General features: G+C 55.6%; 9 protein-coding genes, 1 long non-coding RNA gene and 1 other non-coding gene across 13 annotated transcripts; 5 read left to right on the forward strand and 6 right to left on the reverse strand.

Annotated features, from left to right (window-relative positions):
• Positions 1-787: 787 nt before the first annotated feature.
• GFER (growth factor, augmenter of liver regeneration) lies at positions 788-5,716 on the reverse strand. The gene is made up of 3 exons (XM_076350960.1): positions 5,483-5,716; positions 4,886-5,097; positions 788-4,015 (listed from the first exon to the last, which is right to left on the reverse strand). The coding sequence occupies exons 1-3, from the start codon at positions 5,687-5,689 to the stop codon at positions 3,853-3,855; spliced, it is 582 nt and encodes a 193-aa protein (XP_076207075.1). The 5' UTR covers positions 5,690-5,716; the 3' UTR covers positions 788-3,852.
• Positions 5,717-17,355: 11,639 nt separating this feature from the next.
• On the forward strand, positions 17,356-21,020 carry NOXO1 (NADPH oxidase organizer 1). The gene is made up of 8 exons (XM_076351273.1): positions 17,356-17,401; positions 17,861-17,941; positions 18,055-18,130; positions 18,639-18,813; positions 19,082-19,275; positions 19,573-19,686; positions 19,977-20,094; positions 20,363-21,020. Exons 1-8 carry the CDS (start codon positions 17,381-17,383, stop codon positions 21,018-21,020), a joined length of 1,437 nt encoding a protein of 478 aa, XP_076207388.1. The 5' UTR covers positions 17,356-17,380.
• A 1,009-nt stretch (positions 21,021-22,029) lies between these two features.
• On the reverse strand, positions 22,030-33,123 carry TBL3 (transducin beta like 3). Of its 2 annotated transcripts, XM_076351002.1 has the most exons (22): positions 33,070-33,123; positions 32,876-32,927; positions 32,698-32,790; positions 32,390-32,437; positions 31,949-32,090; positions 31,337-31,421; positions 30,725-30,892; positions 30,342-30,417; positions 29,815-29,911; positions 29,205-29,401; positions 28,683-28,824; positions 28,147-28,205; positions 27,513-27,616; positions 26,716-26,866; positions 26,341-26,571; positions 25,472-25,542; positions 24,916-25,072; positions 24,442-24,500; positions 23,842-23,945; positions 23,540-23,611; positions 22,966-23,124; positions 22,030-22,805 (listed from the first exon to the last, which is right to left on the reverse strand). In XM_076351002.1, the coding sequence occupies exons 1-22, from the start codon at positions 33,114-33,116 to the stop codon at positions 22,693-22,695; spliced, it is 2,427 nt and encodes an 808-aa protein (XP_076207117.1). In that variant the 5' UTR covers positions 33,117-33,123; the 3' UTR covers positions 22,030-22,692. The 2 variants fall into 2 exon arrangements, with proteins under 2 accessions (XP_076207117.1, XP_076207119.1); XM_076351004.1 differs by lacking the exon at positions 22,030-22,805 and having other exon boundaries at positions 22,974-23,122.
• A 322-nt stretch (positions 33,124-33,445) lies between these two features.
• LOC143166482 (uncharacterized) lies at positions 33,446-34,184 on the reverse strand. Its single transcript, XR_012996405.1, has 2 exons — positions 34,141-34,184; positions 33,446-33,737 (listed from the first exon to the last, which is right to left on the reverse strand). It is a non-coding gene; the product is annotated as an uncharacterized LOC143166482 (long non-coding RNA).
• On the reverse strand, positions 33,816-33,941 carry LOC143166803 (small nucleolar RNA ACA64). Its single transcript, XR_012996453.1, has one exon. It is a non-coding gene; the product is annotated as a small nucleolar RNA ACA64 (small nucleolar RNA).
• Positions 34,185-34,607: 423 nt separating the features above from the next.
• RPS2 (ribosomal protein S2) lies at positions 34,608-38,133 on the forward strand. The gene is made up of 7 exons (XM_076350951.1): positions 34,608-34,778; positions 35,011-35,100; positions 35,564-35,671; positions 36,655-36,828; positions 36,913-37,072; positions 37,545-37,636; positions 38,010-38,133. Exons 1-7 carry the CDS (start codon positions 34,623-34,625, stop codon positions 38,088-38,090), a joined length of 861 nt encoding a protein of 286 aa, XP_076207066.1. The 5' UTR covers positions 34,608-34,622; the 3' UTR covers positions 38,091-38,133.
• A 463-nt stretch (positions 38,134-38,596) lies between these two features.
• NDUFB10 (NADH:ubiquinone oxidoreductase subunit B10) lies at positions 38,597-41,653 on the reverse strand. Its single transcript, XM_076350952.1, has 4 exons — positions 41,440-41,653; positions 39,471-39,609; positions 38,962-39,101; positions 38,597-38,815 (listed from the first exon to the last, which is right to left on the reverse strand). The coding sequence occupies exons 1-4, from the start codon at positions 41,585-41,587 to the stop codon at positions 38,715-38,717; spliced, it is 528 nt and encodes a 175-aa protein (XP_076207067.1). The 5' UTR covers positions 41,588-41,653; the 3' UTR covers positions 38,597-38,714.
• Positions 41,654-42,129: 476 nt separating this feature from the next.
• RPL3L (ribosomal protein L3 like) lies at positions 42,130-50,615 on the forward strand. The gene is made up of 10 exons (XM_076350950.1): positions 42,130-42,271; positions 43,127-43,319; positions 43,958-44,126; positions 45,003-45,138; positions 46,277-46,463; positions 47,020-47,180; positions 47,477-47,578; positions 48,230-48,325; positions 48,847-48,966; positions 50,501-50,615. Exons 1-10 carry the CDS (start codon positions 42,269-42,271, stop codon positions 50,555-50,557), a joined length of 1,224 nt encoding a protein of 407 aa, XP_076207065.1. The 5' UTR covers positions 42,130-42,268; the 3' UTR covers positions 50,558-50,615.
• Positions 50,616-51,128: 513 nt separating this feature from the next.
• LOC143166523 (testis-expressed protein 2-like) lies at positions 51,129-56,792 on the reverse strand. 2 transcript variants are annotated; one of them, XM_076350948.1, is made up of 11 exons: positions 55,881-56,792; positions 55,520-55,720; positions 55,114-55,417; positions 54,571-54,788; positions 54,204-54,350; positions 54,000-54,099; positions 53,704-53,836; positions 53,457-53,594; positions 52,990-53,202; positions 52,530-52,650; positions 51,129-51,761 (listed from the first exon to the last, which is right to left on the reverse strand). In XM_076350948.1, the coding sequence occupies exons 1-11, from the start codon at positions 56,784-56,786 to the stop codon at positions 51,636-51,638; spliced, it is 2,607 nt and encodes an 868-aa protein (XP_076207063.1). In that variant the 5' UTR covers positions 56,787-56,792; the 3' UTR covers positions 51,129-51,635. The 2 variants fall into 2 exon arrangements, with proteins under 2 accessions (XP_076207063.1, XP_076207064.1); XM_076350949.1 differs by lacking the exon at positions 52,990-53,202.
• A 5,560-nt stretch (positions 56,793-62,352) lies between these two features.
• MSRB1 (methionine sulfoxide reductase B1) lies at positions 62,353-65,354 on the forward strand. Its single transcript, XM_076351089.1, has 4 exons — positions 62,353-62,430; positions 62,974-63,116; positions 63,232-63,346; positions 64,014-65,354. Exons 1-4 carry the CDS (start codon positions 62,376-62,378, stop codon positions 64,043-64,045), a joined length of 345 nt encoding a protein of 114 aa, XP_076207204.1. The 5' UTR covers positions 62,353-62,375; the 3' UTR covers positions 64,046-65,354.
• A 22,456-nt stretch (positions 65,355-87,810) lies between these two features.
• Positions 87,811-128,920, forward strand: HS3ST6 (heparan sulfate-glucosamine 3-sulfotransferase 6). Its single transcript, XM_076350741.1, has 2 exons — positions 87,811-88,181; positions 127,906-128,920. Exons 1-2 carry the CDS (start codon positions 87,811-87,813, stop codon positions 128,522-128,524), a joined length of 990 nt encoding a protein of 329 aa, XP_076206856.1. The 3' UTR covers positions 128,525-128,920.
• Positions 128,921-134,721: the final 5,801 nt, after the last annotated feature.

Raw genomic sequence — 134,721 nt, forward strand, 5'->3', positions numbered from 1 at the left:
GCATGGCGGTGCTTCTGCCAACATCTGCACTTGTTACTTGCTTAAGCAACTCTGCCTCCTATTCACAAAGCAGACAATTCCCTCATGGCTCCCTGCTCTTTGCTTTCAGGGGGAGGAAAAAAAAAGAAGGAAAAAAAATTACAGCTATGAATGCAAACCAGCCCATGAAAACAGTAAGTCTTTTGTGAAGCTGAAAGGTTAGCCAGGTGCCTGTTACACAGGAGCAGCTCTTGAGGAAGGTCCCACAAGCTCCTTAGGCAGCTCCTGCTCCTGACTGTGCTTTGTCTTGCAAGGGCTCCTCGTATTGATAGGAACCAGCTTCCCCTTTCTGGCAAATGTGATGGGATGTGCACGATTGTGTGGTGAACACGCAGTTAACAAACGTTGCCCTTCAGTAGATAACACCCTCCTCTGCCATCCTGCTCAAATTCAGCAAGGTTTGAACTACTCCCAACCGTAACGCTACCTTTAATGCTGTTAGAAACATACAACAAAAAATCCCATTGGTCTCCACATAAAACCAAACTCTGATCTGATGGGCAAGGACCTGCTGTACAAAATCAGTGCATTTTTGTGGCCCACAGAGAACTGCATCAATTCAGCAGCGCAACAGAAAAGGAGCAGTTGCAGCCCCACCTTGTCTGGTCAATACACACACGCACACAGGATCACAACCTCAACTGAGCAATCAAGCTCAAACAGTAATATCCTGGCACGCAGAAGGTTAGACACACCAGCACAATACGATGCCTTTTCCTAAGGTCTCATGCAGTAGGGAAGCCAGGAATGAATTCAGTTGCTTTATTATTTTCACATCAACAGGATATATAATTTGAATACAGATATTTTTAAAACTAGATTTAATCAAGTGCATTTAGAAGAGAATTCACAATTTTCTGTACACAAATACAAGTATCTTCAATAGAAATTCCTTACAGAAGATTAAAACTTGAGATGTGGTACAAATGAGCAGCAAAAAAAAAAAAATCCCCCCCTCCCCGCACAGTCAAGTCCACAGAGATGACGATATGCCTGAGAAACATCTAAGTCAAAGCTCTTCCGCAAAGCCATAAACACAAGAGAACAGAGTGCAAGCATATATTTCACCAAATGGCCACTCAGCAAAGTTACAAACTGCCCTAATAACATCCTAGCAGCCACAGCTGGTGGCCTCATTATTAGGAAGCATGCGCTAGACGCTGGCTTCAGCTTTAAGGCTCTTCCCCTACCCCTGCACCACTGCCAGGACAGCAGAACAGTACATGCTGGCAGAAGGGGCTTTTCGTTCTGCACACCTCTACCACCTCCTTGGACAACACAAGGTGACAAAAAATGCGCTGCCACTGCTGTTCCCCCTGATTTTGAGCAGGATACACGTTCATTTTCCTCTCCACACTCTAAGATGTGGACAGATGCTGCAGTATGGTGGAAGGTTACCATGCACCTGCTATCACCAACCGCTTGCCAGCACAAGACAGCAGCAGTCCTAGGACTCAGCTCCAGAGATGAAGTGCGCTCACACAAGTAAGTGCAGCTCACCGACCTGGCCCATTTTCAGTATTAAGATGAAAAAAAAAAAGGAGGAGACAGGTGTTTTACCAACCTGCTCATTTACGCTGAAGCAAATTGGGAAGAGATCTCATCATCTGCTCCATGGATGATGAAATTGTCACAGAGAACAGTCAAGAGCAGATTGGAAAGGAAGAACAGTAAATTCCTCCTTTAGCACAACCAAGTCCAGAAGAAAATGCCTGTCCACACCCCAGCTGCTGCAGCTATCCTGACAGAACTGGGTAATTTAAGTCATGCCTGATAAAGCGAAGGGGCTACAGCCTTTTTGTTCGTCCTCTCCCTGCTAGTGGATACAAACGTACTTCATCTGGGGGATTGAGTTTATTATTAAAAAAACACCCCAAAAACAGGGCTGGAATTTATTTGTTCCAAGAACCTCAACATGCTAACAGGGAAATTTCCTGAGCACTTTTAATAACCCAAATGATACCTTCAAGTCGTAAGTCAGATTGCATACTTCATGAGTACCTTATCATCACTTTTGTTGGGTTTGTGTTTAGAAACATTATTACATAAAAAAAACTTCAAGAATAACTAGTCCATAAAATTTCTCATACTGTTTTAACAGGTCCATCAGGTCCAACTTGAAAGAACTTGAATACACCATAAAACATTAAAATGTATTTCCAAAGTTCTTATTGCTTTTCTAAACACAATGGAGCCCCATGCACGCAGGTTTGAAGATCAAAGTTCTTAGATACAAGCTGTCATCGTTCTAATACTTTTACAAAAGCACCATTAACATTTCTAGGTAATGCTTACTCTTATCAGCAAAAGTAAATTTACAGATGTATTGCAGTGCATGAAATAAGGAAGCTCACTAAGACACACAAGAAAACCTCAGCAGGAAGTACAGAAGGAAAAAGCCTACTGTTGTCATGATTTGTGCAAACTCCTGCAAACTTTTCACAGCCAGAAACGCAATAAGGGCATGATATCACTATCTATTTTAAGAACTTGAAATTATTTTGACTTCTTTTTTGTAAGCTCTCTATAGAGACACGTGTTTATATGCATTGTGGTGTAAATCATTTATGCTGCTATTTCACTTGAATCTGAAATTCACACTTACGTATCAATACACTGATGCAACATAGCTGACCTCGGAAAAATACACATAGCATGGATTCTGACCAGTTTCTACAGAAAGAATCTACCCTAAGGACTCCTTTGAGTCCCCTGTACAGTAAATACTATGTAAAGCTGACATCACAGTCTTAAGCGGGACGCAAATACTGCAGGGGACTTGTAAAGTCCTTTTGTTCTAGAGAGATTTTTAGCTAGGGGATAACACCAAAATATCAGCCAGGTCAGCAAGTACCAATCCAGAATTCCAAAACACAAGCGACACCTCAGAAATACTGTATGCTAAACAAAGCTGAATATGCTTCGTTACAGATATCAGTCTCAAGCTATCTTCACGACTGACAAAAGTTGACAGCAGAGATGAAGAGGTTATCTGCTTTAAGAATAAGTAGTTCAGTAGAACTTATCATCATACCACTTCTGGATCCAAAGAAAATTAGCAATCAATTTAAAACATTTGAATTTCACCCAGTTGATACTTCATTCCACTCATCAGATGAGGGGTTTTTTTTGTCCTGCTTTAGTTTCCCTTTCTACAATGTCCTCTTACATCATAAGTTGAAACACAAAAATAAAATGAGAAATCCGGGCTCCATGATTTAAATTAAATGTACTTGCCTTCAGGCCTTTTATCAAAGGAACTGGATCCAAGTTTAACAAAAAGCATTGGAGATCTCAGAGAGAGAGATCCAGGGGTACAGACTTGGCACAAAACACAGCATGAGTTTTTGCTATCAGAACAACAGAAATGAAAATTACGATTAATCAGATGCATTTTCTAAAACATCAGGACAATGCCTGCAGATACACATAAAATGCCACAGGGCAGCTCTCTACAACTGTGTTCAGGGAAAAGGAATTCTAGTCACAGAAATAAGCAAATGCCCCTAAAATAAGGAAATGTCATGATGAAAAAGTCTCCACGAGTTTGTCAGTGACTTAATTTCACAGGTTTCTGGCAATTCCTGTGTCAAATGTAAGGCCTCACTCCCTCAGGTAATACATTTATGTAATCATTTATCAAAATACTGTTAAGATTTTCAAATTTACTTTTAGAATTGCTTTATTTCCACAAGCCGTATCAGTCACACACACAAGCATGCAAACACAGAGTTACTGACTCGCACATCTCCCTGTAGTGACTCGACACCAGATTCAATTGGTCTGTTAGATTTCCAAAGCAGTCTCTACGGATTAATCACAACTACCGTCTTTCCAACCATCTCGCCAGCGCTCATCCACACGAGAGCAGTCAAATTCAGATTTCCCCAGTTTCCTGTTCACTTCATTATGAAGAAGACACAACCACTGGGAGAAGTTATTTCTGTTGCTAGTATCAGGCTGATTCGTACGTAATCTGCAGAGAGGGAAGAGGAAACAAACATTACTTCTTTACAGCCACCAACTTCAATACCCAAAGCAGGTACATAGCACACAGCCAGCCAGACTCGCCTTTTCTGCTATTGCAAGATGAGTCCTAAAGAGACCCCAGAAGAGAGCACACAGACATCAGTAATTATCAGGGGCCAAACCTCCACTATAAAATACTGACAGCTGCACCTGGCTTGGTTTCATTCAGTGCCTAGTCTTGTCAACTGGAAAAGGCGCAGGTGTCAAACAGCTTATCTATGATAAAAAGCAAGAAGTACTTGAGTTCATCAAAACACCGACTTAAAAAAAAAAAGAGGTAGAATAATAAATGAAAAATACTGAGCAGTTGTTTTGCCACGTGACGCCTGCTAAGTCAATAATTAGGTTTCATCATCGAGAAAAGAGGAGTTGAAACTTTCAAGAAACAAGTTGACAGTAACAGGAGTAAAAAACTTTATCAAACATCACAGCCCGTTTCGGTCTCTGCCTCCACTGCTGAGGTTGCCAATACAGGGGATTTTCTGGAGTAGAACAACACTTGCCTCCTGAAAGCCAAATTATTTCTAGTCCTAGTCTAATTCCACAACTTAGTGCAAGTCCAGTTTGAGCCAGAAAATCCCGAAATCACCTCAGGGAGGCCTTGGAGGCAACATACAAACTAATAGCATGATAAAAGGTATTTGTTTTCTGAGTAAGTGTATCTCTGACGCAATAATGGAAGAAAGGAGTTCCAGTAGTCACAAAACCCAACTGGAGGAAGAGCTGCTGATATGCAAATAGCTGCTGCAGCCCAGCATTTCAGGCTAGCCCCTTCAGCAGCCGCAGCCACCAAAAGACAAAGAATGAAGCACCTCACCTTTCCCTCAGATCCTCAGCACAGTGCTCGCAGGGGTAAAACTTGGAGAAGAGGTTGATGAACTCCCTCATCTCCTTCTGCTGGGCACCGGTGGGGTGGTCGGGGTAGTACGCTGCCATGGTGTGCAGGAACGCCCAGGTGTTGCGGCCCAGCTGCTCGCTGTCGAGGGGACAGTCCGGCGGTGGCTCTTTCTCCTCCACAACCGTCAGGTCCTGGAGCAGGAGAGAGGGCTGTGAGGGGACGATGGTGCTTGGTGGGGAAACAGCCCCTTTGCACTCGGTTGGGAGGACGAGATGGGGGGGACAGGCCCGTCACACCCTCAGCGGGGGGCAAATGGCTGAGCCCCCCTTCACACCCGGTGGGGAGAAGATGGAGGCCCCGTTCATACCCCCCCAGAGGGGAAACCCTGACCCTGGCCCCTTCACACCCTGAGGAGGGGGCCACACAGCCCCATCACACTTTGGGGGGGGGGGGAGGGGGGGGCAGATAGAGGGCCACTTCACAGCTCTGCAGGGGTACGACAGCCCCCCGGGGGTGACAGGGGAGGCTCCCGCTCCCGCCACCGCCCCCCCCGCCGCGGGAAAGCCGCCGCCTCACCCCGCCGCCTGGGGCCGCCCGCTTCCTCTGCTCGCGGAGCCAGCTCTTGAAATCCGTGCAGGCTCGGCACGGCTTCTTAGACGACTCCTCCGCCCCGGAGCCCGCGGCGCCGTGCGGGACGGCGAAGGGGAAGGCGAAGGGGCCGCTCTCGGTGCCCGGGAACGGCGAGGCACCGCGGCCCGGCCGGCCCTCGCTGGGCGCCGCCATCTTGGCGCCGCGGTGCACCACGGGCTGAGGCGGCCGCCGCGGGAGGCCGCCATTTGAATTGTCTCCGGTTTCCCTCAGGCGGGAGCGGGCGGCGCGGCCCGGCCGGCAGCGCGGGGGGCCGGGGCCGGGGCCGGGACCTCGACCTCGGGAGGGCCTCGCTGTACCCCCGGCCGGGCGCTGGCTCGAGAGACGGGGCTTTCCCCGGGTCTGGGTGAGGAGGCTCGGCCCGGGCATTCGCCGTTAACCACCACACGCGGAAGTGCGCGTTTCTGATGTCTTTTGCCAATACAGCAGCAGGCTCTGGGTTTGAATCTTGTGTTTGAGGAGAACAGGGCGGGTTTTCCTTCACACAGCGCAGTGACATGAGCCTCCACCAGCGCTTGTCCACCTCACATTTGTGTGTGTGTGTGTGTGTATATTTATATATATACTGTGTGCGGCAGAGCTCGTGGCGTGGAGCAGCTCTCCTACATGCCGACGGTGGCAAAGGGCACCTCGGTGTTACCTCCAGCACAGTGATACGGTCAGCAGCGTGATTTAAAGAACAAACAAATGGGTGACTCTTCCAACTCATGCACCTGTAGCAGAACACACCCGTGTAAAATTTTACGTGTTTTAACACCTGTCACATGCTTGTAGAACTATACTGAGGAAGGATTTACTTACCTCTTTCCAAGAGCGTTTGCATGTGTTACACAAGGGCAGGTACATCGAAAAAGTGAGCCCTCGCCTGCGGCTGGGCTGCTGGGGCGTGAAGGAGAGCCCAGGCCTTGCCCCAGCTCTTCGGTCTCGAGTGGACATTCAGCGGCTTTCCTTTTCCTCCTGTTGAGCCACAGGCTTGCGAGCACGTGAGGACAGTCACCCAGCTCCCGGGTGATGGTCCAGCACAGCATCAGCTTTGGAGCTGGGTCTCTCACCCCTCAGAAAGGTTAATTAGCTGCAGCTTGGCACTGTGCTAAAAGTGCGGATAAAACTTTTGGCCAATTCATCCTGTAGTCCGGCGGGCGTGACTGCCTGAAGCGCACCCCGCAGCCAGCCTCCGGGACACAGCGGCCTTGGGAAGTTCTTGACGGGGGTTCAGAGGATGAAGAGTCGGAGGGCAGCACAGCCTTGCGCTTTTCCTTCTTTTTGGCTTGATGCTAGAGGTTTTGAGGCCGCAGGATAAGTCTCCTACTGTGGACAATGCACTCTAGAACATGAATTTTGTATCCGCTTCCACTTTTTACCTCTTCATGTCCTGCAGGTCAAGTGAAAAAATACAATTATTTTGTTTAATGCAAACAAGTGTATGGCCGGGATGGAGGTGGACCAAAATATCATCTGAAGAAATCTTGTATTGGTTGGCTGGGATAGGTTTTTGCCTCCCCTCCCTCCTCCTCTTCCCCTTCGGGCAGCACCAGCCCTTTTCATGTCCCTTCAGGCAGTCGTGGCCTGGAACCTTTCTCCTTAGCAGCTCCTGCCCCTACAAATAGCTGTACTTCTCCACATCCTATTCCTTCCAGGCTGTTTCGTAGCCTATTTGAAATGCATCTTGAGTCCTTTGCCTGGTGTTAAGTGCTGTTGTGCCGCCAATTCTGCAAAGACACAATTTGTATGAAAGTTGCTGGAAAAATACTGCTCATTTTCAGCTGTTATCCTCTGATATATTTAACACAGCATGGTGTAAAATGTTTAGTAGGTAATGCATCATTTTAGAGAAAGGCTTCAAAGACTTGCTTTCAAAAAGATTTCAAAATTTAGTGTGCTTTACGTGGAAATGGCTGATCCGTTTCCTGGTCTGTGTAGCACTGAGCTGATGATCTGGATCTCCATCTTTGGGCCTCCTATTTACCAGTGCTCCATTTTTTTTTTAATTTGCAATTTCATGAGAACATTTCTTTGCTGATACTTGGGAGAGAGGGAGAAGAGACGTGAGTAACTGGTAGGAACTACTAAAATGGCTTTGTCTAAAGTTATAGACAACTATATATCTAAATTTCACACACGAAGGAAAGATCAAGTAGGGGAAAAGACATTCTTTATGTTTGTTTTCCTTACCCACCAATAAATATTTAAATGATATTGATAACCTCATTCTTTTTTTTTAATTCAGGAAAAAAGGTATGCTGGTATCTGGAAGAGAGACCTGGGGAATTTCCTACAGTGCTTTATTGCTCAGCCTTCAAGCAATTAAATAGTTGCAGGGAAGTTTCTAAGTCAAAGCAACCTCCCTGTTCAGCTGTTAACAGTCTGTTTGCTTCCTTGTTAGTGATTTCATTTATTGAGTTAGTTAAAATACAAGCATGTTTTATTTTTATTTGAAAGGAGAAAGTTCATAACCTGGAAAGCTGTTGCTTACGGAGGGATTTGTGCTCAGTGTTGCTCCCCCTGCCCCTTTTTTGGTCGGCTGTAAGAGCAGAGCTGGCTCTTTAGGAAAAGGTGCTCTCAATTTTCTCTATTTGCCCTCACGGCCAGCATCATCTTGTTTCAAAGCAGGCAAGGAAAAAAATGGAGAGATGCTCAGATTCAAATCAGAGCAAGGAAATCCACTTTTCCATCTCTAATTGAATCCGAGTGCAGAGCCTAATTAATCCCGTCCGAAGGAAGGAACATGACGCAGAGCAGAGGAGGGACGCGGCAGCCCTCCTTCCTGCTCCCGCTTGGACGACCCTTCTGTTATGGCCCAGCAGGAGCCTGGTGGATGCCCCGTGGAGGGTCCCGATGGGTGCTGGCGTTCAGCCACATGTCCCTTACTGGGATTGTGTGACACCAGAGCATCCCTCCAGGTCCTTGCACCACTGCCGCCCCGTCTGCTCCAAGCCCGCCCGAGGGTGCTCAGACCAGGCGGAGAAGCTGCAGCGCGGTCGGGCGACACGAGCTCGGCAGGGACGGAGCTCTGGGGCCGAAGGAACCCGCGGTGAGCCCCGGCAGGCCGGCGCGGTGCACGCTCCCACCTAGTCCTCTGGTTCTAGCGCTGTGATTTAGGAGCTGGCAGTGTGGTAGAGCCTGCTACCAAAAGAGCTCCTAACAAAGACCCCTCCTAAGAGTGGCTGCTTCCTGGGGGCAGGGAGCAAAGCACGGCTCCGTCCCGCGCTGCCCGGCCGAGGCTTCCTTGGTGCGTGGTCCAGGCACCTGCTGACAGTGGCACCTTGCAGCGCTCCCGGGCGCGGGCGCTGCCGACAAAGCACCGATTTTTCAATTACTTATGTCTGCAAGACCAGGCTCACTGAAGTCTACTGAATAGGTGCCTCTTCCTAACAGCTGCTTAATCCGTGACTGGAATAGGGTAACGTGCAGGACAGCAATGACGGTAACTACCAGGAAGCATTAGTAAAACCTGCGCTTGAGAAAATGAAAAGGGTGTGTTTGCCTTTCTCAGAGGAAGACTGCTGTTTGATGTTCTGCTCTTGTCTTTGGCACTTGCTAAACAAGAGCTTGGGAACTGGCAGCTGACAGCAGGTGCACAGGGAAGGAAGAAGAAACGAGCTGGCAACGGAAGATAACCCGTATTTGAGGCCAGATACGCATCCCTCTGCTCACTCTCTAGCACGAGGGCGGCAGCTGGGGCCAGACACCCCCCCGGCTCTCTGAGCCCCGCTGCACCACGGCCAGAAAGTCGAGTCAGGATGGGCAAAATGCATGGCACAGGCACACCCACAGCGGGCTTCGGGCGAGGACAAAGGCCTGAGCATAAATGCCGCTCCTGAGCAAAGGAGGGGTGACCCCAAGGAGGGGAGACCCCAAGGAGGGGAGACACCAAGGAGGGGTGACCCCAAGGAGGCTTCACGCAGGTCTTTTCCCAGCAGTCTGACCCCAGGTTCCAGCAGGATGCGTGTGTACATACGGATATGATTATGTCTACGGAAAGGCTGCTAATTTTCAAAGATAACTGGCTTAACTAACAGAGAGAGGACAAAAAACTTGCTGCCGTCCGCACAGCCCACTTTCTAGGATGCAACAGGATTGTATGGAAATGTAATAGCCTGCAGGGCAGTGAGCCCGACTGCCTGCTGCCATGCGTTTCTCTCCATTACTGCAATAAAAAGCTAGATTTTGACCAGAGAACAAGGAATAATATTCTCAGAGCCTTCTGCTTCATTTGAGAACCTAAACACCACTGACTTTTCATTAATTTATTTAAAGTTCTTTGGAAAATTTTACCCTATACCTCTCAGGATTCTTACCATGGTTTTTGTGACGGTTTTGTAGGTAGTTCCAGCTGAATGTATCTGTTGCCTTCTCCAGGGGAATACACCAACAGGAAGCTGTCTTGTATTTACATGTAAGGATGTGAGCCTAAGTCCAATCAGTTACAAAGCCAGCATCAGGAATTAGTCATGCAGTTGGCTGTGAAATTACAGTCAACTAGGAAATAGCAGCAGAAAAAAATAATGTGTATTTCCAGGTAAGTGAATCATATTGAACAGTTTTGCTTGTGTATAACAAATGCATCACCTGCAAAATTTCCCAAGGCATGAATTTATCTCCCAATTATTAGGAAGGAGCCTGCTGCCATACTGACACACTTCACTGCCAGTGAATGGGTGAGACATCGATCTCAGTTCAGATCCATCCAGAACTATTAAAATCTGTTCAAAACAGTCTGAGGTGTAAGGCTTCGCACAGAGTATGCCAAGGCTCTGCCTCGCTCAAATCTGGGGGTCTATACCCAGAGACTGCAGTACATTATTTTAAAGTTTGTGCCGTTTTTACGTGTGGATCCTCTTGCTGATTAAAATGAGAATTCGGAAGTAGTGGTGTATATATTTGCAATGGCAGGCATAGGGAGAAAACCAAATTATTTTCTGCAAGTAGGTACAGCCAGTCCTCTGACGCTTGTGTCGTGCTCCAGTCTGTCTCCTACATCCCAGACTCTCTCCGAGCATCTGTGGAATCCGTTAATGCATTCTGAGCACAAACACAGCAAAATTGGGGTTTTCCTTTTGTGCTCTTGAAAAATAAAGCACAAAATCTCCAGCAAGCAGCTCCTGTTCCTCTTGGCTTTGCGAAAGGAGGCTGGCCCGACTGCCCTCTGCGAACGCCAGGAGAGTTGAGGCTGGGGTCCGGCGTGGACAGGGGCTTCTGCTGCTGCGGCAGAACCAACTGCACGATGGGAGCACCCTTTGTTTTAGTAAGAAGATGCTATTTGAAGTTCATTGAAAAATGTTGTAGCATGCTGTTTCCCATATGGATTTTGAGGGTCCTTCCTTATCGGAGACTCCCATTTTTGCCTCCTAAAAATTAATGACCCTGTTGCTATGAGAGCTGTGCTTTTACAATCACTTGTCCCGTACAGGACAGGTACACCTGGTGGTTTCTTTTCCTCATCTTTATGCAGCTCTCCCTGATTTTGGGGTGATTCCTTTTTCTAGAAGTATGTCAAAGCAAGCGGACAGTAGTAAGTCTCAATCAGTGGTGGAGGAAGAGATTTTTCTCAGATAACAATTGCTATGAGAATGTCTTGAATTGTTAAAAATTAAACATTAATGAAACAACAGTTCTCCTTCCACATTACTCTTCTCCCCGCCAGGCTTTTGAGTGAAGATTAAATATTGTTTTCCCTGTTTTCTGAAGGGGGCAAGGAACACAAAGGTCTTGTCTTTGCTCTGAAATAAAGGTGAACTTTTAACTTGAGCTACCAGCGCTGGTCGAAACCCCAGGAGAGATAAGGCACTTTGCATATGCTGCTTATTGATGGCAGTGGGGAATGAGGAAAGGGTAAGAATAGGATGAGCATTTCTCTGACTAATATGGGAGGAATACAACAGTCTTGTCTCTGATTAGACTTTACTATATTTATCATGAAGTAAGAATAGACTTTGCCCAAGTGAAAACAGTATTTCTACACGTTCACCAGTGCTTGCCTCGCTTGCCGTTGGCCGTGCAGCTTGTGTTGCTGGGATTTTCCCCTGACGGATTTCGGAGCGTGCGGGGCAGGCTGTGCACTGCGGAGGCACAGCCTCCTCAGGGCTTGAAACGCCTTGGAAACTCCACCCTGCCTTCCGTCTCCTTTCACATCCCGTAGCCAGGTCGCAGCATGTAAACACGCTGCGTTGGCCTCGTATCACGCAATGTACTCATCAAACACCTTTTTTTCCCTCTAGAAAATGATGCAGGAAACTTTCTCTTGCAGCTACTTAAGTTACGTTCTCATCCTTCCTGGAAGTTTTCTTCTTGAATCATGCTTTTGTCCTTTGCATAATCTTAGCAAAGCATGCCGCTTTTACAAAGGAGCTATGAAATTGTTGCAGTAAGTGCTCAGTAGACGGGGGCCTGTCCGTCGTGCCCCGGGCGGTGAGCAAACCTCCCGTGAAAGGCTGCTTTCTCCCTGGGCTGGGTGGCTGGATCCCAAGGGCATTTAAGGCAGATTTGCTCTGTTGCTTTCACCCCTCTCAGCCGGCCGGTGTGAGGTTTGAGGGAGTTTGATGCGATGCTGTGATTTTATACCAGCTGTCTGGCTGCGGCCACGCCGCCAGTGACCTGGGGGGGGCGGGGACAGGACCCCCGTGTCCTAAGCCCTGGTCTCCTCCGGGGGGGCAATAATCAGGGATGCCCCGGACACAAGTCCATCGCAGGAGATTGCAGATTAAAAAGAGTTGGGACTCGGGCTGAGGTGGGAGAGTGGCAGAGCAAAGCAGAAACAGGCAGCGGAGCAGAGAGGAGAATGAAAGTGCCCAAGGAAGCCAGCCCCTGCTGTGCCTCTCCACGTGCTGGCTCATGAAGCCACGGCGATCGCGTGCAGTTTCTTTGTGGAAAAGGCAGATCAAGGGCTTGTTAGAAAATGAGTACTGTCTTTTCCCAGCACCGCTGTAGGAGGCCTTGCTGGCTGGGACTGTTTCTAAGACAGCTCAGGTAGCAGCACTGCAAAATTACTTTTTCTTCCTTCCAACAAACGCTGCCTTACCAGCCTGAGCCGGTGGAGAACAGAGAAACACACTCAGCCTTCACGCATCTTTGGTCTCTGTTGCAGGAGGAAACTGTTATAAGCTGCAGCAATTCGCTGTGATCCAAATGAAAACGCGGCTTGCAGGTATTGCAAAATGCATTCTTGGCGCTGTGCAGATACTGCAAGTTCATCCCCTGGAAAGGAAGGTCCTGCACACAGCCCCGGTGCAGATACCTACTGTCCGGCTCCCGCTATTGTGCATACAGTGCCAGTTACCACGGCTCTTCGTGCTCGAGCCCTGTTTATCGCAAAGTAAATCTGCCTATGGGTAGTTAGTGAACCCCTGCATTGAAGGTGGACGTGCATCTTCTGAAGCTCCTGCAATGCAGCCGCTTCTGGGGTGGAGAAGTGCCGCGCTGCTGCGTGTGCTCAAAGTATTTCTGAATCGGGTTCATCTGGCCACTGAAAAATGCTTCAGTGCCTGCAGCAGCTGCTGAAATTAGGAGGAAATGAAATACCTTCTTCTGGATTAGATATTGCAAAATCTCTCATCCCAGCCTGTGTGAAAGTTCAGCTGCTTCCTTTGTTTATGAGGTGAAGGATATTTTTGTCAACTCCAGTGTTTGGTTTTTTTTTTTTTATTTTTAAATAAGTGTCTGTTTCTCTATTTATTGGAAGTCTAAAACCTCTTTGTACTCTTAAAATCAGCTTTTAGCAGCTGGGCTTTTCATTAAAGGTGCTGATAGGTCATGTCTTATCGCAGGTGACCTTCAAGAACAGTAAAGGGCAGGTTTTGATCCTGAAGGTGATGGTGGGAAAAGATGAAGCTCTCCTACCGGCGTCGTTCCAGGCGAGGGCCCCCCGCGGCGCCTTTCCATATCTCTTTCTTGCAGCCGCACTATCTCAACGGTGGTTTGGGGACTTTTTCTCTCTTTGCCTTTCCCTGGTCAGTGAGTCTAACCAGCAGCAGTTCCTCCTGTGCTGGGCATAGAAAGAGAAATGCATGATAGAGGGTCCCACACATCTGCAGCCATGAGACGTACAGGTCACTAACCAGCCCGGACCTGACTTCTGTACGTGGTGAAGGATGTCCATGACATGGCTCCTTCTCTTTTTGGTGTGTGTGCATTTGTGACAAGGCCATTGCTTGTTAGATGTTGAAAATGGCTGCGGTGGAGCTGGTGAAGAGCTGCCTTTGGCTACCCCCGACGGCTCAAAGTCTACTTCTGGCTCTCGTCGGACGCAGTGGAGGATTGGTCCAGGCACTTGTCCCACCTAGGCTGCTCTACTCTGGTTAAACACACCGGATTAAATTATTCCTGATCCGTACTGAAATGAAAGGAAAACCAGACCCTCAGGGTTTTTTTGTCATGGACATTTTATACTCAGTGGAGAGAAGCTGGTCTCGTAATGGAAATAGCGGAGGGGGCAGCCCGGGCGGCCAAGGGGACTCCCTGAAGGTACTTCATGATGTACCCTGTCCTTCGGACCGTGGGCTCTTTTGGGGCAGGGACTCTGATGTGACTCCCCATGACTACACCTTAGTCGCTTTCTGTGACACAAACGATATTTCATATACCCAGAGGAGGTGTTTTATGGTGGTAGCCATGTTCCTCGAGTAGCAGGAGGCAGAGCTCCACCTTTGCGAGGCGTGCGTGGCTTTCTTGAAGCAGGCTGCAAAACGCCTGCAGTTATTATGGAGGAAAACTTGTCTTTCCTCAGTCTTATCAAAGCTGGACAGTCTGCTCCTATGTATTACTTGTTAATTTATGATCTCTTTTGTACCTTGTGAAACGACTGAAGAAAAAAGTAACTGCTGTCCTCAAAAACTATGTCGATAAATACTGATGATGAAATAGCTGCGCCCAGCGATACTTGCGTAGTTTTACTTTTTCCGGGCAGACCTCTCTGATCCTTCAGTTAATAATTACACATAAGAAGGTACCAATTTATGGCAGGATGATATGGAAGTAGTAGAAGATGCAAAGTAAACTTGACAATGTCAGGAAAACAATGTTTTGTTTTGTTTTTTTATAAGTGTGCTCAAACGTATCCAGCAAAGAAGTGGAATTAATGACCTCTTCTCCTCAGTTATCCACCCTTCCCAACAGAAATGGCCCTGACCTGTCAGGGCTTTGCGAAGGAGGTGCAGTAACGCTGTGGAGGAGCACTTGTGCTGATCCAGAGGCAATCTGGCACGGCCCTTCCTTCGGCTTCGTGGATAGCATCACTTTAGACTAATATGACGTGACTCATTAGATCAGTCTCTTGAGCAGACAGTCTCTTGACATCAAACTTGGCACCAACAAGGCAACGATACTGCTATAACAACTGCAGAGCCTTGAACTGAGCTCTCTGGGATGACACCAGAAAGGGTGTTACCTCCGAGTAGTGCCTGGCCATTCTCCCCCACCTCTGTTCTGCCTTGCAGTGACCTTTTTTGTTTCTGCGATACGCTTTCTCAAGAACTAATTATCGAGTCTTGAGTAGTTTTGCTCATACTTTGCTTTATCCGAGATCCGTGTCGCCAGCCAATCTTCCCCAGAAAACTGGCTCTCCAAACCGCATGGCTGGCTCTTCAGCCTCAGGTGAATTGCAAAACTCCACGTAGTTTCACCTTCTTGTTGTAACATTTCATTATATGTTTTCCACTCCCCACCCCACTTCTGCTTGAATTCCCTGAGAATGGCGAAATACGTCAAAGCCTTTGGAACTAGGAATTGCCAAAACCAATTTTCCTACTCTTCTTGTGTCCGCCGACACCCGCAGTGCCTGCCGACCTGGAGCAACGTGCTGTCTGAACCTCCCCTGGCCGTCTCCTCTGCATACAGAGATTGCAGCTCCTCTGAGATCTTAATTGTCTTTGGCTTCTCCCATTCAGGGTAAACATGTTTAAACCTTTACGGTAATACGTTGTGGTTTGTGTCTGCTCTGAGACGGGAAACCAATCAAGTGTGCTTTGTTGAGAGTCTTGCTTCCAGCTTTTCCGAGAGCCACGTAACAGAGCCGTGTAAAGGTGAGCTTGGCCCCGGCTTGGCTGCCAAGGAGATGCCTGTGAGGGTGAGTGTGATGACAGGGAGTCGCCACGGGTTTTGCCACCGCAGAGACCGGTAGCTTCTAGGTAAGCACGGTCATAAAGAATAAACTCGCTGGATGAAGTGATTTCCTCTCTCTCCATAAAACCCCTACTTTTTGAACCAGGTAGATTTAACAGCACGTGCTTTTGACGGACCCTCTGTGAACAGAAGATGGAGGGTCCGATTCCGGGGCTGTTGAGGGCAGCGAGCTGCTTTGCCTCGCCTTTCCGCAGGGCAGCTCCGTCTGGCTTCGTGAGCCAGGAAGTGCCCCGGACGTGCCATCGAAGGGGTTTTCCCACCAAACCTGCGCACGGGACCAAAGCGCGCTCTGTATGACTTTCCCTTCCCGACGGAGGACAGATACCCAGCAGCAACAGATGGAACTGCAACGAAAACACTTCCTTTGTCCCCAGGAACTGCCATCCTGCTGTGCAGGAGCCGCCTCACGTGCTCACGAAACACAAACCAAGGCCCTACTCACCGTATTTTCTGGCCATCCAGAAGGAATCTTGTTTGGCTTCCTAGTCACATTCTGAGGGGGTTTTCTGGTAGATGAAAAATCACCTGCAGCTGTTGCTGAGGGTTTTGAGACACCAGGTGTAACTGGAAAATGAAAGGGGAGGCAGGGCTGAGCCTCTCAATTTGGGCTCCAATAATGGTAATGATTCAATTTAGGCTTCATCAAAGAAGAGGAGGAGGGAGGACGGAGAAGGCGGTTTGATCACACGGATGCCCATCAGCCAAGTCATAACCTGAGGCATGCTAAAGGCAGCAGTTCAGTGAAAGGACAAGCTTTCCAGGGCTGTAATTACCGGTCCTGCAGTGCCTCCGGGCAGCGGGGAGCTGGTCCACGGGAAGAGCTGCTGGTCGCCCTGGGTGGGTATGGACACCCGGCTTGATGTGGGACAGAGCACGAGGCACTTGGAGCTGAGTCTCCATCGCATATTTACACCTGAGAAGCTTTGGGACTTTTTAAGTTACACCCTGGGGGGTGTGTTTGTTCATCCTTCGCTCCGGCAACGTTGGTATCAGCATCTCCCATTAATTTCTGAGAGAATGCAAACGTTGAGATAGCTACCAGAAATCCCTGTGAAGTCAAGTATCTTAGCAGATGGGACAAAGCAGTAAAGAAAAGAGATTTGTAACAGCTGGCACACGTCAGGTCGTCCCTAATTCGTACTTTACAACAAGCCATGTTCTTAATCGCTTTTTGGGACCGGTGTGAGCGCAGCCCAGGCTGCAGGCAGCTCCGACAGGCACGTCCGTGCAATATAGCCACAAGCACAACACGTCCATCCCTGGAAAGGTACTTCAGTTCACAGCACGTGTTGCCGCCCCAGTGACATCCCTGACACCCAGGGGTGGTAGACAGAGCCAGCCGCAGGGTCAGGCTCACTTACCAGCATTATTCTAGTAAGGATGTGATAAGATTAGATGCTTCTCCTCCCCAGCTCTCTGAACTATGCCCCCGCCACCTGCACCCGGGAGTATTTGCATGTTAAAAGCAAGGGGGCAGGTGAGAGGCATGCGGTAGTTTGCCACATTACGGAATTTCTGCCAGCGTTACTGGGCGGAGGAGGAAGCGCGGGAACGCCTGCGCCCTGCCTTCTGCTCCAGCATATTTAACCACGGGAGTCGTGCCCGGAGCCGCATCTCCGCTCAGCCTCCAGCTGCCCTGGGGAGGGAGGAGCAGGCTTGGGGAAGATGAGCTGCGGCAGGTACCCAGTGGACGTGAAGGCTGTAGGCTTGATGCAATGCAGAAAGCAGAAGGTACTTTAATCTTTTTTTGGTTGGACTTTTTTTTTTTTCTCCTTAAATATTTACAAATTGGGAAACTAGAGGGCTTTTTGACTTACTCTTACAGGGGTGTACTTGCTCATTTCCCCGCAGTGTTGGGATTAGAGCCTTGTGATCTAGGACAGGGGTCTTGGACTTGTTTTTTAATGGTCTTAATATCATAAGAAAACGGTTATCTTGGATTCTGCTGCCTTTCTGTTCACAGTGTCATAAATTTCTTCTGGTTTTAACAGTTATTACCCATTTGGGGCCCTAAAATTAAGGAAATATTTTTGTAGGTCTAATGTTTAATTTAATTTTTAAATGTGACAGTCTTGCAGCCTAAAGCCGAACTAAGCCACAGGTCCTGGCAAATGCTGATTGCTTGAAAGCATCCAATATTGAACATTGTAATTAAAAAAAATGCACTTCTTCTCCCTTTTATTTTTCCAGAACTACATGATGTTTGTGTCTTGGTCAGATCAGAACAACATTCTCATCTACCGGACATTTGAAGAGTTCAAGAGATTCCATGTAAGCGACTATTTCCTTGAAAATAGGATTCCCGTCCTGGGGAGGGGGGAAGGAGCCCAGCCGTGTGTCGGGGCCGCCAAGCATCACTATTCTCTCCTCCTCCTCGCTTTTAGAAAGAGCTGAAGAGGAAATTCCCCATCGAGAGCGGCTCACTCGGGAGATCTGACCGGACAATACCCAGGTTTAAAGGTAAGGAGAACAAATCTCTGATGGACCAACAAACACGATAGAGCTGTCGGGGACAGTCGTAACTGACGACACAGACTTCAGCCTCTGAGTCTGGCCTTCCTCTGGAACAGATTAACAGCTCGCTCCTGCTCGTGGCACGGTACTGCTGGGTTACGTCAACGTGCTTGCATCTACTACTGACTTAAAATAACCCAGAAAGGTTATTTTTTTTAATAGATAATTGCACTTGGTAAATTAATATTACACTTTAAATATTGGCCCAGAGCTCCTTGTAACATTTACCTGTGAACAAAGATAAATTTTAGATATTCAAAAATTGTATCAGGAGCTATTAAAATGGTAGGGAGGCAGAGGCAGCTTCTGTCTCGGCTTCTTGCCGTTCGGGCTTGTGCGGGGAAGGGTGGTAGGTGAGGGCACCCCCGTGTTCAGGCGAAAGATGCTGCTCTCAAGGCGTCCAGATCTGTTGTTGTCTTACGCCAACTTTGCTCTTGTTATTTTAAAGATGCAGATGTGAAGTGGAGGAAGAGTGGGAAGCTGAACAGGTGCCTGGAGATACTGAAACTCCTGGAAACTTACTCCCAGGAGCTGCTGAAAACGGATGCTAAAATCTCCCAGGGTGAAGATGTGATTCAGTTTTTCAAGGCGCAGACCCAAGACCTAGATCCCTCCTTTCCTGAAAACAGGTATGAAATCATATTTGTGTTTTTTGTTTGTATGTGTCTTCGTGAAACAGAAATGTTATAGAATATGGGTAGAAGGGGAACAACAGTTACGTACTGGGGCAGCTGAGCAGGGGAGTTCTACTGAATGCTTTAACTAAAGCATGTTTATGTCGTTTCTGACGCCTAAGCTTTTCTTGGCCTACTGCGTAGATAATTTTACCAAAATCAATACTAAACTCAACCTTCCACGTGAGTTTTCGGTAAACTGATTTTAAACTTTACTTTTCAGTGTTGTGATCATGCCATCAGAAATTGGAGGGGAAAAGAAAAACCAGCCGCGGCAGCAGCTCGCCTCTATTACACACCCCCAGGCATCCCAGAGCTACCGATGCATAGAAACCTTTGAAACCAAAGACACAAAGAACAAGACTTTCAAAGTCGCTAAGAAGGAAATTGTTGAAGTGTTAATGAAGGACATGACTGGTAGGTGCGACAGGGATTCTTCAGTTTCGGGGATGGATGGTGTAGATCGATTCATCGCTTGGCAAACGCCGAGTCGGTCGCATCACGGGTGCGGGGGGGTGTTTGTACATGTGGTGCGCTTGCCCAGGAAAGAACAAAGTGTCAGCAGGGCCTCGGCCAGGCTCTGAGCTGCTCTGCAGAATGTCCCTGCTGTCTCTTGCGGCAGAGCAGCCCCTACCCAGGGATTATGGTCATCTGTCTACTTGCAGGCTGTTAAAAACCTTTTTTTTTTTTTTTTTTTTTTGCTGTCTGCTGCAGGATGGTGGCTGGTGGAAAACGCAGACAAGCAGATAGCCTGGTTCCCAGCCTCGTACCTGGAAGACGTTGACGTCCACAAGGACATCCAGAATGCCTTGAGCTCAAAGGAGGAGGGTAAGTCTGCTTCTGGCTCCCAGGGACGCCACGTTCCTCCTGCAGAAAATGAGTTCTGTAAAAACCCCACCACTTCAACCATTGCTTGGAGTCCCTGCCTGGGTCTCCGGAGCTCTGACTCTTCTGATCAGCTCTGCCATCGGCTGTGGGTCTCTGAGCAAATCAGTCACTTACAGGGACACTTGTCACGCAAGCTCTCGCTTGCTCCCCAGGGCTGCTGAGCTGGTCGGTCACAGGGATGGAGGCATTTTCTCCGCAAGGCAAAAACGACCTCCCCCTTCTCTCTGCAGGCAGCCTGTACTTTGTCATGCGGGCCTACGAGTCTCAGAAGGCAGACGAGCTCTCGCTGAACAACGGTGTCGTTGTGGAGGTGGTCAGGAAATCTGACGATGGCTGGTGGCTGATCCGGTAAGGAGGCTTTTCCGATGCTCTCGTTTCCCGAGGGAGCCGGTTACCTGCTGCAGGTGCTTCTCGCCTGCTCTTCCCCAAGGGGGGTGCAGAGGAGCTCCCCCTGAGTTGACTGCCCTTGGCTAGGGACGGTTTCCCCTTCCTCATGCCCCGTGTACAGCATTGGGCCGAGTCCTCACCTGCTTCTCTCGGGTGCCCTGCTCCCTCCCCTCGGTCTGAGCTGGGAGAAGGGCTCTCTTCAGTGTCGCTTTCCATCCTTCCCCTTCAGATACAACGGCCGTACTGGCTACATGCCCTCCATGTGCCTCCAGCCCTACAAGAATCCTCACCACAAGCTCCAGACCATCATAAGCTGCGGGCTCAACGTCTCCACCCCGAACCTCTGCTCCTCCCTGACGGCTCCCCAGCCCCAGGGTGAGGCCGCGGGACAGCGCAGGGTGCAGGCTTGCTCTTCCCTTGAAGAGGGGACTGAAGAGGACGTGAGCTCTCTGAGAAGCAGATCAAGGTCTCTGCCCAGGGCCAGCTCCACCCCGGACCTGGAGTCAGACAGCTCGTCCCTCAGCTTGGGGAGCAGCAGTGAGCGGGACGGCCGGCTGAGCTGGAAGCCTGACTTGTCAAGATCTCTGCCCGAAGTCGAGCAGGCCAGGAGCTCTCCCCTGGGGCATGCCTTGGCCACACGCAGCAGCAAGTCTCCACACCTCACCCACAAGGACAGGAACGATTCTGGCTTTGTGGAGTCATCTGCAGCTGACCTAAGTCACTCCCTCACGGACCCAGACTTGGCCGCTTGTGTCCCCAAGGTGCCCGTGCGCCCCTCAGCCCACGAGATCCTCCAGAAGTGCAGCACCGTCACGAAGCGAGCCGTGCAGCAGTCTGCCTCCCGGCCGGCCCTCCAGGCTCTGCTCCCTCTCCCGAGCATGCACTAGTGCCCCCGGGGCGGGGGGCACAGACCCGGCCCTGGGCCGGCACCACGACCGAGAGCCAGGCACCCTCCTCGCCGAAGTGCCGCAGGAGCCGAGGGCAGCGGCGCGGGGAGCGTCAGGGCTTGGCGCTGTCGCTTTCCAAGGACACGGTTAGATCCCGACAGAACACGCATGCGAACATTGCTTCCCTGGGTAACACCGATTCGTGCCGCAGCTTGCGCAGGGAGGCCGGGGGGCCAGGAGGGGCTTTACCCGAGTTAGCGGGAGAGGATTTAGTGGTTTAACTCATCAGGGGAGTCAGGGAAGCTGCGGATCTGGCAGCTCCTGTGTCAGTTAGAGGTCACTTCGGAGTCAGTTAATTCTCCCTCAGGCGGGTATTGATCCTGCAATGTAGCATGCGAAAATTTCACAATCGTTCTTGCACTATTCCCCGCGCCGGGGCTAGCCGGCAGAGCGCGGCAGCCACCCGGGAGAGCAGGAGGGAAACCCGGGCAGAGCAAGTGGCTTAGAGTCACCCGAGAAATCCAGAGCTACAATTACTGGTGGTGCGTAGGGATGGGATGGTGCAGCCGCGTGTGAATGTCACTTACCCGAACCCCCTATTTTATATATTTTTTTTAAACTCTTTGCTTTTTGGTGGGTTTTGGTTTTTTTTTTTTAAGTTAGATCAACTCGGGTAGCGGAGAACCGGCCATCAAATACATGAATTGGCTGGATCCGCTGAATGGCTGCGAGAACAAAAAAACCCGTTGGCCAGGAACCTCATCCCCGACTGTTCCCGACAGCGATGTCTGTGCAGGCACAGAAACAACGAGGGCCGTAGCGCAGCTCGTTTCCCAGCCGGGTAAGGGGGCCAGAGCTCTGTTATGAACAGAACATTCCCCTTTCAAGGGGGTGTGACAGTTACTGAAACTTACCCCGATTCTCATCCTGAAGTCATTTGCTAGAATTGAGTTAGAAAAATAGTTATAGGAAAACTTAACACTTTTATATAGATTGCTAACTTTAATTTTAGTTGTTCTCCCAGGTATTGGTTAACTTTTTTGGAAACAAGCAATTTAACCAACCTGTGAGGTGTTTGTGGTGTTCTAAATCTTACACATTTTTGTCTCTGAAATAAAATACATGTAAATACCTATGAAGACCGCTTGGGGTTTTTTTATACTTTAAAACTTTGCTAGCTGGGGAATTAGAACTGCGCTTATCTCCCTCCCGGGCACCAACATACGGGGCGGGCGCAGGCGAGAGCCCTGCCTTGGCCCAGGCTGCGTTTTGCCCAAGCAAAGAAAACATCCGATGACACCGCGCTGATCGAGACGCGCTGCCTAGCGGGGCTTTGGGATACGACACGACATGGCCAGCAGCGTCTCCCAACTCCGTAAAGCCTTTGAATCCCCAGTAGAGCAACTGCTTGTTCGGAGCCAGGTTCTGCCTTTTCTCCAAACCAAGCGCTGTCTGAGGGTCCGGGCCTGAAAAGGCAAAGGGAAACCACAGCTTGGCCAAAGGAACGACGCCTTCCCCTCACTAAGCCCCAAGGAGCCTGAACGCTGGACTCGTTTTAGAAACTCAAACTTTAAAAATTTATTATAAAATACAGGAACGGTCCAGCTGCCGTCCCCTGTGGGGAAGCAGTTCAGGCTCTCCCCTCCGGAAAGGGGAACTGGTGGGAGGAGGGTCACGGAGTCGCGTCTTCCTGCTGGGCCGCATCAGCCAGCCTCATGTTTTGCCACATGAAATCAATGAACATGGAGGCCTGTAGCAATCGGCTCAGCCTCTGAAAATGGCGCTCTGCAAAGAGAGAAAGCCAGTGGTTAGCATCGCAGGAGAGAAAGCTCACCAGAAGGGGGTGCAAAACCCTCTCTTCTCTTTAGACCAAGGCAAACGGGGAATATTCACAACACAGGAGGAGACCCTCAGGCTCACAGCCCGTCCCTGCAGCATGACGCACCGGTGTAAGGCAGCAGGGACTCCACGGCAGCTTTAATGCCCGAGTACTGCAGGAGGCTGTCCGGTGCTTCGTGCTTCAGGAGGGTTTCAATGACAGCTTGGGCCTCGTGGCAGTTTCGAGAGTTCGTATTCCACGTCACCAAGAACGTTAACACCGCCTCTAGGGAGGAAGGGAATTTGTACACGCCGGCTGTGCCACGGGCGCTGGCGTGCGGGAGACGCCAAGTTAGAAAGCGTCTCTTCCGTCTTACAGAGCGGTTCAGCTCCCACACGCCGTGACCGATGAGCCCGGAGGGGCAGAACGACTGTGCACAGAACCGCTTCTTGAGCCGTCACAGGGACGTCCTAAGCGAGGGGGTGGAACGGCCAGGCAAAGCCCCTCTCACGAGCTCAGAGTGGCGCCACGAGCGGCACCAGAACAGAGCAGCTGGCCCTGGGCAGCAGTCCTGCTCCCGGGTGGTGGGAGCTCAGCGGTAAACGCTGAGTCTAGGGAGATTCTTCCCCTTTTAATTTCAGTTGAGAAAACAAGCCCCTAACCCGAAAGGTTTTGGCACTTCAACCGTGTTGCAACAAACCTTTCTGATCCTTCCGGAGCCGAACAACGTTCTCTTCCAGGTGCTTCCTCCCGTCAGTTTCCTTGAGGATGGCTGCGGAAAAGAGAAATGAAGAGTCCGTGCAAGAGTCCGGCCCGTGGGCTGCGAGCAGGGAGACCACTTGTTATCTGGGGTGATTCCACTGAGGAAAAGGGGAGTCATAAGAGAAAGGGAAAACTGAGGCTTTCAGACAATTAGACTTTGAAGTCTTCGTCTGCCTGGAAGAGATGTTCTGGAAAGCAGAGAGGGCAGAAAAATGCCCTCAGAGCACAAGGTGGACTCACCTTTGACCACCATCAACACTGTGTGCGGGCGATCCAGAGAGATTGCCAACCCCAAAGCTTTGAGGTATCTTTTCTCATGAAGCAGGTTGGAAAGCTCCTGCTCTCTGGAAAACAAATCAGGGTCACGAGAGAGAGACAAATATTTGGTTAGTGGAAAAAGACGCTGTACAGAAAGTAGCAGATTTGGCAATAAGAGCGTGCGGAGATTTAACGCCAAGAAGTTAATGCTGCTTGCCAATGAATGCCTCAGTGCCCTCATTGTGCAGGTAATTACGCTGGCACGTTCAAGGGCTCCCTGAACTATTCAGTGCTGGCTGAAGCAGGAGAAAGTGAAAGTGGGTCTCGGCGGTTTGACTTTGCTTATCTCAGCAGTGCACGAACATGAAACCAGTCAATTGTCACGCTGACAGTATTGCAGCAAGGCTCTGCAGGAACTAAAGATAAAGTACAAGGCAGAAGAGACTACTGTGCCTTGACAGCCTCTAAACGGCTGAACGATGTAATATTCGGGTTAGATGGAGCTGGGTGGCTGTAGGCGTGGGCAGTTTCACTGGACAGCGTTCGCCTTTCACAGCTCATTACTGCACAGGATCAACTTACTTCATGATCTGCTCCTCCTGTTTAGCTTGCGCCTCTTTCTCTTCAGTTTCAGTGACGTCCTATAAAAATCCAGAATATAACTTTGTCAAATCTTGCTTTAATAGAGACAAATTTTTATTCAGCCATCAAGTGATTAGGAGACCAGTTTCTGCAGCAAGATCTCTAGGTCAAGTAATTTAAGTGTTAAATCCAGCAACGCGCAACTTCCCTCCAAAGCACCTTTAGAACGCCACTGGGCAGGCCGCTGGGGCCCATCTGCTGTTCCTTTGACATCATCAACTGGGGAAACACAGTATGGCCAAAAAAAAATAACCCCAAACCCCAAGATACGCCTTACTGACCCAATTTCAAAGTGCGGAAGGTGAGGAAGTGCCGTGCTGGAACAGTGAGGAACAAGCCACTGGGATCCCGAGCTCTCCACTGCGTTCTCATTACCAACCCAGAGAGGGGACACAGGAAGACGCCGTACCGTACCTTCCACAGCGTGATGCAGGAGTCACTGGATGCTGTCACCACCATATCGTCTTGCTTGTTAGAGTGAAGACCCCAGATTTTATCCTCGTGACCATCCAACGTTTTCACGCACTCATTTGTTTTAATTGTCCAGAGTTTTAAGAGACCGTCAGAACCGCTTTTGGAAGAGAAAGAAACGTAACAGAAAGAATCACTGGATAGATCCATTCTCGCTCTGCCCCACCTTAAATCTCAGATGAACTTGTCCCATTCCAATGCCTTTCAAACAGGAGCAGAATTAACCAAAAATGTCCAGGGTGAGATGCACCCTTAGCTCTGCCTGTCACTGACCCAGCAACCTCACGGCAGCTAACTGGAATCCACAGCGTAACCGGAGGGGAGGAAGGTAAGTTGCCCCTGCAGAAAGCTTGGCATAAACACGGCATCTTCCTATCAGTCTTTCCAAAACTACATCCCTTGCACAAGACTCTTCCATCTTGCTGCTGGTATCAGCTAAGAGATTTCTTTTCCGATTAGTTTTGGCATCTTCCCCTGGGCTCCCGGTGTAGGCACTTACCTGCTGAGCAGTTGTGTTCCTCGGCTTACAAAAATGATCTTCAGTACAGAGGCGTCGTGACCTTCGAAGGTCTGGAAAACAGCAAGGAAGCTCAAAAGCGTCAGAGTTGTTGCCGGCCCTTTCAAGAGAGTCCTCTTTCAAGAGGATAACATTTACTCCTAAAGCCCAAATAGCTAAGTTCCAAAAGGCAGCCTCTATCCTCGGGACTTTTACTGTAGAGGTTGAAAGGGCAGTAGGAAATTACTTGTGTCCCCCCCATAGCGTTGCTTCAAACCACCTGCTTGCCTAAAACTTGTAGCCCAAGGTCGCGTTGCAAACGGTCTGAACGGCGAGGCCAGCTGCGCAGGCCACCTCCCCAGACGGTTGATTCCCCTGCCACCGCATGAAGCGCCCACCCAGTGAGGTAACGCTGCTGGGCAGAACACGGCACAGAGTGGCAACTGCCTCCTCATTGTCTTAGCGAGACACTACTGGACTGGAAAGGTAGTTCTTCTATGAAGAGTGAGTCTGAAACTTAAACTTGTGTGGTTTTCCTTCATGGCCACAGCTGCGTCAGGCAAAGCCAGCTTCCTTTCAATAGCGTCAATGTGCTTTTCCCCTACGATCAACCACGCTGCGCATCGGTTAGCTAGAAAAGAAAGGTCACTTGAGCGCTGGGCAGACGCTCTTCTCCTGGAGCTTCGCATGCAGCTCGCAGATCCAAGATCCTGGAGGACAAGGCTAGACCTGGAGAGCTCTTCCTTCAGCGTGGCCACACTGCTACATCGCGGCTGCACTCTAACTAGCACATGCTTTTCTAAAGCAGCCTTAATCAATCCCCGTACCGCGCAAGGGTTGCTAGAGCAAGGGGCAGTCTGAGTTCTCATTACCTTCAGACAGCTGAAGTCCCGAAGACCCCAAAGCTTCAGGGTCCCATCCGCTGAAGAGGTGGCCAAGACCTGATCCACTGGGGAGAACTGCACACACCAGATTCCACGCTTATGTCCAGCGAAGACACCCAGCAAAGAGCAATCAGAACAGGACCACAGCTTGGCCAGCCGATCCTGCGAGCCTGTGGCGATGAGCTTGTCATTCGGGGAAACTGTCACGCTGTTTATGTCCTAGAGAAGTCACGCAAGTACAGAGAGCGCAAAGAAGTTTAAGTCTTCGCTCTTGCTGTCGGACAGGTAATAAATGTAGGGTACAATGCAGGAGAGGAAGATTTAAGTATTAAAAGCATGTTCTAACGTAAGGTGGAGCTTTACCTTGTCATGGCCCCTCTCAGTCACTTTGGCATGAAGGGTTTCTGGACTGGAGATCAAGGCTGCTTTTGCTTTGGAAGTGAGGGATTCCGGGATATTCCAGATCTTGATTGTGCAGTCCTGGCTGCTGGTTACTATGAAGCTTTCTTTCAGTCTGAAAGGAATAAAAAAGTCAAGCGTAAGGAAGCAAAACAGTGGCTTCCCCTGCACAGAAAAAAAGGCCTTCTCCTCCCCTACCGGGATCTACACAGAGTCAGTCGCTCTGCCGGGGTGTGAAACAGAGTGCTTTTATGGTTTTTCATTTTACTTAGGTCCCTGGGATAGCCTCCAGCAGTTCAGACATCAGGCAAGAGCACTGCTAGCTCTCTTCATTTACAAAGGTATATCGCAGCTCTTCAACAGGCAAGCTGGGCTTCCAGCCCGTTAGGCAGCACGAAGAAAGGAGAAGAGCTGATAAACAGGCATGCTATTCAAGCAAGCGCCTTCACAGACACCTTCCCTTCGCTCCCCAACCCTCCTCTCCAGATCGCTCAAGCTTTATCTGGCAACTTATCCAGCCGCTGCTCTTCAAGGCAAACGAGAGCTAAGGCTGGCAAAGAAATGCAAACTTCACAGCTTATGGACGGACAGATGTGCACGCAAAAAGAACTCGTCCCTCCTTCAAACTCAGAGCACCATGACAAGCTGGGACCAAGAATGAGAAACAGAGGCAGGCATCCGCCAAAACATTCACCCCGAGGAGCAGCAAAGCAGCCATGACTCGTGCTTGCAAAGGTAAACCCCTGTCCGATTTTTATTACCTTGAGCAAGAGACAGCGCCTACCCCATGCGCGTGACCCAACCCTTGGGCAACACAGATGACCCTTCCGTCTTTGTTCATCCGCCAGACTCGAAGGCTTTTGTCCTGTAATGGGAGAGGACAGAAGCCGCTGTGCTTTTCTGACAAGTGAGCGGTTCCCCATGCATTCACCACATCCGTGAGCCTGACTGTTTGCTCCTTTTCAAGCTTGAACCTGCATTTGTCAGGGCAGGTGAGGGCAGACGCAGCCGAGCAGGGTGCGCCGCAGTCTGGGATTCCAGCGTGGAGGTTTATTTCTGGGTGTATCAGGGCAGTTGGCACCTTGTCTTCCAACGCGTTTTTGGCACGCAGCTCCCCATCGGTCTCACACCAATGACATCTCTGAACTCTAATGCAAGAGCAAGACGCTTGGAGAATGAGACATCTCCTTTCGGGCTAACACACAATCAATCGCGTTTCCCCGGGGACAACGTTAAAAAGGGATAGTGGAAGAACCTTATATTTGGGGGATGCAGCAGACAGGAATTCCGCCTGAAGAAAATCCCCTTCTGGATCACCAAAAAGGAATACGACAACTCTGCCCATAAAGATCACTAGAAACGAAGAGTTTCATTAAGTGAAGAAAACTAACGCACCTTAGCACAGCTGACGAACATCAGGCCTTTTCTGAAGACGTCCAAAGCAAGAACTGTTTCTAAACAAAAGAAGAAAAAAACAGCTGGATGCAAAGTAATACTGAAATCGGACAACAGAAATGTGTGAATTAATGAGTCCCCCGCTTACTGACCAGGGGACGGGTTTGGGACACTCGGGAACGAATCCACACCCGGAGTGACTGGCTGCTCACGGCACTGGTGCGAGTCTGCCGCTTGCAGCCACAAAACTGCATCCAGGGCTCGCACTCACACACCTACGTCTTTAGCTCCAATTTAAATTGATCTCACTGCTAGTGAAAGGGACTGAACTGACAGGCCTGGAAAAAGAAAACTAGCGTTTGCAAAATCAGGACAGCATAATATACGCTTTCGCCACACAACTCCAAAACCTGTTGTGATGCTGCTCCAGAGGGAGCTCAAGGACTCCACTCTCCACGCAAGCGCTGTGAGAGAAGCTGGATGAAGGAATACTTGCACATCTCCCACCCCCCCCCGCCAGAGCTGACCACACGCACCTGTGTGGCCGTAGAGGATCTGGCAGTGTGACGTTGCCAGCTCAAACACTTTCAGCTGAGGGCTGTTGGTAGCCACAACAATGTGAGAATCGCCAGGCCCAAGGAACTTCACATCCAGAACCTCATCGTTGTAACCTGCAAGCTGCGGATGGCAGAACAGAAACGGTTGAACAGGGAGAAGTCAGCTGGTTAGAGAAGTACCGAATGGCACCACGCTCAGCGAGGCTGCATTACTGTTCCCTTTCAGGTAATACTGCGTGTAAAAATCGTGTTGGACGTAAGCTGGAGCACGGGAGGGATTTCTGGCCAGGCCTGTTCTGCTTTCCTTTTCCTTTGTTTGTGTCTGTGCAATATTCCCCCAAACAACCCCACCAGTGAAACTGGCTTTCTGGCTTGTCACCAAGGAACAGTCCGAGTACAGGCAGGAGAGGAGGGCGCCCCTGGACAAAGCTTTCACCAGAAGCAGAGCTGATCCCCAAGCGTGGATAAAGGAAGAGGAAAAGGGAGGCTGAGGGTTGTTACCTGCTTCCTGAGCTGAAGCGTTTGAGCGTCATATAAAACAATGTTGTGTTCCACGGACACCGTGACAATTTCATTTCTCTCAGGCACAAGCATGCACTGGGTGAGACTGCGCTCGCTGGCCTCCTCCTTCGACTCAAAGGGCACGGGCTGGGTATACACACAAGCAGCTGTGGCAACTTCCCAAACTTTCAGGATGCCTAACAAAAATGATGATATAAATTATCTGTCAGAGCCACTGTTTTAGACAGTGATTGTCCAAGGAATATAACCCAAACCCCGGCCTTGTCTACTGGAAAAAGCTGCACAGCTTTAAGGCAGGACTGCGAAGAGATCCAATCACAGCGGCACGAAGGGCCACAAAGTTTTTCTTCTTCAGTCCAAATCAAACTTTTCTGCAGTTTGAAAACACACGTAGCTAAAACTCCAGGGCACGCCTGATGAATCCTGCTCATCCACTACTGCCAGAGGAAGACAGGAGAAGGCTCTGCTCTCCAGCCCTCAGAGTTCGTCCACACGAAGAACACACATCCCAGGAGTAATGGCGTGCAGCGTCTTAAGCACAGCCCTTCCTTGGCTTCTAGATCTGGCAGCGACGTGCCACGACACTCACCTTTGCTGCCAGCTGTGACAAAGTGCAACCCTTGTTTCTTCACACCCAGCTGAGAGAAATCTCCCTTTTCAGGCAACAAGATGGCAGCTTCCACGCTCTGCAAGAGAGTTGGCCAAACACCAGCTGAGCGCCAGGGACCGGAGTCCCATTTCAGCAACCAGAGCTGCGCGACAGCCCGCTAGCGCCAACAGGCGCACCCCCCCCGACCCAGACCGCACGGCTACCGAGGACAGGCAGGCAGATACAACGCGAGGACAAATTTCTTCCGTGACTGCCCTTCCTTCCTTCTACAGCACTGGGGCAGTGGAGGCATACGTTTCCTCAACCTGCCCAGACACGACCACACCGGGCAAGGAGAGGAAGAAAATAAACAGCTTTAGAGACAGAGTTTTAAGGCCTCTGGAAAGTCCAAGGGAGAGAAACCCGATTTCACAATGTGCAGGAACGTAAAGAGGGAGAGGTACCATACGAACTGTGACCTAGAGACTACGAAGGATCTCAAAGGAATAAATGAAATGCAATTTCACCTCGTAGACAGGGACGGTTCGTTTACTTTCTCTGGTTTTCAGGTCCCACACCATGCAGATTTTATCACGGCCAGAACTGCAAGTTAAAAGGGCAGTTTCAGTGTTAAATCCATTCAACTCGGGCTCTGAGCGCAGATTTGGAATTGTGGGAAGAGGCCCATGTGGAAGAAGGCACCAGCCTTCCACGCCACAGCCCGGCATACTGCCAGGAACACCAGTACCGAGACCCTCAGTCACTCGCTTGTATAGTTGAGCGGAGACTGAACGTTTGTAGCAGTCCTTCCCCTCACAGGACAACCTTCCCCGACCCTACAGGAACAGACAGCCTCTGGCAGGAGGCAGGGTGAACGGGAGAGAAAGGCTAAGCCTCTGCGAGGTTTTACCTAACGAGCGTGTTTCCATCTGCAAACGCCAGCGAGGTGACGGCACTGAAGTGGCCGTCCAGCAGAGCAACACACTTGCTGGAATTCAGGTCCCAGATGCGGATTTTGTAGTCAATTGAGGAGGAGAAGAGTTGCAGACGGGAGATATCAGGGTGGAACTCAACGAGGCTAGACAGAAGGAGATGCGCTTGAACAGGACAGGAATAAACTATCTGGTGTGAGCCCAATATTTAAATAAACATATATTCCACACAAAGAGTTTGGCAGATCAATTGATGTGAATTTATACCAGGACTTTCTTTGTAGGACTTCGTTCCCCTGCCACCCACCAGGAAAATTTACGACTGATCTTTGCCAGTCTCACGCATTCTCGAAGCGCAGATATTCCATTTAGATCCCAACAAATCTCTTGATCAAACTCCTTCCTCTCTGGGCTAAAGTCAGTCGTAGCTCTGCTCCTTCACTAGACCTCTCAAAACTCAGGAAACAGAAGAGCCCAGGACCCGCTCGGAACGGGCCTTTACGTCCCATTAACTCAAGACGTTTCACATCAGTCCTAGCGTCCAAGCACCACACTAATGCCAGCCACTGACAAGTACGACTCGTCCTTACTGTACGACTCCTGAAGATCCTTTCAGGTTGTGTGTGCAGTACTGTTTGACCATATCCCAGATCTTAATGGTGCTGTCACAGCCACCTGGGAAAAGAAGGGCACCTAAGAATGAACTACAGAGGAGAGAGACCCAGGAGGTCCAACGTATCAGCAACTGTAAAGTTTCACGGGTCGCAAAGGCAGCGGAAAGAAAAATGAATCCAATAACAACCACCCACACCAAGAGAAGCTCACGGAGCACCTTACGCTTTCAGAGAGCTGGGCAAAACCTGACTGCTCACAGTCAAACCTGAAGTACAACTGAGTTACAGGTCATGCCTGACCTCCTCCAGCTCCAAGAGTCCCAGTTCTACGCCAGGACAACTACGCCACGCTGTCTCATAGATGCCCGATTTTTATCAGCATTTTACTAAGTATATATTAGCTAGAACATCGAAAGGATCCCTTTTCGCCTGTCAGGACGTCACTTCTATTTACGTAAAACCTCTTCTGATTGTGTGTGAATTCAGGAGATCACTGCCTCCGGCTGTGTCCAGCCGAGCTAAACCGTTCAAAAGCAGAAGGGCCGCTCAAAACCATTCCCATCGTGTGACGCTGAAATAGGACTGTACCTGTGGCTAACAACGTTGAAGTAGAGTCAAAGGCCATGCTAGCAACCGGCGCTATGTGCACGGCTTTCCACGTGCGAACGCACTTGTTCTCTCGCCAGTTCCATTGCTTCAGCAACAGGGCTCGGCTCCCTGTCACGAGGATCTACGCAAAAGTGAGGCGAAGGAAAGCGCGATTAACTGCTAATTAGATTTTCGTTTCTTTCAGCGCCCACACACAAAGCACAGAAACGCCAGTTGCTGTGACGCTCCCGAAGCTCAGTCTCTCGGCATTCCTACGTCCGACTCGAGCCCAGGAGGGGAGACAGACGGAAGCGCCTGAGAAGACTCCGCAGAGATCTCTGGAAGCGCAGGGCGCTTCCAGGCGGAGCAGCCTTCAGCGTTCACTGGCTTTATCAGGAGGCCTGACAGAGCAGCACAGAAAACCGCAAGGCAAACACATACCTCATCATCGGGGCTGAGAACAAACGAGCTGATATCCTCTTCATCGTCCTACGGAAAGGGAAGGAAAACGCCCACAGTTAAAGCCCCCGTGGAGCGGCGTGCTCTCGGAGTTCCCTTCTCTACATGCTTCTGCTGACACCGAGGGACAACGCGAGGAACACCTGTCTGCGCTTATTCCCATCCTCCCCTCCACTTCTCCCTCTTGGGAGCTTTAGAACAACGGCCGGCGACAGCGGGAAAACACCTCGGGAGCCTTGGAAAATCCTCGGCGGTTTCCTCCCCGGCCGGCAGCGGCTGGACCTCCTCACCTGTCGGAGGCTGCGGAGGGCTCCCGTTTCTACATCGATGACGTTCAGCTTGGTCCCGCAGGGGCAAAACATGAACTTTCCGTCCCGGTTTATCTGGAAAAGAAGGAACGGAAACCGGGGACGTGTACAGAGCCGGGAGACGGGGTACTCCCAAACCCGCCCCTCGCCGCCCCGGTACCTGGACTCGCCCTCCTTTGTAGAAAGGCTCCATCTTCCTCGACACGGCGTAGCTGGAAGGAAAAGAGAGACGCGCGCCCGCCGGCGGTTAAAGCAAAGCTGCGGCGGCCCGTTACCTCCCGGAGGCGAAGCCCCCGGGCAGCGCCGCCCCACGCCCCCAGCCCCGGCGCTCCCGCCGCCCCGGCCGCCCCTCACTTGCTCTTGAAGCGCACGGGGCTGGCGGCGGCGGCGGCGGCCTCCATGTCTGGCTCCGCGTGCCGGCCGCTTCCGGTTAGCGCCGGGAGAAGAGCGCCACTTCCGGCGCATGGAAGTGACGCGCCGGGGAGGGGAGGCCACGGACGCCATCTTCGGTGCGGGCAGGAAGCGGCCCCCGCCGCCACAGGCCCCCCCTCCCCCCCCGAGGCGGCGGGGAAAGAACACCCGGTACCTCGGTGCCGGCGGGGACAGCCGGGCCCGGAGCAGCCCCCGCACCCCCTCCCCGCCCCACGGAAGCGACTTCCCGGCCCCAACCACAGGGAAAAGTGGGATCTTTAGACAACAGGAACGACAGACGGAGACTTGACAAAGGAGCTTTCACGTAATTCATCTTTTATTGCACATGAAAACACGCAACCGAACCAGTTCAAGGCGCTCCGGCTGCGACTGCCGTGCCGCCGCCCGTTACAGCACCCCCTCGGCTTCCCAAGGCTCGCCTTCGCAAGCGGCGCGAACGGCTCCGAAGGCGCGGGGCGAGCGAGCCCATCGCGCCGCTCCCTGCGGGGCTGGCGGCCGTTACTCGGGCAGCCCGGGCAGATCCGTCCGCTCCGCGCCGCCACCCGTCCGTCCGGGGAGGCCGAGGACCCCCGGGCCGCGCTCAGCACCTGCTGACGGAGGGAAAGGCAGCTCTCAGGGACGGCACTTACCCCGGCAGGCGTTGGCCCCCGGTGCCTGCTCGCTGCAGGGGTTATGGGAACACGGGTTTCACTCCCCACACGCTGCCGCGGGCAGTAAGCTTAATGTTCCCTATGCTGTCGGCACAGTTATCTCACCAAGGGGCCACAGGAGACCCGAAGCGATTTTCGGACTGCGCCTGGCGCCCGCAGCCAACGCGACCCCCGAAGCCCCCATCCAGGCCGCTCACCGAAGCCCCCGCCCCCGGCTCAGACAGCGCCATAAGCGCACCCCCACAGCTTTTTTTTTTTCCTTCTCTTTTTGTTAAAAAGCTGAAGGAGGGCGGGAGGCGCCGCGCTCCCCCCCACCAGCAGCTCCCGGTCCCCCCTCACCTACCCTCCGCTCTCCTCAGACTGAGGGCCGCGCGCGCGCGCGCGCGCCCCCTCATAGCCGGGGCTCGCGCGCATGCGCCAGCCTGGCGCATGCGCACGGCCGCCGAGCGGTCTACCTGCCCCGCGCCCTGTATAAGTGAGCGGAAGGCGCCGCTCTGCACCGCAGCGTATTCCCCATTCAGAGCGCGGGGCTCGCCCCGCCGGGCGGTGCTCTCGCGAGAGCCCCGCGGCCTATAAATAGCGAGAGGCGGGGACGCGCGGCCTTCTACGCTGAGAGATCACGTAAGCGGGGCGGGCGGGAGGGAGGGATGGCGCCGGCGGAGCGGCGCGGCCTGCGCCCCATCCGCGCCCATCGGGGCCGCCGGCGGCGCGAGGGCAGCCGCGCCCGGCCGCCTGGGCCGCCTGCGGGTCCTGCCGCCGCGCAGCCGGCTCCCGCCGGGGTGGCGGCGGTATCCCCGTCCAACGCGCCCCTCTCTGCTCTAGCAAATGGCGGACGACGCCGGTGCTGCGGGAGGTGCAGGAGCGGCCCGAGGGGGCTTCCGTGGCGGCTTCGGGACCGGGCTGCGGGGCCGCGGGCGCGGCCGCGGTAGGGGCCGAGGGAGAGGCCGCGGGGCTCGCGGAGGCAAGGCCGAAGATAAGGAAGTAAGTGGTTCCCGGGGCCGGAGGGGGCTGGACGAGGCTGCGTGGGGCCGTCCCGGGCGGCGGGGACCGCGGCGGGGCTGGGCTGGGCTGTGCGGGGCCGGGCCGCGAGGGGCCGTGTGAGGGGCTGTGCCTGCTGCCGTCCTGAGAGCTGGAGCAGAAGGGGAAGCCCCTTCCCGCGGGGCGCTGGCAGCTGGCGCTGCCGGTGACCCTTTTCCGCGGCTTGCTTTCCCAGTGGATTCCTGTCACCAAGCTTGGTCGCCTGGTCAAGGACATGAAGATCAAGTCTCTGGAGGAGATCTATCTCTTCTCGCTTCCGATCAAGGTAAGCGTCTGCGAACGTTTAAGTAACGAGCAGCAGAATCTTAACCTGAAATGCAGAGTTAGCAGTAGCTGCTGCATTTGCTGTTTGGGGTGCTGAGGTCACGCGTGCTCGAGTTAAAGGCGTAAATCAACAGAAGGTGAGGACCGATGCAGTCGCTCGTAGGGAAGGCTGGTGGGTTTTGCGTCCTGCATCCTGCCTTGTGTGGAGATGGCAGCACATTGCTCGAGTGTTTCTCTAATAGTTCTGCTCAGCGGTGGAAAAAATGAAATTTTAAGTTGTTACGTTGGACTGCCTAGCAAGCTAGAATAAGTTTATGCCTGCAAAACTTAACATACTCAAATACCTGTTATTTGAAATACATATGCGTAGGATTGTTGAACTTGGGTTGGAGGAGCCTTTGCTAGCTGTGTTTGCTTTGTTTAAAAAGCGGGGCCTTGTGTGATTAAATGACTGACTCTCGCAGGAGTCAGAGATCATCGATTTCTTCCTGGGGTCTTCGCTGAAAGATGAGGTTTTGAAGATCATGCCTGTCCAGAAACAGACTCGTGCTGGTCAGCGTACCAGGTTTAAGGTAGCTTTTTTCTTCTGTTTTCTCACGTTGGAAACTTCGTGTGTGTTGCCTGCTGCTTTCTTGGTATCACATTAATAAATTAGTTTGAATGCCTTTATAGAATCATAGAATCATTGAGGTTGGAAAAGATCTCTAAGATCATCGAGTCCAACCGTCGACCCAACACCACCACCCACTAAACCATGTCCCTAAGTGCCTCATCTACTCGTCTTTTAAATACTTCCAGGGATGGGGACTCCACCACCTCCCTGGGCAGCCTGTTCCAATGTTTAACCACTCTTTCAGTAAAGACATTTTTTCTCACGTCCAATCTAAACCTCCCCTGGCGCAACTTGAGGCCGTTTCCTCTCGTCCTATCGCTTGTTCCTTGGGAGAAGAGACCGACCCCCACCTTGCTACAACCTCCTTTCAGGGAGTTGTAGAGAGCGATGAGGTCTCCCCTCAGCCTCCTTTTCTCCAGGCTAAACAACCCCAGTTCCCTCAGCCGCTCCTCATCAGACTTGTTCTCCAGACCCCTTTATTTCCTTCTGTGGTATCTAGTAAATATTTTGGTGTGGGGATCAGCTTGTGTCGCTTACAAAGTGTTTGTATTAATTTTAAAACCCTAGCAATATATTCAGATGTTGTCGGAAGCAGCCGTGGCACCAGATTAAGTCGCACTTGTGCAGCAGCTCTGGCTGTTCGGGGCTGTGGTGGAGAGAGGTGTCTTAGGTGTAAAGCGGGAATGCCGCTTGGAAACTAGCGGCACTTTTGACCAGTATGAGGCTGTAGCAGGGAATTGAATCCCAGTTCTCCAACCTTAGTTGGTTTTGACTGAAGGATGAGCCCTAAGGGGAAAAATGGGCTTCTTGAACTGTGAGTTGTGACTGCTGAGCACACGCATTGCGTTATCCTTGATGAGAGACCCTGATGGATTGCGTTCTGCTGAGAGGGTGTTCCTGTGCAGCGCAGCCGCCACTGAAAACTTCTCTTTTCAACCCTAGGCTTTTGTTGCTATCGGGGACTACAACGGCCACGTTGGTCTTGGTGTTAAATGCTCTAAAGAAGTTGCCACTGCTATTCGCGGGGCGATCATTTTGGCCAAATTGTCCATCGTACCTGTACGACGAGGCTACTGGGGGAACAAGATCGGCAAGCCCCACACCGTGCCTTGCAAGGTGAGAATGACCTGCCGGGCCTGGTCTCGGTGATGGTGCTGTAGCATGTGTTTCGGGAGCTGTAACCTGTTGGCGCTTGCATAGGTCACTGGCCGGTGTGGATCCGTCCTGGTGCGTCTGATCCCGGCTCCCCGCGGTACAGGGATCGTGTCTGCCCCTGTCCCCAAGAAGCTGCTGATGATGGCTGGTATTGATGACTGTTACACCTCGGCCAGGGGCTGCACTGCCACCCTCGGCAACTTTGGTAAGCTTTGGGTTTTCATGTTGTAGCTTAGCTGTGTGTATTGCCATTTTTGTCACTGACAGGGATGCAACACACCCATTTCTAGAGTATTTTTTAATCTGTGTTGAATCAAAAGCTTCTAGCAGCCAAGCAGAAGCGAAGACTTCTGCTGATACTTTTTACAATGCAGGTTAGTCCTGCTGCAGATGATCCTGAAGTTCTGTGAAAGTCGGTTACAAGAAACTGTGTTTTTATACATGCATTGATACTAATAAAAGAAAATCTCCCAATCTGCGCGATTGCACTTGTTTGAAGTAGTGTAATTGTCGTAAATGGAGAGAGAAAGAAACTTGAGTTTTGTGTGTATATCAGAGAGACCCCGCTGTGGTCTCCCTGTTCTTTCCTAAATCCTACATTTTTGGGGCTGCGTGGGTGGGTACGAGCGAGCGGGTTTCTGCAGCCGTCCTGTGCAATGTTTGACTCCTGTCCGTAGCTAAAGCCACCTTCGATGCCATCTCCAAGACCTACAGTTACCTGACCCCCGACCTCTGGAAAGAGACTGTGTTCACCAAGTCTCCTTACCAGGTAAGAGCATTCCTGCAATTTGCAGCTCAAATCTTACCCTTCCTACCCTGTAGAGTTCAGATGCCGTACCCAAAGAATTTGCAGTTTCGTAACGGGAGAGTAGGGTTGCAGTCAGAGCTGACCGCCGGGTAGAGTGTGATTTTTTTTTTCAGCATGTGGTTTTGAGTAATACTTGAAAATGGCATTTTGTGGACAAAGGAAATAGGAAGAGGAAAGCTTTGAAATATTAAGTAAAAATAAGTTGTATCTGAACCACTCCAGCCCCCGCATACACATCTTGTTGGAAAGGGATGCAGTGCTGAGAAACCCGTGATAGTGGTTTAAGAAAATAAAACACGTTTGTTTTTTGTGTGTGGTTTTTTTTTTTTCGCAGGAGTTCACTGATCATCTGGCTAAGACCCACACCAGAGTCTCCGTGCAGAGAACCCAGGCAGCTGCTGTGGCAACGACTTAAGTGGTTTTTGTACAAGACAATAAAGTGATCAGTGAACAAGAAACTGGGATTGGCTTGACGGGGCGGTTAATGCATCGGGCAGATGGATTAAATCTCCGCTGGGGATTTGAGTAGGTTCAGGTCTGTGGGCCAGAGCCTGAACATCTGTTGAATGAAATAGTATGTTACGTTACACTAATCCTTGTTAATCATGTATTAATCCTAAATGGGGTCCAGAACCAGCTCTGAAGATTATGTGCTGTCCTACAGCATGTGATCTTTACCCTAACTGAGGGAGTTCTCTGCCAGGGCTGGGCAGAGCAGCACAGGGCGTTTCTGTTCTTCCACGGAGGTGGGGGAGAGTTCCCGAGGGGAAATCCCAGCCAGGGCTGCCTGCAGCGAGGGGCTGGCCGTGGTTTAGAGGGTGGTAACAATCAGCTGGAATTCAAAGAAGAATGCAGAGCTGGAAAAGGGAAGAAATCTGCAAGAGTTTGCAGATCTCTTCAAAGAAGGAGACTAGATTCTAGTTGTATGGCAGATGTCTGGGCTGCACGTTTATTGCAGAGGTCAACAGCATCAGAGTTCAAAGGTGCAACATGCAGCATTCGATACAAGCACCACGGAGGGAGGCGCTAACCTTTAGATCTACTGAGATGCATTTGCTTGTGCCTTCCTCTCCTCCATCATCCTGTGCTTCTGCTTCATCAGGCACGACCTCGCGTTTCCATGGACACCAAGATCACCATCTAAAGAGAAAGTAAATGCCTGAAGAGTGCCCCTCAGCAGCTAAAAAGAAATAAGCCTCTGTTCCACGTGAAGCCTGGGACGTGGCTAAGACCCCTTTCCCCGCGTGCTGCCGCAGCCGCGGTGCACAGGCTGTTGCCGTACTCACATCTGTCCTGGTAGGCCTTGGTGACCTGCACCAGCTGCTCCATCTCCTTGGCGCAGTTCTGGAACTGGTTTGGTCCCTCCCTCTGCTTGCAGGCGCCCAGCCTCTCCCGGACTATCTCCACGATTTCCTGATCAACCATCCTGCGGGAAAGATGATGACGAATGCAACCGCAGCCAAGAGACGATAGAAAAGCTGAACAAAGGGGTGATGGTACCCTGTGGAAGGTCAGCCCTGGGTTTTTAGAGGATCCTGGTCTGTCCTGCAGCAACCGGGCAGTGGCAGGAGGATGTCTCCTAATGCCACCCTGCTCAGCTCGGCTGTGCTGCGGGGGACAGCAGCACTGTGAAATGGGTGTTCTGTAATGCGGTGGGCAGGAGGTGCTGCCTCAACACCCCAAAGTCCACCAAAATGCTGCGAGTTCAAGCCAACTGCTGCAGTCCCCAGGGCTGACTATGCAGCAGTGCACTCTGGTGTGGCCTCGCCTGGGGGCAGCCCAGTGACAGCCATACCTGTCCCTCCTCCACTGTGCTTCGGCCTCAAAGAAGCAGAGGTAGTCGCCCTCCAGACACTCGCTCAGGTCAGGCACACGGCGAAACTTCTGGTGGTAATAGTAGAACTTGTTCTTGGCTTGCTGGCGCTCGATCCACTCTGCAGCAACAGCCCCGCGGTCAGAGACCCCTGGCCCACGAGCAGCAAGGGGCAGCACGGCCCCAGCGCCTGCCACAGCCTCGCTTCCCTGTCCTGCTGCTGCCTTCCCGGGCAGCGCTGCGCCACAGCAGTGACACCGTGTCTGTGTCCGTCCAGCTTGGTGTTCCCTGCCCCTGCACACCCATCTGCATGTCCGTCCCTCTGTCTGTGCCGTGTCCATGTCTGTGTCCCACATCCCTGTGCCTGTCCCACTGTCCCCACTGTGTCCCATGTCCCTGACCCGCTGTCTGTGCTGCGTCCTTGTCTCTGTCCCACATCCCTCTCCCAGTGTCCATACTGTGTCCTTGTCTGTCCCACTGTCCCTGCTGTGTCCCACGTCCCTGACCCACTGTCTGCTGTGTTCATGTCTGTCCCACGTCCCTGACCCTGTGTCCTTGTCTGTCTCACGTCCCTGTGCCTGTCCCACTGTCCCTGCTGTGTCCCACGTCCCTGACCCTGTGCCCTTGTCTGTGTCCCACGTCCCTGTGCCTGTCCCACTGTCCCCGCTGTGTCCCATGTCCCTGACCCGCTGTCTGTGCTGCGTCCTTGTCTCTGTCCCACATCCCTCTCCCAGTGTCCATACTGTGTCCTTGTCTGTCCCACTGTCCCTGCTGTGTCCCACGTCCCTGACCCACTGTCTGCTGTGTTCATGTCTGTCCCACGTCCCTGACCCTGTGTCCTTGTCTGTCTCACGTCCCTGTGCCTGTCCCACTGTCCCTGCTGTGTCCCACGTCCCTGACCCTGTGCCCTTGTCTGTGTCCCACGTCCCTGTGCCTGTCCCACTGTCCCCGCTGTGTCCCATGTCCCTGACCCGCTCTGTGCTGTGTCCATGTCTGTGTCCCACGTCCCTCTCCCAGTGTCCATGCTGTGTCCTTGTCTGTCTCACATCCCTGTGCCTGTCCCACTGTCCCTGCTGTGTCCCACATCCCTGACCCTGTGCCCTTGTCTGTGTCCCACGTCCCACGTCCCTGACCCTGTGCCCTTGTCTGTGTCCCACGTCCCTGTGCCTGTCCCACTGTCCCTGCTGTGTCCCACGTCCCTGACCCTGTGCCCTTGTCTGTGTCCCACGTCCCTGTGCCTGTCCCACTGTCCCCGCTGTGTCCCATGTCCCTGACCCGCTGTCTGTGCTGCGTCCTTGTCTGTGTCCCACATCCCTCTCCCAGTGTCCATGCTGTGTCCTTGTCTGTCCCACTGTCCCCACTGTGTCCCATGTCCCTGACCCGCTGTCTGTGCTGTGTCCATGTCTGTGTCCCACGTCCCTGTGCCTGTCCCATTGTCCCTGCTGTGTCCCACATCTCTGACCCACTGTCTGCTGTGTTCATGTCTGTCCCACGTCCCTCTCCCAGTGTCCACTGTGCCTGTCCCACTGTCCCCGCTGTGTCCCATGTCCCTGACCCGCTGTCTGTGCTGTGTCCATGTCTGTGTCCCACGTCCCTGTGCCTGTCCCACTGTCCCCGCTGTGTCCCACGTCCCTGACCCGCTGTCTGTGCTGTGTCCATGTCTGTGTCCCATGTCCCTCTCCCAGTGTCCATGCTGTGTCCCACGTCCCCGTGTCCTCCCGTGTCCCTGTGCTCGTGCCCTCGCGTGTCCCATCTCCCTGTGCCTGTCCCGGTGGCCGTGCCCTTGCGTTTTTGCCCCCTGCCCCTCGGTGCCCGCGTCCCCGTGCCCCCCGTGCCGTGCCGGGGCCCGACTCCCGCAGCCGTCGCGCACCGCGGAGCGGCGCTAGTGAGAAGGGGTGTCGGCCGCCCCGGAGCGGCGGCGGGAGAGGGGAGGGGCTCGGCCCGCCGGTACCTCGGACGAAGGTGACGGGCGCGTCGATGACATAGTTGAAGACGGTCTGTAAGACGGTGACCGGGTTGGGCACCGACGTGATCCTCTCGGAGACGGGGGTGCGGGTCGGCGGCACCTTGTACGCCTCCCAGTCCCTGTCCTCCGGCATGGCGGCGGCGGGCGGCGCGGAGAAGATGGCGGCGCCCCACACGACCCCGGCGGCGGGGGACGCCGGGGGTCAGAGGGCGCGGCGCTGCGCGTGCTCCGCTGCGCCCGCTGCATGCTGGGAGGTGTAGTCCGTGTGCCGCCCCCCCCCCCCCCCCCCCCCCCCCCCCCTCCCCCGGGACCGGGCCCTGCTCCCGCCGTCCGCCCAAAGGGCCTCAGGCCCCGGCCTGGAGGAGGAGCAGAGCCCGCCCTCACAACCAGACCTCTTGCCTCGCTCTGTCTTCCGGCCAGAATCACAAGAGTCTCTCTTTCCTGGGCTGATGGAGGGATTTTTGGCCTGTCTCCACCCAGAGCGGCCGGCTGCGCCGAGCTCGGGGTGCCCGGCGCGGGCGTTCGCAGCTCCGAGTGTGTGGTGCCCCGTTAGGAAGCAATCCTCATTCCTGCCGTTCGCGTTCGAGTTGTTTAGGAGGGAGAGGTGTAAACTGAGACACCGGCAATTGACCTTTATCACACCGCAACTGCTATGTCCAACCTGCCAGCTTGGCCCAGTACGAAATGAATATAGCAGCGCGTGAAGCTAGTAGCTAAATTTGTGTCTTTGGACCGATAACCATCTTAAGTATTAGACCGGGGAGGCGCCTACTGACAGCCTCTTTCTGCGGCTGACCTGGGCTGAAGACGTCCCATGGTTTGTAAAGCTCGGCAGTGCTACCTTTCGATTGTGTGGAGAGGGACAGTGAGCAGGGCTGGGTTACCGGCGATGTTAGTGCAGCTGAAACGGGGTCGAACTCAACAGAGCTGCGCTTGGGCTGGAAAATAAGCTTGGTGGAAAGTGCAACCAGGTGCCGGGACTGATCTTAGCGAGGAGGGAGTTGCAGTGGATGCAGAACTAACCCTTCGCCGCTTGGGCTGACCCCCAGTTCCCCCGCCTTGAAGCCAGTTGTGTGAGAACTTGTCCATGTCTCTAAAGCGCTGTTGCTTTTCTCTGCCTGGCTCAGCATGACCTTGCGATTGGGCTTTATATATTTAGCTCTTCTAATTTGGTTTTCAAGGTGCATATTTAACCTGCGCATGTTCCTATTACTGATTCCTTTGGGCATCCTTTCCCGTTTCTTCTGATCGTTGGCTGTGCTTGTTTGGTGCCATTTGCCTTGACGACACAAAGCCCACGAATTCTGACCAGGCCCTTTTGGTGCTGCGGAATACAAAATGAGTCATTGTAATTAACATCACAGAAGGGCAGACCTATTAAAGAACATATTTCTCCTTCAAAGTCCTCAAGCAGAAGGAGGGAGATTATGTTCAAGTTTTTTTATTTAATCAGCATCATTTGTCCAGAAACTTACTGAAGTCCTCCATGCACATGATGGAAGCTGGAACACAAGCCCATCCTGTTATGAGTTCTTTTTGTCGTGTTGGAATCGAGGAAGAGCCCAGAATCCCTCCAGCATGTTAAAGGGGAGATTTCCCGTTGTGCTTTGGGTCCCGGTGTTTTCTGGGACCTGAAAGTGAAGCTGATCTTTTTTGTTCTTCCTCTCCACAGTCCCACCGCAAGTTCTCTGCTCCCAGGCATGGCCACCTGGGCTTCCTCCCCCGCAAGAGAAGCCGTCGCCATCGAGGGAAGGTGAAGACATGGCCTAAGGATGATCCCAGCAAACCAGTCCACCTGACGGCTTTCCTGGGCTACAAAGCTGGCATGACACACACTGTGCGGGAGGTGCACAGGCCTGGGCTCAGTAAGGCTTGGCTGATGGAAGCAGGGAGCCACATCCAGGAGGGAAACGAGGGAAAAGACTTGTTGGTGGGAAAGGCTGCTCCTGGGAACGGGTGGTGGAGCACGTAGCTTCCAGGCTATCTCCCGTAATGCCATCCAGATCTTGGATGGCCAAAGGCCACCTCATGGCCAGTGTGAGCTGAGTTTGGGGGTTCCTGGGAAGTCCTCACGCCGGTACGGTGACTGGCGGTTTGTTGGATCCTGCTGGCGGAAGGACTCTGCAGGGCAACCACCTGACAAATCCTGGGCTTGAAGCGCCTTGCTGGGGAAGTTTATAATGTTACCCTCTGGGATGCCCACAGGATTGGAGCCAAACTCCAGGGCAAGATTCATTCGATGTACTGCTTCCCCCAACCCGGGGAAGAGGGGTTAAAGAGTGCTGGGCCACGGGGTCTAACCTGTTCGGTGTCTGGGGATCAAACCCTGCGTGGCCCTCCAGCAGGTGGGAGATGGAGGGGCTGAGGCTGGCTGTGAGAACAGAGTGTGACTTTGCCCCCAGCACGTTGCTTGCTCGCTGTAACGGCACGGGCCATGAATGGCTCCAGGGAATGATCTGGTCCTAGACGATGCTGAGCACCATTTCCCTTTGCTGTCTTGCAGAGACCTCCAAGAGGGAGGAGGTGGAGGCCGTGACCATCATCGAGACCCCCCCGATGGTGGTGGTGGGGGTCGTGGGGTACATAGAAACACCGAAGGGCTTGAGGAATTTCAAGACTGTTTTTGCTGAGCACATCAGCGATGAGTGCCGACGGCGCTTCTACAAGAACTGGTACGTGCCTCCGCGGCTGGGGAGGGTCCCTGGGGCACTGCAAGTGGGGAGTCCCTCGCAGGTCTTCCCCGCAGGCTCTCCATGATGCCCAGCCGTTGCAAACAGCTGGCAGCTGGCTCTGAGGTGGCGTGAAACTGCTATTTATTTAGCCATGCACAGAGATACTGCAAACAGCTTGATGCTGGGAATCGGCATATGCATATGTAAATTTATTCTAGTAGTTGAACTAAGTTAGCTCTCTCCACAATATCATATGGTAGTGCATGCTGCAGGTCCGTTTTCCTTTGTGTAGGTCGGGCTCATTTACTCTCCATTAAACTGGGATACTTGAGCTGAGGCACCAAATGAAGGGAGTAAAACCAGATTAGTTGGGGAAAATTGATGCAGAGTGTGACCCCTGGCCCTTGTAAACATCAGCACCCGAAATCCCACATCAGCGGAGAGGAAAATGGAAACATGAATTTCGTAACTGTAGGAATCGTGTCTCCTGCAAAAGTGCCGTTGAGATCCACCCACCACATGCCTCTGATCCCTGTTGGAGGCTGTTTTCTCCTTTCTCCTCTTAGCTCTGATTTTGCGCTTGTATTTTGATGGCACTGAGCCAGTCAGTGGGAGACAACTGGATTCCTCATGCAAAAAGGTTTGAATTACCAGCCCTTCTTTGCAGCTCATTATTCACTTTCCTCTTCCCACCTCAAAGCTGTGTCGTGGCCCCGGCAGCCAGGCGAGGTTCAGGTATCCACAGGTACCTTGTGCCTCCAGGGAAGTGCCTGGCAAGGTGATCTGTCCCCCCACGCTGCGCTGTCTCAGGGCACAGCAAAGTGCAGAAGCACTTCAGCATTCAGCTCTGCTGGATGTTAAACACTTTTGTCGTAGGCACAAGAGCAAGAAGAAGGCGTTCACCAAGTACTGCAAAAAATGGCAGGATGAGGATGGCAAGAGGCAGCTGGAGAAGGATTTTGCGGCTATGAAAAAGTACTGCAAGGTCATTCGTGTCATTGTGCACACGCAGGTCAGAGCCTCACCCCGGGGGGTGGGCAAGGGGGACTCGGGGTCTTCCTCAGCTCGGGAGCGTGGTGAGGGCCTGGGAGCCGGGATCATGGGGGTGTCTTGGTGGGGTCACAGGAGGCTGAGCAGGCAGACGCCCGTCAGAGGGTGTGGGACAGGGCATGCAGGCGATGGGAGGTGCCGGCTGACTTTTCCAGCTACCTCCTGACACCCACCCTGTCCCTTTGAGGTGGGCTCAGCAGAGCTCCCTGCTGGGGGATTACCGGAGGGGGCTGTGGCACGCTGGGGAGCCCACACGCCGTGGAGGAGAGCAGACTTTGTGCAGAGCCTCAGCAGGTGGTAAGCCCTGTGTCAGCAAGGGCCCCATGATCACCTCAAATTAGCAACTGGTGTCAGATGTTTGGGCAAAAATAACCCATGGGCAGGCACAGTTTTGCTAGATGCTGATTGCTAGGTATACAGGGCCCATTTTCATGCTGATCCCTGGAGTTAATGGCTGCTTTGGAGTCTGGGGCAGAGCTAAGCTGGCTCAAGGCTTCACTTGTGGCTGGCACAGACCCTCAAAGTCCTGCTGTAGCAATTTGGCAGGGGCTTTGCACAGGGAGCTGGGACTGGGAGAGAGTGGAGGCACCTCTTGGTGGGATCTAGGAATAACTGCTCGGTCTGGAAGCAGAGGTGGAGCATGACCAAAGGAGAGGCGCTGACTCTGGTTCGGAGCACAGAGCTGCATCCTGGCTGGTTGCAGTGTTCAGCCTCAGACGGTGCTCTGGTGATGGGCTCCTCTGGGGCATTTACCATGGCTAGTACTACCGTGCTTAGCTTTTGGGGTAGGATGAGGCTGGCCTACTCTTGTGCTCCCTGGAGAGAGGGTGTGGGTCAGCTCCTGCCTGGAATGGGAGCACTGGGAGATGGGGTGGTTGGGCTCAGGGAAAAGGAGTTGGGTCCAAGAGATATGTAGGCATGCTGACCCAGGTCGCTGGCTGTTATGAAAGGGGTTGACAGCGTGATAGAGAGGGGTGGTGAAGAGCTGGTCCTGCTCACCCTCTGTGCCCCTCACAAGCGGTGGGTGATGTGGCCCTGCCCTCATGTTCATGCCTGGGAGGTGAAGGCAACATTTTGCCCTAATGCACTGTCTAATGCAGATGAAGCTGCTGCCGCTGCGGCAGAAGAAGGCCCACGTGATGGAGATTCAGCTGAATGGTGGGACAGTGGCTGACAAGGTTGACTGGGTCCGTGAGAGGCTGGAGAAGCAGGTCTCCGTGCACAGCGTCTTCAGCCAGAACGAGATGATTGATGTCATTGGCGTGACCAAGGGGCATGGGATGAAAGGTACAGAGCAAGGAGGCCCTTGCCAGGGGCTCGGTTCTGTCCTTCTCATATGACACTACCCATAAGGTAGTGCTGGGGGAGGAGACTATTAGCCATGCTGAGAACCCACCAACTTATTGCGCACAGGGAGTAGCAAAGAGCCTCTGGACCTCAACCGTGATGTGCAGTTCCATTGTAGCAGAGCTTGGTTTCCTTAATCTCAGTAAAGGCCATGTTTTCTACTGTGCCCAGAGTCCTCCCGGGAGGCTCAGAGGCACTGTGAGTACGTAAAGCCATTGCACACCTCACAAACGCCACGTGTGCGGAGGTGTGGGTGTTTCTGTGCGTGTGCGTGGATGTGCTCAGCAGGAACATGTCACAGTCTGATCAAATCCATGAGAAGTGAGAACAGTTCTGTGCTCTGGCCTCTCACGGTGGTGACAGCTCTTGGTCTCCTTCCAACATGGTATCTTCCAAGAACTGCAGAAGAATAATGAGACTCTCCCCTCCCCAGCACTCAGACACCAGCCCTGAATCTCCCCGGGGTTCTCACTGCCCTGTCCGGTCACATTTCCAGGGGTAACGAGCCGTTGGCACACCAAGAAGCTCCCCAGGAAGACACACAAGGGCTTGCGCAAAGTTGCCTGCATCGGAGCCTGGCACCCGGCCCGGGTTGGCTACTCCATTGCTCGGGCTGGCCAGAAGGGCTACCACCACCGCACGGAGCTCAACAAGAAGGTATGGCCCAGGTGGGCTCCCTCAGAGCACCACTGCGCCTTCCTGCCTTCCTTCCTCCCATGCCGTCACCATCCTTTGCACCGTGGCCTCTGTTCCCCCCAGCTTCTCAGATGTTTCCCTAGAGATCTGCAGTACTGTTGTTCTCCGTGCCCTTCCCTGTTGTTCCCTGTTCCCTTGTTCCCTGCTCAAGGGACACATCACAGGGGGCACATCTTGGTGAAAACTGCATCGTCCCTGTGACATCCCTCACTGAGGGGGTGGGAAAGTCGCCGTCTCAATTTCCTTTCTGTTCCTAGATTTACCGCGTTGGCCGTGGGATCCACGTGGAGGATGGCAAAGTGGTGAAGAACAATGCCTCGACGCACTACGATGTCACGGAGAAGACCATTACGCCTCTGGTAAGGGCTGAGGGGGTAAAAGGGCTGTGACTGGCCCTGGCTACAGGAATCCTAGCCAGGGAAGTAATTCCTTGGCTGGAGACACCCGCGTAAGAAATAATTTGAAGGAAATTCACTGAAAGAAATGCAGTGATTCCTTTCCTCGTGTTTTGGACGTGGAAAACCATCTCTGTGAGGTGGTTTTTTAGGCCCATTGGTAGACCCAAACACATAACTTTCAGCTGATGACTTGGGCAGGAACCAAGAACTTTGTTTAAAAAGAAAAAGAAGTATAAATGACATTAAAAATCTGATACTTCTTAACAGATAAATGTTTGTTACTTGGTTTAAAAATTCACTTTTGCTTATTAAAAACTGTTAACTTGGGAGTCTAGCCAGCTCTGCTCTCTGTTCACCCACATCCTTCAGGGAAGGAAGCAGGGTTGCTGGTTCCCCAGCTCTTACGGGGTGCTGCTTAGTTTGGATCATGCAGTCAGTGGGGCTGACATGCTCTGGTGGTCCTGAGCAGGCAACCTGAAGGGTGCAGAGTGTCGTTAGCTGGAAGGACTGTCAGTCACTACCTTCTCCTTCCCTAGAAAGTGCCACCTGTGGACACGTCTGCTCCCGTCCGGCTCTCCTGCCTGCCAACCCTCTCTCTCCCTCTCTCCACAGGGTGGCTTTCCTCACTATGGGGAGGTCAACAACGACTTCCTCATGCTGAAAGGCTGCGTCGTGGGCACGAAGAAGCGTGTGCTCACCCTCCGTAAGGTGAGAGCGCAGCCGGCGCTGGGGAGGGACGGGCTGTAGCTCTCCGCGAAGGGATTCACCACGTGGAGAATGCCACTGCCTCCAAATGCTGGGCAGGGAGACTGGTCGGGTCCTTGATGCTGTGTTGCAGAGGGCATGTGGCACCTGAGCGTGGTGCTCAGTGAGACCGTTCGCAGCTAGGAGGTTTGTGGCAGCGTGCAGTCGGATGTACTCTCTCTGGAGACGGAAGCTGCAAGCCTCTGAGGGCTGTGATGTGGGGCCCAGAAATGGAAACCTTGGCCGTAAACAGGTTGTGAGCAAATGAAATGCTAAGTGAAGAGTAGGCTCATTTCAGAGCTGCTCTGCAATCCAAGGCATCACCTGCCACCTGAGCACCAGGGTGTTTCTCTGAGAAGGCAGATTTTTGTGGAGATATTTGTCTAATGGATGCACCTAGGATATTTCAACCCTGCTTCCATCACAGCAGATGTCCAGATTTTCTGTAACGATGAGCCTGATGCATTGTGACTCTTCTTTTCCAGTCCCTTCTGGTGCACACAAGCCGCCGGGCTCAGGAAGCCATTGAACTCAAATTCATTGATACCACTTCCAAGTTTGGCCATGGCTGCTTCCAGACAGCTCAGGAGAAGCGGGCTTTCATGGTGAGTTACGTTCTGCGCCGGCTCCAGCTCCCAGGCCATGCTCGCAGCTGGGGCTACAGCAACTGATGGACTCCAACCAAGCATCTGCTTCTCGATGTAACAGCAATGAGTGATCGGGACCGTCTTGCGTAAAAGACAGGCATGAATTCAAATCACACAGCAGATATTATGCTAAGGAAGAACATGATGGTTGTGTGCATGATCCAAGACAACCCAACTAGCAAATAATATACCATATGGCCAACCAGTTTCCATTCACCACGGGACGTTTTAAACAAGCAGTTAACTTGGCAGGCACTGCCTTGGACATATGGTCCCTTTCACCCGTAATTGTGCACTTCTTTTTGATTTGTTTGGAATGATTTATAACTTTAATGTTCTTAAGAGGAAAAGGTTGGGTCAAATTCAGACACAAATTTGCGATTCTTTTGTCAGGAAGCTTTCAAAAAGGCCAGGCAGTATATTTTTCTTAAATCCAGGGCAAAAAAAAAATTTAAAGAATCCAAACCAAGCAGAGTTTCTTGAAGAGTTTTGCAACCTACACCAGGCTGGTGCATAAGTCTGAATGTGAAATTGAGGAAGCGTTGAGTAAGCCAGGCCTTCAGCTAGCAGAAATGAAAGAAACGACTGCCTGGATACCACGCAGATGTAAACCGTGTCCGGATCCGGCCTGTCAGCTAGAAATCCCATGTGAAACTGGCTAAGCCTCCTTAGCCCCGGGAAGGGGGATTGGCTATGCAGTGCCTTTGCAGAGCTCTTTAGAGGTTAAGCTGTTTTCCTTTATCTCGGTGTTAGGAGCTTGTTCTGTGTTCTGCTGTTGCTGTCGCTGCAAGTCCCGAGTAGCTGTGACGTGGACCTTAGTGACAGGAGGTGGTTTTACCAGGTTGCAGATGTTTTCTTTGCCATTTTCTACTGTGGGGTGAGAGTTTCCCCCACATACAGTGTGGTAAAACTTTACATTTGGCTGGAAGTAGAGGCACATAAGTAATTCTTGCCATCTGCTCCCATAGGACTTACTTGGTCCGGGACAACCCCATTTCTTAGCTGGTGGAAACCCCTCAGGCTCTGTTGAGTTGGCTGATGAGAATCCGCGCCTTTGGCTGTGGGAGGCCTTGCCTCCTCCAGGGCTCGGACAGCAGCTCGGCAGCTGCTCCGCCGTGGCGGGCTCCTGGTAGCGTTCATCAGCACGATTACTGCTCCCCTCCACGTCCCCTGACTGCAGGCCAGCCCGCCTGGCTCGGAGCAGGTCACTCACTGCCGCTCTCTGGCTGCTTGTGTGGTTTCCAGATAAACAAACCCTTTGTGCAAGGGCAATGATGTTCCGCTCCCGATTCCTGCAGGGCCATGGAGGCCCCAGGGGCGGCTGGTGAATGGCGGCACAGAGCTCCCAGCTGGGGAGCAGAGACCAGGAGCAGCCTTGCATGGCAGAAAGGGGCCAGAGCTGCATTTCTGCTGCCCGCAGCTCAGATGCAGCCTTGTAGGCCAGGTTTGTCTGCCACTGCCACTGAGAGCTCTCTGCTCTGCTCTCTTCCAGGGCCCTCAGAAGAAACACTTGGTGAAAGGGAAGCCAGGAGTGCAGGAAGAGCTGTAAGGACTCAGATACGCAAGGCTACCTAACTGGCCACCTTCAATAAAAAGGCTTCAAGCCATGTCTGCTGCCTGTCTTCCTTCTGGAGGGGTGTCCTGCCGGCATTCAGTGCTGCCTGTGGGCAGCAGCGTGTCCTCGAGGCTCCTCAGCACGTGGGGATGGGACAAGGAGCACATGAGACTGGCCCATATGACAGGGACTAACTGGGACGGCCAAGTGTCTGCTCTGTCCTCTGGACCCTCCCTTTCCTTTGCCCGGTGAGTTTTTTTCCACTGCCTGCACTCACCCAAACCACGGTGAAGACTCCCCTTCCTCTCTTCCAGAGGGGAGCAGAGCAGGTACCAGCACTTCTGCCCCAGTTTCCGCTGGGAATACAGGGCCTCCCCGTTACCTGCCTCTGCCCAGTCTCACTGACCATCTCTCCCCTCGCCGCCTCTCACACACGCACACTCAGGCACTCCTTTTGCTGAGCTGAAAGTATGACCCGTGGACTTCTCTCTGCACAAAGCCCCACGATCCCAGCCGGCATCCTCAGCAGAGGTGGGAACTCGTGTACAATAAGATGGCTGCTAGGTAAGACCGGGCAGTGATGGATTTATTCAGATTTTGGACTCATTTCCCACCCATGTTTTCCTTGCAGTCCAGCTGCCTGCAGCGGAGGGTGTGACGTGTCTTGGAGCTGTGATGTCTTGGATCAGCGGTGATCACAACTCCTTCAGTGCAGAACTGGTCTGGGCGTCCTGCACCCTCTTTGGGAACCAGACAGCAGAAAGCCCAGCCCTCCGCTGGTCCAGAGCTGCCCCCTTGATCGGGAGTCCTGGGAACCTGGTAGGAGGCGCATGAAGTACTTGGGTCTCCAGCAAACCCCTTGCCCTGGGTCTGGTTCTGCTCTGAACGTGTGCTTGCAGTATTTGAGGAGGCGGCTCATCTACAAAAGTGCTGAGGATGAGATGAACCGAGCAGTTCAGACCCCAGGGCATAGCCCTGGATGCGGTCAGTGGCCAGGCCCTGGCTGGCTCCGTGTCCCGGCGAGGCCCCTGAGCTCTGTGCAGTGTCTCTGCCCTGCCCGTGGGGCTGTGCTTCAGAGCCTCTTCTCTCCCTTGGCTGGTAGGTCCCTGGGCAGTCCCCCAGTGGGTGGCTGAGGATCCAGGCCAGAGCGCATGATGGGAATGATGAGATCGTCCATGTTTGGCATCACCAAGATTTTCTGAAAAGGGGGATCCAGAATAACAAGTAGGTGGTTTTGAATACCGCTGCCTGACTGGCGACACATCTGCCGGGAAGTGGCCTTGGCAGGAGCCGCACTCGGGTAGAAACCGGGGCTGTGAACAGAAGGTCCGGGGCTCCCGTCCCCTCGTCAGCAGCTGACCGTGCCTGGCCCTAGAGGATTACCGGCTCTGGGTATCTCAGGATGGGGACGAAGAGGAGCAGTTTTTCTTTGCCCTGCCCACCTGTATGGCTTCAAGGGTGGTCATGGCAGAGGGCAGGGACCAGCACTTGGAAGCCATTCAAATGGGCAGCTCTTTGGGGGGATTTGGGTACCTAAACATCTGTGGGGACATTTCTGCTCTTTGAGCAGAGGTCTCAAAGGCGAGAGGCTGAAAACAAACCAGCGGGTACCTTGTGATGGTAAATCTCCCAAACATCCCAAAACCAGAGCGGATGGGTGAATTCAGCCCTTCTGGGGGGTGTCTGCCTGGGACTTGCTGACACTCCTAACCCCCCCCTGTTTGGGGCAGGGCTGCACATGCTGGGAGGAAACCACTTCTCCTCAAGCACTCTAGTGCTCAGAGCACCAGCCCTTGGAACTGGTTACTTAGGTTGTGTTTCTTGACTGTCCAAAGCTGGACAGACCAGATCAGATGTTGGCTTTCTGTAGAGATAACCCTGGCCCAAACTGAGGTCTGATTATCCCTGATCGCAGCGATGCCCGTGCTTCAGCAGGGTTTGCTGAGCCCTCTAACAGACCACACACCTGAAATTCGTGCTGCAGCTTCTTCTCGATCCACTCGGTGACATGGAGGAACGTCACCTCCCGCTCGCCCAGCTTCGGGCGCACCTTCAGCTCCAGCTGGGGCGGGACTCGGAAGCTGTACCTGCAAAGGGAAAGGAAAGAGGCAGAAAGCATCACGTCTCGAATATGTGGCACAGCCCACGTGGCCCCACTGCTGGGTTTTAGGGACCTGCCTCCTGGGAGGAGGTGGCTGGGTTGCAGCGGGAGCTCTGGGTCCCCAGATCCTGTCTTGGCCTGGGTGGAGACCAGGAGAAACGAGTCTGAGGTCTCCGACTCCCTTTGGGAGAACAGCTCTGGCTTGCTGGCACCCCAGATGAACACGAAGCCCCAGAGCTGGCTCCTTGGCTGAGCCACAGGGAGCAAGGGGAGCTGGAAGGAGGATGCGCGTGTGTCCCCGCATGGGAGGAAGGAGAGCTGGTACCAGACACGGTCCGTTGGTGGTGGGGGGATGTTCACGGCCAAGGTGCCTGCCAGCTCCTGCACCTCCACCGTCAGCAGCAGCGGTGTGTTGGAAACCTCCTCGATCTTCTTTTTGATGAACTCGTTTTCAGTGGCCTTCTGGAAGTACTTGGACTTGGCGATCTTATCCACAAAGCGCAGGATCTTCCGGCTCGTGCTGTTGCTGCTGACGTGGCTAAAGCGAGCGGAGCCACGGCTCAGCAGCAGAGTGAGACCCAGAGCCGTGCTGGCTTTCGGCATCCCCTGGCCGTCTGCCACAGCACCCCGCAGGGACAGGAGTCCCCTGTGAAGGGCTGCCATGATGTGCCGGGATGCCTGTGTGTGCCCTCCCGGGGAAACTGGCCCCCAGCCCCTGTGCTGGCATAGCACCGTGCCTCCCCCAGCATCTCCCCGTACACCCCGTGGCGCAGACCCCAAACAGCCCCTTACCCCTCGGCACCAGGCGGTGGGACCCGCTCCCCCAGGGCTCCCACAGGCTCTGCAGCAGCGACGTCTTCCTCATCGGAGGAGCCGGCGCTGGATGACTCCGCATCGCTGTCTGCCAGCAGGATCAGCCGTGGCCTGGCGCTGCGAGCCCCAAGGAGCATCACAGGGGTGCCCTGGGGCCAGCACCCTCTTGCCTCGCTCAGGCAAGAGGAGGAGGAGGATGAAACCCAGTAATGCACATTCTCCTTACCCCTCTCCGCCTGCCTCTGCCGGGCAGCTCTCCTCTGCAGCACTCTCCTTCCCCAGCTTGCAGAGGTTCATCTTCGTCTCGAGCGTCATCTGCAACGAGCCGCAGTAGGTGACCTCCACGTCCACCCAGAGCCCTGCCGGGGAGAGGGACGGGGCAAGCCCCTGTCAGCACTGCAGGGGCCGAGGGCTGCTCGTGTGCCTGCCGACATCTCCCTGCTTCGGGGACCGGGCTGGCACCTCGATAACAGCTGCTGTGGAGCCAGCCCTGGGATCCCTGCCGCTCTGCAGGGCTCTTACCTCGGTCATTGACGGTGGTGTTGGAGGCACTGAGGACCGAGGGGATGGATGTGCCCATGTCCAGCTCCGTCAGCGTCAGCTCATTCATGAAATACGGGAGCTGATGGAGGGAAACCACATGGGGATGATCACCACAGTCTGGCACCCGCCGTGGGGCCTTGGGGATGGGGCTGTCCCGGGTGCTGTGATGCTCCTGCCTCTGACCTTGATCTTGCTCAACTTCTTCTGGATCTTGCTGGACACTTGCTCGGCCCAGTACCGCTCCCGGAGGAAGTCCCAGAAGATGCGCCCCACCAGCGCGTTCATCCAGGCCATGCATGCCTCGCTGTGCCCAGCCGTGTCCTCACCGAGCTGCGGAGGGACAGAAGCCACGAGCCCCTGGAGTGAGGTGGCCCCATGAGCAGTGGGACCCGCTGGCTGGGTGCTCCCTTGCACCATGGCTTGGCTGCTCAAACCGTGGTGCCGGGAGGGAGGAGACAAACCACAGGACTGGAAGTGGCTGCACGCAGGGTCCATCAGCCTCTGCTTAGCGCTCGTGTCCCACTCCCGGTGCTGGATTTGTCCCACTCACCTTCATGGGTGTGGGGCTGCCCAGTGCTCCGTGAGAAGGGCTCCGATCTGGGCTGCCCCCCACCTGCGCTGGCACGAATCGGGCCATGTAGGTGCTGTAATCCAGGAAAATCTTCTGTCGGACGCTTCCCGCCAGGTCCTTGGGTGGGACAGTGGAGGGGATGTCCTCGGCGCTCCCTCCGCTGCTGCTGCTGCTGCTCCGCGGAGCTGGTCCCACACCTGGAGACACGGGGACATGAGCGGGTCAGGATGGCATGAGAGGTGACATGCTGCCTGGCTGCGATGCACGCACGGTGACGTGCCACGATGCACATGCGGTGACATGCTGCCCGTCCGTGATGCCAGCGACATGCCACCCACCCTGTACTGGCAAGGGGGATCCTCCAGGCTCTCCCTGCTGCTGCAAATGCTCTTGGCTCTGGGCTCCTCCATCTCCCCCCACGCTCACTGCTGCCTACCAAGGGCTCGTCCTCCCAGCACACGTGCAGCTCCCACCCTGGATCAGACCCGGCACAGAGCAGAGGCCAGGATGGCTGCTTCTCACCTGCCCTGGCTTTGCCGTGGCTGCTGCTGGGTGTCCCACGGGAGGCTCGCACGAGGTGCTGGTACCATTCCTCCTTCTCCCTCCCAGTCCGCCCGAAGAGGTACAGGCACCTCTCCCTGCAGTCCCCTGGGACATCCTGGCCTGGCACTGGCACCTTCTTCGTCCCTTCATTCCTCTGCAGCTCTGCGTTGTGCTCCTCGCTGCTCCTGCACTCCACGTCCGCCAGGTCGGGGAGGAGGACGCAGATGGGGTATTTCTTGTTCCACGTCCGCTTTCGGGCCAGGCTTGGGGGGCAGAGGAAGACCTGCAACACCGAGAGCAGTGGTGAGGACAGGGCACAGGGGGTCCCCCACAAGGGGAGAGTCCCCTACTCCCACGGGAGAGTCCTTGGCGCTGCCGGACTCACCTTGGCATCAGTCAGGTCATAGCAGCGGTGGCTGACGAAGACGGTGTCGAGGATTTCCTCCTCGAAGGTGGCTCGGCGTGGGATGTTGCTCTTGGGGTAGGAGAGCTTGAGGGTGGCCCCATCCAGCGTGGCGAGCACCGAGTGCGTGAGCGAGGGGTGGAAAAGCTCAGGGTCGTAGACGTGCAGCTGGTTCATCCAGCCCTGGGTGGGAGGAGAGGGAGCCGGCTGCTTCCCCCTGTGCCATACGGGGTGGCAGCCTGCATCCACTGCGGGCTCGGCACCCCCTCGGTGCTGCACCCCAAACCCTGGGCTCCCCTCCAGCCGCCGCCCAGCACCCCATCCCAGACCACCCCTCTCCTACCTGGAGGCGGTGGGTTTCCCACGGCTCCCCCGGGAGCAGGTCGGGGCACAGGCAGCCCTGTGGTCCCCGTCCTGCTGGCGGAGGCTTCGGTATGAGGAGGAGGACGGCAAGGAAGCCCAGCACCAGCCCGCAGATAAGCCCCAGGCAGAGGCCGGCGGCGTAGGGCGGCAGCGGCAGGACGAAGTAGCCGTAGGCGAGGAGGGCGATGGAGGCGAGAGCTCTGCCCGGCACCGTGGCCCCCGATCGTGCTGGCGGCAGCTCCTCGGGGGGTGGCAGCCGGGGTTCGGCATCCCGCTGCGCCACCTCCACCACCTGGATCACGTCCCCGTAGGAGCAGATCTCGTAGCGGCAGTTCAGGGTGGGCTCCCAGGGGCTCCAGTCCCGGGACCGGCGTCCCCCAGCCCCACGGCCCCCCGCCTGCCCAGGGCTGCCCCCCACCTCCTGCCCCCCGGCACCTGCCTTCGCCCGGGGCGCGGGGCTGCTCTCCTCGGCCATGAGCCGGCTGAGCCGGCAGAGGGGCTCCTGCACGGCCTCTGACAGCCGCCTCTTGGTGTCCTCCAGCCTGGCCTCCCGCAGCCGGAGCAGGGCGGCGCGGCTCTCCGACGGGGAGATGCTGGGAGAGGACGGGGCCGTGTGGGACTTGGCCGGGCTCAGCCGGGACTGGGGGGCCCGTGGGAGGTCAGCCAGGAGCATCCCCCCAGGCTGGGGTGAGGGGGGAAGCTTTGTGTCCGTGTCCATGGTGAAAATGAGCCCGCAGCCGTCCCGGCCGCCGTCGTCCTCCCTGGTGCCGGTGGGACGGGGCGTTAGCCCATCGGTGTCCCCACGCCGTGGTGAGCCCGGGGACGGTGCCAGGGTTGGAGAGGTGGCCGCCGCCACCACCGCAGCCTGGTCTGCCATCGCTCGCATCGCCAGCGGCACCGGTGCTGCCGAGGGAACGGGAGGAAGCAGCTCAGCTTTGTGCCACCTCGAGGCACAGCATGTCCCTGCCCCGGTCCTGCCTTCCCCATTAGCATCACCACGAGCTGCCGAGCAGGAGTGGGGTGTCCCTGGGGACCTCGGCACCGCGGGCTGGGTGATCCCTATTTCGGGATGCCCTTGGGGCCATGGGCTGCCAGCAGACAGGAAGCCTGTGGCTCTTCCTGCGCTTCCCGGCAGGGATGGGACAGAGAAGGCACCACGGTAAGATGAGCTCAATGATAGCGTGCGGGGAACCGTTCGTATAACGAGGATAAACCTCAGGCAGGCAATTAGCAACAGGGCCTCCGAGAACCCGGAGCCGTGAGCCAGGTCTGCAGCGACACAAGGGGGATTTTCCCACACCAGGACGTTACGTTGGCCCCAGTGCAAGTGCAGGGGCTGTGAGGAGGGATGCAACGCCAGCGGGCAGGACTCTCTGACTCCTCTAAATGTTTCTCGCTTAACCGACAGTGGTTTGGCCCTTGCTTAATGCATTGCATAAACCTGAAAAGAAACAAGCCCGAGCTGTGGCCCCAGTTCAGCGGGAGGATGCTCTGGAAGCAGGGGGTCAGTAATCTCTGGCTTTACTGGAGGGGCACGAAGTTTTCCTAACACATAAAGTTTCTGTAGCCCTGAGTGTGTTCCTGGCCATGGCAAAGTGTCGTCCCATCCCCAACAGCCACCGTGATCCCTCCATCGCTGCACTCCTGCTGAAGCAACGAGGCTGGCCCTGCTCCCGAGCCATGCGTGTGTGATTTTGGGAGGGAGGATGGAGGCTGCAGGATGGGCTCTGCAGGGCCATCGCGGGGCTGAGCCCAGCACCCGGCAGGTTCGTGAGGTGCTCGAGCTCTGTCACTGCCCCCTTCCCCTCGCAGCATCCCTGCAGCAGGAGCGGGGATACCGTCCCGTGGGAGCTGGGGCTGAGCAGGACCCTGCCGCCGGCGGGTGCTGCCCCTCGGGCTGCCTTACACCCGGCATCCGCGTCGCCCTGGATCTTCAAAGCACTTCACTGCCACGAATTAATTACAGGCTGTGCCGCAGCTGCCTCCAGCACCGTTTATATAATCTCACCCTTTGTGGCTTTTGCTTTGCTTCTGATTTACAGGAGCCACTTGTTAACCCCAACTAATCCGCGGGTGATTACCCTGGTGATGCCCAGCACCCCGCAGAAACCCTGGCTGTGGGGCTGGCGCCATCCATCCCGCAGGCAGGGCTGCCGGCACCACCGGCACCCCCCGGCAGACGGAGCGGTCCGGGGCGCCATGCAAAGCACCGAAACACCAAAATGGGGAGCGAGAGAGGAAAACGAGAGGCAGAGCTGGGCCTGAGAAGGGCCCCTTTTCCTGACCCTGCAGGGCCCCGTACACCTCCCACCCAAGCAAGGCAGGTGGGAGGCAGCCAGGACCCCCACTTGCCCCTCATCATGCAGGTTTCCCGGTGGCCCCGTGCCACAGCCATCCCCCAGCATCCCCAGTGCTGCCCGTCACCCCCCCCAGCCCTCGGCCGTGCCTACCAGAAAGCCCTGGGGCTGGTCCTGCCCAGACGCCGCTCCCCGTGCCTGCCGGGTTAGGGGGATGCCGGCTCCCCTGCGCTCGGCGAGGGCTCGACGCTCCGCTCCGCCGTGCCTGGCTTTGCGTTACCACCACTCCAGTATTCGTGGGTTTTAAAAGCTAAAAAAAAAAAAAAAAAAAAGACGACTGTTTCCTGAGAGACCATTAGCACAGTGGAAGACGGAGATAATAATAGCCTGGGTTTGCATGGGAGTTTTCATCTGGCAGGGACGTCAAGTACAGCGGGGGCTATAGATACGCTGCTGAAATGCAGCCACCTCTAGGGAGCGTGGGTGGCCGGGAGGGTGGGCAGCACCAGGGATGGACCCCGCTGGGTGCCACGGCTGGACCACCGGCACCCTGAGATGGAGGGTCCACACGGAGCAGCCCCGGTGAAAGCTTTGCTGCTGGCTCAGGGGTCAGAGAGCAAATATCGAGCCCAGAGGGTGCCCCTGGAGCCGGCTCCTCAGTGTCAGCGCTAACCTACCTTCCAGCCCAGAGCTCGTCCCCAGCCTGTGACCACAGGGTTGCGCAGGGTGGGGGGATTCTCTTTGCTCTTTATAGGATAAATTGAATATGAAGGCCCTTGCAAGCATTTTCATCAAGTGCCAGGGGTAGCTGGGTGGGCACGGCTGGGTGATGGATGGATGGGGACGGCAGCGGCTTCAGACTTGGTGCTTGGGACAGGCAGCCCGGGAAGGTCGCATCTCTGCAAAGCCTCGAGAGCTGCGAGTGCCCCAGCTGGGCAGGGACACGAGATCCCTAACGACTGCCGAGCCCCCTCGCCGCTCTTGAAAACACCGAAGCCATAAACATCAGCAAGCCTCTCTGCTGGACCCAGGCTCTGAATTTCTGCTCCTTGCTCTCAGCTCTGGTTCAAATTCAGGACTTGGACTTGACCTGACACAGAGACAAGCTGCAGCCTGGAGCGGGCTGGTGCCTTTGAGGCAGCAGGCGCCTGCGCGGCACGGCGCAGCGTGGCATGGCACGGCACGGTGTGGTGCACCCCGGCGTTAGCTCACCCCAGGGTGCAATACCTACAAACCGCTTGGAAAGAGACAGTTTCCCCACGCCGGGGTCTGCCCCATCGGTGCCCTGAGCCGCTCGCTCCCAGGTGGGCACTGCCCGACTGGTGTTTGCTTTTGTTGTGAAATCAGGGAGAGTTAATTGAAAAATTAATTTCCAGCAGCTCTCTCCAGTTAATTAGAGGTGCCGGTGGTGGGGGCGGAGGGCTGGCACTGCTGGCGGGGATGGTGGCACAGCTCTGCCTGGGCGCAGAGGAGGCTTTCATCACCCAGCCAAACGAGCTGGAAAACCCTCATCTAATTATCTCCACAATATACCGCTACAGAAATCAAATTGCTGTGGTTATCAGCACTGTAACTGGAGAGCTCTCTGCATTATCCTGTGATTAAGGAGCGCGGGGCTTTGAAGAAAGTCTCACTGCAACCTCAAGACATAACTTTGGGCAATGGGTAGGGCAGTGCGGGATCCCAGCTCCATCCTCTGCTCCCGCTTCCACATCACATCGCTCCTTCTCAGGGAGTTTACTGGTGGATACTGGAGTGGATTTCATGCCGCTGGGGGGGCGAGGAGCCAGGCAGGCTTCAGCACCGCATGAACGGCTCCACGGTGGCTGTGCCTGCCGGGACGCTCAGAGCCAGCCAGCCTCAGCGCCCAGCCCCAGCACCCGGTCTGGTCCCCCAGTGACCCACTCCCAAAGCCTCCCCGCCACCCTGTGCTGTCCCAGGGTTGAGCTCAGCCTTTCCATTGCTACGGACTTTGCTTCGCCCCCATGTCTCAGCTGTCCCCGTCCCTCTCCCATACCTCCTGCACAGAGGCTGCTGCTGATGCCGAGAGCAGCTACTAATTCAGGGCGGCCATCCCAGAGCAAAGGGAGCCTGGGCCATCCCCAGACCTTCGCATCCCTCGTGGCATGGCCCTTGCAGCTCACAGGAGAGCTCTCAGCTCTGGTTTCACCAGGACGCAGCCCTGGGGAAGGTCCTGGCCGGTTTGCCCATCTCTTTCATTAGCACAGGCACAGCTTCACCTTCTGAAAAGGCTTTCTGGCTGGCAGCAGACGTCTGGGTGGACGATACGGCTGAGACATGGGGTCCCGGCGGCCGCTGTGGCTCCTTCCGCTGGCTGAAAATCTGCACCCCGAAGGTGTACACATCCCTTGAGTCTATTTGGACCCTTTCCTGACACCCCGCTTGTCTGATCTTGGTGGATCGTAAGGAAGGTGCTTTCAAAACAGCACGTCACCCGTTCTCCATGCGGTGACATGGTGCATCCACGGCTCCCCGCTGCCCCACGGTGCTGCAGCGAGAGCCCCTTCCTCCCCCTGCCCAGGCGCCTGCCATGAATCATCAATCCCTGGGGCTGGAGCGGGGAGCTCAGCCTGCCCGAGATGAAAGCCTGACCTAATTCAAACCAGCAGCATCCAGTGGGCAGGAGCACCGCCAGCGCCGGCCCCACGTGGGGGTTTCCACGCCGAGCACAACCCTGGGGTGAGCTCCTGGCTGATGGACTCGTCCATTGGCATTAGGGAGCAGGGATCCATCCGAGCACTTTGCTGCGGGCCGCAGGGCTCCGGCAGCAGGGCTGGCTCCTCGGCACAGTACCTGGCTTGTGTCCGAAGGGCACCGGCATTTTTGCTCTTGCACCAAGGAAGGTGCAATTTCTGTGAGAGCTCACTGGATGAGGACTCATCCAAGGGTTCTCAGATAAAACTAGGGAAGAAGAGACTCGTGGTGCCCGTTTTTTTGGAAGGAAAAGGAAGCCGCAAGCAGCTCACCCCCTCCCGGAGCCTGCCAAGGGGCCGGCTGCCTGCGGTTCACCTTCAAAGCCCTTACCTTGCCATACGCGGGGCTGCTGCCTCCTCCTTCTCCAGGAGCCCCACGCACCCCACAAAGGGACACAGCTCAGACCCCACATCGCCCCCCCACTCTGGCTTCCGTGGGGAGGGTCCCCACGGGTGACCCCTGGCTCTGCGCTCCTGGGGTGGCGGGACGGGTGGTCCCCACTGAGCCTGCGCCCGCACCCCATCCACTGAGACCCCGGCGTGTGTGTGGTGGGGGGAGCCCCCAGTTCGTCCCAAGGGCTGCCCAACCTCCATCACCCACCCCGGGCAGCGCTGCTGGGGGGGCTGGGGCTGCCCCGGCCCCGGCCCCCTCCCCGCGGGTCCCCCGCTCCCGCAGCGCCGGTACCTGGGCCAGACGGGAGGTCCCGGTGAGCCGGGGAAGGGTCGGTCCTGGTGCTGGAGAAGGACGAGCAGTCCCGATGCCGCCGGGGTGACGGGCTGGTCCCAGTGCCGGGGGAGAAGCGGTGCCGGTGCCGGGGAGGGGGGGAAGGGAGGAGGGTCAGTCCCGGTGCCGGGGAAGGACCGGACCCTGTGCCGGGGAAGAAGAGACGGTGCCGGTGCCGGTGCCGGCGCTGAAGGAGGCCGGCCGGTCCCAGTGCCGGGATCCAAGGACTGATGCCGGTGCCGGGAGAGGAGGGTCGGTGCCGGTGCCGGTGCCGGTGCCGGGGGTGAAGAGCCGGTGCTGGAGGTGGAGGGTCCGTCCTGGTCCCGGTATCGGGTGTGGATGACCGGTGCCGGGCTGGAGCTCGCCCCGCTCCAGCCGGCGGTGCCGGAGCATCCGCAGGACCGTGCCGGGTCCCCGCTCCGCCCCGCGCAGCTCCGCCCCGCCCCGCGCCCCCCCCGCCCATCCCCGCGCCCGCAGCCCGGCGGGGCGGCCCCCACCGCCCCCTCCTCGCCCGGGAAACCTTCGCGGGGGCTGCGGGGCCCGGCCCGGGGTTTCCCATGGAGGGGGGGCGCGGGGCGGAGCGGGGCACCCCCCCCCCCCGCGGGTACCGGGACACCCCCCCGTTACCGCCTGCCCCACAGCGCCCCCTGCCGGCCGCGGGGCGGCGCCGCGGCGGAGGCGGGGCGGGGCCGGGGCGGGGCCGGGGCGGGCGGAACCGGGCCGGGGCGGCGGGCGCAGCCATGTCCTTCTGCTCCTTCCTCGGGGGCGAGGTGTTCAAGGACCACTTCCAGCCGGGTGAGCGGCGCCGGGGGCGCGGGGGGGGGCTCCCCGAGGGGTCTGTAGGTTCCCCGTGGGGTCGGGGTGGGGTCGGGGGGATCCCCCCGTGGGGCCGGGGGAGGGGGTGGGGGCGTCCCCCGCAGGGGCTGCGGACCCCGGGGTGTGTGTGGGGTGTGTGTGGGGGGGTGGGTGTCCTTCCTGTGGGGCATCCTCCATCCGCGGGGACCGGGCTGGGGGTCCCCTCTCTGGGGTCCTTGTTGGGGGGTCCCCCCCCATGGGGCTGGGGGGGGCGCTGCCTACAAAAGTGGGGCTGGGAGGGTCCCTGTAGGGGCTGGCTTGGAGGGGACCCGTCCTGCAGAGGAGCCCCTATAGGGGATGTGCGTCCTGCCCCGTGGCCCACGCGGGCAAAGTCCAGCACGAGTGTCCCATGTCACCCTGCTGACATGTCCCCACCGCTCCCCCCCCCCCCCCCCCCCCCCCCGATCTTTGGCAATCGCTGCTGGGAGCCGGCCGGGGAGCAGTGCCCCCCAGCACTGACCCCTCTCCTGCCGCCCTCCCCAGGCATCTACGTCTGTGCCAAGTGCGGCCACGAGCTGTTCTCCAGCCATGCGAAGTACGAGCATTCGTCCCCGTGGCCAGCCTTCACCGAGACCGTCCACGAGGACAGCGTGTCCAAGCGCAAGGAGCGGCCGGGGGCTTTAAAGGTGCCGATTCTGAAACCCTTGGGAAGCAGCAAAAAAAATCCCACGGGCTTTTTTTTCATGAGCCTGTCTGCTGAGAAAGACGGCTTGCTGCCGAACCCTCTCCTTGCATTTCTAGGTGTCTTGTGGCAAGTGTGGCAACGGGCTCGGCCATGAGTTCCTCAACGACGGGCCGAAGAGGGGGCAGTCCCGCTTCTGAATATTCAGCAGCTCGCTGAAGTTTGTCCCGAAAGGTACAGGCTGCGGCTTGGCAGCTGTTTCAGCCCACGTAGTTATTTTTGGTGAAGCTGCTGATAGCCAGGCCACGCCGTGCGCGATGCACTGCTTTCGGCGGGGCGTAGCTGGCAGCTCCGATAAGCCAAGGAGCCACTCGCATCCTCAACAAATCTCGCATGCCTCAGTCTGCTCAGCTGGCGGCTCGGCAGGGGCTCCCTGACCTCCCACGGTGAAATGCAGAGTGTGCTGGAGCTCCTGGATGCGGCCGCAGGTCTCCGCGTGTCCGAGGGGCGGCTGAGCGTTGGGGGGTTTTCCGCTAGTGGTGCGAAGCGAGGGCAGGGAGCTCCTGCGGTGGCATAAACGGGGCTGGGAGAATTTGCTGGTTCACCCCTCGTGGAAGTCAGGTGGGAGCTCTGAATATTGCAGCTGCCCTACGGGTAGGGAGCGGGTCTGTGGGGAAGGGCAGGGCCTCTCGCCGTTGTGGTTGTCATGCTGTTTGCTTCCCCAGAGTCAGAAAAAGACTTTGGGAGTCTAGGCCGAGTTTAGGGCAGCACCCCGGCCACGACTTGCTGTCCTGCTTCTCGGACTGCGATGGTTGTGAGATGTTAACTGCGTGTAGCAAAATAACCATATAAAAGGGGCTGGGGGTTCTGGAACATTGATTTTTTCCTCCCCCTCTTTTAGGCAAAGCAGACGAGGACCTGAAGGAGAAGTAAGCGAGCTGCTCTACTTGGTACACTGCTCTTGGGCTGATCCTGCGTTCACACCTTGGGGTGCACCGTCCGGTCAAGAGGGCACTGGGAGCAAGAGAAACCCCAAAGAAGCTCCTGGTTTCCCCTGGCCGGTTCCCTCCTCAGGGCTGCTCCGATTCGGGGTGCTGGGAGGAGCACGGAGGAGGCGAGGGGATAACGGGGTTGCTGAAGCTCTGTGCTTGCTGGGTGGTGGGTTGTGTGACCTGCGCCTGAGGGTGTTTCACACAAGTTGGGGTGATGCAAAGGCTACAGCTCTTCATTTTACCCGTCCTTACCCCCTCCCCAACCGTCTGTTCTCCCCAGCATCCTCGCCTCTGCCGGTAGCAGCTACTGCTGGGTCCTTTTGGTTTTGTCCATTAAAGCAGCGCGTGTGCCTGCGGTCCAGCCGCTGCTGAGCTCTGGGGCGGTTTTGCTCTTGACTTCAGCCCAGCCAGGACGCTCTCCAGATCACAGCCAGGAGGGGCCGATTCTGACGTGGCACCGATGCAATCCAGAGTCGCTCCGCTGGCATTTCCAGGGAGCTGGATTAGCTGAGGTCAGAGTCTGTGTTAATCTCTGGTGCTATTCTGGGCTGGGATCATGGTATGAATTGCTCTATATAAACCCTTCCAGGGTGCTAGGGCAAGGATGATTTTATGATCCTGCTAGACAGCATCCAGGTATTTCACCCCTCTACCCATCCTGCACACAGCAGAGACAGTTCTAGATTTCTCATGTCCTCTGGGCTTGATTCTGACTTGGCCTTACACCAGATTTATCACTCTGCTATAAACCCCAGTGGCACTAGCGGTTCCTCCTTGCTGTGCACTGGTGCAAGGGAGGCCAGAATCGGGCTCACGGGCTACGCTTTGCACAACTCGGGCTTTGGGAATCACGTCTGCATTTCCTCTGCGCTCGGAAGGGCTGCGACACTGATTTCTCCTTAATTCAGCATCTGATTCGTGGCCTTCCCTCCCTGTCCCAGAAACCAAATCCTCCTCTGAAATCAACACGCAAGGATTTTTGAAGACAGCAAAGCTTTTGCTGACCCGTGGGTCTGGTGGTGCAGCTCTAGTGCAACGCGTGAACGGTTTGGTGAGGCTGCGCTGCCGGCGCTGTTACGGTGCGGCTGTGCTCAGGGGCACGTTAGAGGCTTTTCTCTGCATGTATTTTGCCTCAATCCCATCATTACGAGGGCACTGATAAAAATTGCAACGCGCCAGCTCATTACCAGCAGTGAGCTTCAGGTCTTGTACCTCTCGCAATACTGAAAATAAAGCACTGATTCACTGTGTTGGAGAAATAACCTTTTTTTTTTTTTTTTTTTTTTTCCCAAAAGCACTAATGATGGCACCCTGGTGCATCTGCCCTGGGATTCCTTCTCTGCTTGGTTTTCCAGTTTTGGATGCAAGGATGCGGGGGCTGCGCCGGTGGTGGGATGCGTGCAAGGCAGGCACAAATGCAGGTACAAAGCCCTGGCCAGAAAGCTGAGAGCAGATTTCGTCTGGAGTCTATCTCCAGCTGTGGACCCGGTGGCCTGAGGTGTGGACACAGCCTGTCTTGCACCCAGCGTGGTCTCGCAACCCAAAGGGTTGGCCTGAGGTTGGCGCGTGTGGTTTTATCCTGTATCTGTAACCGTTACCCCAGGTTTTGCCATGGGAAAGGGGGATGCTGATGCATTGGAGGCCTTCAGGCATTCCCGGGGTCAAAACTTCCGTTGGGGAAGGTTTCCTTTTCGCTCCAGTTAGCATTTTTGCCCAGCTGAAGCTGGTTTTAGGTTGTTTCATAGTGTGTTCTTAGTACCGTCTGGGCTGGCAGGATCTTCTGGGCAGAAGGGATATGAGTTTTAGCGGTGCCTCACGATAGTTTCCCCGCATGAAGCTGCCTGCAAGACTGGAAGCTGCAACCCTTCCCTGCCTCCCAGAGGTCTCTTCGCCCCGGCAGGGTTGGATAGTGGGTTCATGGAGGCTGGAGACTTGAGCTGGGCTTTGCCAGACTCCAGTTCCCTCCTCCAAGGGGATGAAGTCTGCTCTGGAGCGCAGGAGCCAGCGCCACGTCTCCCTCCTGCCCTGCCGCTGGCTCGTGCCCCGTGGCATCGCCCTCGCCGCCTTCCCCGTGTGCGGGACGACCTCCGGCTCTAATTACTAATCAGGTTCCAGCCTGAAGGTTCAAGCTGCTTTTCAACCGATTAATCCTCTGATCTGCTGCTTGGCCCCTGGCCTGGCCACCTCCACGCGAGCCCCGGAGGGCAGGACCTGCCCCTTTGCTTCCCACCCTGGAGCACCGTGGGACTGTCCGTCCCCGGGACACCTCCCGCCCCGCTGCCCCCGGCGCTGGGAAGGAAGGTATTTTTTGGGGTGGTTTCCCCTGAGACGCTGCGGTGGAAGGAAACCTCCTTGGGAGTGCCAGCATCGAGGGGACGGCGGTGATTCCTCCCGCTCGTGGGGGGCTCTCCGGCACCGTGTGCCACGGGGGACGCAGCCACGCTTCCACGCCGCCTTGCAGTTCGCGGACGCAGGCACGGGAGGGTGCAAGTGCTTTTCCTAACCCTTCCCCAGAGCGTTGCGGGGAGGGAAGGACGCGGCTGGGGTGGGCACGGCAGTGGCCTCGCCTTCCCACCCTTGCAGCGACGAGAAGGAAAATTACCCGGAGCCAAAAAAACTCAGGATGGTTTAAATAGGGATGGGACGTTTTCCTGGAAATCTGGCCGGAGCCACCAACGCCAGCAGGGATTTTGGCCAGGGGTATCGGCAGCACCTGGTGCTAAGGGTGCAGGATGCGACCCTGCAGGGCAGATCCCATCCCTAACCCCTTCCTAGCTCCGCCGAGCACCCCCAGCCATCCCGGGCACCGTGGGGTCCCTCGTCCTTCCCCGGACCGCTGCGGGTGCTCGGGGCCGGGGGGAAACCTGCTCTGCCCTTCCCTCGCTCTGCGGCACCGGGCATCCCCATCGCCTACGCTGGGCTGCGGCCAGTCCTTCCCCTCATTCATCCTCATTTTATTATTACACTAATGACAATTCTGGCTTAATAAAAGGATTTTGCTTAGTTGGGCAAAAGTGGCCTCACATCAGCGACGCGGGTTTAATGACAGAAATTGAATTATGTTACCAGGCCGACGCAAACTTCCCTGGTTGTTTAAAAAATCATTAATTTCCTCCGCCGTAGCCTCCAGCTGACCTCCCTTTTTAATTTTTTAATTTTTTTATTTGCATGCCATGAAGAGGACCTGCCTCTTTGACCCTCCTCAGGATGGCTCCGGCAAAGCGGCCAGAACACAGCGAGATTTAGATTAATTTTCCTAATAAAGACGACAAGCCCTATAGAAATTACGTTACGCAAGGAAAAAGAAAATGACCTGGAGGCATTAGGAAACTCTAATTACCATTATTCCTTGGAGCCAGCACGGCGGGAGGAGCGAGCCGGCTGGCCAGGCAGTCCTCCGCGTGCAGCCGGCTGCTTTCACCTGAAATTTTCACTCGTGTTTCAAGTGGGCTGCCCGGCCTCGCAGGGACGGCTCCTTCTTTTCTGTTTGTGTCGTTTTATTTAATTTTACCCTTTGATCGACAGTTTTTCCCACGCCGGCTGAGCCCACGGGCTTCCCCGTGCCGGCAGGTCCGTGGGCATGGTGGCACGCCGAGGGCAGGAGGATGCATCTGGCTGTAAAAATGCACCGAGACCCCAAAGCAGCGCTTTGGGGGTTTTACACGTTGGGGCGTCCCTTGGGGCAGGGAGCACAGCCTGATTTGGGGTGCTCTCGCACAGTCGGGCCCCGGCAAACAGGCACCTTTGGCCCCAGCCGCGACCCCGAGCCGTGCCAAGGTCCCGTCCCGGTGATGGGCAATGGAGCATCAGTTTGCTTAAAAGGGATTATTTGAATTCCTTTTGGGGCTGTGAAAATGCAATAAGGGCCGGAGCTGGTTTTGTGTCAATTACAGAAAACAAGGTGATGATAATTAAGAAACCGCTACACGCCCCTGATTTCCCCGAGACGCGGGGGGCTGTCGGGTGGCGAGGTGCCTCCCCATCGGCCGCCTCGCCCGCTCCGTCCCGGGGAGCTCACCTGTCTCTCAGCACATCCAGCAGCAGCTGGAGAAAATTAAAGGCTTATTCCACTTCAGTCGCCGATAATAACTTCATCTGTCGCTATTCTGGGCTGCCTCCCACCCCGAGACGCTGCTCGCCGGGCGGGGGGCAATCGCTGACCTCGTTCCTGAGGTTTGTTTAATCCGGTTGAACCTCCCAGAGCCACGAGGTGGGGAAATTTGTTTTCGGTTTGTGGTGCATATTAATTAGGGAGATAATGACTGGAAACATTCAGAGCGAGTCTGAGCGCGCCAGAAAAATGTTTAGCCCAAGGAAAATTTAAATCTTTCTCTTTTTTTCCTTCCCCGGCTGTTGAGATCTCACTTTTTAAGGCAATTAGTGAGGGTTTATTTGTTAATCAGTCATACTTATACGCTTGCTTTGGGGTCTTATCTCACGCTCCCAAGTGCACATCGCTTCTAATCATGATCTTCACTTTTGATGTGGGAGATACCTGTCCCGGGACGGCTGTGCGTGCCGTGGTGCAGGCATGCTCCTGCGCTCGGCAGTGGATGCCGGCTGCACCAGGACACGGCGTGGGCTGATGGTGGTGCTGCCCTTCCCGTGCCCAAAGAGCCGTGTCTACAGCAGGCTCCATCCTCAGCCCAAGCGTATCCCAAGTTTTCGGGGGTGGCTTTCCCTGCGTGGATATCCCAGAGTCTGCCCAGGGTGGGACAAATCACCCCCAGCCAAAACTTCCCATGCTGCGGGCGCAGCCAGAGCCGGTGCCAGCCTCTGAAACGGCAGTGCCGGCGCAGGGATGCCTGCAGCGCTCCTGCCCTCCCCGTGCCCCGGCGTGGAGCTGGATGAGCCATCCCCAAAACACATCGCCCCTGTGGTCCCTGGGAAAGGCCCCGCCGGGGAAAGCTGCTCTGGGATGTGCCGGCATCGGTCCAGCCTCGCGCCAGCATCTCTCCAGCCCTGTGCGAGCATCGGTCCTGCCCTGTGCGAGCATCGGTCCAGCCTTGGGAGCATCGGTCCAGCCCTGCGCCAGCATCGGTCCAGCGCCGCGGCTGCTCCCACGGCCGCCCCGATGGGCCACGACCTGAAAACCCACCGGTGGCAGGTGATGGCCAGCCGGGGCTCTCCTCTCTGCCGAGCCTCGTGGCATGCGCTTTTAAGTGCTACACTTTACTGTCTACAATAATGATTTGTTGCTTGTAAAACCACCGTGATTAACTACAGTTTAGCCTCCTGGTTTCATGTCTTATCATGTTTCATCTCACACAAAAGACATTTACAGTCTATTTTCAACTTCAAAGCAAAAGCTTCTTGCGTGAGCATTAAGGAAGGCAAATATTTAAGCAGAACCTGTATGGTATTAGTGTCTCTTGATGTTCCCTGCTGAGTAAGGATTGATGGCTGCCTCAAAAGGCAGGTTTTTCCTATTGTTTTATACACCAGTGATTACTATTTCATGTTCCCACTGTTATATATTTGCTGGCTGGCACTGGCCTACCCTGACAGTGCTTTCTTCGTGTCTTACATGTCCAGCTTTTTATGCACGTCACTATAGGAAGTGTGACTCTTGGCAGGGTCCTTTGGCCTTAGTGCAGCCTCCTGCCCGAGTTTTTTGAATTAAGTTCATCCTGATGGCGTTAGGGCTGATGGCATGTTCTGCTTCTCCGCCGATATCTCTGTCCTGTTGCCTCACGGTGCTCTGCCCCAGCCAGGACCCCTTCGCTGCCCCAACTTTTGGGTGGGTGCTCCCCACCCGGCCGTGCACCCGCCCGGATGGGGACAGTGGGGACGGCACCGCCGGGACGGGATCCTGCAGCAGCAGCAGGGTCAGGCTGGATCCTGCCCTACTGTAGCCCTGCAGAGAAGGGGGGGATACGGATCAGGGGATAAGCCGCTCCCGTCCTTGGTACCACCCTCTGCTTGGTGCCCGTGCGGCACCGTCATCGCCCCAAGCCCATCTCGGCGCTGCCATCACCATGCAGCACCGCCTGTGCCGCCCCGGCGGGGTTTCACCTCCCCAGTGCCGGAGGAAGAAACGCCACGTTCGCACTGGACTCGCCAGCGCTTCTGGACCACAAACCCCGAAAAACCCCTGGGTTCCCGGCCAGCCTTGTCAGGGCAGGGTGAAAATAGCCCAGGACCAAATTCCTCCGCTTTGAACACGATGACACACTGGCGTGCATTTGTCTGAACGCTAAACATATTAAGACCAGGAACTGTAAGGGACAGTTCTGCTTATCATCCAGCTCGGAGTTAATATAATTCAATTAGCATGAACAGTAAATATAGCTCGTTTTAATTTAGATGGAGGGGTTGCTGCAGCTCGATCCTTTAATTTCGGGAGTAGGAAAGCTGTGGGAGGACTGCCAAGAATTTCTGCAAAACCCACATTTTCTCCGGGGCCGCGGGCTCTTGCTCCGGGTGCTCCATAGCAGCGGTGCGGAGGCCACCTCCGAGGAGCCCGCGCGCTTGGCCGCGCGCTTGGCGAGCAGCAGCCAGCAAGGGGCTGGTCCTGGAGGGACCAGGAGGAGATGATGGTTTTGAACTGCATCGCTATTAGAAGCAAAATAAAGGCTGGAAAGCCACCAGCAGGGAATAAGCGGTGCAGTCTATTTAAAGAGGAAAAGATCAGCTCGGGAGAGACGCTGGAGACATGTGTCTTCAGGGCTGTGCTGCATTCTTCGGAGATTATTTTAAATGCGTGCATCTTTTCTGCATCACAGTCTATCTTTGTTCCCCTCTGACGTCTTGAGTCGGGGCTGGTATTTTATGGCTGTGGCTGTGCCTGCCAGCAGCACGACAGCTCTGCTGGAAATTAACTTCTCTGCGCTTTAAAAAAAAAATCTCACAGGCATAAAATTCAAAGTAAGAGATCGAACTAGTTAATCTCAGATTAATTTAAGCCGCTGGCTCTGGTGGGCGAAGTGTCAAGGCTCTGACGGGGATGCAATGCTCGGGAAACGCTCAGGGCAGGCGGGAGGTGCTGCCGCGTCCCGTGTCCACCCGGCTGTCCGTCCAGGCGTGGGGGCATGGCACGCTGCATGGCGCAGCTCCCTGCCTTCTGTCCAGACAAGCTAACCCCGACCGCGGTGCTTTCCATCGGCCCATCCTGGACAGCAGGACAGAAATCGGGTGGCCTGCTCTTTTCCCGGGAAGTACGGCTCGAAGCGAGTGGGGTTTGTGGGTGCAAGCGTGCAAGCGTGCACAAGCACGTGCATGGGGCGAGGTCGGTGACGGGTCACAGGCTAATGAAGCTTGTGAAATACATCCTTCCCTGCTGGCTAGGCCAAGTGGAGTGTTTTCTATCATCTCTCCTGACATTACCGCATAACTTAGATTGCGCTTAATTAAAATAGCTCATTTAACTGATGGCTCCTAAGATGCAATACTGGAGATTGTCTGCTTTTCCTGCCCAGCCCACGCGCAGCAGAGGGATGGCAACAACTGGGCACGGTCGCTCCGGCGGGATGCAGGGGACACCGGCGGGGACCGGCTGCCTGTGCTGCTCCGGCTCAGACGGTGCTCGGATGGAAACAGGCACCGAGGGATTGCGGGTTTTGTGCTCAAAGAGCTTTTGAACCTCCTGGGTTGTTCGGTACCCGGTGTATCTGACCCTCCCTGTCCTCCAGCTCATCCACGAAGCGAGGTGGAGGCCAGCAGCCCCCATAGAGCTGGTCTGGGTTGTCCCATCACCCTACGGCGCTGCGGGATGGGAGCCGGAGGCTCTGCTGGTGCCGCCAGTGGGCTTGGCCTCGGCCATGCTTCCCAGCACGCCTCTGAGGTAGGGAGACACCCTCTTCTGTTGCATTGCCAAAAAGCTCTTATCTTTAACCACTTCTCAGGGTCCACAGGACCCACAGCGGGCCGGTTCATCAGGCTGGCTGTGTCAGCCTCCTGGCTCCTTAAAGCTCGCTGTAATTAATGACCTGCTAAAAAACAGCCTCAGTTTGAGCAATGGGCAAATATGTCCTTTCCCAGCCCAGAAGCACCAGCTGACGGGCACGGAGAGCTCGGCCCTGCTTGCCCCGTTGCTTTGCAGAGTTGGATGCATCAGCTGAGGATGTGCCCGGCTCACCGGCGCGTGGACCCGTGCTGGAACTGGGCATGAGCCTGCTGAAAGCCCTGCAGAAACGGGGCACCGGGAGGCCCTTCCTGGGCACCGTGGGCCTGATCCTGCCTGCACAGCTGATGGGCGAGCAGGCAGTGCAGCAGGGAGGGCAGGGCAGGGCTGGGGCTGGGGACACTGATGGGGCTGAGTTGCTCCACCTGGGCTCAGACATCACCCAGAGCAGGGCTTAAAGGAGGGAGCAGCCAGACCTGGCCCCTCTTGGGATGAGCTGAGCTGTGGTTTGGGGCAGAGGCTGCTTGGGGGTCTTTGTCGATGCTGCAGCCCCAAGACCCTTCAGATGGAGATCGCTGGAGTCAGCAGGAGCAAACCCTCCGTCTGATGGCCCCATTCGGTGAGCAACTGCTTCGGCTGAACGGAGCAAAACCCCAAGACCTGATTTAAACATCAACCCTGAGCTGCATCCTCATCTTATGTGCTTTATTGTGTATTTAAAAAACTGAACAATAGATGCCGCATAAATGCTAATAAACATCAGGGTGAAATGTTGGCTGCGGGGTGGGAGCCGCAGTGCGGAGCCCCCAGTCTGGGTGGCGGATCCTGGGGGTGCTGCTCAGCAGGGCTCCTGCACCCCCTGCTCTGAATACACCCGCAACCCCTGATGAACACCCTGTTTTGTGGGTGCCTGAGTCTTCCAGAGAGCTGTGAGCCCGAGCAGGTCTTTGCAGGGAAACCGTATTACTGGGGCTTGTGTCCATCCCTGGTGGGACCCACGCGGATGGCGATGGGCTGCCAGGGGAGCGGGAGGCATTAGAAAGGGGGACTGCAGCTCTCAGCTGGGTTTCCCATGGGAAGGAGGTTGCTGTGGTCTCTCAGGCTCTTTGCAAAGGGGTTTCCCTCTGGAGCATGGTGGTCGGTGCAGCCCAGCCTGCCGGTGGGACACGTTCCCGAGCCCTTGGGCTCCCCGGGGCTGAAGGAGGCTCCTTGCAAAGCTGGGTCACTGCTGGGGCTCCTGTGCCACACGGACAGGACAGGGCTGTGGTTTGCTGAGGGGTTTTTTTTTTGCTGTCTGCCTTGTTCCAGGTTAGCCTGGAAGTACGGTATTTATGGGGGGAAAAGAAAAACCCAATGGTTGCATATTCCTGCATAGCCGAGGTCCCCGGGGCAGCGCTCTGCACACTGCAGGCCCCCGTGCAGCACATCCCAGCTGTGCCGAGCACCGGGTGGCACAGATGTGCCAAAACACCCGGCTGGAGCCAGGGCAGCCGCCCACATGTGCAGCGGGCTTTCTCGGCACGGGTGTTTGCGCGATGGGCGAAGATAAGCCTGGAGCGTTTCTTGTTTCTGAGGGATTCACTGGGAGCTGGGCTCCCTGCGAGGGGCGAACGCGAGACGAATGCCTCTGCCTTGATGCAGATTAAACTCAGGGAGATAACAAAAGGCTGTAATTTGCCAATACATGCTGAAGGGCGAGACGGATCGTGTCTTCAATTACAGCTGCTCACGTGCATGAGTTTCCAAAATATGCAAGGTATTCATTTAATTTCTCCATTTGAGGCCAGCGCGGTATCCTGATGCTTATCAAACCCGTGGCTTGGACGTAGGCTCTGGGGAGGAAACGTGCTCTCACAGACAGCCCACGTCAAGCCAGGGCACTGCTTAAATCTCAAAAACTGCGCCCAAATTGAACCTGTATGTGGGCTTGTGCGGGTCGCTGATGGAGCAGGATCATTGTTATCCAGTTTCGTCCAGGATCTGAATTTCTGCTTTGCATGACAGCAGGGGGAGAGATATTTTGGATCTCGGTATCCTGGGGAGGTGGGAACACCCGAGGGGAGCTGTGACCACCCCGAGCTCGGCCTCAGCCAGGCTGTGAGTGCCTCTCGACGTTTCCCAGGCTGTCCCCAGCATCCTGGGGATGGGGCTGTGGCTGGCGCCGAGGGTCCTGCTCTTCCACCGGCACTGCCGCCCCGCTCTCCCTGGGGAGCCGCTGCAGAGCTCTCCTGGTGTCCACCGGGAGAGGTCTGGCTGCAGGGCTCCAGCCCATGGGAAAGGTTAAATGACTGCAAACCATTAAAAAGTCTGTAAAATTAGTGACTAATTAGCAGCAACTGCAGTGTACATCATACCACGCTGCTGCTCCATGCAGGGACGGGTGCATGTGCGACACTGGTTTGATCCCCAGCCTGAGGCATTTGCGTTTGCTTGTAGCCCAGAGCTACCATCCTGTAATTGCAAAATTAGGGCAAAACAAGTGATTTGTTGCTACAAATTATAAGAGCAAATGGAAACACCTTCCATCAGAGCTCTGGCAAGGCAGACATCTGCCTCCTGGTGTTGCGGTCTGCAGGAGGGGAAGGGATGCACAGTGAGAGCGTGGCCGTGCCTGTACCTCCCGGACAGGACTGGCACTGCTTGGTCCAGGTGTCGGCAAAAATGGGCCAAAGCTTAAGCCCCCTGCTCTATGCGTGGAGCACAGCACATAGCGATGGACGGACGCGGGCTGGAACTGGGGCTGGTGCACAGCCTGGTGTCCCCTGCCACAAAATCTGTTGTTCCCTGGTGCTGCGTGGAGGGATGAGCTGCCACAGCCCCCGATAAAGGCCCCCACTGCCTCTGCATTGCTGCTGGTGATGCCAGTCGGACATGGGTTATTTGTTGGTGAATTTATGGGGTTGGTATTTTCCCTTCCCTCTGCTCCGGTTGCAGGCAGCTTTGAGCCGGGCAGCCGCCGAGGCGAGCTGAGCTGAGGACTGCAAAGCATTTGCCGTAGAATCTGAAGAATTTGGAGTGAAACCCCCAAAGAAATTAAGGACAGATGGGTTACAGGGGAAAAAAGAAACCCGATTTCCTTCTGCTGCTCGGTGCCTGCCTCCAAGGCAGCCCCTCATCCCTGCTGCTGCTCTGTGCTGGCCATGGGGCTGGTCGGGCACCCTCCTGCATGCCGGGCGAGCCACCATGGGTGCACCGGCACCTCTGCCCCAGGGATGATGCCAAGCGGGGATGATGCCCCTGCAGCAGCCAGGGCCATCCCTGCTCTCTGCCTGTGGCCAACTCTTGCTGCCTCCCTGGCGATGGTCCAGGAGGACTTGGGGCTTCCTCTGGAGAGACCCCGCGTTCCTGTCCTGCAGCGAAGCAGAGCCCCCGGCGAAGCATCAGCTCCTCGAGAGGAGCAAAGCGCCGTGGGAGACATGTGGCAAGAATTAACCTCCTCTCTCCTAATTAACAGCTCCCGGAGAGGCTCCGGGGCAAAGCCAAACCCACCCGCTGCGGTGGCCGGCACTGCCTGGGGTCTGCTGGGGTGTGAGCCCCTTCCCCTTGCCCATGTTTATGGGCTGAAATCGCCGGGATTAGGAGCTTTCTGCTTGGGCTGGTGCTGGCACGCTGCCGGGCGCTGCGTCAGCCCCAACACCTGTGTGCTGACTTCAGCACCTCAACTATTTCTGATGCAACTTTTTTTTTTTCTCTTAAAGCAAGCTCAATGCTGTCGAACGTGTTAATGGGTAGAAATGAAGCATAATTGTTCCTTTGTGTAAAATCAGTCAGTAGAATAGCAGCGGCTTGGCTGCAAAACTGGAACTGCAAACAGGTTGTGGTGTGATCCACCTGGGCTTCTCTCCGTGCTCGCTGGGAGAGCAAGCCTTCTCCTGCGAGAGCTGCTCATGGGAGGAAAATCAGTGGGCTCCTCTCCCCACAGACGGGCAGAGAAAGGATGGTCGGGAAATGGTGCATCCTTTCCTCTCTGAAGGTGCTGTGGATAATTGGTGTTGTGTAGGGCTAATTTTATTATGGTGTATTTGCTACATTCCCATATGCCAAGCCATGGTAAACGACATCCAGATGAAGCCAATGCTGGCACAGCACGGCCGGGCTGGGGAGGAGGAGGAGGAGGAGGAGGCAGGAGGAGTGTGTGTGGATGCAGCCCTCCAGATGCAAACAATAAGGCCAACGGATCTTGATTTCATCTGTCAAGTAATTGGGCTGGAAGTCTGTGCATGCTAATGACTCCACATCAAGCAACTCGGTGCTCAGATGTGACCCATCCCGCTCTGCAGGGAGAGCGGGGGGCTGCAGCCTGCGGTGGCCATGATGAATATCCCCCAGATGTTATCCCATAGGGGAAGCGAGACCCACATGTATGTTATTAATAATGCCAAAGATCTGAGGTTAAAAATGACCACAGGGCGTTCACATGAGCCCCGGGATGGCGGGTCCTGCGGGCTGGTCCTGCTCCAGGGGGGCAGCAGGAGAAGGGCTGGGGGGGCCTGGCCCCACGTCCCGGCTCTGCGTCTGGTGCTGCATGGAGTGGGTGAGCACCATCGGGGCTCCCGGCACCGAAGTGCCCCGCAGCACCCCATTGGGCAGACCCGGCTGTTTTGGGGAGGCAGAGGATGCTCTGAGGAGCTCCAACAGCCGTGAGAGTTAAAGGTGGTGATGACTGGAGGAAGAGGGATGCAGGGATGCCCTGGGAGGCACGGCCAGGGCAGAGCCAGCAGGCTCGTCCCAGGCATGTCCCTGTTTGGGGAGCTGCGGGCAGCCAGCCCCTGCGTCTGAGCTCCCCTGGCTGCCCTTGGCTTGTCATCTGTCCCCCTCTCCGGCCTCATCCTGGCAGCCTGGGATGCAAAAGCCTGGCTATGGCTGTGCGAGACCCCCAGCATGAGAAGGTGCCTGGGGAATGTGCTGGTCCCCCATGTCAGGCTGTTCTGGTCCCCTCCTGGTACTGCAGCGGGGACTTGAGCCCCGGTGCAGGAAGGATGCGCGGTACGGATGGGCGTCTGTCTGGGTTTCGCACCCCCAAGGCGTGATCCTAAAACCCGTTCCCAGCATTTTGGATTCATGGGCTCTCTTGTTGGTTTTCATCTGTGCTCAGAAGTTGGGTCAGGTGATGGGTGAGACCCAAGGTGGGGACGTACATCACCATGTGCCGGTGACTGCGGGGAGGGTGCTGCAGCCCAGCAAGCTGGTGGGGATGCTCCTGCACTCTCTCCGGTGAGGGCTGTTGGCTCTCCCCTTCTCCGTGGGGCTCCAGGGGTTTATCTGTGAAGTTCACATGGGGGCAGGGGCTGGTGCTGTTGGGACGTGTTTGGCAAGAGGTGGAGGAACAGGCAGAGGGTCCCGGGTGGATGAGCCGGGGCTGGGGGCTTCTGCCACTCTGCAGCAGACCCCTGTGGGTGTGCTTGGGACTGTGGTGTGGGGAGTGACGGGAGAGTCCTGGAGCACAAGCACCCAAATATTTGGATGAAGCTTTGAGGCATGGGATGCTGGTGGGTGCCACAAGCCCACGTGGAGTGATGCCAGCCTAAGGGCCCCCGGGGCGGCTCTCCCTGTTGAGCGGAGCTCTCGGACTGACGAGCCTCAGGTTACTGGCAGCTTTGGTCCTGGCTCCATTTCTCCCAGACACAGCAGAGCCCAGGTGATTTGCCTGAAAGCTCCTGTCGTCGGCCGGGCTCCAGACAAAGCCCTGGCTCCTTCCCGCAGAGCCGGCGAGCACTGACCTGCCTTTTTCGGGCAGGGGATGGGGCCCGCGGGGTCATACAGCACATGTGGGTGCCTGCGCTATAGGAACCAGATGCCTACTGTCCCCGGGAAAGGGGATCCTCACCACCAAGAGGCTTTTGTCTCTAAATGTTTTTTTCTTTTTTTCCCCAATGCTTTTCCCTGCCGTGTGTGAGCTGGGAAGGGGCTGGGGTACCGGGAAGCAGGATCTGAATGCTATTGAAGTGCGCGGGCAAGTGCTCGCAATCCCCCAGCACCTGCAGTTTATTGGTGCGGGAGGTATTGCAGCCCTGGGGCTGCGGGAACGCGAGTGTACCCTGCGCCCTCTCCTATTTTGGAGGCTTTCCAGCCTTTCCCCGCTGATTGCTTCAGCATGTGCATCGCAGATGATGAGAGATGAGTGGGATCGGCCCTCGCCTGCTGGGCGAGGCACGGCAGCCGGACCCGGACCCTTCCCTCGTGCCGGCGGCAGCTCCCGGCAGGCAGCAGTGCTCCCTGGGGCTCCCTTCCACTCGCCTCTCCTCGCTCCTGGGTGAGACCCAAGGTCTTGCCGGAAAGCGGGTGTTTTTCACCTGGAAAGCAGGGTCTTGGCATGCGCAGCTCTGGCGTGACCTGACGGCCGCTCGGGCTTTGACTTCGGCAGCTGTAATTCACGAGTGCACATGATGCATGCCACTATTTGGGGGAATGAGGGTGTTGGCTCGTTATGTTCGTTACTAGATTCATTATCCATTCATTAGCTGTTCTTAATGGTGCAATATTTTGCTGTCATAGGGGTTTTGCAGGATTAAGACTGGAGTAGACAATGAGAACAGACAAAGAAAATGCATTACCACTATATATGACAAATACTGTTGGCAGGGCTGCTTGGGCAATGGAGCCCGTATGATGCCAGGGGCACCTGCACCCACTGCCCCGTGCCAGGGGCTGCCCAGCATCAACCGCGGGATGCAGGGAGAGCTCGGGGGTGGCCCAGGGAGCAGGACCGTCCCCATCTTGGGGGGGGCTAAAAGTCAGGATTCTGACCCAAAGTCACAGCCTGATCCCTCTGCTGTTACTGAAAAACTTCTGAAATTCAGGTTTTATCGCATTAAGCTCTGGAATCCGCGTTGCCCACAGCGGAGGAGCAGGTTTTGCTGGGGGCGCAGCTGGCCAGGGTTTAATCCAGTGGTTTTGCCTCCCCCTTCGACACCACATTTTTTTTTCCTGTTTCCAAAACCCAACCAAATGCATGACAGAAGGACACTTGGGAGCCTGCCTCCCTCCTCGCTGGCAGCGGGGAGCCCTTTGAACTCCGCTTTTTCTCCTCCATCCATTTGAGACGTTTTCTTTAAAACTTTGCTTTGTGTTTCGTTATTGCTCGGCTCTGCTCCAGATGTTCCGGTTCTCGACCCCGCACCTTCCCGAATGGGATGACACTATTGATTTAGACCTGCAAACAAGCACCGGCTGGTGAAACGCCCGGCAGAACGAATACCCGCGTTCACATACATATTGATGGGCTGCTCAGAGCCTTTATTGGGATGCTTCCAAGCACATTAGAGAATACGTCTATTTGGCATGTAATTAAATAAGATCAGCAATGAACACGTAATTATGGTTCCACTGAGTTACTAAGCTTGTAAAGAGCAGATAAGAAGTTGTCAAGATACCCCTGGCTGGTCAGTCAACTGCTCGTTGTGCAGGTTGACCTAGCAGACAGGCAGAAATAACTGCAGGGGATGTGAGGAGTGTCGGAGGGGCTGATAACGAGGAGCTGACGGTGGGACCTGAGACCTTGTTTCCTCCCTGCCCGAGAAAGGCAGAGGTGCTGCCGGCTCGCCCTTGGGTCGTGGCTCTGGTAAACCCACAGGGACTTTGCCACCTCCACAGCACTGAACCCACCTCGTCCCCAAGCTTTTTGGGCTGCAGATCTCCTGAAACACCCGTCAGGGCGCCGGGCACCGCGCTGAAAGTCCTGCTGCAGCCGGGCAGGCTCCACGCTGTCGGCTTCCGCTGCAGCCGTCATCCATCTGCAAACAGCGATGTTTCACCGTCCGACTGCGTGGCATCGCCTGACTTCTTCAAGAAGGGACTTTCTCAGCTGGAAATGGCCTTGTCGCCCCATACATCTAACCAGGATAAAGAAATCCCTCTGCTTCCACAGACCTGTGTGACCAGACACTGGGCAACAGCAAATTAAACACCAAAAAAACCCCACCTTTGCTTTTGTGCCGCCTCCCTGTCCCTGTAATTGTTCGCTCCCAGGATGACCTGAAACTGTTGTCACTCTTGCGTCTTCGCCCAGGAGGGCACCAATAAAGGAACGATTGCAGCCAGCCCCGAGTTTGTGTTTGTGTGGGAAATGAGGAGGAAAGCGGGGCCAGGGCAGAGCTGGGATGCTGTGCGGCGGATGTCTGAGCGCTCTGGATGGTACAGTTAATAGCTGGTGTCCCGGGGACAGAGGTCTGGTTAGCGAAGGGCTGTGTCTGATACTCTGCAGCTCTGCCTACTCTAATAAAAATCGCACATTTCATGTATATTATTTTTTAAATTGAAGCTTTAAAAAAATCAGTGGGTTTTGGCTGCTTTATCCCCTTATTGGGATTATTTAAATCAAAAGCAGAAATAGGGGGAAGGCTCCTTTTGTAACTCCAGCTGGCCAGGAGCCAGCCACGTCTGCGCTGCCGTGAGCAGGCAGTGCTCCCCAGGCTGGTGTGGAGGCAGAGGGCAGCGGGGCGGCCGGGGGTCCCGGGGCCGGGGAGGCTGCCACCCCTCTGGGACCCCACCGCTGCCCCAAAACGCCATTAGGGGAATGAGGTGGAGCTGTTGAACTCGTGTCCCTGCCAGGCTGATGGAGGGAGCGGAGACCTGCAAGTGCCGAGGGGCTGGGAAAAGCCACGTCATCCCTTTGGTGCTGCCAGCACCAGCTTTTGCCTTCTGTGAAATGCTGTGCTGCTGTTTGGTCACCTGCAGCGCTGCGGGAAGGCGCATCGTGCTGCGCAGCCGCGTCCTGCCGCCCCGTGGGGAGTTCTGCAAGGCTGCAGCCAGCGCCCGATGCTGGGGGCATTGCTTCCCCTGCTGAAACCCTCGCTCCCGGGATGCTGCTCCCTTCCCAAGGCAGGCAGGAGAGCGGCTTTGCCCTGGTCCACGCAGCCTCTGCGTGGCTCAGCCCCCAAATCCCAGCGGACACTGGGCTGGAGTAGGGAGCTAAGGTGTCCAAACGTCCCGGCGGTGGCAGGGGACAGCAAGTTTGTTGGAGTTGGTGGGTGTTTTTGTTGTGCAAATGCCTCACCTCCTCCCCGAGCGGGGCTGTCTCCAGCTCGCTGGTATTGCTATAGCTACGGGCAATTTTCTGTATTCAAGTTTTGCAAAACCATATTAAGAAAAATCTCGCCCTGGTGCTGCTGGCTCTCCTCCAGGCTGGAAATTGCATTCCCCTGCTTGAAATTCCTCCTGGAGTTTCAGATGGAGAATGTACAACTTCACTTTCCATCTTGAGCTGCTGTCACACATTTTAATAACAGGGGCTGTGCTACACCCCAGAGGTGGCCGCACGCCAGGATTTTGAAGCGAACCCGTTGGAGCGGTTGCGGTGAGGGTTTGGACGGTCGCGAAGGCGCTGGAGCCGCGGCTCAGCCCCGGCCCTGGCCCTTCCTGCACCCCCAGCCCGGCTCAGCCTCTTGGACCGAGAACGGAGTTTGCGGGTTAACTTTTCATCCTCTGTGTGAGCGTGGTGATGAGTTTGTTGGTGTCTCCTTTGCCCCGGGTGATGGGAACCCCCTGGGCCCGGAGGGGATCGGCTTTTTTTGCTGTACCGAAGTGCCTGTTATCCCAATTAGAGGGAGACACGATTCATTCCTCCTCCTTCGTGCTTGTATCCATCCCAGCTCGGCTAGCCCTGGTTTGCTCAGGCAAAGCCCCGATGGTCCCGTCCAGGTTTCTCCCTCTGTAAAACCTGCCTCTCGCCACCAGCAGGATCAGGGCAAATCACCCCGCAACATTATGTTGAGGTTGGTTTTTTTTTTTCAGTACCCAGTGGGTAAACCTCAAAGCTTGCCAGGTCTCTGGGGAAAGGCTTGCTAATGTCACAGGCTAGCTGAGCTGGGTGACAAGAGGTGGCCTTTGCTGAGAGCCTGGAGGGGACTACACAGGGTAGCAATGACAGGGACCCCCGGTGGCATCCCCTATCCAGATGACCCCAGGGCCCCAGCTCCTGGTGGGGACCGCAGCTCGGAGATCCTGTCTCCTTGGCTGGCAGGGCTGTGCTGCTTTAGGGACAGTCACAGGGCTGCTCTTCCAGCGAGCGTCACCGTGCCTGGGGGTCAGGCATCCCATCCCCTGTGGTACCCACATCCCTGGGGACAGGGACACCTGCATCCCCAGGGATGGGGTTTGCCTCTCCTGGCTGTGGATGCTGGCTTGCCTCTTACTGAGCTCCCTTTTATGGATTGCTCTTTGAACCCAAGGAGTTGTGCTGTATTTGTAAAACACACCGCTGTAATCAGGGAAACAGCCTTCCTAATTGGATTGGAACGGCCCGGAGTAATTGGCTGTTTGGGAGCAGCCGTTTCGAATCAAGCTGTGCGTGCCTTAATAAGTTTGCTTGCCTTTATCAGCTTGGCAAACTCCGCTGTGGAGGTGACCTGTTAAATGATCTCCCGTGTTTCTAAAGCATTTTTCATCCCCACTGATCCCTTGAGCCCTTTTCTTTCTTTCTTTGTAATAACAAACTTTGGGAAATCCCAGAGCACCCACTCTGCGGCTCCCGCCTGCCTGCTGCGGCGGGCAGAGGGGAGGTCTCTGGAGGAAAGGCTGGGTCGTGGTGCTGGGGTGGCCGGTCAGGATGCTCTGGCCAGTTATCTGGGGTCCCATCCTGCTTGGACCCGCCAGTTTTGGGGTGGGGGAGAGGATGGACAAGGGGAGCATCGAGCTCATGTGCCACCACACTGATGTTGCTCTGTTTGGCCCTCGGTCGGGCTTGTCACTTCGCTGTCCCGGATCAGGCGTGAACCTCACCTGCTTTGGGACCAGGATTTCAGCCTGCGGTGGGGCTGGCTACCCCCTCTGCTCCGAGTGATCCCCCAGATGGGGCACAGGGAGTTTCGGGGATGGCTGCCCTGGCAGCCTGCTCTGTCCCGGTGCCTCCTCCCTCCAGGGCTGAGCCACCCCAAGGGAGGCTGGCAGGTACAGCCCTGCGTTCGGAGAGGAGAGGGCAATGCACCTGGCTGGAGGGAGACCTCCCCCCAGAAAAACCCCGATTCAAACCACACATATGTGCGCAACCACGTCTGGCATCAGGCTCTCGCTGCTGCACAGACGCACGGCCCTTTGAGACGGTCGCCAGACATTTCCAACTGATGCTCTGCCACAAGATCTGCCAAGGCAGGATCCAGCCCCCAACCTCGCAGCGCCCGGTGCGGTGGGGGGGGACATCTGCAGCCCGGCTGGGAAGCTGCGCCCTGCCCTGAGGGGATGTGGGGGGCCAGGCGCAGCAGCCAGCACTATGGGACTGGGATGCACCCCCCGGAGTGACACTTCCCTGCATGTCCCTGTGCCACGCGGGGGTCCCTGCTCACCCCCTCGATGCCGCAGCGGCAGCGCCCGGGCGGTTTGGAGGGAGAGCTCACGTCACCGCTGACCCAGCCAAGCTGGGTAGGGCAGGAGGCAGCCCACAGCCATCCCAGCCCTGGGGACCACACAGGCAGGCAGCCCCCGGCAGCACGGGGACCCCCGCAGCCAGCCAGGCTGGCCTGTCACCGACGAAAGGGCGGCCCTGAGGCAAACTGCAAATCTGGCATGGACGGAGCGTCGCCATTGCTGAGCATCCCGCATGGGATGAGCATACTGCTCATGGCTCCCTGGTGCCTCCTGCGAGCCTGGCAGTGCTGGCACCGGCCAGGGTCAGGCTTCTCTGCTCTGCAGCTTTATTTTTCCCTTTTGCTGCTTGCCCATCAGCGCTGGGCATCACTGCCATGGGAGCTCCTGGCCAGCTTGGATGTGTCTCACCTCTTCCCCTTGGCAGCAACCGAAAGCTCCTTTGGCATCTTCCTCCGCACGGCCGCTGTGCCCCGGCTGCCCCCGGGCTGAGGTACCCCAGTCCCTGGGGAGCTGCCAAGCTATCGGCCAGGTCATGGGGCTTCCTGGGGACCCACTCGCTCCTGCCGGGACCCCAGGGGGAAAAAAACGACCCTTCTCATCCTTCAGTGGAGACAATTGTCTCCGAGGTTCAAAGCACCTTCGTCCCAGCCGGAGGGCTGAGGCAACGGTGATACAGTAAGTGAAATGGCCAGCACTTGCATCTCATCAATCAGGGGTCGGAAACGTGGAGGCTCCCTCCACATCCGCAGTGTCTGCGTGCCGCTCCCCACCAGCGCTCGCAGCCCATCCGTAACGCCGGTGACAGCCCCGAACAATTTCATCTGCCTCTGCCAGAGCAGCCCGGTGGCTCCTGCGTGCTGTGAGCGGCCCTGGGGACCAGCTGTGCCACAGAGATGCCCGTGGGGCCGCTGCCCCCAGCCCCCCTGGGGCCGTGGGGTGCCACCCGAGGGTGCAGAGCCCTGATGCCAGGGTTTATGCAGTGACCCAGGGCAGGGACCGTGGTGCGCACCAGCCTTGGGAGCAAGCTGAGGTGTTGGGGTACAGGGTACGGCAGTGCCTGTCCCTGCTCTCCCCAGGGGCGAGGATAAATCCTCCCAACACTGTTCCCAGCCGTGCACTGCAAAGGACTGGCAAGCACAGCCGGCGTGCTGGCTGCACTGGCTCTGCTCCCTGCTGCTTGCTGCCCGCCCGGCTTCAGCTCCTTGCTGCAAACACATCGATGCCCATCGCAGCGACGTTGCTCCTGCCTGGGGAAGGCAGCCCTGTCCCCCGGCAGACACCAGCGCCACCGGCAGCCCGGCAAGTGGCTGCAGCGGGAGACCTTTCGACAGGATCACCAAACTCTGGGAAAGCGGTGCTCTTGGGTAGGTTGTGTTATCAGAGCCGCGGACGAAGACGTGCTAACGGAGGGGGAAGACACGTGGCAGACGATGTGGCCGGGGGATCAGAGCGGCACCGGGCACGGGCCCCGCTGGCCCGGGTTCAGACCCCACGTCCCACACAGCCCTTCTTGGGCAGCCAGAGAGACGTGAGGGCGGCCGCTGCCTGCCAAGGGCACCGAGCACGGGCAACATCAGAGCTGCTCATTTGAGAACTCCTTTTTTTTTCCAAACAAAATGTCCTAATTTTGCTTAAAAAATTACACCTGAGTGTAATTTGTTGTCCTTAATTGCCTGAGCTGCAGGCAAGGCAGGGAGCCGGTCCTTGTCCAGTGGGGTCTCCGCTGAAGCCGGGGACCTTCCTGCAGGGACACCCGCCAGCTCATCCGAAGGCAGGGCTGGGGAAGCCTGGGGCACAGCCCAAGCGCTCGCAGTGCTCGGTGCTTCCCCTCCTCGCCGCCGGGCGTCTGGCCCCAGCAGCGAGCCCCGAGCTCACGTTTTGAGTCTTCTTCCCTGATTTTGAAGGTGAGAAAGGAAAAGGTGCTGCTCCTCCGACCGTGCCTGAGCTCTGGCAAGTGCTGAGACACGGGAGGGGAGCTGGCAGTGCCGAAAGGCACCGCTGCACCCCCTCACCGCAGGCAGCCCCAGCCCTGCGCCCCCGAGGGATCCCCCCACACTGAGGGTGAGGAGGGTGGCTGCGCTGTGCTGCGCTCCCCTGCCTGCCTTTCCCGAGCCTCCCTGGCTGTGTTTTGACAGAAGTTTGTCAAAATGGATATATTCTTGCCAAGCGTTTCCATTTTGACAAATTGGCATTTTCCAACAACAACACCCCCCCAACCCAAACAGGGAGCTGGAGCCGTTCCCACCCGCTCTCGCCCGGAGTGAAACAGTTCCTATTTCTAATCGCTTACGTAAACCCAACAAGAGCTGGCAAGTGCCGCGCGGCAGATTTTGGATGCGTTTTTATTTATCAAACTGCTCCCGATAACAGATTCACTTCCTAGTCATAATCCTTCCTCCTCATTTTTCCCTGGGGAACCTTCGCGTTGCAAGTTGGAAGGGATCTCCAGTCGCACTCGCGCAGTTATTTCCTCTCGTTGAAAAGCTACCGTGCAGGACGGGCCAGGCAGCCCCAGCGCAGCCTCCTGCAAGCACCAGCCACGAGAGGGCACAAAGCCCCGTCCTGCTGCAGCCCTGCCACCCTGCAGCCCTGCCATCATGCAGCCATGCCGCCCTGCAGCCCTGCCACCCTGCAGCCAGGCCACCCCGCAGCCATGCAGCCCTGCAGCCGTGCAGCCCTGCAGCCGTGCTGTCATGCAGCCATGCTGTCCTGCAGCCGGGCCACCCCACAGCCCTGCAGCCGTGCCATCGTGCAGCCAGGCCACCCTGCAGCCCTGCAGCCGTGCCGTCCTGCAGCTGTGCTGTCCTGCAGCTGTGCCGTCATGCAGCCCTGCAGCCATGCCATCATGCAGCTGTGCCGTCCTGCAGCCAGGCCACCCTGCAGCCCTGCCAGCCCGCCGTCCTGCCACCCTGCAGCCCTGCCACCCTGCAGCCCTGCCATCATGCAGCCCGGCTGTCATGCAGCTGCGCTGTCCTGCAGCCCAGCGGCCTTGCAACTGTGCCATCATGCAGCCGTGCCGCCTTGCAGCTGTGCCATCGTACGAGCATGCAACGGTGCAGCTGTGGCACCACGCAGCCACGCAGGAGCATCGCTGCCTCCTGATACAGCTGTGTTTGCGCAGCTCTGCACCCCCCTCCGGTCACAGGCCATGGATCTCCCCCTCCCCGCCATGCTCTATCTCTCGGAAGACTCGGGGGATCTAATTATAAAAAGAGCTAATTATATTAATAGGTTAATTAAGACACTGCTGATTTCAGATACAAAAAAGGAAGGCTTTAGCACAAGACTGGAAATCAGCCTCAGTGTTTCGAGGCGTGGGGCAGGGTGGACCCCAGGAGCATTTCAATGAAGCCGCAGGGGGTGCCAGGCGCGATGGCCCCATGGGAGCCCCCAGGCACGGGCACCCCGGGGCTGGGTCTCGGCTGTCTTGCGTTTGGTGGTGGCACACGCTGCCGGGAGGGCAGGAGCAAGCCGGGATGGTGCCATTGCTGCACGCGAAGCCCAGGCCTGGCCAGCGGCACCCGGGGATGCTGCCTGCACAGCCACTCGCCACGGGATCTGGCTCCCACGTGTCACCGACACTGCGGCACCGGACGGGGTTTATTTAGCACCCAGGATGCACATTGCTTTGGGCCCCAGGGAATGGGGTTTCCCCAGCAGCAGCAGGAAAACCACCTCATCCCACCCCACCGTCCATCACACGCACGCGTTTCAAATCACACCACCTAAACTGCTGCTTTTGGGCGTATTTTGGAAGGTGCAGGGGCCCGGGTCGAAACCCAGGACTGTCCTTCCCATCCCAAACAATAAATACACGCACACGGGGGCTCCCCACGCCTGCAGCGGGAGCCGGGGCAGCCTAATTAAGCGCTGCCTCTCCGGGTGCCGTTTGCTAATTGCGTGGCACTGGGCTGCCATCGCCGTGATGGCTCTTTATTTCCAGCCCGGCGCCTGCCTGGGATCCCGCACCCCCCGCGGAGCCGCAGCCTCCCCTGCGCGGCCCTTTGCGTGATGCGAAAACACCCGCTGCAGCCCCAGAAATTGTAAAAAAAGAGGGGGAAAAAAGAAAATCGGATGGGAAAACAACATGGGAAAACGCATCCCCCCCCCCCCCCCGACACCCCGCGGCGCACCGGGACCGGGGGAGTTTCCCTCCGCTGCGGCTCCTCGGAGGGGGCGCCGGGGCTGCCCCGGGCCGGGCTGGCGCCCACGCGGGGGCTGCCCGCGGGCGCTGGGGGGGTGCCCCGCTCCCCCGGGGGTACCCCGGCGGTGCCCCACGCGTGTGCCGCGGCTACCACCCCCCCCCCCCCCCCGTCGGGGCGTTGCCGCCCCCACGCGCGTGTCGCGAGCCCTCCCCCGCCCCGCGGGTGGGCGTGGGGGGCGGCGCGCGAGGGGGAGGGCCGGGCCGGTCCGGGCCGGGTGTGCGCGGGGAGGGGTCGGGCCGGGTGTGCGCGGAGCGGCGCGGAGGGGAGCGCGGAGGGGAGCGCGGGGGGCTCGGCGGCGCGGCCGGGCAGGGCGGCGGTGCGGGATGCGCTGCCCGGCGGGGCCGGGAGCGGCCCCCGATGGGATGTAGCGGGCGGCTGCTGGGACCCGTCGGGGGCCGCCGCGCCTCGCTGCTCCTCACCATGATCCTCTTCTTCACCTACTTCTTCTACTGCCTGCCGGGGCCCTGCGAGCCGCTGCCGCCCGCCCTGCTGCTGCCGCCGCCCGCCGCGCTCCCCGACGGCGCGGGGCCGGGGGCGGCGGGGGGCGCGGGGCCGGGGGCGGCGGGCGGCGGCAGCCGGCGTTTCCCGCAGGCCATCATCGTGGGCGTGAAGAAGGGCGGGACGCGGGCGCTGCTGGAATTCCTGCGGGCCCACCCCGGGGTGCGAGCCGTGGGCGCCGAACCCCACTTCTTCGACAGGTGCTACGAGAAGGGGCTGCGCTGGTACAGGTAACGGCGGGGGGCGGGGGGGGGGGGGAGGCGGGCTGGCCTCGGCAATCGCTAATTAAGCGCCGAGCCGCGTTTAATTGCCTCCGGTGCCGTGACGGGCTTGCTCTGCAACAGGCTGGTCCGAGCGCGGCGGCTCCCCGGAGGCGGCCCGAGGGGCTGAGGTGACAGCGGGGGGACTGAACGGGCCGGGGGGCCAGTCCCGGGCGGGGGGGGGGGGGGGGCGAAGGGAGCTGGTGCGGGTTCACAGGGGGACGGCGGCTCCGACCCGGCCTTGCCCGGCCGGGGGGCTGGTTTTTCGGGGCCGCTGCCGAGGTCGGGAGCGGTGGGAGCGTGGGAGCCGGTCCCCGCGTGTGCGGGTCCCCGCGTGTGCGTGTCCCCGCGTGTGTCCCCGCGTGCCCCATCCCGCGGCCCGGGCGGCCGGGAGCGGAACGGCCGGCAGCAGAAACCTGCTTTTTTAATTATCTGGGCTTTGGGATTTTAACCTTTATCACTTTATTCTCAGCTGTCCCACAGTTGCCCCACCGGGTTCCTTCGGGAATTTTTTTATTCGAGTGGCTTATAAAAATAAAGGGAGCGAGGACCTCGGCTTGCGGGACCGGGCTTGATACTGGCTGTGCGTTGAAACGGTGAACCGGCGAAGGAAGGGGAAGGGTAAAACGGTATCGCTTGAATTCCTCGGTAGGTTTGTGTCAAAGGGCAGAGCCGTATTGATTCAAGGGAGTTGTTTGGTTTTGAGGGTTTCAGTGGAATTGAACTCTTCAGGCGATAAAGCATTCGGAAGAGCAGCTACTGTGCATGTGGTGTCTATTAAACTCCCGTCTCCTGGCCAACTCCGGAGTGGCCGGGCCAAGTGGAGTCGGAGCGCTAAGTCCCTTGAAAGCAGCGAAAGAATCTGGTCCGTTATTTTGAAGAGAGTCCAAATGTGTAGATTTATAAAAGCGCTGCGGTGTTCTCGGGGAAACATCTGAAAATAATAAAAGGAGTAGCTCTCTCTGTCCTTCCTGCCTCTCCGTCCCATTCTCCCCAAGCCCCGCGGGAATACTTTATTTCTTACGTGCTCTTAATTTTTCTCGATGTTTTGGGGGAGGTTGCAGCTTAGCAATCCTCGCCAAAATAATAACCTGTGAAAATCAGCGCGTTTAATGGAAAGTGTAATGTTAGTGGTAATTTTACCCGCAGAGTTTCAGCTCTGTAAGACCACATCTGGACTGTAAAGTTATTGACTTAACACACCTTCAAACGCAGTAAGTAGCGCACTTATTTTTATGACTGTATTAATATTGCCGTGATTTATTAGCTCATTTCTCTGTTCCATTTGTATCCACGCTGCTCTAGAAACAATAATGATGGTAACTAATCTTTTTGGGTGAGGATTACAAGATAGATCTCGCTTGGCAGAATGGGAGTTTAATGACTGCGAGCACGTAATTAAAGCGTGGAAGATCGAACGCTTTCATATCGCTCGCCGTAGTCCGGCGAGATGTTTGCAGGCTGGACCACAGCGAGAGAAGAATTAAATAAGTCTTAGTTTTGGATTGCTATGTAGTGAGTTTTTAGTGCTGTAAGTGCTTGCAGGGAGCCTGGCCTGATACCAGCGAGATGTTTTAAGATGATTCTGCATATGGTTATGGTAAACTTGGAGAAATAGAGCAGGGAAGGTTTTCGGTGCAGCCAGATGCGTCGCAGGGAAGCGTACGCTGTGCTGGGAAGAAGTTGCACCCTTTCTAGTGAGAAAAAAAATCGGTAGAGGTTTTGCTTTAACTCTGCATAGAGCACAAGTGTGTTTTCAATCACACGCACAACGATTTTCCTTAGTTTCCTCTTCTTCTCTTTGCCTCTCTTGTTTTGTCTTCTTACGAGACCTTGCTATACCGAGGGTTTTTTTCCCGGGAAAGCCAGACGGAGCTAAATGTTTAAAGCTGGGTGTGTTTGAGTGGAGGAAAATAGAAGTTGGACAGAAGTTCAGGTTTTTCCAATGAGTATCTCAAAGTGGTGTAAACATTTTTAAAATATTTGAACTTGCTAGGAAACCAAAATTACACCAACTGCTTCTCATGCCAAGATATTTGGCCCGAAGGCACCTGTAGGTCGTTGCTTGTCTTAAGTAAATGTGAAAAGAAGAAAAAAAAAAAAAATTCCCTTGGAAATATCGCCACAGAATTATTTTGTTCTTTTTTGGTAGTTCAGTCCCGTAGTGATTTCACTGCTGTGGCAGGAGTATCTGCTTGTGGGTGCCGGGTAGTTTACATTATAAGGTAAGTTACTGACTGAAACCATTTGTTCTTACCAGAGTGTTTTATTTTATTTAAATTTGAAAGAGCCCAAAGTCCCTTTTTTGGAGGAGTACTTTTTACTAGTGAAAAGAAAATGTGCTGCAAAAGCAGCGAGCATCTCATATGAAATTCCTTGAGTTACTATAGGTTTAGCTAATTATAAGAAGATTAAACACCTTTTCTAGACTGCAGCATAAATTACCTAATGGATAATCCAAGCATGACGTGACGTTTTATCCTAAAGCAAAACACTATTTTAATTTTTTTGGCAGTCAGTACTGCTTAAAGTAAACCTAAATAAAAAGAGTAAGTGATGTTGGTGTGTCTACTCCTCTGCTCACGCAGCGGCTTGGGGAACGCGAGTGTCCTGTTTGGGAACCTGGGAACCTTGCTGTCTGTCTGTCTGTCTGTCTGCTTTATGGGAGCGTAGGCGAAGGCAAACATAAGAACTTAACTGAATCCGAGATGTTTGCCAGTGATACTTAGAACTTCATTGCAAAAATTTGAAGAGATGCTCAGCGTGACGGCACGGGGCCAAATCCTGCCCTTGCTTGTGTGAATTGAGAAGAACTGCACTTGTGGGCTGGGTCACTATGGGGTGTAACGGGTGTAACCCCCTCTGTGTCTGCAGAACAGCGCCCGCTTTCAGCCCAGGGACTTCTCGGTGCGAGGGGGAGCAGAGTCGGGGTGACAGGCGGCATTTGGGGTGCTCGGGGCGTTTGCGTTTTGTACGATGCCTGTGCAAGCACGGCTGCGGGCTCTGTGCTCCGGCGGGCTCTCCAGCGGACGCTGCTCTGCCCCGCTCTGCTCCGCTGGCGATGTTTCGGGGGCGTAGCCGAGATCTCTGCACGGGATTGTTCCCTTTTCGGTTGCCAGAGCCAGGCTCGTTTCCCGGGCGGCCACCAGACGTTGCTCAGAGGTTGGGACCGCTCCGTCTGCCTTGCACCGTAACTCGGCGCAGCCTCGGCAGTTCTGGTGCTGTGGGGAAAAGGGCAGGAGAAGCGGTGGATAGCGGCGGCTTTGGGGCATGAAGGTGGTGCAGGGAAGGGGCTCTGCAGATGCCAGCTTGCATAAAAGGGAGTTTTGGGGAATTCAGCCCGAGGTAGCTTGTCCAAAGAACAGATTCCTTGTCTCCATCCACCAAAACTTTGCAGCGACAGTTCGGTATGACAGTTTTGCTCTGCCTTGTATTTCCTCGTACGATCTATGATCCCAGTCCCTCTTTTCCGTCTCCTCTTCCTGCTTTTTTCCAATAGCTAAGGAAAGAGTTACACAGGAGCGGGGCTGGGCCAAGGCTCCCAACGACCCTTCACATCCCTGAGCGCAGCACACCACAAGAAAGCAGCCGTTGGGGTTGTGCTCTGTGAAACTGCGCCCTGGATGATGGCGCATGCTGGATTTCGTAGGGATTGTAAGGAATTACTTATTTTCTTACAGTTTGGGCCCGAAATAGTAGAAAGTACTATGGGATGGCTAGTCACAGTTGGCCAACGCTTCCTGGTGAGTGGCCAGACTGGAGCTCCGTGGCCGGCTGTGGTGGCACACGGCAAGCGGGCATCGCTGCCGAGCATCCTCCGGTGCTGCAGAGCCATCCCCGAGCTCTGACTCTCTTGGAGGCTGAATTTAGCTTTTTATTGTCATTTCCCCTTTTGATCAGACGCAGCGCATGCAGGTTTGCATGTGGGGGAAGGAACTTTTCATGTGGTTTGTCATGCTCACACTGTGCTTCTGTGCATGCATTAAACAGTGCCGGGGGTGTCCCAGCTTGGGAGCATGTGTGTGCGCCCAGGGGAGGTGGACAGTTAGCAGAGAGCTGCTACATGTGATGTTTTGGGTTTTGGTTCCCCCCCCCCCTCCTTCAGGCCCATTCATGAGAGCTAATAATGTTCTTGAAAGGCATCCAGGATTTCTTGAGCCAGACTTTGTTATCTCCGAACCTTGCAACCCTGAAGCCTTTGAGCGGCAGGGAAAGGACGCGGCTCCAGCACTGCTCTTTTGACTTTTGCTGTGAGTGTTATTGGCAGTTGAAAAGTAGAGCTAAGTAGATGCCTTGAGGGGTTTTTGTGTGTGTTGGGATTGTACAGACAGATCAAGACACTCTATAGCACAAGCTGTTGAATAAAATCCGACGTTTCGGCTACTCTGGAGTCACCAGGCTGCATTTTGGCACGGAGCTTGTATCCCCTTCCAGGGAGAGATTTTCACAGGCACATTTAAGAAAAACATAGGTGGGAACAGACAAAAGGATCTTGGAGGAGTCAGATGGCGATGCACTGAGAGCTGCGCCGGGACGTTATCTTTATTCATTGACACCTGCTAATCTGTTCTGATGGACTCGTGTTTCAGCGTTCCACGGCTGAGAGTGGCCCTTGTTTGTCTTGGTGCATTTGCAGAAGCTCAGTCCTGCAGCCTGCTTCTTGGGTTTATTGCTTCGTGATCTCTTCTTTCTTTTTCTAACTTTCATTACAAAAATAGGGCCTTTCTGTATCAGCTTCCCCTATCCTCACCCCCATGTTTGGAAAAGAAATCCTAAAATGCAAAGAAAAAATGCAGGAAACCTGAGAAAAAGCAGTAATTTTGTAACCATGAAGAAGATATTTTAAAGCTTTTATTTAATGCACAGTATTTTGGATTTGCTTTTACGCAACGTTTTAGTCCCAGCTCTACACTTAGGACAGGGCTCAAGCGCTGTGTGCGTCCCTGCCAGCTGGACAGGTCTCCCCGCGATGGCGTGCCCCCCGTTTTACTGCTCCCTAACACACAGCACTGCCTGGACTTAGGAAGCAATCTGTAATACGTGCAAAGTTCGGTCTTCTGCAAACTGCTTTCACGTGGGATTAAAAAATAGCTCTTACTGCCACGATGAGGAATTAACATTTGAAACCGTTTAAAGGGATCCTATGCAGATGTTGTCGCGGGCAGGCAAGAGGGGCTGTGCCTGCCTTCTTTAGGGGGGTCTTTCCCACTGGCACCGAGCCGGCGAGGGGACAAGGAGCACGACTTGGCCCTCCTGCCCCCCACTTCCATGCTGACATTATTCTCTCGCTTTCATGTGGCAGCTCCCGAGCTTTGTTCCCGATCCAAAGCCCGCCGAAGCCCGTGAAGTGCTTCTTGCTGATACAAGCAGGTTTGCGAGTCTGAATTTTAGCCTGGCTCAGCTGCAAGGCAAAATTAAGTCAGGTTATTCCATGTGTTGTTACGTAGATAGTGTCAGGCTAAAGCGAGTAAAGCTGCATGTTAGTGTTGGCTGCGATTTTTCGGATAAAAGCTGTGACTTGCAGAGTGGAACGAGTCGTGGTCTTCCCGACTGAGGAATGCTTTCTCTGTCGCTGTCTCTTTTAAATAAATGGTGGTTTTATATACAGGCTGTGCAGTGGGGTGTGCAGAAGTAACCTGAGTTTCTAAAGGATTTCAAGTCTGCCAGTGTTGCTATCCCAGACTGCTTAAATAAATATATAAAGCTGGGCACCTAGAAATCATGGGGCCGCTTTAAAAAAATGAATGTTATGTGAATCGATACCTTTGGAAAATACTTCTTCATTCATGCCCTTTTTCTTGTGCTCCCCTGGTTACGCTTTTGTAACCTCAGGGGATAGAAATTTAAACTTATAAACATGGACAGGTTTTTTATCACCTAAGTGTAACTCCAGAGAACTTCTGAAAAGATGTCAAATATCATGAAAAGTTCACAAACAGCAGCGAAAGCTGCGGGGTTTCTGTTAGTTGAATTACTGAGGGGCTGGAGAAATAGTCATCACAGAGTAAGAGAGGGTTTCGGAGTTCCTTCTGAAAAATATTATGGGTTTTTTTTTTCCTAGATTATTTTTAGATGCAGACAGTGACAGAAGGTGGAAAAGGCCAGTGGATTTAGAGGGTGCTTTTATGCAAGGAGAGACTATTACTTAGGAGAGTTCAAAGCTTATTTATAAAACAGTAATTACCATCCCCTGAGACGGAAGTGGGCAGCTCGCACCGAGTCAAGGAGGGGGTTACAATAGTTAATTGGCAAATATGCTTAAAAGCTTCTTCCTGACCTTTTAAAAAACTTTTCGCTAAAACGGGCTTGGGCAGAGATTGAAAACCTGACTAATGAAAGGCCAGGTTTAATACCAGGACTTAGCTCTAAATGGCTTTTCAAAGGGCTTTGGAAATCCGCCTGCTTAGGGAGCCGGCCGGCATCAGAGGGATGCTCCCGTGTCCTGCAGGACCCAGAGTGAGAGCTGACGGGGCTCCAGGTGCTGGGTAAGACCTGAGCCTGGCGGCTCCTTGCCCGCACCCCGGCTCTTGGGATGGCCGAAGGGGCTCGGGCAGGCTGGCATCGCCCGGCTGCCAGCCCGGAACCCCTTAGGGTGGTCTGCTCTCCCTCTAGTCGGGTCCCGTGAGGTGCCCCCCACTGCTGCCCTCCTCCGTGGAGGATCTCGGATGGCTCGGTTTAATGCCTGCCCTTGCTTTCATGCTACGTTTCAGCCCTCCAGCGAGGACCAAGCCGTGTGCTGTGGGGGAGACTGAGATGCTCCGAGTCCCCAGCACTGAGGAGGTGCAGCGTGCCCAGCTTGGCCCCGCCAGCGAGCCCTGCCTGTGGCGCAGAGCTGTGCCGGGCATCTCTGCCAGCCGTGCCCTCCTTGCCCTGCTCCAGCAGGCTAAAAAATCATCAGCTCATCTACCTGGGGTGGACGACAGAGGAGCCGGCGGAGCTCTTGGATCTCCCTCTGTGCCTCCCACCACATTTTTCTGGTGCGTTTGTTTAGAAATTTATTAAAGTGAGGAGCAGAGGGATGTTCTGGACGGCTTTCTGCGGGTCTTTGAAAAGCACTTGGTTGAAAGCCTGGCCTGCGGCTGGGAGGCGCAGGGTCATGGTTTAAGATGAGCCTTTCCTTGCAAGAGGCTGCGCGGGCTGGATGTGGGAATAGGTGGTGTGAAGCACAGTCCTCGTTCCCCAGCAGCTTGCAGGGCTCCGGGGGACGCCATGCATTGCTCTCACGAGTCAGGGTTTGCAGGATCCGACTCGGATCTCTCTAGCAGACTGGCTTACCCTGGGCTTGGCCGAGTTAGTCCCCCTGAGTGGGGTGCGCCAGCTCCGCTCTGTAATAAAGAAATGACAGACACGCGGTGGTTGCACACAAGAACTACATTGCAGCTTTCCACAGATGTGCCGAGAGTCCAGAGAAGTGCAGGTCTGATCCTGCACCACTCTTAGTTACTAGGGCTCTGCCTGAACTCCCGGACACTGTGTGTCTGGCATTACAGTGGGCACCGTGTGTCCCGGGCTGGGGGAGTCTCATCTGGGCTGTGCAATCCGGGGCTTTCCCCTTGGCGGGGTCTGAGATCCCAATGTGTTGGTGCTCAGGGCACGGTGTGCTCGTGGCTGCTCAGGTTTTACACGCTCACCTTTTGTGGTAATGGTCCTGGGTGGAAAATTCACAGCATTTCATTTGACTTCGCCTCCTTCTCCCTCAGTGCAGAGGCAGCTCGCAGATCACAAAAGTCTAAACGTCTTCAAAATTATTCATGCATCTCTTAAGTGAGTCACTCTTGATCTGAAGAGTCGTTTGAAATGCAAATGGGGAATATTGCAGTCAGTCAGGCCACTGGGGCTGTAACCAAGGCTCAGAGGCGGCGTGCCTGGCTAACTGAATTTGAACCAGCAAGTGATCCCAACGCACAGGGTTGTAAATGCCCGACCCTGTGTGCTGCTGGTATTTGCAGACAGCAGGGGTGACTCTGCCTGCAGAGATCCAGGCTTTGCATGTCCGAGGTGCTCTAGAGCCGCAGACCAAAAGGAGCATCCCTGTTCCGGCACGTGCCGCTCGGTTTGGGGCTGCTGGTGACATGAACCGCCCTGACCTGGAGCATGCAGAGTGCTGGGACCAGCACCGTTCGAGACTGAAATACGGGGTGAAATGGCTGAAATCAGCTTCTCATAAGCAGTTGCAGAAAACTTTCCCTGTTTGGGCTATTAAAGCACCAGCACAGAAATATTTTAGGTGGCCGAGGGGAACAGCGGCACTTTGGGAGCGGGATGTGCTGCTGGGCTCCTCCTGGGAGTGATCTTGTACAGCTGAGCGTGCTCTGCTGAGGAAACCCCATGGCCGGGCAGACACAAGGGGAATAAAATTCCTCCCTCCCAGCCCCGCCAGCAGCTCCGCAGCACTGGGGGTGGTGCGGCGATCCCGGGCGGCCGAGATCGCTGTGCATTTTAACACACAAAATTGATTACAAGCAGGAGAGAATTACATTAATATAGTCACTTGTCACTGAGGTCTTATTAGTAATCTCCACTCATTAGTCTGGAGAGAATAAGGATGTGACCTTGTTAAGCGTCCTTGCTGAGGGAAAGGCTGACCACTTTGCTATTGATTTATTACTTAGCCCCTAAACAGCGCGTGTGTGTGTGGCTGCGTCTGTGCGCACACCTACCCGCGGGCACGCCTGGGTGCACGGGAGGTGTTTTTGCAGTTGTAATGGAGAATTGGCCATCTCCTCACCCGCCCCTGCTTGCACCCTTTGGGCTAGTTCTGCTGGTGAATTAGCAGCCGCTTTCGGCGTATTGTGCAAAACAAAAAAAAAAAAGGACCCGCCGGTGATTGATGGGAAGGGACAAGAAAAGTGACAGATCCCATCCCCGGAGGCGACATCATGCTTCTGCCTCCTGCCCGGCGCTGCGTGGTGCCGCTCGGCGAGGGCTGGCAGAGCCCTCCTGCACCGCCCAACTTCCCAGCTGCTCCGGAGCCCGGAGCATCCCAAACCCCAGTCCTGGGGGGCCTGGGCTGTGGGCAGGGCTGGCTGCCTGCGGCTGCTGCCTGCCCTCCTCTGCTCCCCGCACCAGCACCCGGCTGAGGGCAGGATGGCTCCTCCGTGAGCCCGGGCAGACTCGCTTCTTGCTGCAGGTGAAATCGAGCCCCCAGAGCAAACCACAGCACGGCGAGGAGGGGGCCTGGGAGCAGAGTCCTGCCTCCCTGCTCTGAGCTGCCTGTGGGTGCCCGAGCTGCCTCCTGCAGTGCTCTGCCTCTCCGCGCTGATGGGGCAGGATCCTGAGATGCCTCTGCCACCTCTGCAGTCCTATGTCAGATTATTTTATTTTATTTTTTCCTTTCTCGAGGCTGGCTGCGGGTGCTGATCGTGCCTCGAAGGTTTCCCCTGCCCTTCCCTGCGGGATGCCTCGCACCGCGTGCCGTGCCGTAGTTCCCGATCCCGCCTGTGCCGCTAAGCTCCCCTGTAATTCCAAGTGACAACGCACCCCCACGGACACCCTGCCAGGGAGGAAACGTCAATAAGAGTGAATGCCAAAGAAATCCTCCAATTACGGGGAAGGCGGAGGGGGCTCGATAAGTGCCATTGATCAAGTGCTCGTCAGCGCAATCCCTCATCACTGCCACTTGTCAATAGATGCCGAGCAGCAGAGGGCCGCTGGCCGCCCCTCTGGTCCCCGGCCGACGCAGCCCTGTCATGGCAGTGATGCTCCGGGGCCGGGTGGGTTACTGATGGCCGGGCAGAGCTTTTCCCAGCCGCTCGGACCTGGCTGCCTGGGACCTGCCAGCTCCATCCCTGCGAGCGACAGCCCGGCGGGGTGCGTAGCCGGGGTTGGGGGGGGGTGGGTTATTCTTCAACAAGAGCATTGGCCACTTCCTCCGGCTGCTTTTATATTTCAGAAAGTCATGTTCCTAAGCCACACAAGCCATGAGAAAAATTTCAAGGGGTCGCTGCCAAGTACTTTCGGCTGAGAATTTAGGTTTTGTTGAGGAAAGGGATCGTTTGTCTCTATGAAAAGCCCATTTTGGGGGGAGGGAGGGAGTTGAACGTCCCCCCGTGGTGTCAGAGACCCAAGCGTGACAACCTGCATCCGCTCCACTGCCACCCGGGTGGCGCGGAGCTGCTGCTGGTGTCTCTCCTTCACAAAGGAGCCGCTGGGCAGGGGCTGGGCTGCTGCCAGAAAAAGAAGGGAGGAAGGCGTCCCCAAGGGCCTGATCCTGCCCTGTGGGGAGGGCACGTGCTGCTGCCGGATCAGCGCATGCGTTGGAGACGAGGGTCTGACTGTGGTGGTGGGAGCATCCCAGCGCCCCGGTCCAGGGAAGGGGCCATGTGCAGGAATGGGACCAAACCTGCCACGGCAGCGCGCGGTGCTGAGCAGCCAGGGCATCGTCCTGCCCTCACCCACCAGGTTTTCCTGGAGTCCAGGCTGCGTCTGGCTGGCTCCTGCAGCTGAAGTCGTGCTTTATTATTTATTTTGAGTTTGTGTGGAGAGGGAGGTTTGCTAAAAGGATGGCAGTGCTCTGCATCCACCTGGATTTGAAGCTCAGATCTCGTCTTAGGCGGGGTAGTGGGTTATGGTTTTGGGAGGGTGCTATCCTGGTGTCAGCCCCGGCAGATGGCTTCAGGTCACTTGTGTCCCCGGGCTCCGTCATCGGGGCTCTCGTGTGCCTGCGCCACGTCCCTCGCTTTCTTCCAGGCCATGATGCAGGGTGTCCCCAGCCCGCCCGCCCAGCTCTACTGCAGGTCCCTGTCTCTACAGCATGCCTGGGCTGTGTTAGGAGACCACCAGGGACAACCGCTGCCGTGATCACCCAAACCTGCCCCGGACCTCGGGGCATGATGGCAGGGTGGGCATTGCCCTGTGCTGGGCATCGGAACTCATCTCTGGTGCTTCAGCTGCATCCCACGGGGGAGCAGAGGTGGCGTCAGAGCCCATCAGCCTCGGGGAGGACATGGGGCTGCTGAGCCCGGTACAGCCCACCTGGGTCCCAGCGGGTCGCCGTAATTAGCCCGGGTGTGAACTGCGAGCGTGGCGTGCCAGCTAATTACCGCTGCGCAGATGGGAGGGACATGCGGTGCCGGTGTAACCCTGCCACCGTGTCCTCCCTGAGAGCACACTCGGTTTGATCCTGATCTTGTTACAAGGCAGATAGCAAGGGATAGCCTTGTTCAGTTCTGATCTTGTTATGAATATTAAAAATTAATATTTCTCTGCTTCAAAGTGTATCAGGAAGCGTGCGAGGGCTTGCTGTATTCACGGGACTTAACAGGAATCACAATAAGTTCTCTGTCGTGTGAAAGGTTCATAAAACTTGAATTACTGAACAGGAACCTCGAATGAGCGATTCCTTTTTAGCATTAATCACCCTGATGGTGCAAGACCTCTTCTAAATGTTTTTTTGCTAGGCAAACATTCTTTAAAAGAAAGGCAAATTTGAGCTTAAATTACGTGCCAGTCCTGCCAAGGTTTGGTGACCACCTAACTCCAACTGTGTCCGGCTGTGGGAGCCTCATGTCAGCGTTTGCATCTCGGCTCGGCCAGTTGCCTGTAAGTGTTAACATAGACCTTGTTGTTAGTGGGTTTCTGGTTGCATGACATCGTAGGCTGATGGATTACACAATAGGTTGTATGTGCGATGTACCCAGCTCTGACCTGAAAACAGTCCCCAGACCCTGTGCTTCTGTTTGGGTGAAGTTGGAGCCAAGTTCATGGGTGCAGAGGAGGGGTAACCAGTGCCCTTTGGAAAGAAATCTGGCTGTGAACCCCCCCCGAGCTCAGCTGGGATGCTCTCAGTGACAGGTCCCGCTCTTCACATGGCAGCCGAACATGAATTTTTAAAGCACAATCTCTTCAGATTTTGTTATGAATCTCAAGAGACTTGGTGTTTTTTTGGAGCCGTAGCTCCTGGAGTCATGGGATGGGGAGAGTTTCAGTTCTTGCTTGAAGCAAATATCTCCTGAAGACAAGAAAACTGAAAGCTCAGGAACCAGAAAAAAGCTTTGGAAAACCATAGTCCGTATGTATGTGCATGGCTGTATTTGAAGATAATGCCAGTTTGGGTTGTGGTTCAGCTGAAGGTGGTTAGCGTTCTTCTCACCTTCAGCAAAACTTCAGCAGCTATTTCTTGCAGAATTATGAAACCATCCGCAGACGGTTTACAAGCCCGAAATGAGCCCTGGCTGCCTGGTGAAGGAGGGTGGCTCCACCATGCTTTGAAGATCTCAGTGGATCAGAAGGAAGCAGTTAGGAGCAGTTCGGTGTAGGATGGTGTGATATCCTGAAGAGACCCGATTGCCGTGGGTCCTGCCCTCCTCGCAGGGCGCACAGCTTCTGCAGAAATCTCCTTTCCTCCAGGGTCTGGAGGAGGACCCTTGAATCAGAAGAAGGTGGAAGGGTGCCGAGGCAGTGGCTGGGTGTCCCCACCGGCAGGCAGGTAGGTCCTGTGCCAGCTGGGTCTCCTCATCCCTGGGCGGCCATTCGCGTCAGGCACTGCACATGCTGCACGTTAGTTCCCCGAGTCACCGTGCAGGACGTAGAAGAACAACTTTAAAGAACAAGTAAAACTGTTGCCACTTCAAAACTAGTCTCAGAATTGATGCCAGGACTCCAACAGACTGATGCTCCTTTATTCTCCTTTTAATTAATTCCTTTGCCTCCAGTGAATTTCCATCTTTTATTTCTGCTGCAATCAAAGGACTGCGAGCAGCAAGGCTCGCGTTAGGAACAGACCGATCCAACCTTTTTTTTAATCTTCCTGTATCAGTTACTTGTCTTTTTCTTGCGCTGCCACAATGCGTCTGAAGCACATACGCCAAGAGATGACTTGTTGAAGGAGAGATGGGGCACGCAAAACCCTGGGGTTTGCTCTCCGCAGATCTCCTTTGCTGGCAGCAAAGAGTAAGTTAGAGTCCAGATAAGCTTGCTCAGATACACAAATGGGCAATTACTTGGTCACCTGAGAAGTGCCTGATGATTTATGGCGTTATTAAAAGGTGATGGTAAGAATGGAAAAGATTTGTAACATCTGCATTGAAAACCCTGTTTCTGACCCTCACACCCCAGATACCGACATATTAAATATCCAAACAGGCATTCAAGGCTGTGGATCGCTTTGACAGAGATCCCTGCACATCTGGTAACACTTGGCCTGATACTTAAGACCCTGGACAGTGTGTAATTAAACGTAATTCACTCCTTGCCCTCTTGCGGACTCGAAGAGACTGTTCCCGCTTGAAGGGCAGTCTTCGGAGGAGTCTCGTGGAAGAGGAACATGCAGCCAGAGCTGATGCGAAGATGAAGACGTGCTTTGCTGCAGGCTGCTGGGGGATGAGAGTCGCGTTGTGGGAGAGCAGTCATCTCCAGGTGGCAAAAGAGCCAGGGCTGGAGTTTTCATGCTTGGTGGAAGCTAAGCCTGATCCCAGCCAACAGCTCTATCTTCTTGCTAGTGATGATTGCAGCTCCGAAACAGCCTCCGTGGCTCATAGGTCTCTTCCCGTGCCCAACACCAGTGTGACAGCATTGGCTGGTCTTGGACAGACAGTTGGGTCTCCTCGTTCTCTTGCCCTCTGAAGACTGTAGAGGTCCAGGGCGATGCTGTTGGCTCGGGCGGTGGGAACCTGTGTTGCTGGAGCAGTGCAGCATTCCTCCTTCTCCCTTTCTATCCGTTATTGGCAGTTCTGGCTTCTGGTCCCCCTGGACGGGCGTTCTGCTCGTTAGAGGGAAGAAATCATAGCTGGAAATGAAAGGTGCAAAGAGTGGGCTGATCAGAGAAGATGGTTTGTGGTGCTATACCTTGGCCTGGGTGTGTTATTGCACATGTTAGCGTACAGCAGAGCCTGCGTGCAGTGGGGTTGAAGAGCAGCGTGGGGTCGGTTTCCTTGCTTTGGCATGTGTCTGCCGTGATGCCCCCAGGAAGAGAGAGACGCTTTTCGTGGACTCTGGTCCTCCACACCTTCACAGCTGGAGGAGATCTCTCCTTCCAGACCCTGGCCGGCAGGAATCGATAGGACGCCAGTGGCTTCGGTGGAGTGATACTGCTTTGCATCAGTGGGATTCCCAACTGCAAATTACATCTCAGTCTGCCAAAGCTGCCTTGTTTTGTGCAAACACTGATTTTTAGGTACAAGTGGGAGAAATCTGTTGGTGGAAGCAGCTACAACGAGCACGTTCACTTGTTAGAAATCTGCACCGTGTGCCGAACTCGCAGCCTCTGCTTTGTGCTGAGCTGAAAATGAGCAGAGAGTGGAGGATGCACATGTTTTCAGAGAACAGGGGAGAGCTGGCAGTGGCAGAGATAAAAGCAACATATGTCTGATTGAATAAATGGAGAAATGCAGGCCAGATGGTTGGAAATACTAAGAACTGTTTAATAATTTCTAAACTCTCTGCTCTCTGGAGCAAGATTATGGGCACTTGCAATCTTTTCCTCTCTGCTCAGTTTGCCTCCTGTGTTGGCTGCATTACTCTTGGCTTCGGGCAGAGCTCTTGATGTTGTTTGTGACCTTCACAAACAAATATGACCGTCAGAAATTTGTGAAATTATTATCTGGGGTATAAATGTTAATCATCTTTCAGGGAGCGGCCAATGATTTGTAAGGAAGATCCCTCCGTCCCAGGGAGGTGGGGCTTTAGAAGTGCCTTTGTGGCTGTCCCAATCCTATATGTGTTACAGGGTCTGGACAACGTGGCAGTAATTGGGGTTGGTCCTGGGGGAGGCTGGTCTCTCGGTCTGATTCACACTGACCTGGCTGGGCCGGTTTGAAAACAGGAGTGTCTGTGCCGAACGCTAGCAAAATCACTGTCCGCTCCCCGGAGCAGAGGGCGAGTCGATCCGTGGGACAAGCACAACTGTTCCAGCCACTGGACTCGGGCAGGGCAAGGTCTGACTTGCACCGGCTCTGCTCTGGCTCCTTCCAAACCGTATAACTCAGCAGAGAAGCTGAGCTCAAACCATTTGTGTTGCAGCAATCGTCTTTCCTGGGAGAGAATTTGGAAACTGGGTCCTACGCGGTGCCACCCTCCTCCTGGCAGTGGCTGAACCATGCGTTACGTGGGGACGGGAGGAGGGAGGATGCGTTCGAAGGGCTTTGGGGATGAAGATAAAGGTGCTTGAAATGCTGCTAGGGTTGGGTCCTCAGGATATTTTCTGGTGATTGCCCACTGCTGCGTTGTCCTCCCTGGAGCCTGGGAAGGACTTGGAGAAGCTGGGAGGACGCTTCCCCATACTACATCTCTGTGGCCAAATATCTCGTCTTCGTTACGGGGGTGCGAGGGGGCGGTGAGCGCAGCGGGACGAATTAGTGCGGGAGGTGGATGGGGTGGTGTTACTGCAGGCTCAGGGCACGATCAGGGTGGTGGTGTAAGGACAGGGGCCAGGCTGGAGCAGGCAGGAGCCTGCGTCCTCTGGTCCATCCCGGCGTTCAACCTCTTGCGAGGTTAGCGGCTGATTTTCTCCCCGAGTTTCCAAGAAGACCTGGAAGTGCCAAAATAAGATGGAGAACGCTGACCATGCGCTATTGCTGGCCAGGACAGGAGAGGAGAGGAGAGGTTTGCAGCGCTGAGAGGAGCTGTGCTCTGCCGTCACTGCCAGCCAGCTTCCCAGGCGTGGGAGATTAGGGTTGTGCAGGCGTGTGGCCGGCTTTGCAAATGACCCAAACTCACACCTTTCTGAGGGTCCCTGGTAATTAGAGGAGCTGCTTTGTGCCGGCGATTCACCTCTTCTCCAGAAAAGCTTCTCTCTTTGGGAAGGCACAAATACAAGTCCTTTGCAGGTCAATGGGGAAGTCAAGCTTTGGTTTCTTGTGGTCAAAAGTCAAATTTTCTTCAAAGCAGGAGTTTGCATTTTTTCTAAAGACAAAGAAAGTGACGATCTTCCAAGTGGAATCTTGGATTTGGTCGGTGTTGGTGTTTCAAAACTGGGGAGGTTTTGAGCAGAAAACGGACGTTTGTGTTTTAGGGGAAAGGCTGATCTTTTTGCTGCTTCAGAACCTCATAATCGGCTGTCAAGTTTCTCTGTGGATGGTTGTAAAAATAGATACTGTTATATTGTCTTTAAAATATTTGTTGTTTTGCACCAGCCAAATTGCATTCAGGGTTGTTGTGTGGTCTCTTCAGGGATGGATCCTGCTGACCCCTGTCCAGGTACCACTGATTTGAGAGCTGACCCCTCTTGGGTTTTGTGTGCTGCTAGAAGAGCTGTTGTGCTCCTCCCCAAGGTGGGGACACTTCAGAAATTAAAAAATTATATTCTTTGGGTGATCTTTATTTATTTATTTTTTTTTTAAAAAGTGTCCTTGGAGGGAAAAGGGATGGTAGGAGCAGAAACTGCAGTTACATTAAGTTGGAAATCCTAAATAATCCAGAAATAATGCAGGTTGCACTTTTTGAAGTTGCTTTCTTCCCTTGCACAATGGAAGGGAGAAAAAAAAAATCTGTGTATATACCCTTTTTCAAGGAAACTGAATTGCAAATAAGAAAAACAAATTTGAGTTAATTCTTCTTTTCCAAGCACAGGTCCATTCAACATTTTAAAAGTCAAGGGATTTAGGGATCTGGAGACAGCGTCAATGTTTTTTTGGTAACAAGTACAAACTGTAGCGGGTTTTAAGACTTCAGAAGCTGTTTCTGATTAGTATCTTTTCTTTTGACAACTTTTTTTTTTTCTTTTCAGAAAAAAAAAAAGGGAAAGGACTTTTTGTAACACAATTGGGCTAGAGATGGGGAAAAATCTGTTTGAAATATGCAGGGACCTGAAAGAAAATCTTGAGTGAATAATAAGTTTAACTGACCTTAAAATATCCCATTGCCATGAGGGATTTGAGAGTAATACTTCAAATGGATTTTTGATGAGGCTCTCCAGGCTGTGGGGAATTGAATATTTTACCCAACACGTTTTCTGATCTAAATTTTCACAATAACTAGGCAAAACTGTTCTGAAATGCCTAAAGAAGTTTTTGGTTTGTTTTTGTGTTTTTTACTTTAAAGCTACTGCCGTGCAGGGAAAAATCAATTTACTGAAATGTGACTTTTCAGAACTATTTTTTTCCCCAACATTAAATTTCATCCTGAAGCAGAATTTGTCCTGGCAGCAAGTGTCTGTCCACATCCTCAGCAGGTACCCGCCGGTGCAGTGGGAACCAGCACGGCATTATCCCCGTGCCCGCTGGGTCGTGTCCCTGGCGGGGGGGCAGCGTGTGCCCCGTGCCTGGCACCAGCCCGGGGGCTCTGGTGGGACCCTGGTGCGGTGTCACTCTCCCCGGGATCCCCGTCCTCCCCTCCGTGGGCAGAAAGCCCACGCTGGTGGGGGGTGCGTGGGCAGACACCTCCGGGAGAAGCGCTCCGAGCGGGCAGGGCATCCTTTGCCAGGGCGCAGAGGGACCCCCAAATCCCAGGACAGACCGTCCCTGCGGTCGCTTCTCTCTGAAGCGGATACAACCAGCGCTTTCTGAGCTACCTTGCTGTCTGTCCGTCCCTCCATCCCTCCATCCATCCATCCGAGGGGCCGATTCAATCACAAGCGGGCAGTGGGACATCGGTGCCTGCAGGAGCGGTGGGGCTCCGCGATGGGCTCCATTCATTCCCACTGCCCTGGAAAACGGAGCACAAAGCGGCATTAACGCCCCATCCTGCCCCCGCCCCCCCGCCCCTCGCTGCACCGGCCCCTCTGATCCCGAGGCTTTCCTGGACCAGTCCCTGGGATTGGGATGGGAAACCCGAGGGCTCTGCCACTGCAGGCAGGAGGTCCCATCCGGGGCCGGGCGCTGCCTGCCAGTCAGGCACAAACCCCCCACGAATTACGGACGCGCTGCCATAAGACGGCCGGGGAGCTTTCACAGCGTGCGCCGCTCTCGCCATTGAGACGTTTGACTGGGGGAAGCTGCAATCCAGTCGGATGCTGCGGAGAAAATGGGAGCTTTATGCTCTTTTGGCACAGGGCGACGCACGCGCGGTCCTGCCCCGGCTCTGGCCTGTGTATCGCTCCTTTTCTTTTTTCGTTATGATTTTTTTTTTTTGGTGTGCTATAGACCTGTGCAACCCACGCTGAAACCCATTCCTTGTGCTGAGCCTCTCCAGCCGCCGGCTCGGGCAGAGCCGCTTGAGTCCCCTCGCTGCAGGCTTGTCCTCGTGGGTGGCTTGCAGTCAGCAGGCAGTGGCTCTGCCCGGCTCTCAGGGCCTTGGTTACGCGTGCTTTTTCAGCATCTTTTTTACTTTAGTGATTATGAAAACAAGCTCGGTGGACTTGAGCCGGACGAGCACCCTGCCTCTGCTGGCAGATAAAAAATAGATCTGTTTTATCTGCTAATGAAGTTTGAGTTGTGGTGTTGAGGAGTGGAACAGATGAGTTTAGCGAGTGGTGTGAGCCTGCGTAAATGCAGCATCGCTGTCAGCATCCCAGACATCCCCCTTGGCCTGCGGAGCACCCGGGTGGGCTGGGAGGGCACCGGGCAGGGTGGGTGCAGGCAGCCACCGCTCGGTGCCATCCCGACCCACTGCCAGCACCTCTCTCCCTCCACGTCCCTGCTTTATTTTGCTTTTATTTTTCCTGCTGCAGCCATCCCTCGGTGTCCCAGCCTGGGGCCGAGCCCAGCCTGCTGAGCCACTGTCACCGGGAGGAGAGCTCTGCTCATGCCCACCGTTCATGTCCGCACAGACCGACCCTGGCTTAAAAACCATTTCCCATCAGGGTCGCTCTACCCCAGCTGCAGCTCGGAGGGCCCGAGTGCCCCCGGCGTCCCCGCAAACTCTGCTGACTGCTGGGGGTTAATTTGCTATGTGCTCTCCATTTTCCTCCTTACACAGTTGGGTGGAAAAACAGAGCTGAAGGAGAGGTGGCCCCGGTTCCTCTGCCTGTGGACATCGTAGCGCCGGCCGCTGGCATGCCGTGGGCTCATCGCTGCTGCGGTGTCCTGGTGGTCTGTGGGTCTGTGGGCTGGTGCGACCACGCAGACGGGGCCGTGACCGTGCAAGCTCATGGTGGTTCAGTAGGATGCATCGGTGCAGCACGCTCACGTGTGCTCGTAAAGCCAGCCAGCGTGAGCCCAGCGTTTGCATCCTTCACGGTGCTGGTGTGCCTCTGTGCATGGCTTTTTTAGAGTGGGGGGACCTGATGTGAGTGTGATCTGACCTCGGGGACCTTGTGGCTCCCCACAGCGGGGCAGCTCCTGCTGACGCTCACCCCAGAGCCCGGCTCTGCCCGGGCCCCTGCTCTACAGGTGGGGTTTCTGGCCAGATCCTCCAGCATCCTCCTTGCAACATCCCCTGCGTCCCCGGAGGCTTTTAGGCTGGTGCTTCCCAAGCTGTGGTCTGTGGCAGTGGTGTGGAGCAGCGAGCCGCTCCAGCCATACGGTCTGTGCCGGTGCTCCCTGACAGCTCGGTGCCAGTCGGCTTCAGAGCTGCATTGCACTGGGGCACGGCTCCCTGATTTCCAGCCTCCCCGATTTCCAGCCTCCCCTTCCTCTGCGGCTTCAGCCGTGCGAAGGGGTGCAGAGCCCGGCCCGGGAGGGAGTGGGGGGGTCAGCCTGGCGGTTGCCTTTTCCACATCACCAACTGCGGAGATGAGGACAAGGATGCCGGAGGAAGACGTCCCGGGGGGGGGCATGGTGGCACCCCAGAGGCTGAGTCAGCAGGTGAAGGGGCTGTGGGAAATGCTCCCATCAGCTCATAACGTCCCACCCCACATGAGTCCAGCAGCAAACAAGCTCCCAGTGTCCTCCCTGCTTTTACAGTGCAGCTGGAGTTCCCAGGTGTGCCGGCCGCCGGCTGAACGTGCCTTGGGAGGAATGCCTCTCGGCCTCCCACCACTTAATGCACTCCAAACAGCCCCAGATTTTTCCTCTGTTGCATTCAAAAAGGGGAAGAAAGAGAATATTGTGGTCCCGCAGCAACGCCCGGGGCCATGGGCTGGGGAGCTTCCCCCACGCCTCCCAGGGGCACGCAGACCACGCCAGAGTCCTGCTCGCTTTCTGCTGGCACAGCTACTGGGAACGCCAGCTCCCCGGGTCCCTGCTAAGTGGGTGATCCTGCCGGAGCCATGGGATCATTGCCTTGTTCCTGGCTGGTGTAATGTTGGGCTCCAGGATCTGGCCCTTGCCCTGCTCGTGACTATTTTTAACAGAGATGCTGTTCGGTGCACGCGTGAGCAGGGGTGTAGCTGTGCTGGGCTAAAAGACCTGTCGATTCAGCTGCGTGGTGGCTGGGTGGCTGCTCTCGAGCCCTGGCCAAGGGACACCGGTGGACCAGTGCGCTGGTGTTGGTGAGCCGTGGGCTGATCTGCCCCACCACGGTTATTTCAGCACCTCCTGGGAGTTCAGCACTTCCCTCCATGCTGCTCTAGGAGCTGGTCCCGGTTGCAGAGATGGCTGCGGGGAGGCCAGGCTGCCTCCCGCCGGGCAGGAGCAGCCCCTCTGCAGGAGCACACGAAGCTGTTGCCTTTGTGGGTGCTCGGGTGCAGGGCTCGGGTGCCGGCGGTGCTGGGCTTCGTCATGGACCAGCTCTTTGTCTGCAGTTGCTGATTGACGGGACAGGGATGGTGGCAGAAGAGCCGGGCTGCTCTCCGGTTAGTTTTCTCTGCCTGGCGCTCGCTGTCCCCGTCAGTTGTGTAGGACAGGGTTTCCATGACTGCCGCTTGTCGATGATTTCTTAGGCTGGGTATTAGCAGACAACAGCCCAAATTGCGCTGCTATGCTTACTGTGTCCACGGCTGTGGTCTCCCCGGTGCTTTTCCTTATCAGCGGCTGTTCATGAAGCTCCTTCACAGCAGGACCATCAGCTGCTGCAAGCCTTGATGTTACCAGTCCTTTAAATACAGCCTGTCTTACTGGTTGCATGCCCTGCTGTGGGCTTGGCTCCACGTGTCCTCAGGCTCTGCAGCCCAAACACACCGTCCAGACCTCCGCTGCGGACCTTGGCCCTCGCAAAGCCCCCAGCTGCTCCTCGCCTCGGGCTGGGTTATCGGGAACAGCTGCCAGGGATGCGGGGGATCGATCTCTCCATCTAGCTGCACGCTCCCATCCGTCAGCCCTCCACCCATCCATCATCACCCAGACATTGAAGTGTCTGGTTAAGGATGCTAACACGGTGACGCTGTAGGAGATGAGGAATAGATTCAGGCTCCTGGCTGGTGGAATTACTGCTTTCCTTCTCACCCAGGTACACCAAACCGTTCCTAGTGCTGTGGAAGTGGGTGAGTGAGTGTCCATGTGGTCCCATGCTGGGCTCTGGGGTGGCGAGGAGCCCATGGGAACATGGCTCTAGCTTTTTCATGTCTCCAGAGTGCCAGGTGGCTGTGGTCCTCCCACGTATTGCAGCCAGGTCTGACTCCCTTTGGACCAAGAGAGTTTTATGTTGCAGCAATTGGCCTGCAGGTCGTTAATGGAGGCGGCCGAGGTGGCCACCAGCCTGTCTGCTGCTGATGCCCCAGGGGGAAAATGAGCTGGGTTAAAAAAATGAGCTGGATTTAAAAAATGAGTTGGGTTTTCACCTCTCCTGGGAGTTACTGTTTGTTTCTAAACACAGCCCAGGAGAGACGGTGTCAGTCCCAGGCAGCCTTGGTCTCTGCCGCCACAGAATCACTTGCTGTGCCTTGCTCCCTGCTCTGCCAGGCTGCGAGTTGGGAGGGCCTCTGGTGCTTATGGAAACGTTTTACTGCTGATAAGTTTAGGGGCAAAAACTACAGGCTGTGAGTAAACAGCTGAGGGCAGGGAGGGGGGATGCACGGGGCACCCTGCTAGCGCCCGTGCCCCTCCAGTCCTGTCCCGGGGAGATGTTCTCCCAGGAGGGGCTGCACCTGGAGCACAGCCACTTTATTAGACACCAGAGAATCCACACAGGCAGCCTCAGTATGAGCTCACCCACGTTACGAGACATGAGAGCGCCCACATCAGAGGGTCGGCCGCTGCGACGCTGCGGGGCTGCCTGTGCTTCTAGTCCTCAATCAATCCCCAGGGATAAGGGGCAGCAGCGCTTGGGGGCCGGTCGCTTTTGGAGGAGCAGCGGCTGGCAGCTGCCGGCGTTTACAGCCCGAGGCTCCTGCTCCGGCAGCAAAACGCAGCTTGAGGGCAGACAAGCATTTCCTCCCGCCCCGCCTCGGTGGTCTCGGCAGAGACGCGGTGGTCTCGGGCTCCTGAGGAGCCACTGCTCTTGTAAAAGCGAGGCAGGGTCCTGTCTGGCTTTACAGGGGCAGCCCAATGGAGCCCCGAGCATCCCTACGGAGCAGGACCTCGTGCAGTCCTGCTGCCTCGGCAAACACCGGTGGGATGGCAGGGGCTTCCCGGCAGGTCTGGGAGAGCAGCCCTGAGGCCTCTGATGCCCAGCCCTGGTTTGGACCACGCTCGCTGATGGAGGCATTGCTCTGTTTGCCGTGAGCCAGGAGAGGGGTCGCTCACTGGGGAGAGGGGCTGGAGGTCTGGATGCCCCTCGCTCCGCCACCGCGCAGGGCTGGGCAGCGCCCGGGGGGCTCGGCCGCGAGCCGTGGAGGTGGCGGCGTGCTGGCACAGTTGGCACAGTTCTCGGGGGAGCACCACCTTGGCTGGTCGTTGACTTCCCAATTTTCAAACGTAGGAAGGAAAATCAACCTATTGCTTCCTGGAAGCACGTAAAAGTTGATGACTGGAAACAGCACAAATTAAATTAAGTACGTATTATCGTAGCTGCATCAGTGGAAAAGGCGGTGCAAGATTTACTCCCTTCCTCTACAGGGGCAAAACGAAGAGCAGGTTTCTGCTTCTGCCAGCCTCCACGCTTCAACCTCTGCTGCTCTGCTGGCCACCCGCTTCTGAGGGCTTAAGACTGTCTCGAATATATACAATGGCACATAATAACTTGGGAGCAAATAATGTAGCCTTTGAGTTCCTCTTCCCTCTTTCTGAAGCCCCGAGCCTGGGGCTTTGCAGAAATGCCCTGTCTTTGCTGCGGCTTCTCTGCCCCGCTTTGCCAGGGCTGGGTGAGTCCCTCCTGCAGTGCCCTGCCTGCTGCAGAGGCGGCGTTTTGCCCAGCCCGAGGGTCTTTTCCCCGTCGGGAAGAGAGGCTGTGGCAGCGAGACACGCTAACGTCGTGGGGCTGGGGCGTGCTGGGATGCTTGCTCATTTTTTTCCTTATGAAAAAGGCAGTTTGGGGACAAGCCAGCAGCAGGCTGTCCCCAGAGGCTGGCGTTACCCTGGGGTGTGGGGTCAGGACTGTGAGCCTTAGGACATCTGGCCTGGCTGCTGTTATTAACTGATGCCCAAGACCTGGCAGAGTCCGGCCCCTGGCTCCAGGGAGGACTTTCCTGCTTGCGAGCGCAGCTCTGCCCAGTGTGGTGGGCAGGGACGCCTGCCAAAGGTGGCTCTGCCTCGGGAGCTGCTTAATGAGAAGATTACTGAGGGTCTTTCCAACTTCTGCAAATGAGTTTTAGTTGCAAGGAGCGTATTTCTCCCTCCTCCGCAACGCTGGGCACCCAAATACCCTGGTACTGAGTGGGACCTGGGAAGCCTGACGCCCAGCAAAGCTGACATGGATGGGGCTGCTGGGTTTTGGGCTGTGCTGGAGTTGCCTGGCCCCGAGCCGAGGGCAGCGGTCGGGGTCCCGGCTGCCACTCGGCCACAGCTTTTCATGGAAATGTGCAAACTTCCTATTTTTGATCCTTGTCCTCCGTCAAATCCGGCTGGAATCGGCCGGTGGGATCGGACGTGGCTGGGGGAAGACGGGCAGACAGCTGGGCGGACAGGCAGACAGACCGTGTGATTGCTTAAGCCACATTTCCTTAGGAAGCCAGGCTAAAAATAATCAAAATCCCCTCCTTTCCCACAAACAGCTCCGTTTGCCACAAACTGATGCTTTTCCAGTGAAGAAATGTTTTGTTAGAGAATTCCCAGTTGTTCCTGCTGAAGGGAGGGAAGGAAGGAGGGAGCACCGACGCCGGGGCGAGAGACCTGAACCTGCCGGGCTGTGGATGGAGCCCCTCTATCTCCGCCCGGGCACCTCGGGCTCATCCAGCATGGGCGCTGGGAGCTGGCAATGGCTCAGCCTGGGGCACGGGGCTGAAGAAACTCCCGTATCCTCTGAGCCTTCCCTGTGCCTCCATGGCCCCTTTCTCTAGAGCTGGAGAAACAGCTTTTTTTTTTGCCTTTTTTTTTTTTTTTTGCAGCAAAGTGCGTAATCCACCCACGTCTCCCTCCTCGGTGGGGGATTTCCTTCGCCTGGGGACCAGCTGAACCACAGTGCGAGGGGAGGGGGGGGGGGACGGGCTGCTGCCCCGCTGGGCACCCAGCAGCATCCCCAGCATCCCGAAGCCTTGTTGTCCAGGCTTGGCTGGATTTCTGAGGTTTCTCCCTTATCTGTGGAGGAAACAGTTATTAGCTCCCATGTGATGGGCTGCAGATTGGGGAGAAAAGTCCTGCACATGCATGGAAGTGGCTGAGCAGGTTGTCAGGGAGAATAACCGTTTGGCAGCTGCTCCGGGGCCGCGAGCTGGGCATCGGGGCTCCTCTCCCAATTCCCTCTGCCTGGCTCCTGACGGCGTTTCGGCACATGCCGCTGGATGGGATGGCACGGAGCGGTTCGGGCTGCGTGAGCGGTGCCGGCTCACGTCACCACTGCGCTCCGGGCGAAGCTCGGCTCTGTTCTTTGCCAGGAAACAGGGCTTTTTCTGATAGCAAAAAAAAAAAAAAAGAGCTAAATTTGTTTCCCATCCTCCCCCAGGCTGTATTACAAATTTGACACAGATGGGGAATCTTTTTTGTTTCTGTGGAAAAACTGGATGCATTTTCCATCCCAACAAGAGCAGCATGACAGCATTCGACCCGAGACAAACACCAAACAAACTGTATTTCTGTTTTTTGTCGTTGACAGAGGCGGGGAAGGCAGATGAGCTCCTCTAGCTCGGAGCCGTCATGAGCTGTAGCACACGTAGCACGTGCTTTGCAGAGAGCTGGGAGCTGCTCCGGGGGGCACCGGCCGGGTGCAGCGATGGTGACCATTACAAGGGCGGTTTAGATTGAAGTTTCCCCTGTCTACCCCCAAAGCCAGGGAGGGAGGGCGCAGACTGCAGCACCGATGCAGAAACTGGGGGGATGCAGGGGTTTGGGCTGATGGATGCTGTTGCAACCTCCACTCCAGGGAAGGGGGAGACAAAAGGGTGGTTTGCTCTTGCCTGGGGGCTGTTGGGCACCATCTGGGCTTTGCTCTCCAGCCGCAGGGTGAAACCTCTCTCCTTTCAGATGCAGTTATGGCTCCCTCGCCCTGCTCGGCAGGGGAAGGTGGCGAGGAGGAGGGCTGGGCAACCCTGGCTCCATCCCTGCCTCCTTACAGGCAGCTGTCTCGAGGGGTTGGGGGGTAACTGTCGCCTTTGGATGGGTTAACCTGGGGGTAACCTGCTGCTCTGCAGAGCTGCTGCCCGCTCCAGGCCATCAGGCAGCATGCAGGCAGCGTGCAGCCATGCCTCCTGCCAGGGCTGGGCAGGCAGCAGCCCAGCGATCGCCTGCTCGAGCTGTCAAAGGCATTACAGCAGTGCTGGGGAGATGGGAACAGCTGGATCCTGCCCACAGCCCGGCCATGGCTGGGGTCCGGGGGGGGGGGGGTGGTGGTCCGCGGTCGCAGGACTGCTGCCTCAGCACATTTCTGCCCCTCCTGCCCGCACGCAGCTGCGGCATCGCTGCCTCCCTGTCCTTCCCTCCGTGGGCAGCCCCCCTGCCCCACACCTGCAGCGGCTCCCGGGGCCACGCGCCTGCGGGACATCTGCTCCCTGCCCCGAGCCCCCCGGCAGCCCCGTGGAGGGTCCCCGCGTGCCAGCCAAGAGCTGATGCTGCAGATGATGCCACTCATCTGCCAGCTATTGAACCCGGCCCAGGCACCCGCGGAGGTTTGTCTAAACTCAGGTAATTGCACCAATATGGTGCTTTTCCTCCCTCGGGCCAAACCCTACAGCTCGTGCATCACTTCGGGCTGTTTCTTGAAGCTGCTGCTTGCTCAGAGCAGAGCCGGGCTGGTCCAGCGCCACGCAGCGAGAGCAGGACTGGTGCTGCTGGCTCCCGTTACCCCCCTGTCCCCCCTCGCTGCGGGCAGCCTGGGGCACCCTCCTGCTCAGACCCCGGTGCCGGCGGCAGCTGCTGGTGATGGGTGTCCGGCACTAGAGGATTTTGATGCTGCGGGGCACAGGGTCCCCCCCATGTAGGGGCAGCATGGGGGGATGCTCCTGGCAAGCCGAGGTGTCGGCAGGCTGGGATGGAGGGTGGGGGGAGCTGGGGCAGAGCGAGGCACCAGCTCGGTTCTCCTCCATCGGAGGGCTGGGACAGCAGCGAGCAGCGGATCCCGTTCACAGGAGGATTGAGGTGCGCAGTCACCGGCAATTTTGGCGAGCCTTAGGTTCCCAAATACCTTTGTGGATCTGGCCAAGAGAGCTTAAAACTGTCACTGGAAACTGTGCTGATGGATCCCCATGGCTTCGTTGCAGACCTCAGACCTGGCTCCAGTTCACAAGCAAGGACTGATTTATGTTTTCTTAGGTAGAAATGAGACAGTTTTGGATGCGTTTCAGAGTGACTCGTGGTTAGTTTGAAGCTGAAGCTTCGAGCAGGACTCGGTGCTTGTTCAGCAGGGGAGAGCCAGACTGGGAAAGCATTTTTGCAGAAGCCTCCATGAAAGGTAGTCGATGGACTCGCCACGTGCTAGATCGGCACACGGTGATGGGAGAGGTGTTACTCCGATGGCAGGGGTCGGGCTGTCACCTCACTCGGAGCATCTTTGATTTCTAAGTCATCAGATCCAACCAGTGCAGTTTTAAACTGGACGCAGAAGGCACTGTGGGCGGGAGAATTACATTAAAATTGCTTTTGTTAAAGCAGTTGAATTTGCTTGGTTTAAAATGTGGACTTAAATTTACTTGATTTACCTTCTGGAGTAGGACCCGGGGTCCTCAGTCAGGGAGGTGCAGGGAGACCCCTGGCAGCACCATGGCAAGGGCTCTGCCTGCTGAGCGTGGTCCTGGCTCATCTTCTCCCAAAGCCACCCCGGGAGGAGCCACGAGAGGAACCTCAGCTCCCGCCCTGGGCTCAGACCCCCTCTCTTCAGCCCTGGCCGGGTCCGTGTGCCATCACGCACCATGGTGCTGGGGCAGAGGAGCTGCGTGTCCCGGGGGCACCCCGGGGAGGGAGTTTTTCTTGATCCCTTCTGCCAGTAGCATTTTCCGCTGGCTGTCCAGTTTGGAGCCCGGGCCAGCTCTCCCTTCCCCCCAACCCTCTTCATTCATGGGGGAGACACGATACCTGGTGCAGTGCTTGGGTACACTGGTTCAGAGGTAACCTCTGGTGAGTTTATGTGTCGGACCATGGGGGTTTATGGCCAATCCATTACTCTAAAATGCATTAATTGCTTTCTAAAGAGCACCCGACCCTTGGTGATGCCAGCAGAACCTGGTGGCCCTGCCACATGGCTTCCGATCCCAGCTCTCCTCCGGGAACCAGAAAGTGCAAAGTTCCCATTTTTGTCCATTTAAAAGAGGAGGAAAGGTAAAAAAGACTTGAAAATGTTGGAATGAGTTATGTTAAAAGTTGTGAGGCTGGGGGGATCTCTTCTCTTCCCCAAAAGCTGCTGGGGGGTCCCTTCCTCGCCCCCCAGCCCGGTGGGATGGCTGTGCAGGAGGTGCGGATGGAGGATGGAGAAGAGCATGGCAAAGGGCTCTCTCCTCCCCGGAGCATGAGCCGGAGGGGGACAGCCAGCCCTGCCGGCGGTGGCCTCAGAGCGGCCATCTGGAGAGCCCGGCAGCCCCTTCCCCATCGCTTTGCGAGGGTCCGGGCCGGGGCTGGCCGAGGCGGCGGGGCCAGCCCCATACTGAGATCAAATAAACACAAATACACTGAAATTATTCATGGCTCTGGGGACTTGTCTCGATGCCTCGTCAGCATCTGCTAATCAAATCAAAGCAGCTGTCAATTCGCCGGCAGCGGGAAGGTCTCGCTCTGGCAGACATGTGTGGATTCCTCCTTTCTTCCTCCCTCACGCGGGCTCCTGCTGCTCCTGCACCTGCGGCGGGGCTGGGACCGGGGTGTTCCACGTGGGGCTCCTGCCCATGTGCCCTCCCCAGGGCAGGCAGGGCTGGGCAGGGCTGCCCCGGCTGCTGGGGATGCCCCTCGCCTGCACCCCATGATCCAGACAAGGAGGGATCCCAGGGACCCATCACCGCAGAGGGCAGTGCAGGTCCTGCCACTGGCACCGAACCCTGGCTAATTAGTCTGAGCTAATTAGCTGAGAGCCTGTGGCTTGGGCTGGCACCGCTCATGGGCTGGGACCGCCTGCAGCCACTCTGCCCCAGGACGTGGCACCGCGTGGCTGCAGGGGGATGGATGCACTTGAAATATTGGAGGATTTTGCCTCAAATTTGAGTATTGCAGCTCTGCGGCGTGGCGGGCGCTGGCGTGCAGCAGTCCGAGGCCCTGCAGGCAACTGCAGAATTATAGATGACTCTTTTTTTAATGTGCCCTCCCAAAAGCAGCAGACGCTGCCGTGCCGTGCATGGGGTTAAGCCGTGGGAGAGAAAAACACCGTCTGCCCATGGGCACAGAGGTGCTCGGGGAAAACTTGCTCGTGCATTGCAGAGGCTGCATGGGGAAACCCCTGCATCTGAGGAGCTGCCAGGGCGGAGGCGAGTGCGGCTGCGGTGCTGGGTGCACGGTGGGTGCTCTGCTTTTCCATCCCTGGAGCATCCAGACGGGATCTGGCCATAGTTTGGCTGCGTGGGGTGAGGTGGAGTCGCAAGGGTGAGGGCGGAGGTGGTGCTGCGGTGTTGCACCGCTCATGCCATGACCTGAGAGACCTTGATGTCCTTGTGCTTTCTCATTTGTCTCTTAGGAACTGCTTCTTAACTAGAGTCGTTTTCCTTTTGCCTGCTCGAGCATCAGGAAGTGAAAGAATTCCCATTTCTGCTGGCCACGTAACTTTAAACCTGAAAAAAATGCTATTTTGTGGACTTTTTACGTCCTTCCTGTGCTCTCCTCGGTCTAGGTAGGAAACCAGGAACGATCAGCCCGTTGCTGCAAGAGGATAATTTAGTGAAAACCAATATGTGTATTTTTTAGTTGTAATTGAAAACAAAGACCTTAGACATACTTATAGTGATCTCAGGGATTTTTTTTCTATTTTTGTTCTATTTTTTTCAAACAGCAATAAATTTTGCATCTGAGCAGCCTGCCAGAAGCGCGCTGCCTGCCTGGAGTGCTCAGGCTGGGGACAACTGGTCCGTAAAAAATAGCTGGCCATTGGAAGTATATAAGTATGCGTTAATCGCGTTACGCCCGTCCGAGTGGCGTGTGCCTTCTCGGCACAGCATTGCAATTGCCTGGGTTAGCAGGGTGCTCTCCCAGAGCAGCGGACATGGGGCCCTTCCCCTCCCCAGGCTGTCGTGCTGCAGTGATGCAGAGCCCCCAGCCTGGCAGCCCCATGCAGCTTTAAGAGCAAATTTTCCTTATTTACTGGAGCGCCCAAGGATCCCAGTTATCAGAGGTACAAAATTTGTCACCGGTGCCTCTACTCCGGTTGCAGAAGAGCATAATTTGTGTTTCACTGCGTTCAGACAGCAAGCCAGGTCATAAAACACAAGATGCATGGCGAGGGGAGAGAGTATTTAAAAGGCTGATTCCGCTGAAAGGTGTAATAATCTGCTGGATTACTTGCCACGGTAGCTGCAGGAAAATTTACTGCCTTGGAAAGAGATTATCAGCAGCCGCTGCTGCCAGCAGATTTCTTCCTTTTCTTTTATAAGAGGAAGGAAGCTTTTAATTGAATTCCTGCTGCTTGTGCCTGCGAGCGGTGCTCTCCCCCCGCAGCCAAACCGCCGCATCAGTTCTCACAAGTTGGAAGGGAAAAAAACGATCCCGACTATGCCAATTTTTATCCTTATCTCCCTTCTCAGGTGTGAGAGGGAAATTCAAGCCTGTGTTTGAATTATGCTGGTGTGAGCTTACACGTGACCAGCGCCTTCCTTGCTTGGAGCCTGAAGGTGCTGAGCTGGTGGGGGGAGGTCGGATCTTCCTGCAGGGGCTGGGTCTTGCTCCGGAGGCATGAAGAGGAGAGGAGGTTTGTTCCTGGGCAGCCCCATGCCTTGCTCCCAGGCAGCCCCTACCTCCTTCCCCGGTCCAGGGCTCCAGGAGCATCTCACCAAGCCCCAGCTGCAGGAACAGTCTTTGCACGGATGGCACCGGGGCTACCTCCGCTGCGAGCTGAGCAGAGACCCCAACCCCGAGCATCCCTTCCCGCAAGCGGGGACAAAACCCGAGCGTCTGCATCCCTCCATCCTGGTCCCTGGCAGAGAACGGAGCCGGAGCACCTTCCCGAGCTGGAGCTCAGGGCCACTTGTGTGCTGAGTTTGCAAGTCCTTCTGCAGTGCCCCCAACCATATGCTGGAGGGACCGGACCGGGGCTTGGCGGGGGCGTGCGGGGGGGTTGGTTTTGTTTGATTTCATTCCCCTGGAAGGGAGGAGGGCGGTGGCAGGCCGGGGCAGCTAACCCCTTTAATTGTGTGCAATGAAGGCTGACAGTGCCGAGGCGCAGCCTTTAAAAGGGGTACTGAACCTTTAATTCCTGAATAAATCATCTCCAGTCTGTTGCTCCTTCATCTGCAAGCTGTTTGGGCGCGGGTACGTATTCACTGCTGGGAAGGGTCATTTGGAGATCAGAGCCCTCGATTGACCCGGGTCACAGGCAAGACACCTGCCACAGGCTGTCCCCGCGCCCCCGGGGCCGCTGGGACTCGGGAATCAAAGGGACACCGGGGAGCCAGCAGCGGGAAGAGGGTTTCTAATTGCTGCCACGCAGACGCGCTTCATTCCAGAGGGATGGAGAGGGCTCTGCGCGCCCGCTGCAGTCCTGCCCTCGTCTTAACACCGGCCCCAATCCAGCATCCCAGCAAGGCTGGGCACGTGTCAGAGCCCACGCTTTCTGTAGGGTTTCGGGGGATTCACGTAGCTATTTCGTTTCTCACCTGTTTTAACCCAAGCAGTGGGTTCAGCTGCTTTTTCACTAATGGTTGTTCAAAATACAGCTTTGCTTGCTGCAAGCAAAATATTGCTCCTGGGAACATGAGGTTGGTTTTGCTTCAGGTCCTCCTCCTGCAGTTGAGGGCTGCAGGCGGCACTGTCCTGCTGTTATTCTGTCTCTGGGTGAGCTTTGAGGTAGCAAATGTCCCCGTGGACTGTGGGGTGCCCGATGCTCACTGCTGCAGCCGTGGGTGATGACTCCAGCGGTGAGCAGGAGTCCCAGGGTGGCCGTGGCTTTGTGCCTTGGCCAAGGGGCACCGCCTTCAGCAAGAGCACAGGGGGGGACCTGAGCGGTGCTGGCTGTGATGGGTCCCTGGCAGATGTCAACAGGGAGTTCAGCTGCTCTGCATTTTTGGGGTAACCCCATGCAGTGTAGCTCCACAGGGGAGAATGGTGAGGAGGGACCATCTCTGAATCCCCTCGATGCTGACAGAGGCCAAGCAGCCTCTTCCTCCAGCACTGTCGCTCCCGAGCAGGGAAGGAGCTGTGCCCTTATTAACTCTGGTTTCTGCTCTTCATAATCGTATGCTGTTACGTGCATTTACTGGGAGCCCTTTGGCCTTAACGACCCTGCTGGAATAACCATGCAAAGAAAAAACCTTCAGGGCCTTGAGCTGCCCGTAATTGCAACCCCCAGCCATAAACATGAGCACGATTGCGATGCAAATGCTGGGCAGCGGAGGGGAGAGGGTCTGGGTCCGTGTGGGAGCAGGAGTGGGTGCAGGGGGCTGCAGCTGCCCTGCGGTGTTGGGGGGGAACGGCCTTTTTCTCGCCTTCCTGCCAGGGCTCGGGACTTGAGGTGCAGAGGTTTGGAGAGATGGACAAAGCAGCCATGGTTTCCCAAATCACCCCAGTTCTTCCCAGGGTTAATGACTGGGTGTCGGGTGACCTGTGAAAGCAGCCACTCCATTAGAAATGCTGACGGGCTTCTCCCCTTTCTGTGCTCTACATCCCCCAGGTCTTGATGCTAAATAGGTCGGAAAGCCAAACGCGAAACTCTCCGGCTCCTGGCCCTTCCCAGAGCCCCCCAACAGACCCCGTTGCTGCCTCCTCCTGCTTTGCAGCCCGTGCCCTTCACAGGACGAAGCAGCCGGGTTCTGCAGCCAGCGAGGGAGCCCCTCAGGAAGGGTCTGCGGGGGCTTGGACCCCGCAGGGAGCAGCCCTGCCCGGCGGCACCACCCAGCCCATCGCATCTCCCTTCTCCCCTGAGCTGGCTGAATCCCAGCCCAGGGACCCCGTCCCCCGCGGTCTGGTGGTGGGAGAGTTCTGGGGTCCTCTGTGTTGGCTGGAGACCCTCCAGTCGTGGTCCTGGGCCCCGGCGAGGGGCTGCTCGGGGGCAGGAGGAGACGCTTGGGGCTGCGCAGGGATGCTCCGGCTGGGAGCGGGGCTGAGGCAGGACCTGGCAAACCTCCGTGATGTTTCATGTATCAAACTGTAATTAGGAGCAAAGGGCAGGGGGGTGCAAAGGAGCATTAATAAATTATCTTCCTTGTTGTTAATTGACGTGTCTCAGAGTCAGCCGATCGTTGAGCCGAGGGCTTGGCTCACCTTCCAGGCGCATCACAGGCTCGTTACTGCCATCATTAGCATATTCAGGTTTCCCTGCTTAAAGCCAATTAGCTCCTGGCCAGGCCTGATTGGGAAGCCGTGGCCTCATTTGCACATTTTTGAATCGGTGAAAGAATCAAAAATAATGGAGGCAGGCCTGGGATGGAAAGCGCCTGGGGGGCTCTGCCTGCTCGGGGGGGGGTGCTGGCAGGACCCGCTGCCTCCTCCGAAGGGGCAGCGGGGAAGGAGAGGGGGAAGATCACAGTAATTAGGAATAGAAAGGAACATGGCCTAATTTGCTCCCAAGCGGCTTGCTGGCGAGTTCAGCCTTCCCTGCCTTGCGCTGAGGTTCAACAGATGCCCCGGTGCTTCCTCCGGGAAGAGGAGGTGATGGAGGGGACTGGGGTGGGGGGTAAGCGTGGCTGCCCACGCATGCCCCCCACCCCGCTTTGGGGAATGGGGGGTCCGGCGTGCCCCCCGGCAGCTGGGGTCTCCTTGGCAGAGCCGGGAGCAGGGACACAAGGCTGGATCTGTCCCTCCCAACATTCTATCCCCCTCGCTGCTTTCTCGCTCCCTGCTTCCCAGCAAAGGTGCTGCTATTTTAGCTGCCTTGAAGGAAAAGGCTGGTATCTTAAAGTCTGCGTAACTGGTTCCAGTTTAACAACTTCATAGCTGCTGTGCGGCCACAAAGGCAGCCTTGTCCCGCTGGGTGAGATAAGCCTGTTGGGGCGATTCATATGCAGATCCGGGTGGTACCGGGTGTCTGCTGGGAGAGGATAAATCTGTCCCAAGCCTTGTCCCCCTCTCCTGGTTCCAAACTGTTTTACATTTACACAAAAAAGGTTCTGTCCTCCATTGAGCCTGGTCCCGGGCAGCCTGTCACCCCCGCCTTTGAGAGAGGAGGTCCCCTGGAACCGCAGCTGGACGCCACTGGGTGCCCCCTGCCCAGACAAGGCTGGGCTGGGGTGGGCTAGCGGAGCCGTCACCGGCGCTAAGCTGGGCCGTCCCGGCCGCCCTGCAGAAAGCTCTCAACCGTATCCCCTCCGGCAGAAATCCCCTTGCCTTTCACTTGCTTTTGTCAGGGGCTTTTTTTGTCAGTGCTCGTTTTTTGTAATAATAATGGAGAGGGTTTTCCCCCCCCTCCTTTTCTCTTCCACTTTTGGTGATAACATAGAACCTGCAAGCCCTGATTGGGAGGGCACCCATCACTCACGCCTGTGGTTTATCTTGGGTTTCGGGGCCTCCCTTCACGCTCCTAGCACAGGTTGGACCCGCATCCGTGCTAAAGATACTGCCTGGCATTTTTGGGGTGGGATGAATCGTGGGCAGAGCCTGCCCCGCACGTGAAGCTGCCGTGCGAGCGGCCGGTGTGGGTGCTAATGCAGGGATGCTCTTGGTCTGGAGACTTATTTATCAGCGAGGTTGTCCTCCAACGGGCTCATCCATTACTTTATGCTCTCAGCTCGGTACTGGGAGGAGTTCTCCTTCGTCTGCAACAAAATTATCCCGGAGCTGAGGAATCACGAACCAATTAACCCTGGAAAATTATGTCAGCCAGGTTTTTGAAGTCTGCTTTGATTACCTGCCTGCTATGGCTGTTAATCTGTATTTAATGCAGCTTTCTGCATTTTTATCAGGGCTGGAAGTTATTGTACCTTGCTACCTCAACAGAGGAGGTAATTAATCTAAACGAGGGCCCCCGGGAGCACGGCCGTAATCTGCAATTTCCCATTGACTATAATAGAGGGATCATCCCGGAGAGGTCCGGCAGCCCTTGGAAATGCACCTTGGCTGAGAGCAATTAGGGGATGTTACAGACGTGAGCTTGTTGGCTCAGCCCCTCGGTGACTGGTAACCGCAGCCCCGGGGCTGCGGCTGGCTGCCCGTGCAGGGCACGATGTGGTACAGCAGCGATCGCACAGCCTCCGAGCGAACGGGTACCGCAGCTTGGAGGGTGGGAGGAGGATGGGGATGGGTCACTGGGGTGGATGGAAAGGAGAACTTGGTAAAATGATGAGCAGAGGCTCTGAAGTAGGCGATGACATTTTCCATCCGTCTCCGTGATTTTGCTGTTTTCTTTAAACGTTAACAGTTTCACATGTTGAATATCTCTACGTAGGAAACCCCATTTCTGATGCCTCTGAAATGCCAGTTGTTTTACTACTTATTAAAAATTGAAATTTATCAGCTTAATAGAAAGGTAAAAGAGTTTTATCCCTCCTCCTGGGCACACAGTCCTCTCTTAAAATACAAATTCCCTCCAAGGCTGCCCGGGTGCTCCCCCATTGCAGTGTCATGTACCTGTAGGTAATGCTTAGGTTTTCTTTAGGTCAGTAAGAATTAACTGTAAATTTAATTAAAGTTTCCAATGCTTGAGCTAAAGTGGAGCATAACAGAAACCTGGTCTGCTCTTTGCCAGTTTAAGCCAGGTCTGGAGGGAGGCAGGGGTTATCAATAATTAACTGGGGTAATTTAGGGGAAAGTATTAGGGAGTTAATGAAAATGTGAAATAGCATGATTATCTTGCAAGTAGTTGGGAGTGATTGAGCTGCTGAGGAAGAGGAGGTGTTGCACAATTAACTGCTCGGATGCTGCCGTTCCCGATGCGGTCCCGGGATGATGTTGAGACCCAGCTCCTCTGCCACCGTCCTGATCCCAGCGGCCGGTGGCTCCGCATTAACCGAGTGTGGGATCGAGGGTTTAAAACCAAGTCAGCGGCGCCCAGCCCACGGGGGTTCGTGCGCCTTTCGTTCCTGTTGGAAACAAAGCTGTAGATGTGTTGGACCCTGTCCGAGCGTCCGCCTAAGTGCTAGCTTGCAGAGCTTACGGCTCTGATGGACCAGCCTTGGGGGGGAGGTTTGCATGGGACATCGCTGCCCCATTGCAGTCCCCGGGGCGGGGGGGACCAAGTACGTGGCTGTGCTGGTGGGGGGGAAGGTCTGTGCGCCCCGTCACAGCTCACAGGCACGGGAGCCGCTCGCCGCTGCTTCGGCGGTACCTGTGCAAACAGCGTTGGGAATCCCTGCCCCAACATGGGCTTTTATTAAAAAGCCTATTTTAATTAAATTTTAATTAATCTTAGGATGGTGTGGTTAATTAAAGTTGGTGCTGCTCCTGTGTGCTGAGAAGCCCTTGGTCAGCAGGACTGGTTTTCTGCTGGTTAAAATCTCAGAGCCCTCCGAGTGATATGGCCATTGCCGGGAGGGGCTCAGCACCCCGCGCGTGTGGGGAAGGTGCTGGTACGGCTGGGTGCAGGTCTCCTGGGCTGCGTACGGTGAGTGGGGTCCTGGGGGGTCCTGGGGATCCCCCTGCCCCACAGACCCCTCAGGGACAGCCTCTGCACCATGGGGCTCAGCCTGGCCCTTGCTGTCCCTCTGCAAAAAGGAAGAGGGGAGGTAAAATGGCTTTTGTTAAAATATTTTAGCAAAACCTTTGCTGGGGCATCCAAACTCACGTCGTTCTTCGTGGTCTCCGCATCAGTGCTCTCAGAGAGCACCACTGTTGCAGGGGTGGCTCACGGGTTTCCTCTTTGGTTTATGTTCTCGGGTACACCGCGATGGCAACTGCAGCAAACCCAAACCATCGTGTTTTACGAAAGCTGAGCACAACCATGAATTCCTGAGCTCAGGTACAGTCGATGCTGGTTTGTGGAGCACAGGCTGAGAAAAGCGATATTTCGGTTTCATGTGGGCTCTCCAGGCTCTCAGATCACGTCACCCCAAGCGTTCTCTGTTTGATAATAAACATTTTATTGCCCATTGAGGAGAGTGACTGTTTTGGGTCTTAAGCCCATGTTTGCTGAGAGAGTGTTTTGGGCGTGTGAGCAGCGGGAGGAAGGAGCCGTTTTGCTGTGCAGAAATCCCAGTGGCATCCGGGGAAGCGCTGCAGCGCAGCAGAAATGCCTCAACAAGTCGCCCAGAGAAGCTGCGTGAAGCAGCCTGGCAAACCTTACGGCAGGTTTCTGAACGCAATTAGAGTTAAACATGCTTTGCTGGCTTGGCTCGGGGCAGGGAGGCCCAAGCAGCAGGTTGGAGGTGTGTGAACGGAGGCGTTCGGAGACGTGCGGTTGGTTTTTGCTTGGCTCCAGGCAAGGACAGCAGGGAGGGGACGGGGCGAGGGGTGCAAGGACCTGATCCTGGTTTGGGAGGGCACTTTCCAGCGGGAGCCCCAGCAGTCAGCCCCTCCGGTGAGCACGGTTATTTGGGGCAGGGGGGGGAAGGTGCTGAAAAGGTTGGGGAAAGCACCCATTGCTGCCCCCAGGACGCATGTACCCCTGAAGGGCATCCCTCCTGCCCAGGCACTGCTGGTGCCAAACAGGGGGGCCGGGCTGCTTGGCAGTGATGCCGGGGACGAGAAGTGGCTCTGAAAACGCTGGCACTGTCCAAAAAAAAAAAAAAAAAGAGGGAAAAAAAAAGCCACAAGTGGCTTTTGCCTCTTGTTTGGGGGAGGGAGTTGTGCAGGGCCCAGCATCCCTCACAAGTGCTTTTAATAAAGTGTTCTTTCCTACGTCCAGGGGAAAAAAACCCAAAACCTCAAGCCTTTTCCCATTACATAAGGAACAGATGCTGCTGGGCAGAGCCCTGGCTTCCCCACAGCACAGCCCTGGCTGCTGCTTGGCCTGTCCCCTCCCGCCTCGGGGACCCCGCTCCCCCGCCAGGCACAACCCTCCGGTGCCGCCGCTCCGAGCAGCGGGATGGGGATCCCTGAAACACCCCGTCCTGCCCCGAAGTGCTGCTGCCAAGAGCTGGCCCCGCTGTGGGACCCAGCCGCAGCCCGGCAGGAAGCTCCATCCTCACCCTCCTGCTCTGCCAGCGTTCCCGCGGGGATCCCCCGAGCAGGGTTTTGGAGCTCTCCCTGCCCTTGCCTGGGTTGGCCTGGGCTCAAACAAGTGATGTTAAAAAAACCTGCCCCTGCCTGGGTGAGGGAGGAGAGGAGTACAGGGGCAGGTGGGGGAAGCTCCTCTCCTTTCCAGTGAGCCCCAAGGGACACGGGGTGGAGCAGCCCCAGGGGTGCAGGGGAGACCCCAGGGGGAACCTCAAGTTTTAAAACCAGAATTCTTCCAGGTTCAGGCAAAAAGGAAAGTCCTTGTAGGAAAGAGTCTGTCCAGTCCCAACTCTCTCCTTTCAGTTAAGTGAAATGTCTCGGTTAGGCTTGATTTTTTTTGCTTTATTTTATCCCTTGTCGTAGTTAATATTCGGGTATCGGTACTTTTTCCAAGAGACTTCCTGATCCCTGGAGCTCGTCCTGGGATGCCTCTGGGAGCAGCTCGGGTTGGATCCCCGTGCGTTTGCTGACCCATACAAGTGATCTTGTGTCAGGATGGTGGATGTTTGTTGGCTGGATGAATGTAGGCACCTACACAGCAGCTCCTACACAAGCCGTGTCATTGCTTGGTGCCTCAGTTTCCCGTTGTAAACCAGCGCTTGCCTGCTGGGTTAAGTGCTCTGCTAAGAAAAGTCCTAGGTGGGAGCAAAGGACATGCTTATTCTGTATTTGTGTTACAGGTATTTCTGCGTGCACACAGACATGTAGTTTTTATTTCAGAAGAACTATTGAAGTGGTTTGGTCATTTCCCAAAGCATTAAGCAAACCCCTGAAAGCCTCGCATCCCCTCCCTGCGGAAAAGCAGCCTCCTGCTCGGGAGAGACGCAGTGCAAGGAGAGCCGCCCAGGTCGGGTGGATGGCAGGGCTGAGCCCCTGGCACTGGAGCAGGACGCTGCTGTGCTCCGAGCAGAATGAGTTTCCAGCCCAGGGCTTTCAGCAAGAGACTCCTGTGTTTTACGTGGCCGGGGAAGGGGAGCGTGCATGTCATCACCCCGAGCACGATGGAGGGAATGGGGAGCGTGGCTTGTGACAGCATGGAGGAAATGAAGCCGTTTCAAGCCCAGATGAGCCCCATGAAGAGCGAGCTCCATCTCTGCGTCCACGTGGGGTCCGTCGGTGCGGGGTGCCGTGGGAGTGAGCTGGTGGGACATGGCTGGGATGCAGCAGCAAGAGCTGCCGGTCCCCTGGCACATCTGCACTGTCTGCCAGCAAGGGAAACCATGGGGAGCAGCAGCAGCTCGGGGTGGCATTGCGTGTCGGGGAGCCACGCTGGGGGCTGTGCCCATGGGGACCTGCAAGCTGCCTCCCAGCTGGCCCCGCAGTCTCTGCTCAGGGGGCTCCGCCGTTGGGGAAACCAAGTCCCCTCTTCACCGGGATGGCCAGAGGGGACGTGTCCACCCCCAAGAAGGAGGGGGACGTGAAGGGCTCTGGGGGATATGAGGGGCTCTGGGGCAGGTGCCTGTGCTGGTGGCAGGGGAGACCCGTTCTGCAGCCCCTGGCTCTCCTCATAGGGTGACATGCCTGAGTAATTTCTCCGGCAATTAATGCCTCATTAAAGTGCACAAGGGAACAATCAGAGCAGTGAATTTTACACAGCACAATGGCTCGGTCCTGAGAGGTTTTCTGCCTTTTTTTTTTTTAAAAAAAAGAAACAGTCTTTTTCTGGCCTTAACTGCTTGCTGTCTGGAGGCGGAGGAGGTGGGAGCCTTGGTGGGCATCTCCATCCCCAGCCGCCGCTTGGGCTTAGCCCCTGCGGGTGCACACCCCTGTGATGAGATTTTCCTCTTTGCAACCCTACGTGGCGAGTCGGCACCTCCAGGACATGTAATCTGTCTGGAGGCCGGGATGAAAACCAGCCCCATCCCAAAATGTGCATCGAGATGCCAGTCGCCACCACTGAAACTCACTGGGGTAGAGGAGGAGGGGGCAGGAGGGATGTCCGGGGCTGGGAAGGTGGTCGCGGGGGACCTCTGAGGGGGACCGACAGCCTGCAAGTGCCCTCTGGATGGTGCTGCTGGCAGGGCAGAGTGACAGGGGAGTCCCTTCCCAGGGACAGACCCTGGGGGGGATGAGACAAGGTGAGCAGAAAGGAGCAACCCGGGCAAAGGGGCTCCTAGGAGGGCTTTTGAAGACGAGGAGGTGACCGGTGGGGTGTGACAAGGCACTGTCCCTGGCTGGCAGGAGGGGAAGGAGAGAGGAGGTTGTGGCTGGGGAGCCCCGTGGCATTTCTGGCCGGGTTTTGGGGCTTGCTGCCACTCGTACCTGTCGTGGTGTCAGGTCGGAGCAGCCGTGCCTTGAGCCCTGACCGTGTCCCTTTCTCTCCCCAGGAGCCTGATGCCGCGGACGCTGGAGGGGCAGATCACGATGGAGAAGACCCCCAGCTACTTCGTCACCAAGGAGGCTCCCCGGCGCATCTACAACATGTCCCGGGACACGAAGCTGATCGTGGTGGTGCGCAACCCCGTCACCCGCGCCATCTCGGACTACACGCAGACGCTTTCCAAGAACCCCACCATCCCCAGCTTCCAGGCCCTGGCCTTCAAAAATGTCAGCACGGGACTGATCGACACGAGCTGGAGCGCGGTGAGGATCGGGATCTACGCCAAGCATCTGGACAACTGGCTGCAGTACTTCCCCCTCTCCAAATTCCTCTTCGTCAGTGGGGAGAGGCTCGTCAGCGACCCGGCCGGGGAGATGGGCCGTGTCCAGGACTTTCTGGGTCTCAAGAGGGTGGTGACGGACAAACATTTCTATTTTAATGAGACCAAGGGCTTTCCCTGCCTGAAGAAGCCGGAGGGCGGCAGCAAGCCCCGCTGCCTGGGGAAATCCAAGGGGCGGCCGCACCCCAAAATTGACGTGCAGGTGGTCCAGCGCCTGCGGGAGTTTTACAGACCCTTCAACATGAAGTTTTATCAGATGACAGGGCAGGACTTCGGGTGGGACTGAGCCATCCACGGACCACGCTGCCGTGCTGGGACCTGGTCTGCCCAGCAGTGTGCAGAGCCAGGACTGCGGTCCAGGGATGCTCGTGGCTGCCGTGGTCCTGGGATGCCTGTGGCCGCCCTGCCAGCAACCTCCTCCCTTCGTTCTAATTTATATCGGACCTTTTCCGGCGAGAAACGGACCCTTCTGGAGTAGAGAGAAATATTTAAGAAATAAAACCACAGATGACCCCTCTCCCCTCCCTGACCAGATTAAATATTCTTCCATATAAATCTTGCTAATCTATATTAACTGTGACCGTTCTCGGTGGCGAGTGGGAGCATGTGAGTGCGTGGGGGTGTGCGTGTGCATGCGTGGGGATGACGGCTCTGCCATCCACAATAAAAGCTTTGGAAACCAGTTGGCCTCTGGGGCTCGTGGCCAGTGGGTTTTTGCTAGAGCAAATTCCGGCGCTGAGCGCAGGCAGCGGCTGCCGTCAGGCGGTGCGTGAGGCCAGCCGAGCAGCAGACCCCAAGCGTGGGGTACGTTTTGCAGACAGAAAATAGTCTGCAGGAATTTCCTAGTTAAGAAAAACAATTAACGGCAGTAGTTTTGAATAAATGCCAGATCCGGAGTTAGGGAGAGGGAGTTGTGTATCACATACCTTCTTATGTTCTTCGAGTAACCCAGATGATAAAGCAGGGCATTTCTAACCCTTAGGATGAAAATCCCTGCTTCCCCCGAATTCACCCAAGCAGAGCAAACAAAAGCCCCAAACTCTGACCTTTCAGTTCAATAATCTCAATAGATTTTCAAATCTGCAGCCATAGAGGGCCATCATGGGAGGCTGCAGAAATTAGTTTAATCTGAATTAACTAGTTTTCCCTTAATTAAAGATGGGGAAAACATTTAATTAACCTCTAATATCTTATTAGTGACTTGTATTTGTCTCTTTAATGAGCTCATTATGTGTTTTCAAGGGCCCTCAGGCCCCTCATTGTTTGCAAATATGCTTTGGCTGCGGTTTCTTCCAACCTGCTGCGTCCCAAAGCTGACCGTCCTGTCCCGCCAGGCGTGCCCTGCCAGGCGTGCCATCGCCTCCCCTCCTCGCTGCTGCTGTCCGGGGGTGATGGAGGTGGCAGGTACCGCTTCTCTTGGGATGCACACCGGGCGCTGGCCCCTTTCATCCCAGCTCCGGGGCGGTTTTACACCGGCACATTGTGCTTTGCCCCGCACAGCTCTCCCCGCTCCTGTGTCCCGGCTGCTGGCACCTGCTTTGTGCCCCTTGGAGGTGACACGTATTTTCTGTACCGATGCTCTGGGCTGTAGCTGAGGTTAAGCACGTTTGCCCTGTTCAGCCCTTGGGCTCGTCTGGTCGCTGCTGGGACAAGTGACACGCGCGGTGACAGGCTTAACGTGATGTTGGAGTTAAATGCAAACAGTTGCCTGTTTCTGCATGGGGAGCGGGACATCGTGGTGTCGGTCCATGCTGAGCATGTGTGAGCGGCACTGGGGACAGACGCAGACACCGCCGGTACGGTGCCAGAGCCTGGGGGCTTTGTGGCCGGTGTTAAGAAACTGGGATATTGTAAAAGAATAGTAAGAAGAGATGAAATCTGGACTGGTTTTCTGCTGGTTAAAATCCCAGAGCCCTCCGAGTGATGTGGCCATTGCCGGGAGGGGCTCAGCACCCCGCGCCCAGTGCGGGGTCCCCCCGGCCGCGTCCCCCTGGGACTGCAAGTGCCCCGTCCGCCGACCCGCTGGGGGTTGGATGTCGGAGCGGCTGGAGCCTGTTGTCAGCCTCGCTGGCAGCTCCGCATGATGGACTGCGCTCTGCTTGTTTAGGTTTTGTTTCCAGCCACGACATTCGACCAAATTATTCTCCACGAAGGGCTTTAAAGTTTCCCAAGTGCCTGTGAAAGCCTGGAAACGCTGATAGTGATCCTATTTCTCAGCTGAGTGACTGCATTCAGCCCCAGCCATATTGATATGCAAAACGTTAAGGGTCCCGGCTCTAAAGATGGTTTCTGTCTGCCCTGTGAAAGGGAGCCATACTTTTTTAAAGCCCGGGCCTTTCTAAAGCCGCACAATACCATATAGACTATGCCATTTAAAGCATCTGAAGCGACCCAAAATGTATTGAAAGCTTGCTTTGCAGACTCATTAAGACTACTCAATAGGTTCTGGCAAATACCGTGCCAGGGCTGACCGCACGGATTAAGACTTTTGAAGTGTTACACAAACCCCCTGCTTAAACTAATTGCTGCCCCGCAGCTCATGAGGTCAAGTATTTGTATTCATTGCCTCCGAGAGGAGCCACTTATGGGTCTGTCCAGGTGAAGTCTGCACTTCATTAGATCAAGACAATAAAAGCGGCTTTGGGTAGGAAGGGGGAAAGTGCCCGGGATGAAATCTCCTGGCTCTTGCTCTGAGCGCAAGCACAGGCTTATGTCCACCGCAGCAGCGTTTTGGGTCGTTTCTGTTGCTTTCAAGTGAAAGAGCCCCCAGCGGAGCGAAGTGCTTCCAACCAAAGTTGCTCAGTGCAGGATGGCGGCTGGGCCCGTGGCTCTGCCGGGATCTGTGTCGAGTTGCTCCCCGGTCACCTGCAGCACGTGGGGACGCAGCGCCACGTCCCACTCGCGCTGTCTCGTGGTGTGGGTCCACCCAGTGTCATGGGGGTTTCGGCTCGAGAAGCGAGTTGGCGTGCAAGGGAAGGGCTGGGGCGTGGGAAGGGTGGGCGTCGCTCGAGCAGCGATTGCTTGAAATTCAGCGTGCTCACCGAGCAGTTCTCCACCGTGATGTTTCGTTCCCCAGGGTTGGGTGGGTTCCCTTCACCGGCAGGATGGGGATCCCATCATGTGCTAATGCAACGTGTGCTTCTCCCGTCTATCCAGAGGAGAAACCGCCTTTGTCATCCCCGCCTCACCCCCTAATTAAAAAAGGAGATTTAAGAAAAATCAGCAGCTGATTTTCTGAAGGCGTCAGCTTGCACCTCGGCGGAGGCTCTTGTGCCATGTCACCGAGAGCCAAGGACTGCTGAAGAAACTTTGCCTCTTTATTGTAGGTGCTTTGGTGGAGCTTATTTGGGAGCTCTTTCCCTGATAACAGGCAGCGGGCTCTTAGGGAAATCTAAGCTCAAACCCCCTTTGCAGTGCCTTTTGTAATCATCGGTATCAGCCTGTGGACTCCGACTTTGGGGCTGCTGCTGCAGGCAGGGGCTGGGGGGGGTCTCACCTGGCGGGACCCCACGATGCTTGCCTGGGAAGCGGCACTACCGGGCTCCGACCGCCCACCCCGGCGCACTGCAGTCCCTGTGCAGGAGGTGCCGCAGGGTCAGGAATCGTTCGGAAATGCCCCCAGAAAACTCCCGCAGAGGCTCAGGGAGAGGTGTCACGCTGTATCTTTCTGCACAAGACCTCTGGAAATAAAGTTATAAAAAGATGATGCTGAGTTGTGCTGATGTCTTCTGCGTGCCTGCTATTGCGCACCGCTGGGGCGGGCTGGGGAGGGAACATAGTCCCACATGGCTGCTTTTATGACTTTTTCCCTTCTTTGTATCTACCTCAGATTGCTAAAAATCCAGAAACCCGGAAGGTGATGTTTTTCCCCAGGACAGCGGGTGCTGGGAGAATGGGCTTAAAAACTCAGGCGAGCACCTGACATCGGTCCGCTCCCCAGCACGCTGCTGGTGCTTCCTCGGGGAATTGTTTCTAAGTGAGCTCCCAAGAGCATTTGGGCAGTGGTGTGGCCTCGTCTGCTTGCTCAGAGAATGATGGAAAGATCCCCCACGCTGCCAGAGCTGCAGAAATGCCTTTGCGGCACCAGGTTAAATGGGGGAAGTGCCAGAGCAAGAGGGCGATGGAGATCCAGCTTTGCTGCCAAGTGTGAAATGAAGTTTTCATCCCCGTCCCAGTTAACCAAAGTTTCCATTTCTAACCCCATTTTTGTTTTGAAAATCCAGCTATCCAAAGTGTTGTGGTTCCTGTGCCTTGGGCCTCCCTCTCTGTCCCAACCGCTGCATAAGCCAGGAAGAGCAGGGTTGCAAGAGCTTTCCAAAATTTTTATTTACTCCTTTTTCTTTTATACCAAATTTAGGAGGACAGAAGGGAAAGAACAAAAACTGGGGGGGGAGCTCCAAAAGGAAGAAATTAAAACTTCCCTGCCTTTGCGTAGGTCTGGAGATGCAGGAGAGCAGCAAGGGCTGATTTGCAATTACACATTTCGTCTTGATGTGTCCTGGGAATGCTTTATAACCTGTGACAAGGAAAGCCATGCTTTTCCTTGAAAATGCCCCATCTGTCCCCATTCCCTGCCTGCTGCGGTGTGTGCGGCCGCACCCATCCCACGCCACAGTCCCCAGGTGGGGCTCGTGCTGCCCGGGCCATGGGGCACCTGCAGGCTATAAATGGGGGGAGGGTGGTAGGGCTGGATCCTCCCTGCAGGACCTGCTCCAGTTGTGGAGCGTGCAGAGGGCTGTCCCGTGCTCGGGGGGCAGGATCTGGCTGGTAAGGGGGAGACTGCTGCCGGGGAGGTCGGGCATCCTTTGTGCTGCTTGGAGGGGCTGTAGAGGCAGCGTGGTCACATGCAGAGGTGTTCAGGAAGCATCTGTGGGTGCTGGTGTATCTCAAGATTTCCAGTGTTTGTGCTTGGGGTCTCCAAGAGGAGCTTTGTCTGTCCTGTGGTGCAGTCCTGCATCTCCCTGGGCATTTGAGTGCTCACCCTAGGGCCTCCGGTGCACGATGGGGCCCAGTGGCTCCGTGGGAGTGGGGCAGCAAGCAAGGCTGAGGCTGGGTCTGTCCCTGCAGGACACGGCTGTGCTTCCCGGTGAAGTGAACCGCAGTGCGGACAGCATCGCCTGCAAACCTCTGCCTTGTCCCATGCTTGAGGATGTCGGGGCTGTGATGCTTCTTGCCGCAGGGTGCACTGTGGTGGCCTCCCTTCCCGGCCAGTACAGAGGAGAGTTCTTGGGAGGGATGTGCATGTCCCCTTGCGGTGTCCTACCTTCCTGCCCAGCCCCCTGGCACCACGTGCGGCCGTTGCACAGCATCTGGGGCTGCCAACTCTGCTGGCTTCTGCTCTGGTTTTGATCTTGACATGATCTCAATACACAGAATAAACTCATGCCATATTCCCCAATAGACAAGAAAATGCCTGTGCTGAGGGAGAGGCCGCTGTAATTACAACCAGGTGCCTGGCAGTGGCTTCCAAGTCATGTAGAGCACAGGCTGGATCCCACATGTGGGCACAAATAAGCGCCATCAGGTGTAGGCAGCTCTGGGGTACATGAATGTAATGAAGAAAACAGAGTACATGGTGCTTGAGTCTAATCCAGGAGCCGGTTGGGCTGCCTTGGTTCATCTGTGCCCTGATGTCGGGTGGGGTTATTAACTGGTTTAACTGGAGTTGGGGTGAGATGAGCACAGCCCGTGTGCTCAGCCCTCCGGGAAGCCTGTGAGCAGGCAGCGAGATGTTTTTAGGAAAATAGTAGTCGCTTACTGAAATAATTAACCAAATGATTTATCTGTGAGTAACCTGCTGAAATTAGTGCCTGTCTGAACCGGGACAGGGCACGCTGCCGGCATGTCCCCACTGCGAGGCTGTCTCTGGGGGTCCTGTCACAGGTGAGGGCTGGATCCCCCACCCTGGGTCCCCCCTGCTGCCTCCAAACCCCATGGTCCCGAGAGCGAATGTGAAAGGCATGCAAGTGGTGTGGCTGCTGGGAGAAAACCAGCTCTGCTAAGCTTATTTGCATTTCTTGGTGCAAAAAAAAAGTATTCTTTGAGCCGTTTTGAAAATGCAAGCTGCTTCTCCGTTCGGATTTTAAATCTTGCCTGTGCACTCACAGGGACGTGGTTTCCGAAGGAGGAGGGGTGCCAGTCTCAGCCTCCTCCTGTGCAGGTTTAACTCAATTGCAGGGGCATTTTAAAATGCCCTGGTCACCCTGTTCATTCTGGGTGCTCGGTGTCATCTCCATCCTGCTGGTGCTGCCAGCGGGGCTGCAGCAGGTGCATGGGCTCTCAGAGGTGCTGCTGCACATGGGATTTTTGACATATGTGGTCAGGAAGAAGAATGTCTCCTTTGCTTGCAACATCCTTTTTCCCACTCCAAGAGCTGAGATGATGGTCATGCGAGGGGGCCGGATCCTGGCCGGAGGCAGCGTGGCCCTGCACACAGGCTGAGCGCTTCCCTCGGCTAATGCGAGAGCTCTGATTTTTTTTCTT

This window comes from Aptenodytes patagonicus, chromosome 13 (genome assembly GCF_965638725.1).
Source record: "Aptenodytes patagonicus chromosome 13, bAptPat1.pri.cur, whole genome shotgun sequence".
In the NCBI taxonomy this organism is placed as follows: Eukaryota; Metazoa; Chordata; class Aves; order Sphenisciformes; family Spheniscidae; genus Aptenodytes; species Aptenodytes patagonicus.

What these genes read in the sequence shown, in the direction of transcription:
- GFER (XM_076350960.1), bottom strand. Translation starts at nt 5,689, where the DNA reads ATGGCGGCGCCCAGCGAGGGCCGGCCGGGCCGCGGTGCCTCGCCGTTC. An exon ending in GGGCGGCCCCAGGCGGCGGG is followed by an intron (nt 5,098 to 5,482) that starts GTGAGGCGGCGG and finishes CTCCTGCTCCAG; the next exon opens with GACCTGACGGTTGTGGAGGA. An exon ending in GCTGAGGATCTGAGGGAAAG is followed by an intron (nt 4,016 to 4,885) that starts GTGAGGTGCTTC and finishes CCCTCTCTGCAG; the next exon opens with ATTACGTACGAATCAGCCTG.
- NOXO1 (XM_076351273.1), top strand. Translation starts at nt 17,381, where the DNA reads ATGCAATGCAGAAAGCAGAAG. An exon ending in TGCAATGCAGAAAGCAGAAG is followed by an intron (nt 17,402 to 17,860) that starts GTACTTTAATCT and finishes TTATTTTTCCAG; the next exon opens with AACTACATGATGTTTGTGTC. An exon ending in GTTAATGAAGGACATGACTG is followed by an intron (nt 19,276 to 19,572) that starts GTAGGTGCGACA and finishes TGTCTGCTGCAG; the next exon opens with GATGGTGGCTGGTGGAAAAC.
- TBL3 (XM_076351002.1), bottom strand. Translation starts at nt 33,116, where the DNA reads ATGGAGGCCGCCGCCGCCGCCGCCAGCCCCGTGCGCTTCAAGAGCAA. An exon ending in CCCGTGCGCTTCAAGAGCAA is followed by an intron (nt 32,928 to 33,069) that starts GTGAGGGGCGGC and finishes TTTTCCTTCCAG; the next exon opens with CTACGCCGTGTCGAGGAAGA. An exon ending in GATCCTCTACGGCCACACAG is followed by an intron (nt 28,206 to 28,682) that starts GTGCGTGTGGTC and finishes TCTTTTGTTTAG; the next exon opens with AAACAGTTCTTGCTTTGGAC.
- RPS2 (XM_076350951.1), top strand. Translation starts at nt 34,623, where the DNA reads ATGGCGGACGACGCCGGTGCTGCGGGAGGTGCAGGAGCGGCCCGAGGG. An exon ending in GTCAGCGTACCAGGTTTAAG is followed by an intron (nt 35,672 to 36,654) that starts GTAGCTTTTTTC and finishes TTTCAACCCTAG; the next exon opens with GCTTTTGTTGCTATCGGGGA. An exon ending in CCCACACCGTGCCTTGCAAG is followed by an intron (nt 36,829 to 36,912) that starts GTGAGAATGACC and finishes GCGCTTGCATAG; the next exon opens with GTCACTGGCCGGTGTGGATC.
- NDUFB10 (XM_076350952.1), bottom strand. Translation starts at nt 41,587, where the DNA reads ATGCCGGAGGACAGGGACTGGGAGGCGTACAAGGTGCCGCCGACCCGC. An exon ending in GCACAGTGGAGGAGGGACAG is followed by an intron (nt 39,102 to 39,470) that starts GTATGGCTGTCA and finishes TCTTTCCCGCAG; the next exon opens with GATGGTTGATCAGGAAATCG. An exon ending in CAAGGCCTACCAGGACAGAT is followed by an intron (nt 38,816 to 38,961) that starts GTGAGTACGGCA and finishes CTTTCTCTTTAG; the next exon opens with ATGGTGATCTTGGTGTCCAT.
- RPL3L (XM_076350950.1), top strand. An exon ending in CAAGGGGCATGGGATGAAAG is followed by an intron (nt 46,464 to 47,019) that starts GTACAGAGCAAG and finishes TCACATTTCCAG; the next exon opens with GGGTAACGAGCCGTTGGCAC. An exon ending in GTGTGCTCACCCTCCGTAAG is followed by an intron (nt 48,326 to 48,846) that starts GTGAGAGCGCAG and finishes CTTCTTTTCCAG; the next exon opens with TCCCTTCTGGTGCACACAAG.
- LOC143166523 (XM_076350948.1), bottom strand. Translation starts at nt 56,786, where the DNA reads ATGCGAGCGATGGCAGACCAGGCTGCGGTGGTGGCGGCGGCCACCTCT. An exon ending in ATGACCTGACTGATGCCAAG is followed by an intron (nt 55,418 to 55,519) that starts GTGAGTCCGGCA and finishes TCGGTGTTGCAG; the next exon opens with GTCTTCCTCTGCCCCCCAAG. An exon ending in CCACCGCCTGGTGCCGAGGG is followed by an intron (nt 53,203 to 53,456) that starts GTAAGGGGCTGT and finishes CGCTCGCTTTAG; the next exon opens with CCACGTCAGCAGCAACAGCA.
- HS3ST6 (XM_076350741.1), top strand. Translation starts at nt 87,811, where the DNA reads ATGGGATGTAGCGGGCGGCTGCTGGGACCCGTCGGGGGCCGCCGCGCC. An exon ending in AAGGGGCTGCGCTGGTACAG is followed by an intron (nt 88,182 to 127,905) that starts GTAACGGCGGGG and finishes TTCTCTCCCCAG; the next exon opens with GAGCCTGATGCCGCGGACGC.